The 121896-nt window shown below is 36.1% G+C and overlaps 4 protein-coding genes across 6 annotated transcripts; 2 read left to right on the forward strand and 2 right to left on the reverse strand.

The window, feature by feature from the left end:
- Positions 1 to 2470: 2470 nt before the first annotated feature.
- Positions 2471 to 4034, reverse strand: LOC121415415 (thyrotropin-releasing hormone receptor-like). The gene has a single exon (XM_041608614.1). It carries the CDS (start codon positions 3740 to 3742, stop codon positions 2471 to 2473), a length of 1272 nt encoding a protein of 423 aa, XP_041464548.1. The 5' UTR covers positions 3743 to 4034.
- Positions 4035 to 25410: 21376 nt separating this feature from the next.
- On the reverse strand, positions 25411 to 41717 carry LOC121415976 (U3 small nucleolar RNA-associated protein 15 homolog). 2 transcript variants are annotated; one of them, XM_041609389.1, is made up of 12 exons: positions 41589 to 41717; positions 37746 to 37838; positions 36949 to 37133; positions 35995 to 36047; positions 35693 to 35815; positions 34474 to 34599; positions 33508 to 33643; positions 32028 to 32112; positions 30875 to 31036; positions 30058 to 30159; positions 28529 to 28721; positions 25411 to 28159 (listed from the first exon to the last, which is right to left on the reverse strand). In XM_041609389.1, exons 1-12 carry the CDS (start codon positions 41679 to 41681, stop codon positions 27912 to 27914), a joined length of 1599 nt encoding a protein of 532 aa, XP_041465323.1. In that variant the 5' UTR covers positions 41682 to 41717; the 3' UTR covers positions 25411 to 27911. The 2 variants fall into 2 exon arrangements, with proteins under 2 accessions (XP_041465323.1, XP_041465322.1); XM_041609388.1 differs by lacking the exon at positions 35995 to 36047 and having other exon boundaries at positions 25412 to 28159; positions 35693 to 35868.
- A 218-nt stretch (positions 41718 to 41935) lies between these two features.
- LOC121415978 (zinc finger protein 883-like) lies at positions 41936 to 61247 on the forward strand. Its single transcript, XM_041609390.1, has 5 exons — positions 41936 to 41968; positions 49380 to 49432; positions 52238 to 52318; positions 54321 to 54383; positions 58682 to 61247. Exons 2-5 carry the CDS (start codon positions 49402 to 49404, stop codon positions 60268 to 60270), a joined length of 1764 nt encoding a protein of 587 aa, XP_041465324.1. The 5' UTR covers positions 41936 to 41968; positions 49380 to 49401; the 3' UTR covers positions 60271 to 61247.
- A 6675-nt stretch (positions 61248 to 67922) lies between these two features.
- LOC121415979 (furin-like) lies at positions 67923 to 119747 on the forward strand. 2 transcript variants are annotated; one of them, XM_041609391.1, is made up of 13 exons: positions 67923 to 68588; positions 73779 to 73880; positions 74463 to 74579; positions 75414 to 75542; positions 76786 to 76862; positions 94462 to 94550; positions 102739 to 102911; positions 106991 to 107203; positions 108233 to 108333; positions 110288 to 110391; positions 112006 to 112126; positions 112868 to 113181; positions 113436 to 119747. In XM_041609391.1, exons 1-13 carry the CDS (start codon positions 68391 to 68393, stop codon positions 113954 to 113956), a joined length of 2259 nt encoding a protein of 752 aa, XP_041465325.1. In that variant the 5' UTR covers positions 67923 to 68390; the 3' UTR covers positions 113957 to 119747. The 2 variants fall into 2 exon arrangements, with proteins under 2 accessions (XP_041465325.1, XP_041465327.1); XM_041609393.1 differs by lacking the exon at positions 76786 to 76862 and adding an exon at positions 79453 to 79529.
- The last annotated feature ends 2149 nt before the right edge of the window (positions 119748 to 121896 follow it).

A 121896-nucleotide genomic window follows, 5' to 3' on the forward strand; every position in this document is an offset into this window, starting at 1 on the left:
CATCCATTTCTTTCACACAATTTTTAAAACAAAAAGAGTTGCCAAAGCTGTAGTACATGTATAAGCTCACACATTTATATATATATATATATATATATATATATATATATACATGTGTGTCTGCGAGGGTGTGTGCACGTGTTGTCTGTGTGAGGTTGTGTGTGTGTATAACATCAGCATATTTACATGTTTATTCAGTGCAACTTGGATTCGAGATTCAGGAAATTCGGCCTCCGCTGGCAAAAATAAAACATAAATACAAGCACAAGCAGAGACAAAGAATCAAAATACTACATATTAAATACAAATTGACATAAAATAATAAAAACACACACAAATATCAATCACTCTTTTACACTCCTCTCAGCTGACAAAGTTCAGTGAACCAAATCTGCTGCCCTGCGCCCGCTCGGCAATGCAGTGAATCAGAGAATGCCGAAAAGTACATATAAATCGTGTTACATTTGTTAACGACTTAAATAAGTCATGCATGCTACTAAAAATGTGACACGTGGACAGAAATGAAAACAAAAAACTCTATATAAGTTTTTTTTACAACAGAAAAGGCTAAGGATAGGCCTACGCCTCATAAATGATACAGAGTTCCACGTAAAGTTGACTCTATGCTCAGTGAAGCCTAAATCTAGGACTGGCGGAGGCTGCAGTTTTTATGCTGAACGCAATATGTCAATACAACTGATGTGGCAAAGACTACGAATTATGGATCCACAATTCATAGTCTTTGCCACACCAGGGCTCCGTAACACAAAGGTTTGCGATGAATCGAAAATATGAAAGAACACTTCTGATTGGTTCCTAGTCAGTATTTTGCGACAAATGCGCGTGCAGCATTGATCTTGATTGGTCAGTTCATTTAGCGATTGATCGCTAATCTTTGCGTTACGGAGCCCTGTATGTCTTGCTTGCGTTCAGTACAACAGCAAAGACATTAACTGCAGCCTCTGCCTACAGTTGTAGCTATGTTACAATGTTTACTCGTGTGTCAATGGCGGAAGTCCTTACTGAAGTCCGTCTGAATGAGCTTCACAATAATGACTAATCATATGAACGACAGAATATATTTCTACACAAGAATGACTGTGTTCTGATTAAGTACCAACAAGACCAATGAAAATGATGAAATATAATGATAGTCCAGTGCGGCTAATGGGATCGAAACTTGTCGATCCTATTTCACATTCTCAGAAAATATGTTAGTATAATTTGTATAAAATAATACATGAACAAATAGCAACAACTCCTTTATTCGACTTTCATGTGACATGTCCGCTATAAAAATTGCTTCACCAAAATAATGCAAAGCTTGAATATTCTCCATCGAAGTTCCATTAAATTCCCTTGCACTTGTAAACCCTTTAAATCTTACTGTAAATGTAGAACGTGTCTATCAGTGATGCATATCACGGGAATACTTTATACCCTATGTCCCAGAAAAACCCTAGTAATTATACATGTTTTATCATAACTGAATTGCAATAAGATTATGTTATAATTATAATTAATTCTTGGTATAAAGCAACTTAGTATATTCGCACACGAGCGAGTAAAAGTATTTGGAGAGAAGTTGATAACCATTTTCTGGAAAGTTCACTTCTGCTGATGTGCAAGAAATAACAAATTTCTGTTTACTTAGAGCTTGTTGCCGTATGATGAATAATTTCCTGAAACAAATAAAAGAAAAAAGCTATTCACTGGCTACCTGTTGTATAACATCGGATGCACTAGATAAAAACCGTAATTAATGCATAGTTGCTCAACAAAGCTAAGTGGTAAAAGAAAATAAAAAAATCAATATTCCATATTTCACATCATAAAATGCAAAGGAGATAGAGAGTGGGCGACGCAATTATCATTGCCTCATTTACGTATTGGCCAAGGACCTCTTTCATACATTAAAGACCTATATTATGGTAATTATGGTAACTGCTATGGTAACAAAACCCATCTTTAGCCGATCAATTTTTTTTCTTTCCTGCATAGCAGACAGTGACTTGCGTAGTCAACACTGAAATCTTTTAAGTGTGTTTTTTTCAATGTCATCATAACTTAGAAAGTATACAGACCGAGTTCGTAAAACTTGGACATAAGGGTTATCAAATTATTAGTATTATCATATATATCATATATGATAAAGGTCACAGGTCATATAGGGCCAGTAAGATTAACTATGTTGTGGTATCAAAATTGAAATCTTAACCAAAGGTAAGTTTTGAAATTGTATCAAAACTTTGACTGTAAATGGATTTATTGCACTATACTTAGACATAGGGTTATCAAATATCACTGATCATTTTGCACGAATGCCTGGTCACGTGATAAAGGTGAAATGTCATTTCTCGTGATGGCAAAGCTACGATAATCGTAAGTTTCTTTTTAAACAGGCCCCTGCATATACATGTACATATAATTGTTTTGTGAAATCAAGCGAAAATTGCTATCATGAAATATCTCAAAATAAATTTAGTTTCACACTGAGAAGCAAATCTTTACAATCTCGTCTGAATGATCTCCGTAATATGAATGAAATACCAAAATGGTAGATTCTGTTCAGACCTGGGAACCTACACACGACCATGAAGGCAGTGTATGCTGCGTAGTTTGTGTCTCGAAATTCCGGTTTGTAGCCAAAGATAATGATGAAGAGGGTAGGGATCCACGTTATGAGGTAGAGCAGCATGATGACGATTAAATGTTTCCTTGTTGCTTCTGCTCTCGGGGAATCGCCGTTTAGTCTCGGCACGTTTCGTCGACAAGAAGTATCCAGAACTTCGTCCGCTGTTTGAATTGGAACGATGGCAGAAACGTCACCGTCTCTGTTTGGCCGTGTTGGTATTTTCGGGATTGACAGGTTGTACGAGGCATTGTTGGACGGGCCTTCTGACGTAGATGGGCCAACTTGTTGTGTGATGTGAACACTAGATACAGGACAAGTCGCCATGGTTTCATTGGCTACAGCGTGCCTACCTGTTCTAGGGTAGCTCACAACAGGGAGGGAAGAAATTGAATCTTTTTTTTCTTTTCCATTGACTGCCTGACCATCTAAAACAGTTTCATTAATTTCAGTCCCTCCTCCTCTCCGATGATTATGCTTCAAATCACTCGTGTTAGCTCTATTGAAACCAACTCTTTTTAACCGTCGAACTCGCCTCAGGACGCAGCCATACATGGTAAGTGTAACGACTATCGTCAAGATGTGGAAAATCGTTAGAAAGCAAATGTAAACTGTAGCTATAAGATGAAGTCTCTGTGGCATGCCGCAGTCGAATTTGTCATTGGGGTATGAAACAACATCAAATAGGACGCTTAGTGGTAGACTGGCCAAGACGGATACTCCAAAGCTAATGGCGACCGACACTGCTGAGGCTCGAGGGGTAAACCTGTAGTCATGAGGCTTACAAATCGCAAAATACCGATTGCTTGCTATAAGAGCCGCCATGAAAATAGAAGAATTTAAGCCAAGGTAAAATATACCACCACATGCCTGACAATACGCTTTGCTGGTATGTTTTCCGAAAAACAAATAATTATATAATCGTACTGGGCTTGTCAAAGAAATCACGAGATCGATGATTCCGAGTCCAATTGCCAAGACCGAGAACGATGTCCTTCTCTTTCGTTTGTACACGGCGATGATAAGGATGTTGCCTGGTATACTGATTGTTGTGACAATTATCTCGATAACAAATGATATGATAGTATTCAACTCCATATCGACTACCATTCAATTCTTAATCTTTATACCGTAAAAACTTCAGAGAAAAGGGGACAGTAAAGATTAAGAAAATCGTGTAGATAGTGCATTTACCCGATTATCTCCACAAATGATCTTGTTGGTGAAATGATATAGGATCCTCGCGCTGATCAACAATGCAAAGTGTTTAATGAAAAGCTACATTGCATATTATAATCAAGGTCGACGACATGAGAAGTGAGTAATGAGAGTTTTAGGTCAACGAATGCTTATATTCTTCTCGCCGAGATTGTTGTCTGCTTGGCGTCATTAGGAAAACCGGCCAATGAAATCCAACCACCGAGAGGGAAAGCTGTACGATTAAGAACCGAAGAACTACTGACGTATGATATTCAGTGTATGGCATCTCAAGTCAGACTTGAGATGCCATACACTGAATATCATACGTCAATGGTAGTACCATAATTATTTTTTTTTTTAGATAGTAGGGGGCAAGTGTAAGGTAAAGGAGTTTTTCTGCATCATCGTTGCAACTTATTTCATTAAATCCGCTTTTGAGCATTAAAAATGTCATTAGGCCTAAAAAAATGGTGTCATGAATGATAAGAATTATTATGCAACAATTATAGCGCTTAATACAATTTTTTTCTGAGCGCTGCATGCTATTACCCCGGCTTTAGCACTGCTACCCTGATCGGGCACTCGAGCATTCAAGGAATTTCTTCTTACCGGATACCTGCAATGAACGACGCCACAAACAGGATTTTTTTATTAGAAAACATTGTGCTATAAGGCAGTCAACACAAGTCAAAGTCAACAATAACGCCAAAAAATGGTGTTACTTTCCACATGACTCATAATAAAGCATGTTTAGCATTTAGGTAACTGGGCTATGACACGCGAAGCAAATTCAAGTTGCCATAAAAGTTTTGGAAACGTGGCCGAGTAAAAGTGAGAAAAACCAGAGCGAATGACAAGAATATCAATATTAAGAGAAAAGATTACTATAACAAGAACCGAAATGGAGGATCCTATCCCGGGGGGGGGGTCACTCTCCACATGGATTGCTACGCATCCGTGTCCAGAAAAAGCGTCGAAAAGGGTCCCGTTTCAGGCACTCGGGCGGCGTCGACGTCTTTGGCAAAAATGGTTGCATTTCAGCACCATTCGCCTTTTCTTTCTCTTTTCGTCTAATTTGGCTATGACGATGACGCCATTGAGGGGTGCAAACTTGGTCTACGCCAGTTAGGGTTGCAAATTTGAGATTTGGGAGTAGATCTAAGCCATAAACACCATGAAACCATGGGCGCGATTTAAACGATACAAATAATCCGTGCACACGCCAGCCAGCGCATCACTTATGAGAGATTACCCCGTATAGTGTAGTCTCTCGTCTTACACCCGGCTACTAGGCAGCACGCCTTAGGTTTAGGCCTATTTTTCTATACCATTTTGTTTGGTTCAAACCGGGGATTCCTATATCGATTTGTTTTCTTTTATTATTATCAATTAAGACAGAAAAACAGGAGATACAGGTTTAATTAATGTATGCATTTTCAACACATTAACTGGTATGGATTCCATTTTTTCAAGTTTTGATGAAATTGGTAAAACGAATGTTAAGTGATGCATCAGTCAGTCAAGGTAAGCAACAGTTTTCACTTGCATTCATTAATTTAGGCCAAAAGATGGCTATTCAAAGTGGCTAAGAGAAGTGTCATTTAGAGTAAATTATGCTGCCCTTAGTTGAAATAACTTTTTAAAAATGCCAGAAATTTATACCTGTTGTATGTAACACCAATTTATAACATCAGTATTCTCTAATCAGTATGGTTTCAAATTAATCAATTTCGATATGTGTACGCCTCAAATTAGGGTATCAAATTAGGGGCTTATCCCTGTTATCGCCACTTAGGGTGGCTTTTCTCATGGGTTACGCCATTTAGGGCTGCAAAGTTAGTTAATGTAGTTACGGCGTTTAGGGTGCATTTCTGAGGTTGTCGGACACGGGTGGGTAGCAGTCCATGTGGTGAGTGACCCCCTGGGATCCTATATGCTGAAGATAATCATATTTTTTTAATTCCATAATAGTACGGATGCACTACCAGCTGATAGGTCCATGGTTTGCATCACGGTCACTTGAAAATATAACTAAACATTTTTGGGCATACCTAAACTTTCTGCTCCTGTGCAGTTTTTAGCTGGGAAAAATAGTTTTCGCACCAGATACCAAACACGGGTTCAAAGGCTTTCAAGCCAAAGTATATACACTTAATAGAAAAGCAACTCACTACCACCATGGACCTATCCCATATGCTACCGCTGTTGTTTCGTTGCCGACTAATGTTTACGAGCAGACACACGCACACACATATTATGTTCATATCTACTGCCGATTACAAAAGAGGCTCGTAGGAAAAAAAATTGTTCCCATGGCCCTTGCTATCCCTTAATATCCAGGACATCTGGTCGCCCAGCTTAGAAGCCCATTAATAGACGTTTTAGAGCAAACTGGCACTTTAAATTTAAAACTATTGACTGGACTGGTAATTGCATGACAAAAAAAACACAAGGAGGACGTCTGCCGCAATTAACTTGCATCCCTCACTTAGCTAAGACTACATTGTTATATGGAGCTTTTAAAGAAGGAATACATCAATCCAAAGTTGGGAATCTAGGCGGCGTAGGGTTGAGTGGCCCTAGGCTGCCCTTTGAAGGGCATATAACAGGCAAATCGATTACCTTTAAAATGTAAAACCTTTTTTTTTATTCCTCGACTGATTTTCTTTTAATTCAGTGTTTTGTTCGTCTGATTTTTTTTCTATATCTGTTCAAATAATATTATTTTAAGTCTGAAGTACTGCTTTGAAACTAGGTATTGAAGACTGTAAAGGGATTTTTCAAAAACTCGCTTGATTTGCTTCCTCGCATGTTGCCTCTACGATTGACAAATAGTTCCGAAGCTATACCCTTTTACAGCCATGATCGTGGTCTAGAATTTGTATTATTTTTCGAAGGTCCTTCATTAATTTGAAAAAAAAAACGCTGGGTGGAATACTGAGGTCAGGCACATATGCAGAAAAAATCAAACAAGGTAATGGAAAATGTATAAAATCGAAATCTTCATATTACACAATGTAAATGCTCCAAAAATTAAGTTTTAGAAGATTTTAAATACAACAAATTTACAGCATTTGTAAAGGTAAAATATTCTTATGATTGTTTTAACGTTGCTCATAAGTAAAAAAAAAATGTCTAGTGTAAAATGTACTCGTATAGGAATACTGTACAAAAACACAAGGCAATATTGGTCATATTTCTGCTAGTACGCTTGCGCAGTAGGAGCCGATTTTGATAGCTAATTTCATTACTTGCGAAATCTGGTTGGAACCAGTTTGTGAACAAACGCATTGTACATAAAGGTCACCGCACACCTTACGACCCGACTGGTCTACGACTGGCTTGCGACTGAGTGAGTATAGAGATGAATCGCAAGGAGAAGTAGTGAGAGGCAAACAGCTAAGCCTTTTGTTCTAGATAATAGCTTGAATTATATTCTACTTAGATTAAATTCTGTATAGTGATTGGTTAAAAAAACAGGATATTTAGGTAAACTCTCGGGCGCATCGGTCAGCGAGCTGTCTCTCTCTCAAGGCCAATCAATATTGTATAAGCATTCCATCTCTAATAATTGGCCTAAAGAAGAATATATATATATATTTAAATAAAAGAGTTGCCAAAGCTGTTGTACATGTGTAACTTCACACATTTAATGAGATGAGGCCAATTCAAAAGATGACGCCATTCGTAGCTTTAGCTTTCGTCTTTATCATGTTTATTAACACTTCGTCAGAAGCATCTGTAATTACAGACTATTGTGGTAGTAAAGTACGATGCCTACCGTATTCTACTTTACTACCACAATAGTCTGTAATTACAGACGCTTCTGACGAAGTCTAAATAAAGACAAACAAGTGGAATGCCTCTGGGGCTCGTTTCTCAACACATGGACAAGTTAGTCATATCTTTATCCACCAACCACGGAGTTAGTTCCAATATTACTAAACCTGTTTCTCGAAAGGCTTCCTAACTAGAATACCTTGATATCGATACTATCGGTAAAAAGAGCAGACGAGACGTAGCCTTAGTCACAAAATAGCATAATTTTCAATAATGAAAATTATGACAAAATTGCAAATATTGTGATGAATTGGGAAATAAATCTTTTCTAAATAATAGCACAGGTGTATTATGCATCATACACACTTAGACCATGAAGACTGGAGCATTCAATTGCAGAAAAAATTAAATTATGAATAATTCATTTTGTGACTAAAAAATCACTTGTGGACGTTGAGATGGGTGCCCCCGGGATATCAAATTTTGATAGTTTACGAAATTAAGCCATAACGCTTTTCTTTGTAAAATGATGATAATTATACGGTCTTTTACGATTCCAAACGGCATCAAAATATAATTTAAAGAAGCATTTTTAATCATTGATTCCGAAACATAAGATATTGACGAATTATATGCATAAATTAAAGATAGAATGTATCCAACGTTTAATAGGGGTCCGAAAACAACAAATACGAGTTCAGTTATTGATGGCCTGACGTGGTAGAATCTTTATCGATTACATCATGTTTCTATTTCAAAATGAATGGTTTGTGGCATTTTACCAACAGTTTTTACAGTTTCTTTGTATTACAGTTATCATTGAATGCATTAACCCACTTGTTTTGTGATGTAATTTCAACCTCTGATCTCAACCTATGATTGATTACGTAAGATTATCATTTTAAAATTTCTAGGCGCTTTGGCATGTCATAGTCTACCCACGTGATGCCACTACGTCATTAAGAAAGAAGTTATGACGGGTCCGGAGGTGTCATAAATATTTAGTGAGGTTGTTGTACCCGATCTTGGTAAAGAGGGCTTCGTGAAACGGTTAGCGGACAAGTAGGTCACTATCTCCGATTTAGTCAAGAAGTTAGACTTATGACGTTGTTGAGAAACGGGCCCCAGGCCGTCTCACCTACATCACGCGATTCAACATGGCAGCAGTGCTGACTTTGAAAACTACTATAACTCGCACAAGATGTTCAGTGATACTTGGTTACTCTTATTTCCACGTTTTATGAACTAGACCAATACACTTATATATGGAAGCTTAAAAGTGCCACCGAGATGTTGAGATAATTATCTCGGGAAGTCGACATCTTAATAGCAAAAGATAAGATGACGAGATCCCGGATCTCATCATGTCGACATCTTTAAGAAGAGATGATGAGATGACAAGATCCCGAATCTCATCATGTCAACATCTTTTAGAAGAGATGATGAGATGACAAGATCCCGGATCTCATCATGTTGACATTTTGTAGAAGAGATGATGAGATGACAAGATCCCGGATCTTATCATGTTGACATCTTGTAGAAGAGATGATGAGATGACAAGATCCCGGATCTCATCATGTTGAAATCTTGTAGAAGAGATGATGAGATGACAAGATCCCGGATCTCATCATGTTGACATCTTGTAGAAGAGATGATGAGATGACAAGATCCCGGATCTAATCATGTTGACATCTTGTAGAAGAGATGATCAGATGACAAGATCCCGGATCTCATCATGTTGACATCTTGTAGAAGAGATGATCAGATGACAAGATCTTGGATCTCGTCATGTCTACATCCAGTGGAAGAGATGATCAGATGTCATGATCATGGATCGAAGATCTTGTCATCTGACCATTTCTTCTAAAAGATGTCGACATGACGAGATCCGGGATCTTGTCATCTCATCATCTCATCTTGTCATCTCATCAACTTAACCTCAGATTAAGATTTGATGTTGACGCCGCCACCGCCGCCGCCGTCGCCATCGGAAAAGCGGCGCCTATAGTCTCACTCTGCTATGCAGGTGAGACAAAAAGCTAAAGCTAAGAATGGTGTCCTGCGTCATCTTTTGAGTTGGCCTCATCTCATTACGTTTCATACTCACACCTCAAGAGCGTTTGTTACAAGTAAACTTGTCATCACATTATCACATATATATATCACATTATATAGGCCTACATTATGTATGTATATATACATATATATATGCATACATATATATATATATATATATATATATATATATATATATATATATATATATATATATATATAATCATTATAGCACTTATGCAATAATGATTAATGCATTATGAGCGTTTTTACGTTGGTGTATTACATTACACAATGAAATATCCACCTGCAAAACTCTAATCGGATAACTATAGGCCTACAGAATAAAGACTAGCCCACAATTCTGCATCATTATCATAAATTACATTTTGAACTCAAATATGAACTCATACAGTACAGTATACTCACATTAGAGCACAGGTAACATCAAAATAAAAGTTTGCTCACACAGTGTTACTTATTGTCCTATACCATGGATGATCCATATAATACTTGTACATGAATTTCAGTATTCCCGTTTAGACCACCCCTAATCAAGACGATAGATCATGATCTTTGACCTCCAATACAGTGGACATTAGCTGATAAAGCTTTGATTACATTATAGGAGACTTAAATACAAAAGCACGTTTCGTGTCAAAACAATCCAGATCATTTATATAGGTGCTCGGGCATTACTAAATGATTATGACTATGTAACATTTTACAAAAATCGACACTTCACCCGGGAATTAAGTTGCTCTATATAGGACCCGGCAAAAGGTGCGAAATATGGCATATGAATTCGCCAGTGTCCTCTTTGAATAACAAAACATCTCCATGATTTTTATCGTTCTACACTTTAAAAAAATGAAGTGCTAATTTAGCAATGAAGGCTCGTATAGTGACTGCACTACGAGTGCTGATTTGAACAGAAAATCGGCACTCGTAATGCGGTCACTATTTGTAAGTGCTAAACTAACACTTCATTTTTTTACAGTGTAAGTGCCTCATGACTAACGAAAGCTGTCAGGGCACTTCATCTCTCTCAAATGGAATATGAATCCAACGAATGTTCCTGATTCTGGTACAATTTGAGCCAGCTAATTCCTTATTTAGAACTTACCACCAGTACAATATAGCCCTACACGTCTTTCTGGGTGTGTTAAAGGTAAAAGTTAAAGGGGAATGAAACATTTGGAACAAATAGGCTTGTGTAGTAACAGAAAAATCAAAGAATAAGAATAAAGAAAGTATGAGAAAAATCGGACAAATAGTGAGAAAGTTATGAGCATTTGAATATTGCAATCACTAAAGCTATGGAGATCCTCACATTGGCAATGCGACAAGGATGTGTGATGTCACTGATGAACAACTTTCCCTTTCGTGGACTATAAAATACCCTCAAAATGTCTCTTTTTGCTTTTTCTTATGATGATACAAACTCTTTAACCATGATGTATTCTTTAAATAAATATGTATTACATGCCCTCATGTAGACAGAACACATGATTTATGGATAGATGTGATAAAAGAGGCAATTCTAGTGAAATATATACTAAAGTAATGGGGAGAGTTGTTCACAAGTGACATCACACATCTATGTTGCATTGCCAATTTGCTATCTCCATAGCATTAGTGATCGCAATATTCAAATGCTCATAGCTTTCTTATTATTTGTCCGATTTTTCTCACTTTCGTTGATCTGTTTCTTTGATTTTTCTGTTTTCACACAAGCTATCTTGTTCCAAAGGTTTCATTCTCCTTTAAAGGTCGGTCCGGGCGTAAATAATCATATCTGACCGACACAAGTATGTGAAAACTCTATCACACAAGCACATGCACCCAAACACACATACCACCCTTGCACACACACACACACACACACACACACACATTTTATTTCTCGTATTGAGATTTCATCAGCGAATGTGAATCTCATAGGCCTACAATTTCAGGTGTTATTTGTTAATCCATTATTACATTAGACGGTATGCTGTCTTTCAAAACGGTTTATCTTAGAATTGGCAAACTCAGTTCCATAAAAAAACCCAATGATCTGGCATCCCATGACTTTTTTGAGACTAGTAACCTGCTACTTTCTTGTAGTTTGTTCAAGGTATTGAAATTCCCTGTACGCTGGGCATCACAGTATGTGAGGAATAATGTAACACCAATATAATGCATAGCAGATAATTGCTAAGTGGAGAAATACATCTTCAATCTTCATACTACACCTTGTTTTTATTCCACAGTTAGCATGGCTAGAGTAATGTTTTCATAATGTGCTTAAAAATCAAATGAGAATCATATAGGCTGATTTCATATAAAAGTATACGGTGCTCGCTTTTCGCTATTCACTATATACGAGCATAATTATTATAGCGGGTCACGCGGCTATACTTTTAGCGCGGTCAAAATAGATACCTCAGATGAAGAAAATGTGGCTCTTCTCTCATTCAAAATAGGGGTTTATTTTATTGAATGTTATCATTATTATTTAGGTCTAATCGTCGTTTGTACAATTAATTTGGTGTATTCATCTGGACTTCAATGTATGCCAATAACCATTTTCGTCCTCCCAAAAGTTAATTTCTGTTTGAAAAAAAAATCACCCGTCATGGATGTACACCAATGGCAAACATTCTCTACTTTGTAAACTATGATTCGGAAGTTCATTTATCATAATGGTAAACAGTGGTGGATCCAGAGGGGGGCGCCCCGGGCGCGCGCCCCCCCCCCCCCTATTTTCGCCGGATTTTTTTTTTTTGATGGTTATATTTACTGGATTGGTACAACGTAGTCAATTTCAAGGGCTAGATCTAGTCAAAACTATATTTTAACTTACGCTCATGGCCTTTGTGTTCGCACAAATGCACCTCTGTCATACTGTATTATGTAAATTCCGGAATTCCAGGGCGCGCAAGTCGATTGGTTGGAAAGTTGCACCACTTGTAATCGGGAGTTGCAGTGCAGTGACCAGTGTGAAGATGTTGGATTGGATATCATTTTTTCCCGAAATTTTGTGTTTTTTGTAACATGCGTTTGTCCGTCTTTATGGCAAATACATGTAAATTGTAAGTAACAGATCGCGAGAGAAAGTGTCAACGATGCGAATGATAATGTCTATCCCCGAGATTATTCTTCACTCAAAGATGAAGCCCTATATCGGGCGCCACGTGCGCAGCATTATCATTCTGCCTTGGTCATGTACGTTTTCACTGAAATGTATAGGTCAGACATATTTGTATTTAATGTAAACTAACTTTTACACTTTCTGGTAGATTCAGAGGCATATTATCCAGAGCGCCCCAAGTTTCGCCGAAGCAATCATTCCAACGAATTATCAAGGAGCAAAATTGTATATTCTCAATCACCAGTCGAACCCACTCCGCGTTTGCTGTGTATAGGCAGCTATATGTCAGCGTAAGGAGCGAAGATTTTATGTGACGGGGGGGGGGGAGAATAAAAATACTTTCGTGCTGGGGAAAAACGTCCCAAGGACACATTGTGTATTGTTAAAAAGTAGAAATTGTGACATTAACCCCCCCCCCCTTACCCCATTTTTAATGTTTGATAATCTATAGGTTTGCTGATTACAATATATCTAAAAAAAAAAAAATTGCCAGCAAAATCGAAAAAAAATAGTTTTAAAAATCTAGCCTAGTATGCAGTATCTTAACACAATATAATTATGACAAATGGGAGGATACGGTATTAAATCTAAAGCGGGACATTCTCATAACATTCCTCCAATCGCGCTTACGTGATAATGCATTGTACGGCAAAACTTCCTTGAATTAATCATGCATGTCATAGAAATACATTTGGGTGTGATATTCGTTATCAAATTATTTACTGAAGTATTTCACTTACGAAAAACGTATATAATATTTTGTGGCTATGCCCACAGAACCTCGAGACTTGCACAGGCAGCAAACGGGATCTATATAGTCATGATAGTGCAGAGCTTTAAAAGTATATCCCTTATATATTATAGTGTGAGTAATTAAATTCCACCATTTCGTCTTTTCTTCGTTTGTCTTGCATAAATAAACTTTCCATATTTTCATCTTAAAAAAATAAAAGTCATGATTGAGCTCAAACTTGGCAGGAATAGCTTTGCCCAACAGAAGGCAATCAATACAGTTTACAACATTTACTTTGTTGGTTGGAAAGCTAGTATACTTTGATGTAGAAAAAACATCAAATTGGAAGCCTGTATGAATTCATGGTCTAAACAAGTTGTAATTTCATAAATGAAAAGCTTACAAAATGCCTTCTGAACTCTGTATACCGAAGACGAGCCTCGGTTTATTTTACATTTTCTGCCACTGATAGTTATAACTTATACAATTATGGACTGGATATCAAAGCTCCACATGTATTTTCTAGCATTTTATCATTGACCTTATTTAATTATTTGTGGTATAGTTTTAACAAGTACTTCGTAAAAATTGATTATCTTGTGTTAAAATAAATATAAATACAATGTCATCCTGGCTGGTCATAAGTTAAGATGGCAACGCGATGAGAGACTTTGAACGTAAACAATAAAATGATGAGAATCCCCTTAAGAAGCATTATATTACTTTGAGGTTGTGCAGAATGACTGGATTATTGAAGATGATTTGAAAATAATACGAGGGAAAAGGTTGATTACCAGAAGATGATGTCGTTTTTTTCTGTAGTTTGTAACAATTTACTGTGCATTTTGTGGAAAAAAGAACCAAATTTTATGCATGTTGCCATACGACTAAACAATTCTCGTTTGAAACACACAATGTAAATACACAAATGACAATAAACAGAATGGATTATTCGGAACTTATCGATTACAAGTCTCAGTTTCATATCATTTAAATTTGACGTTTCAATCACACGATGCAAGCAAGTGAAGAGCCTTTGCCAAATGTATGTTTTGAATGACCGCTTATACGGTGTGTAACTGGAAACCAGCTCCTAAATGAGTCAGTATGTGTCTTTTATTCACGAAGTTACAGTGATTTAAGTGTGCATTTTTCTTCTAAAGGTGCTCTCAAAATACGACTTTTGGACATGATTTTTTTGAAAAAGTCCTTGCCGTGGGAGGGGGGTATCCCCCCTCCCACACCCTCCCCCCGCTCGGTCGCTTCGCTCCCTCGCTAGGAGGGGTCCAAGAATTGAACCATGAGTCACTCCCGTGCTGACATCCATGACATTTGACTTATAGTATATTGGATGTTAACATATCGTTTTTCTTCATTTAGCATATTTATATATGATCTAAACCATGTACGGATCAGAACAAGCACATTAAAGATGTATCTGGTAAATCTATCAGTGCCATCTCCTCCTCGGGGTATATCCCTTAACAGAGGTGCGGGTAACAATACGGTTGTCATGGGGATACACATCATTATACCAGAAAAGAATGAGGAGTTCTCATTAGCTTGACAAGGTTAAATGTGATGTCCTCCGGGAACCAATGTAATTTGCGGTACCTGATTTTAAGTTCTCGCCGCACTCCCCCTAAAGCATAATCATTGCAGATATTTTTTAATTATCTTTAATTGGTTCTGCTTAAATAGGGCCATAATGAATACGTATAGATACAAAGACCAATAATTGACAGCGTTTCTGGTGAATTCCTCGCCCTTCTAGTTGTTTTTGTGTAGTGACATATGCTTCTTTTCACGACTATTTAAAGTGATTGCCCCCCTTTTAAGGTCTGAACATAAAACATTTCCAGTCCGTGCTTACGTTCGCAATAGTGGATTGGTGAGATATGTCTGTTTTCCATGAATTCCCCAAAACAGTCCTTAAAATGATTTTTTTTCTAGTCTGAATTTCAAAATTTTTCAGCTGGCGCTTCACCCTCTCATCATTAGGCTAGTGAAATACTTATGATCTTAGTGAATTCTTACAAACAAGCATTAGAATGCCCCTTAGGTCTAAATTTCAGAAATTTTCAGCTCCCGCTTCGCGCTCGCAATATTTGATTAGTGAGATATGTATCATGTTTTTGCTTACAATAACTACAAAAAGTGTTTAGGTGTAATGCTAACAAAATCAGCAAGACCTTGGGGCTCGCATTAGATGACTATCGTAAGATATGTATGCTCTTCAGGAATAAAAAAATTGTCCTTAAAATGTCCCTGTTTAAGGTCAATATATATTAAAACAAGTGGAATGCCTCTGGCCGTCTCACCTGCATCACGCGGTTCAATATAGCAGCAGTGCTGACTTTGAATACTACTCTAACTTGCACAAGATGTTCAGTGATACATGGTTACTCTATGTCCACTTTTTATGAACTAGACCAATAAACTTAGAGATATGATGGTTATTCAACAAAAAAACCCAACATGGCCAAAGTTCATTGACCTTACATGACCTTTGACCTTGATCATGTGACCTGAAACTCGAACAGGATGTTCAGTGATACTTGATTACTCTTATGTACAAGTTTCATGAATCAGATCCATAAACTTTCAAAGTTATGATGGTAATTCAACAGATACACCCAATTCGGCCAAAGTTCAATGACCTTTGACCTTGGTCATGTGACCTGAAATGCGCACAGGATGTTCAGTGATACTTGATTACTCTAATGTCCAAGTTTAATGAACTAGACCAATAAACTTTCAAAGTTATGATGGTAATTCAACAGATACCCCCGATTCGGCCAAAGTTCATTGACCCTAAATGACCTTTGACCTTAATCATGAGACCTGAAACTCGCACAAAATTTTCAGTGATGCTTGATTACTATTATGTCCAAGTTTCATGAATGAGATCCATAAACTTTCAAAGTTATGATGGGAATTCAACAGATATCCCCAATTCGGCCAAAGTTCATTGACCCTAAATGACCTTTGACCTTGGTCATGTGACGTGAAACTCATGCAGGATGTTCAGTGATACTTGATTAACCTTATGTCCAAGTTTCATGAACTAGGTCCATATATTTTTTAAGTTATGATGACATTTCAAAAACTTAACCTCAGGTTAAGATTTCGATGTTGATTCCTCCAACATGGTCTAAGTTCATTGACCCTAAATGACCTTTGACCTTGGTCATGTGACATGAAACTCTAATAGGATGTTCAGTAATACTTGATTAACCTTATGGCCAAGTTTTATTAACTAGGTCCATATACTTTCTAAGTTATGACGTCATTTCAAAAACTTAACCTCAGGTTAAGATTTGATGTTGACGCCGCCGCCGCCGTCGCCGTCGCCGCCGCCGTCGGAAAAGCGGCGCCTATAGTCTCACTTTGCTTCGCAGGTGAGACAAAAATCAGCTGGCGCTTCGCGCTCCCATTGTTTGTTTAGTGAAATTTGTACGTATCATGATTACGAAAAAATTCTTATAATGACCCTTTTTAAGGATTATATCAAATAATTTAATTTCATTTCATTCATTTATTCAATTTTTCCAACAAAATATAGAAGCAATAATTACAATAAATAAAATATAACATCAGAAAATACAAATGACATAAATATTCAAATAAATCAAATGTAAAGAATATGCACCTGATACAGAAGATAATATATCAAAAATGTTGGAAAAACGGAGTGGTCCAATTTCGCATTATATTGATCAGTAACATACATGTCCTTTTAATGGCACAGTCCCTAAAATGTCTATATTAAGTCAGTATACCTGGCAATTGAGCTCTCTTCGCGCGCCCACTAAGTGACTCCAAACAAAAATTGGCTGGTGCCCCCCCCCCCCCCACGGTGACCCAAGGTACGCCCCTGTCCACGTACCTCTGGTATTTAACATCTCCATTCGATTACCGCTGTACAGTGCGTGCAGGCACCATCCCGAATGAACCTCAAAAGAGGCGACTTTACCAATTGGTTGGTTTGGGCTTAATTGAGTATTGAATAGAGTTTGTTCCAGCAAGTAACGTGTACAGTTAAGGGGATTGTTATTTTGTTCTATTTCTGAAATAGATATATAACTTTCCAGTATGCTCCCAAAGAGGGGGGGCCACTTCCATTCACGAGTGGATACCATGCGCGACCATGGGGTCTCGAAAAGCACCCTAAACACGTAATTTCCATGTTCTGAAAATGCACCCCTTAACAAGTATTGGCGTGTGAAACCCTACCCTAAACAAGTATTGGAAACAAAACGATACTCATGGCAAATATTCCTTGAAATGAACCCCTAAACAAGTACGGGAATGTTTTATTGTTACGGGTCCTTCGGTCGTCGGCTTTACCTTATTTGGTTTAGAACGACCCCACCTTCTACACCTCGCGCAAATCGGACTCTAAACACGATGTGTTAGGGCAAAAAGGGGCAAAAAGGACATCCTCTATAAAACATTTTAATTTTGTTTTATCATCCCCGCAAATTCGACCCTAAACACGTAATTTTCCTAGCGAAATAGATACCCTTTTTTCATTATTTTTGTGTTTTTGACACCCTTATCACGTTACGTACGTAACGTGCCCTATCGTGAAAAAGACATCCTTTTTACGTGTTTTTTTGGTCGCGCATGGTATCCACTCGTCAATGTAAGTGGCCCCTCCGGGGCTCCCAAGAGAGGAATGACCAATGATGAACCGACCATTGGAATAGGCTGTGATTATCATATCCGTTGTGCTTAGGGAACCACAGGCCCGGGACATTGTTCATATTTCAGTCTTTCCAGCGGTTCACATCACTCGTGGCGTTTTTGTTCCATATGCTTTTTAATTATATAACCATGGAATCACAGCCCGTTCCCTTCCGCCATTGCAAACAAGTAATCAAGGAGTGGTTTTACATGTACAAGCATGGTTTCTTATACATCTTACATGATATGTAATACTTTGGCGATTTGCTACCATATAAATCGATATACGTGTAAAGCTCTGGTCCCACTGCACTTACAGATGCAAAGCAGATGTACAGTGTAATAAGATCTTGAAAAACGTTATGCATCCGTTATGTTCTCATTGCGTAATTATAGTAGGCCTACGTGTTACGCTCTTTCCATCGAGCATTTTATCTGCGCCAAAAAGTTTCGAGCTAGCTGCACCAAACTTTTAGAGCGGTTGAACTTTCGCCTTGTCCTATGTAAATCCGCAGCATAACGTGAAACAAACGTCACATGTCCGTTATCATCCGCTATACGTCCGCTGTATCTTCTTTACATCCTCGCAACTCATATCCACTGCAGCGGAACAATGGAATGAGGGAGGAAAAATAAGGTACATTGAGTGTCTATATATTGTTGGTAGCGCGTAAATAAAAAAGGATGTAAGCGTATACATCTCGTAACCCAGTAACCCCTTCGGAACTGCCATCCACTTCCATCCGTTCTTTATCCGCTAGGTTTCCGATGAACATCCGTTTAAAGGAAAAGTCCACTCCAACAAAAAGTTTATTTGAATAAAAAGGAAAAAAAATCCAACAAGCATTACACTGAAAATTTCATCAAAATCGGATGTAAAATAAGAAAGTTATGACATTTTAAAGTTTCACTTAATTTCACAAAACAGTCATATGCACATCCTGGTCTGTATGCAAATGAGACCGATGACGTCATCCAGTCACTATTTCTTTTGTATTTTATATTATATGAAATATTCTAATTTTCTCCTCATTACCAAGTGAAACAACGATGAATTCCTCCATGTACATGTGGAATTAGCATTGTTTAATACTCTGTTTCAGTCAAGTTGGTCCTTATTGTCAAATTTGTAAACAATGAAATATTGTATAATTCAAACAATAAAAACCAAAAGAAGTGAGTGAGGGCGTCATCGACTATCTCATTTGCATGCCACTCAGTTGTGCATATCACTGTTTTGTGAAAAATAATCAAAACTTTAATAAAATGTCATAACTTTTTTATTTTACATCCGATTTTGATGACATTTTTTGTGTTATGCTAGTTTGAGTTTTCTCTATTTACATGTATTAAAATCAACATTTTTTGGGGGGGTGGACTTTACCTTAAAGTAATGATCAATGTTGATTTATAATGATTGATTCTGAATTGGGGCATCAACTTTTTCCTATCAATCATTTAATCAAAATTTTCAATAAATCAACTCATCCAATGTGCGATGTGATCAATAAAACATTCAAATTTTTTTAAACAATTATTTCATAAATCATCATAATCAGTCAATTTCTTGGTAATCATTCACTGAAAAACAGCCACCGGTCACTTGGCAGTTAAGTTTTAAATAGGCTAAAGAGAGAGAGAGGAGCCGGGGAAATGGAGGTGGAGGGGGGGTACATATGAATTTTTAATTTGTAAAGGACACTGACATTAAAATTCCTGTTCACTCATACATTAAATTTCAATTTAGCAACTCATTAAATTTGCCCGAAAAACAAAATCTCACTCATTAATTTAGCATAACGCCCGTAGCTTTGTAAGTTCCAAAGGATGAACCTCTAAAAAAACTGTAAGACTAATTCCTGCCCAGAGTAGCCAAGCTTAGTCTCTCAGGAGAGAAGGGGGGGGTAGAAATAGAGGAAGGGGTTGCTAAATGTTCTGTTAACCTTTTCCCATCAACTTACTTCACCGACTTATGGCGACTGGGCACATGTAGTTCTCCCGGTGGGGTCACTCAATATGACTTGGGGACCGCATGACCGTTACCAAAATCGAGGGAAAAGGGGTCAATTTCACGGAACGTCCGCGGACAGAACTCTCCTCGAAGTAGTGAAAATAGGGGTGCTCACTGTCCTCGATCTGATGGAAATAGGGGTCAGGAAAAAGGGGAGAACGATTACGGGAAGTAAAATCCGTCGCCGAGTCACCAGCCGCAGAGGGTGCGCGCATCATGCTCTGTATCTTTATATGGACAAATCTACATTTATTTTTACAAAGAATTCTACTTTTCTTATTTTTCAAGAAAAATAAAGTTCTTTTGGATTATTATGACTTGGCTCTTGGTCATCTTTAAGGACTGAGCACTCTGACGCCTGAGTTGCAATTTCCTCTAATGAGGAAAGGGTGTTAAATGCCCTGTCCTTGAAATACGTTAAATAGGGGTAAATTTGCGAAATGGGCAAAAGTGTCCTTACAATCTTATAATTAGGGGTGTTTCAAGGTACCATTTTACCGCAATTTTGTCCTTGTTTTGCGTGAAAATAGGGGGGTAAATTTCACAAAATGTCCTTGAAATTGACTGCAATAGGGGGTCACTTGCATTTGTGGTAACGGTCATACGTGTCCCCCTCTGCGGCTGAGTGACCCCACCGGGGTAGTCCTATCTTACCTCCTATCCCCTGACTCTCATGAACACATTACTGAGATCCGCATGATATAGTCCAAATGCTGCACTAAAAATTGAAATTGAAAATCAGTCATGCATTAAATTTCAATTTAATAACCCATGAAATTTTCTCAAACAACAAACTGATCACAATTGTTCATTAAATCATCACAAAACCCTCAACTTTGCAAGTTCCAAACAAAAAAAAACTGAAATTGGAAGGCTAATTCTGGCCCAGCCAAATTTTCATAACCTTTATTTCAGTGGGCAGCGCTTGCTCAAGCATGAAGTTTTCCAACTTTTTGGTGTCATTTGAACTTGATTGGCTTTCCATATACATGGATGATATATGATGCTATATGGAAGGATACATAATAAATGATGCTACTTGCAAAAAAAGAAAGGCGCTATAAACATCAACTAGTAAAACGTGGATTCTCCCTAATAAGGAACATTGTTACATTCATGCTATTGTCATGCTGTATTAGTGAGACAAAATGAGACCATTAGTGTTTTAGCATATGGACTATGCTACTTTAATGGCACTGTAAAAGCGGATACTAATGGCATTGTAAAAGCGGGTACTAATGGCATCGCACACTGCTAATGTGGCTTGCAAGATAATAATGTTTAAGAAATTCTTAAGAAATTCTTAATTACTACTTCGTGTGCTAGTATTTGAGAATGACAGCCTGCAGGTTGCTTGATTGATGTGTTTTTGAATAAACACATTTCCTTCTGTTCGATTCTAAAAGTGAAAGTTTTTTACATGTATAAGGGGCATACTCTTCCATTTTTAATACGGGGGGGGGGGCTGTTGTGAGGGGATTGCAAATAATTCAAGGAATATCTTATAATTGCACTTTGCTATAGAAAATTATCTGAACGATTGGTTTACAATAAGTAAATTCATGTATGTACTGTAACTTCACTCATTATTATTCTTCTTCCTCTGATGTGATACATATACGTTTGATGAATTGTATTTACTATTTAATTACTGTACATGAACAGGGCCATGGTTGGATATAAAGCTTTTTATAGAGTGAAATAATTTACCAATTACTGAAATACTTAAAATATTAAATCCATGAAAATATAACTTTCACATTTGTCCCTAGAAAAAAGAGAAATAAATGCAGATTTATTAAGATGTCATAAAAACAAATGATTTCAGAAATCTCACTTAATAATAATCATTATGAATAAAGTGAGAAAACTAAGTTTACTTTGACTTTGTACAAAAACTCACGTCTTGTAGCAATTCTGGGTCTGACGTGCACGTATGTAATGTAGGGTAATTTTTTTAAAAGCGCATATGCGGGCATCGTGAATCTGGTCTCAAATAATGCACAAAGACTACAAATTAAGAAGTCGGTGAGCGGCGCAGTCAAAAAATTTTGCATAGAAGTAGGAAAATGTATATTTTACTTGTTTTGAGATAATTCCATGTCCAAATTAAAGTCACTGATGATTTAGAGAAGGACCAAATCGAAAGTATTAACGAAGCAAAATGACCCAATATTGGCAGATACAAACAATTTTGACTGAAAATTGAAACACTGGCCGCATAGAGAGCCCTTCTTTTAGATCCAGAGCCCAGTACAGGTTCATTCCTCTCTCCCTCAATCATGCTCATCTCTTTCTCTCCCTGTCAAGGTCGCAGAGGGAAATTACATAGCATAGCTTGCCTATGTTTACCTTAGGCTTACCGGTACTTCAGTCTCTTGTCTCCAGTAGTGGTGGAAGGCAAAAATGAGTTCCAGCTTTAGATGCTATAGGTTATGGTCATGTTTTCATTTTTCGATGAAATTTTGGGTGTTTTGCTTTTTTGGACTTTCCTCTTTTCATTCAGCTTTTTCTCAGGATGAACTGGAGTTTGTAATAAATAAAGAGCAAAGATTATAACCATATCTTCTGTAACATTACATCAGATTTTACTGACATGTCAGTGCTCTGCTAGCTTGATTTTTGTCCATTTATTCAAATGAACCTAATAAGACATGGACATACGGGTAACCGGTTATCACTGATCATCTTGCATGAGTCTTTGGTCACAGGATCAAGGACCAAGGTCACTGAGGGTCAATGAACACATCATTTGATTATCATATGAATGGTGTTTTTGTTGAATGATCATTCAATATTTGTTTTCAAAGTCAGCACTGCTGCTATATTGAATCGCGCAATGCAGGCTAGACTGCCAGAGGCATTCCACTTGTTACAAGAAAATACATCATGCAATTTGTCTAAACAAATCTGAACACTCACTTTAAGACATGACACCTTGGTTCATTACATCTGGAAGAGACTTGACCATACGGTTTGGCTTACTTACAGATTCTACCAAACATGGACCTGCTTAAAGTTCAACGAGTGAAACACCTCTGGCAGTCTCACTTAGGGCTGTTTTTGTTAAGAAAATTCTCTGTCGATATCGTGCTTATAAATCCAATTATTATTATTATCTTACCAATATCGATAACTGTTGACAAAAGAACATACAGTAATACGCATTTTTTATCCATTATGGCGAGGTCACATACTCATGTTAGTCAAAAGTTATATCTGCCACTGTACCAAGAATGCTATAAAATCTACGTTCATCAGATGTAAATGAATACATAACATCTTTTAATAAACAAATCTAGCATAAATACACCTTTGTCACGTTATTAGCATTATTTTAGATTTGATGAAGTTTAATCGATAATTTTGGGGTTTTTAGGACATCATTCTGAGCAGTCGACGTCTTTCGCCTATCCGCCATTTTGCAATCATGTACATCTTTGAATGTAGAGGGCAGCAACACACGGCCATGTGCTGCCTTCTATGCTTACATAATTGGTAATTTGCTAAAATTGAATCTGCGCTTGTGATGTTTTTGATATGATCGAAATGGAGTGCAGTGCAGTCACGATGTTTGGATTGTCATGATTATAGCGAAGTGGGGTGAGATCGTGCTTTGTAGCTAGTATTTGTATTTTGGTGAGATTTTGGAGAAATTTCTGTTGCTGTTCTGTGCAGTTTGAGGAAAGTATGCTTTCTGTGATTTTCCGTTGGAAAAGCCACTTTCAAAAGGCCTCTTCTGTGAATTCCTTGAATCACTGAGTCCCTACATAATAGTGGGTATTATCAATGAGAGAACGTTATCAATATCGGTAAGTGGCAAAAAAAAAGCGATTATCGACAAGACTAGCAATACGGAAATTATACATAACAGCCCTCGTCTCACATGCATTATGCAATTCAATGTAGCACAAGTGCTGACTTGGAAACCAATTAAGATGAACATTAAGTCACAAAAGCACCATTCATATGACATTATACTCAGATCATTGAACCTCAATGACCTTTGACCTTAATCATCTAAAACTCATGCAAGAAGATATATGATGCTCGATTACCCTCATGTCCAAGTTTCATGAACTAGATCAAAAGCCTTTCAAATGGTAGGATATTTGAAAAAAATACCCCCAACATCAAAAATTTAACCTTGGTTAAGATTCAATGTTGAAGTTGCTGCCATCAGAAAAGAAGTGCCTTGTACTATCGTTCTGTTATGCGAGACAAAAACCTGTATAGTTCTCTAGACAGTCACTACAATAAAATACAGAAGCTATCACAAAAATTATATATTTTAGTACACTTTCAAAGATACAAAATGTACTTGCTTTATTAAATCACCCTTGACTTTTAGATTTCTGTTTCTCATATGTTTGCTACTGTTTTGTGCTGAAGCAATAATGGAAAATTTAATAAATCTGTTTTCTTAGAATGATCCATCTGAAACAAAAATAGACATTTGAACAATAAATTCATTCTTTAACCCTAAATAGACTGGGCTATTTCGACGCCTAAGAAGACTGGGGGGGCTGATTCAGCCCCCCCTTATGATCTCGGCCGTTGATCGCGCGATCGTGACAAAAATTGGCACACGCGTTACCCATGGCATTATCTACAAAACTATAACATCAAATTCTGCAAAAAATCTCATGTTTCATTAATTATGCTAATTTATGCGTAAAATCATAAGTTTGCTGTTATTAATAAAATAATGCCCCTGAAATGCTAATTTTGGTTTCACATACTCTAGATAGGCATCTGATCAAATTTATTTTAAAAAAATTTCAACATCACATTTATTTTCTTATGTATTCTATTGTTTTCTAAATTTCTTATGTATTTCTCTGTTTTTTTACTTTTTGTTTTTTATTGTTTTTTCAATGGAAATTGTCGGGGACTTTATTTGGACCATAAAAAAGATAAAATTAATTGATTTTAAGCAGTAAAAGGAAAAATAATGATACATTTATGAATTTTGGCTAAAAACACTATTTGCATTGGATTTGTACACAAATTCACGTTTTTGAGTAATTTTTGGACTGCATGCACTTACGAAATGTTGCGTAATTTCCGAAGCGCGTACCCGGGGGTCACAATTTTGGTCTCAAAGTTGCGCGAGACTTGAAAGTAAAAAGTCTGCAAGCAACGCGGTCAAAAAAATTTTGCGCAGCGGATTTATCACGAAAAATGTCGAGGGGGGGCTGAATCAGCCCACCCCAGTCTTTTTAGGGTTAAACTTTGACATATTTGCATCACTATACAGAGCGTTTTACTTAAAACGAAACCGAGATTATTGATAATTCTTCATACCTTAATCACAAATACTACAGGCAAATCAACTCTCATTGTCTCCTGTTTCAGCTCGTATAACTGAGCAGAATTATTAGCTGTGCTATGATGGGTCATTTGCCTATTCTATTTGTGACTAATACAATAAATCATTGATAATTCTTTGTTTCGTGCTATTCTGGGATGTACTGTAAAGAGCTTTCTCAGCGAAGTAATAACACATAAAATAAAATGATCACCAGTAGTCTTTTTTGTTGTATCAGCTAGGTTTGAGTACTAAAGGGATGATTCAACTATGTAAAAAATAGACAATTTTGTTTGACAGACCTGCAGAGGAGTCCATGTTTCTTTTCCATAAAGGTTTAACATCCACCAAAGCGTTTGAATGATCCATTAAAGGGTCCTATGACAAGGTGAAAATAGTTTCAGGAAATTCATTACTGTCATGTGGCCCCCATCTCAAGTCCATTGGCTTTGTAGCTAGTATTCGTATTTTGCTGAGATTTTGGCAAAATTTCTGTTGCTGTTCTGTGCAGTTTCAGGAAAAATACATTTTCTGTGATTTTCCATCTAAAAAGATGCTTTCAAAAGCCGCTTCCATGAATTCTTTGAAATTACGGAATAAAACAGAGTCCCTACATAATAGTGGGTATCATCAACAATGAGAGAAACGTTATCAATATCGCTAATTGGCAGAACACAAGCGATTCTCGACAGGAGTAGCAATAAAGATGTTATTGATAACGGCCCTAGTCTCACATGCATTATGCAATTCAATATAGCTCAAGGGCTCACTTGAAAACCAATTAAGAACATTTAGTCACAAAAGCACCATTCATATGACATTATACTCAGATCATTGAACCTCAATGACCTTTGACCTTAATCATCTGAAACTCATGTAAGACGATATATGATACTAGATTACCCTCATGTCCAAGTTTCATGAACTAAAACAAAAGCCTTTCAAATGGTTGGATATTTTAAAAAAATACCCCCAACATCAAAAACTTAACCTTGGTTAAGATTCAATATTAAAGTTGTTGCCGTCAGAAAAGCAGTGCCTTTTACTATCGTTCTGTTATGCGAGACAAAAACCTGTATAGTTCTTTAGACAGTCACTTCCATAAAATACATAAGCTTCACAAAAATTGTGTAATATTTTAGTACACTTTCAAAGATACGAAATGTACTTGCTTTATTAAATCACCCTTCACTTTTAGATTTCTGTTTCTCATATGTTTGCTACTGTTTTGTGCTGAAGCAATAACGGAAACTTTGATAAATCAGTCATTTTCTTAGAATGATCCTTCTGAAACAAAGACAGACATTTGAAAAATAAATTCATTCTTTAAACTTTGACATGTTTGCATCACTATACAGAGTGTCATACTTGTAACGGAACCGAGAAATATTGATAATTCTTCATACCTTTATCACAAATACAAAAGGCAAATCAACTCTCATTGTACAGCTTACAGCCTCCTGTTTCAGCTCGTATAACTGAGCAGATTTATTAGCTGTACCTTGATGGGTAATTTGTCTATTCTATTTGTGATACAATAAATCATTGATAATTCTTTGTTTTGTGCTATTCTGGGATGCACTGTAAAGAGCTTTCTCAGCGAAGTAATAACACATTAAAAAATGATCACCGGTAGTCTCTTTTGTTGTATCAGCTAGGTTGGAGTATTAGAGGGATGATTCAACTATGTAAAAAATATAAAATTTTGTTTTGGACAGAATAAGAGTTTTACTGTATCTTTTCCTTGTGAATTAGAACAACCAAAATACCAGGGGAGCATATCATCCATCATTTTTCATCAGACAAGTTTTTGAATCTAAAAACGTTCCTTGATTATGATAGGAGAAGCACTGTTACCATATTAATTTTCAGATAAAGCAGGACTTGTCAGATGAAACGTCTGTCACTCTGACAAGTCATTTCATTAAATGCTCTCTAGAATCATTTAAGACCAGATTAAGGGGGTGTTGTAAGAAAATATTTGCGATCAATTGCAAATATTCTGTTGCAATCTTACAACTGATAGATGAACGTTAGGTGTAGCAAATCAGATTAAATTTCTTGTTGCAAGTGGCAAATTAGCAATCAATCACTAATTTGCAATTAACTGCAAGACATATGATTGATTTAGGGACCAAAAATTGACTTGCAATTGATCGCAAGTTTCTTGCAACACCCCATTAGTTATTTCAAGCTTTGTTGAATGATGTCAAAAAGTCCATGTCAATCGAGAAAAGACTTCAAATTTGACAAAACCTGAAGAGGAGTCTGTTTCTTTCAGGTTTCACATCCACCAAAGTGTTTGAATGATCCACTAAAGAGTCCTATGACAAGGTGAAAATAGTTCCAGGAAATTCATTACTGTCATGTGGCCCCCATCTCAAGTCCATTGGCGTTCATCCTCTTATCACTGTTCACCCTTGGCTCATCTAAGTTGTTGGTTTCCTTGGTGATGGAGGATGTAGAATGGGACGCAGCCAGGATGGTATCCAGCATCCCTCGGATTTCCTCTAACGTCGTGTGGTAACGCAGCTCCTGCTGAAGCCCTACCTGCAAGGCCTGGAACCGCTTCATAACATCCTCACTCTCGCCCATCACTGGACCATAGATATCTGAAACCAAGAACAAGTCACTGAGGTTTGAAGAATGGCCTTCAGTTAACCTTATGTCCAAGGTTAATGAAATCGGTCCATATATTTTCTAAGATGATATTTCAACAACTTAACAATCTAGGTCAAAATTTCAAAGTTGACAACGCCACCATCATATAGGCTAGCTCTGCTATGCAGGTGAGACAAATGAAAAATTTACTGTGAAACCTCCATGAGCCGCCTCCTTAGTCAAACAGTTTAATAATGCAGCAGTGACATACATGTAAGTTTATAACTGTGCTATGAGTTGAAAAATGCAGCCTTTTTTAAATAATTTTTAGTTTACTACTAACTTCTACCACTACTACTGCCACTACACTGTAGCCTTACCTAAGAGAATATTTGAAATATCAACAGCAATAGGAGTGAAGTTTGTGTCTGATATGTATTTCTTCAAGAAGGTCAATATGATACACAGCCAACGATCATCCCTACCAGAGAGGGCGCTCTTCACAACACCACGTCTGATCAATTCTTGGAGCAAGCTGAAGGTCACATGGGGTGTTCGTAATCTAACATTTGGCTGGAAGGACAAAAGAGAGATTTGATAATGCTATAGTATAGTATAGTAGTTTAGTATTTATTTTCCATATTAAAAAAGCAAAACGGATGGATAGTCCATATTCAGTTTAGTTGACATGACAATACTGTTCTTCCATGGCATCCATATTGTTAATGATGACACTAGAAGGATGGGAGGCCCAATGTCCGGAATCTTATACAGATGAAATCATCCAACATTTGATCTAGGATTTCATCTTGCCTAGACAAACAACCCATCCTGACAAACAAATGGCTAAAATTAATACATGTACAACTACAACTAACTACTACGAATATCACTAATACAAATACTACTTCGCTCACAGAATTTAAAAAAAAGTTCAACTGAGAAAATTTTAACTTTTTCCAAACAGTCAAAGACAATAAACAAATTAACACTTTTAAACCAATAACTTAAATTCAATAATCAATAAATCAAATAGCCAGTGTGTTGTGCAGAGCTAGTGGAAACTACCATTATAATAATTAGTCCTAAATAAAAAAAAATTGAAAAATTCTCATCAAATCCCACGTGTATTGCTTAATAGGCCCCCATTCCACAGAGGGGAGACCTTTGAGGGACCTTTTCAAAACCAAAAATTGGCGAGGTCTTACAGCAGTTTCCAAGATCACTTAAATTTGTCATCTCTGTGGAATGGCTCAGAAAGACCCCTCAAAGAACTCTGAAGGACTGATGGGATATTTCTGGTCTTGCTCGTCTTAGAATAGTAATTGTCTTTCAGAGCTCTTTTATGCAACAAATGATCTTTCAGAATTCTTTCCATGGACTTTGCCTGGTCTTTCAATGATCTTTCACAGATCTTTCAATGATCTTGTTCATCTTGTCCATTCCAGTTTAGCTTTTTGGAGCTGCAAGAGGAATTATCGTATCAAGTATCTCTCACGAGTCTTACAGTGATCTCCGCAAAAATCCTTACATACTGTCAAAAGATCATGGAAACACTACTAAGAACTTTGAAAGTTCATTGAAAGACCACTAAAAGACTACTGAAAGACCATCAAAAGACAATTTTTCCTGGAGGCCCACTGAAAGACTGTTTTGACCCGTTTCAAAAAGTATTGGGACTCATAAGGACCACGAAGACAATTGAAAGATCCATCAGGAATCGTGAAAGACCTCAGAAGTCTTTGAAAGTTTGTTGAAAGACCCTTGAAAGATCAAGCAAATTTCATGGCCTTACAGCAGTCTTTCAGAGGTCCTGCTCTCTGTGGATAGGGGGGTAATATGTGGTTGAAATTAGGAGCATTCAAAGTGATGGCATTAACAGTAATATTTTGTTATCATAAATACTCACATGAAGGGCTGCATCTAAGGCTTTGGAATGTTCAAACTTCTTCAACATTCTATCATACTTCTCAAGATGATCTTTGTTGATGTGAGTGACTACCATATCATCCTGTCAAGGAAACATCAAGTCAGGGTTTCATAAAGAACAGGGATAAGTGTTTCATGAATAGCTTCACAATGATTGAAAGTGTCCCATCAACAAGTTCTAACCAATGCTGTAATGTGTGAGTTATCACACACAAATGGGTATATAAAGAGTGATCTTTAAAAGTTAGACTAAATTCTTTGTGGAAACACCCCCCTGAGAATATCAAGTGCACACTGATGACAAAAAAATATATGATGTACTCGTATTAGAATTTAGATCTACATTTTTTTTTCATATACATTAAATACTAGTTCCATGTAAATGAAAGTGAAACTTCCAAAGCCAGTTTTGCTTTCAGAGATACATTTCATGCCAATTGGAAAGTTTTCATGATTGGTAACCATCACCACTTCTCTCATGAAGATTATCTTTGTCCTGCTATTGCTATCACACAGGCAAATATGGTTTATCATAACTAGTTATGCATAAAGACATTGCCATGGTATTTCGTTATGCCTTGAAGACTACCTCCAATCTACTCTAACTACCAGACTTTCGGAATGCCCCCCCAGGGGAGTGAAGAAAGTGCATACATTGTATGCAGGCATGTCAGGATCAAATGACTGGGGTAAAAACAATTGCTATGTAAAGCGCCTACAAACAAGGTATTAAGCGCTATATAAATGTAACTATTACTATTAAATTATTTAACTGATTAAAAACCTCATTATATTACCTCTTTAGGTGTGAACACCTTGCCATGAACATAGTATCTACTATTAGCCCCTGCACTCCGTTGCCTATGAGGCTTGGAAGTCTGCAGCTCATCATCTGGTTTGCGATGTTTGATGGATAGCAGTCCTGATGTAGCACCGACAACAAGTGTCTTGTCGTCAGACTAAAAACAGGATGAAAAAGAAAGATATTTGTCAGGACTGGGACATTACTACAATTCTGATAAAGAATTAGTCATGCTTTCACTCGCACTGAATTTTTTCATTTTTGATTGGCTGGGATAATAAATTCACTAGATCTACAAAGGAGCTGGTTCACAAGACTCTCTCACGAAGCTAGATTTGATCAATTGAATCTATCAATGAGATAAGATAAATATGTGCAGGGTAATTCATACTAGCTGGGATATGGAGGAAGGGGAGTACTTACTGAGATCCAAAGTGATAAGATGGGTATGGGGTAATCTATGCTAGCTAGGGTATGGATAAAGGTGTAATGGGGGGTGGAGGAGGGGGCTTACTAAGATACCAAGTAATGGGTGAGTTTGTGGTAATCCATACTGGCAGGGTATGAGGGGGCACCGTAGTCTAGTGGTTACGACCCTTGTCCCTCAATCAGAGGGACGTGGGTTTGAATCCCAGCCATGGCGTGTTTTCTTTCAGCAAGAAATTTACCCACATTGTGCTGCACTTAAACCCAGGTAAGGTGAATGGGTACCCAGCAGAAGAAATTTCCTTGAAATACACTGGACACTGGAAGGCTTCTTGAGTTTAAGCTTGGGTAGTCAAGTCTCTCTACTAATCATCAACTCTACTCGCTGACTCAAGCCAGCATCTCCTCATCAGCTCTACTACTCAAGCTGTTCTCACTCATCAATTCCTTCTGGTTTACAATCCTTTTCAGGACTACTTTCAAGAAAGAATTCTCTACTCTCAAATCTGCACTTTCTCTCCTATCCTTTTCTTCTCTTCCTCTATCCACTGTTTCTATAACACTCCACATGGTGTACCGTAAACCACATCAGCAATTGTACATGCCACCATGCAAAACTTCAAACAACATCATATCATTATTATTATTATGAATGGGGGTGTGGTGGGGGGGGCTTACTTACTACTAGATGGGGTATGGATAGGGGGCAAGGGGGTACTTACAGAAATACCAAGTGATAGAATGGGTGCGGGGTAGTCCATACTGGCAACCAGCTGATATGTGGTGACATCGTAGACCTTCACATGTCTGTAAAAATATTAAAAACAATTATCAGTATATTCATACACTGTACATACATGTACACAACTTGGTTTATCATGCATTACACTAAACTTTTGTCAAAACTCCATAAACCATCACAGTAATGACATGATTAAAATACACTGCATTCATTTGGCAGTCAAGAACTGCTCTACAACTACTATTTACGAAATCTTACTATTTTCTGGTTTGTATTCAATGTCTTTGATGTCTTCCTTTTAAAAAACAGTGAACTGATTTATTAAAGCATCGTTTTCCATTGATGAAGTGGCCTACTGAAATAGAGACATCATAATCTACATGATTTTGGACAAGAAGATGAAGGACAACATGCAATACTACCTCTGGAGCAGTTTATGAGAGTTACAAAGATGGTAATCTCCATACATGAATTTTTGTTACTGCGAACACAAAAATCTGACTTGTCGTATTTTTTATAAGTTAAAGGTCTCACTGTCTTTCTGGTGAAATTACTACATGCATATTCTGACTGGGAAGATATCATTGTAACCCAGAATTTTTTTTTTTTTTTACATGACTCATCCCTGCTAAAATTACATACAGTCCGACCTCTCTTATCCGGCCTCCCCTTATCCGAATCTCTCTATTATCCGGACGCACACTTGCCGAGATTTTTTTTTTATTCATTTAATCTAGTACCGGTACGTGAAGAAATGAGATTTCAATCTAAACTCACTTTGATTACACATATTTCCCAACATAGTCACCCTACACCACACAATTTTTCATGAAAATATCTCACCCAAATCACCAAAAGAACTTTAGGAATGATAATTTCCAGTAAATCAGGGTGCAGCGCAAACATTTCATCACGTTTCTCTTTTTCCTTCGCAGGAAAAACAACACATGTCTTGCTAGCTAACTTTAGGCCTCAATACGGACAGCACCATCTATCATCCATCTAGCCTACAGTCAGTGTAAAAATGGCTGACATTGCGAAGCTGCGATACCCGAAGCGATGATCCAATTTTAAAACTTGGTTTCATCGAGTCATTCTCTTTCTTTCGAGGTATGCTCGATGTATACCTCAGTCGATCATTTTAGCAGGTAAATTATCCAAGAGTTTTGGCCATCGATCGATTTCATTTCCATAAAAACACTGCCTATAATTTGCACTGACTCTGCAGTGAATATTGTCTTTACCATACGCCCACTACAATAGTGTAGCTACTGCCGGTGGCCTGGGGAGGCAGCGGGCAGTGCAGCTGCGTGTATTTAATATTGGGTCTCCCAGATCCGGATAAATCCCTTATCCGGTTTGGTGCTGGTCCCAACGTGTCCGGATAAGAGAGGTCGGACTGTAAATACTATTTTCAGGAATAAACATATACATGTAGAAAAGAAACACTAAGAACAAACCTGTCCAAAGATGCAGTAAGCAGTCTTGAATTGTTTCCATTAAAACACATAGCTGTAATTGTCTTGTGATGATTGCTTACTGTTGCTAGGAGACGACCCCCAGCAAGGGCATCCCATACTTTCACGTAGTTTCCACCTAACAGGCAGACAAGGGGGAAAAAATATGAAAAGCACAGAAAATAGAATCAAAATCAGTGAATCATATCATCTTTTGAAAACTTTTTTTTACTGTTCTATGATCATCTAAGAATTTCTTATCTTTATTAATATTAGAAGGAAGCATATTATTATGACATGTTTGATAACATGAGTAGAACTTGAAAGCTCACAATTAACATTTTCATCTTTCTTACTACAGGAGTTGATCTTCAGTCAGTTCTAATATTTCACTTTTGAATTTGTGTGTTTCACAACACATGGGGAACCAATTTGAATTAAAGTGGGAGGCTTGCAGGTCAGCAACTCTTTCCTAAGATATATGTACAAGGTGGCACTGACAGGAAGTAAGAATTGCAAAATCAAAGAATAATTAGCAATGACTCCCAAATGCCGTTAAGAATAAATAATCAATAGTTCATGCAATGAGATGTAATGTAATGTTTACCTGGGGTTCATTATCACTTTGAAAGCAAAGGACAGTGATCACTACACATTGTTTGATATAGGTGACAAAGGATTCTAGAAGAAATTGTGTAATTGCTGAGAATTAAGCAAAATAAGCGTGGGATTCGTATCAAATTTGGCTATTTTTCAAAGCAACAATAATAATATGCTGTCCCACATGTGCTTATCAGTGTTGGTGATCTACAGTGTTATCGATTTTTGGCTTATTACATGTAGATTACAGGATTTCACAAAGTAATCCATGGAGGTAGAGAGGCAATAAATATTGGTGATACATACTTTCTTGTCAAATCAGTGTTTCTTATATCTACTTCCATTTATCTATAAGAAAGCCATACGAACCTGCAGATAAAAAGACTCCTCCGGCAGGGAACATCATAACCCTCTCCACTGGCTGACCATGATCTACACTCATAATACTAGAACCTGTCCTCAAATCATACATCTTCACAGAATGGTCATATGATCCTGCATCACACACAGAAGAAATGTTGGAAAGTTATTATCATCCATAATCTATCCCAAATAAAATGTCCATGCAAAAATATAATTCTGACAAAAGAAGACACTCTGTGGGATGAGTTTCCTGGTAAATTAGGAAAATGTGTCATTACCTTATGTGCAAATACTATATACAAGTTACTTGATTATCGAATGATATCTTTAAGAAATGCTATATGATAGGAAATATGAGTGACCTCTTTAATTATTTTACATGGTACAAGAGAAAAACTCAAGGTACATGTACATTATTAAAAAGATATTGGCAATTTAAAAAAAAAGTGACAGCTTGTTTTGCATAGACTATTTCAGCACCAGAAAGGAAACCTCTCTTTAAAATGCAAGCACTGAAAATTACAATATACATGTAGTTCATAACTCCTCATAGTTTTCAGTTGCATTGTTTTCTCAGGTGCCTTTCTAATATCTGCATAAATGTAAACAAAGCTTACAGATTGATCATGTAACTGATCATTTATGCAAGTGGTGGTAAATAATGATTTATACAATAGATTGTCAACCCTACAATCAATTTTCAAGGTCTGTACTGCAAGGCCTGGCTTCCTACACGCTCAGCCCGGGTAATCATAAAGACAATGAGCGCATTACGCTGACTGGCCAGTGACTGAATGTTGAGATGACAAATGTTAATCCAATTAGCAAAGTGACCAAGGCTGATGTCACACTTATACGACTCCTCATTACTTTTGTACAAATTTTACTTTAAATTGTCACTTTTACCAAGTACATCTGTAGATCAGGTATTCATGGGAGGACATGATCTATGTTTTACAAAATGCATCATGGACAAAGAGTTTCTATATCATTAGAATAAGCAAAATTGGCTGGTTTGTGGTATATTTTCAGTGTTGAAAGGGGAGAGTTGTTCATGTGCAACTTCACTAATCATGGTCACATTGCCAACAGGAAAATCTCCATAGCATTAGTGATCTCAATATTAAAAATAATAATTAATCTTTGATTTTTATATTTTCACACAAGCTTACATTCTCTTTTTAAGGATCGTGAATACGATAATACAACATTATTTTATACTCACCAGTAAGCCAGATGTCTTTGCTACTAGGGCTAACGACTCCTGACCTGATATAATCAGTGTGATCTGAGAAACGGATGACTTCTTCTTCACTTGGTATATCCCAACAACGGACTGTGTTGTCATCTGAACACGACATCACCTGATTGTTCGCTGCAAACTTGGCAACATGGACAGGCCTGCAATGAAATATTGTTTCATAATGTTTATGTTTATGAAATATGAAGACGGTACGTACTCATCATAAAGTTGTGGACTTGAGTCTTCTTCACTTGGTATATCCCAACAACGGACCGTGTTATCATCTGAACACGACATCACCTGATTGTTCGCTGCAAACTTGGCAACATGGACAGGTCTACAATGAATCATCTTTCTTGAATGTTTATGAAATATAAAGATGGTATCAACTCGTCGGAAAGTGGTGGACTTAAATTTTGTTTTGAAAAAGTATGATTGTTTATATTTCAAACTGGTGATATGGATCCTAATCAACTGATTGGCTGAAATCTATCATATGATTACTTATTGTTTGCTAATGACTGGTACTATTGCCTAGTTCTATTACCCGGAAATGGTTTGGAGATGAGGAGGGTTTATCAAAATAACATAGATTCACATGTATACACAGCATTTTTTTTTGGTCAGGCTTTAGATTAATTACACACACTTTGAAACAGACCCAAATGGCTATGCCTTGGGCAAGTTTAATAGCACTGTTTCACTGAGCACTGTGTATGAAATTCTTACTATATAGCCTCGATGATGTGTAAATAATTGCATGATGTCGATAAACTATTATCAATAAAGAACAACATATTCAAAACTCCAGCCAAGAGTTATTTTCACATTTTATATTGAGCTGTACATTGACATTACAGGAAATTATTAAATCATTCATAAAAAACTAAAAGGATTTTTTTCATAGATACTTTTATGTTAAGACTTAGGAAATTCCTTCCAAGTACCCCCACTTCATACAGAAATGTTCTGAAAAAAAATGGCACAACGCAGGTGCTGTTTGTCACAATCAGCTCCATCACCATCATCTTTCGGGAATAATTTCAATTTTCACATTTGATGAGCATTTCTGGCTGTTAGAGAAAAGCTTTCAACTCTGTTCTATACAGTCCTCAGTAAGAAAGCTGCTAGAGGAAGGAAATTTTGGGTAGAAGTCATAAAAATATGTGGAGCAAATTGCAATGTGATACCAGGGAAATTATTCCTTGTCATCAAAAGAACTTTAATAGTCTCATTACCCTTGATGCCCTTTGAAGATTCTGAGGACGGCACGGCCTGAGAGATCAAAGAGACGCACAAACGATTCATCCCCTCCTGCCACCATGAGTTTACCATCTTGGCGATAGCTAGCTCCATACGCAACGCCCTTGAAACGAGACAAGGACCTCTCAATCTGGTTTGTTAATGGATTGTAGATTTGAACCTGCCAAAATAAAAACCAAAGGAAAATTTTAAAAGACTGTCTGTAGAATGTGATGATAATGATGATTTCTCAAGTTTGCCAATGGATTGTACATTTGAATCGGTAACACCAATACAAACTACATGTAAATGGATCCCCAACTGAATGCAGTGGAAACTGCCAAATCAGTAATACACCTAACACACCTAACAGTAAGTACTAATGAAACTTTGAAATAATGACCTGTATGAGCTTGTCCTTTGACTTATTAACCCTAAATCCAACAACATCATCATCACTCCTTATCATAAGGAAGCATATAGCAAAAGTTATGCATACTTGGACCAAATTTTGGAATTGATACTCTAGGTAGTATGATCTTAAGTTAGGCAAAAACAAATGCAGGACGGCAAATGACATGAGAACATAATCCCTCTGTCAACATCTACATAAGGAAGAGGCATTAATGTATGCTAATACTTCAAAGGTGTACTAAAATGAATAAAGAAAGCATACAGAGTTTTATGGAAATAAGATACTATTTTGACCAATTAGGGGTAGTATTGACAACCTGTTTTAGTGCCTATCCATAGTTATTAAGTTGATTGCAGTGCCCCTATGACCTATACTTACTCTTGTAGAGCTCGAGACAGCAAAGTTATAAGGCTCAACAGGAGAAAAGTCAATGTCGGTTACAGCACCATATTCCTTGACAGTTACTGGAAACTGGTGAAAACAAGAATAAAATATATTTTCTTTTATTTATTATGCATATTCAATAAATGAAGATAAACCTCACAGGACCTTGGAAAGAAAACAATAGATCAGTTCCACATATTGCATTGGTCGGAACAGGCCAGAGTTACATGTACTGAAAAGATGGGACAGGAAGGTAGGGAAACAAACCTTCCCAAAACGTTGCCGAATTTTATAATTTCCATATTACCTTTAAAAAATTCCAGTTGGAGACATGCAGACGGTTGCATGATGTTGCCACCCACTATTAATGTCATAGCTTTAACTACTAACAAAGAGGACAATTTGGCGACATAAACATCACTAAGTTGCATCCTAGACCGATAAATAGGTCTATTTCTGTCAGGGATATGCTCCGCTGAGACTTTGACTGGCTCCTTGGCATCCCCTCCATCAATAGACCGATAACAACCATTGGGCTTGTAATGGTGGAGCAAACAACCGCCGCTTAGTACAGCATCTAAGAGCGCACACCCTCCTCGATTATTCCTGAATTTTGCTTTTTGACAGGGTAAAAAGGAAGAAATAATAAAGATAAATTCATATCAAATACATTCATCTTACCACCTTTCCGAAAAATATGCCAGAAAATAACGAATTTTGATGACAAACAGATCAGGATCAGCCGCTTGCTGCGTGGATTGGCACTGATTAGAGTGGGAGACTGGGAGTAATGTGCCCTATATGTTAGCTTTGGGATAGAGAACTTCCAAACACCAAGGTCCAATCTGGACTAACTCTCCCTCGGCTGTGACAGAAGGTATTACCAAGCATGCTTGGTGTCTGTTTGAACTTTGCCGGAAAACTTTGCTGCTTTGAATCAATGACTTAAGAATAAATAAAGTTGAAATAAGTTCCATGAAGAGAGCTGCGTTTGTTTTATGGACAATTCTTAATAAAGATTGTAATAATCGCTTCCCATTACCCGCGGCTCATACCCCTCTAAATGACAATGCCATAGGCTCTTTACTGCCAAAAGGGTCCACATGACTGTAGCCCATTTACATATGTTTGGGCTCAAAAGTCCCTAAAGAAAATGTGTGTTTCTGAGCAACTTTATTGTTGGCAAAATACTTGGTGCATGTAGTGCAATGGCATCCGTCCCAGGCTCCGTGGAGACAAAGCGCATCAGTGATATGACATTAATCTCCAGGAGCCTCCTGATCTGACACTTCTGTTTTAACGGCAATTTTACAATACAAATTTTACTTGTGCCTCTCAAAGGAGGAGGGGGCACGGCCAGCTTTGCCCCCCTGGATCTGCCAGTGCGTGGGGAGAGAGGGGGGGGCTGATGTCAAAGTCAAAGATTGATTTAAGTTTAGAAACTTATATGCGGATGTGACTGTCTTTCCCATTTTTTTCATTCTGAATTATATTTTCAATCCTTCTTTCAGTGAAAGGAAATTATGAATATACCAGTTTAATTATAAATATTATGTACATGAATGTTTACATCATAAACAAATTCTTTGTTCTATGATTCTACTAATCTTTTGATCTAAAATGAAGTTATTTGTCAATTTCTGATTATATATCAAGTATTTATATGTCACTGAAAGAATCAACTAAAATATAAAACATAATAATAATTTCAGGGGAGAAAGCATCCTGACACCCCCCCCCCTCATTTTATTTTGTTTCCTGCTTAGCAAGTGTACATGATTGATCCAGAACAGAGGGTAGGGGAGGGGAAAACATGACCTGGATCACATCAAATAACACTGAGATGTTACACATACATGAAAATTTCCACCCATTCACATATTTTTCTTTTAAATGTGACACCGCAGCATATATTTGGCACTTAATTTATTGTGACATCAAAGGCACGCATTAATTTATGCATATGATTTGCATTGGTATATTTCACTGAATTCTTTTTTATTTCATATGAATTAATTATGCTAATTTATTCATGAAATCATACTTTTTGCCGATTCACTAAATAAAGCTCTTAGAATGCTATTTTTAGGTGAAAATATTCTTTATAGCATTCCTAACAATTGTGTATGAAAAAAATTTTGGTACCAAGACTGATTTCTTATGTATTTTATTGTTTTTTTTAAATTTCTTATGTATTTCTTTGTTTTTTTACTTTTTGTTTTTTATTGTTTTTTCGATGGAAATCGTTCCAGACTTAATTCTGATCATAAACAAGGCAAAATTAATTAAGATTAATCGGTAAAAGTAGAAGTAATGATACATTTATGAATTTTGGCTAAATACACAATTTGCATTGGATTTGTACATGAAATCATGTTTATGAGCAATTTTTGGTCTGACATGCACTTAAATAATTTTGCTTAGTGTCGTAACCGCGTACCCGGGCATCACAAATTTGGTCTCAAAGTTTGCGCGAGACTTTAAAGTAAAAAGTCAGTGAGCGGCGAGGTCAAAACAGTTTGCACAGCGGATATATCGTGAAAATTATTGAGGGGGGGCCCCCCCCCGGAGAATTAGGGTTAAAGAATATGTTTCTACTGAAAAAAAAAGACTATAGAAGGATATAAAAATAGAAATGCGCCATTCCCAAAAGATAAATGTGAAAGTTATTTGCTTGGCTTTAAATTATATTCCAGTCAGAATAGACTGTTAAAAAAATATGTGTAATGGTTTCTTAATTTTTTCCCCTTTTCCCCATTTCTAAATTATTAATTTTGTTACGCATGCGTTGGGTAACGTTGGCGAAGAACAATAGGAAACAAGGTGGCGGCGTAAACATCAGGCAAGTCTCTTCCGTCTTTTCCCAATATTTTTCTCATATTTTTGATGAATTCTTGTTCAAAAATAACGAGAGCGTAGAAATGTCGGAAATGAAGTTTTATCCCATGTTCATGATTTAGGGCTAGATCTTTTAGAAGGAAAGTAGAAATCTTGGGGGTAAAAGTTTCAGGTTTTGGCGTCCTTCGTGTAGCTGAATGAGAAGGAAGACCTGGCTTCATTGAGAGTAAGCCTACGTTAGTAAATGATTTTTACTCTCAAGAAGCTGCCTGGCTAGGTTTAGGTGGCCCCACCAAAAAAGTTTTAAAAGTAGAATATGATGAAGTTATTTTAAAGTATACACATTTTTTTTAATAAAAAAGGCAAATCCACGTCGACTCATCACTGAGAATAAGTTTGACGAAAAATCATGCAAATTGCACCTTAATTAAATATGCATTAATTTGCATATTCAAGGTAGTTTCATGTAAAAAAAAAAACCTGTACTTTAGAAATGTAGAGCATTCCCTAAGTCATGACATACACATTTTTATCAATATCTCCTTGTATTAATCACTTTTGTAAAATCTATTCTAAAAATCTTCAAAATTTTTGGTGCAGTGCCAGCAGAGAATATACAAATTTCGACTTATGATAATAAGCATTATTTTGCATATTCAAGATGAACATTGAAATAAGGTACTCAAACAGTGTAGAGAAAGTCATAAGCTTCAAAATAAAAGGTCACAAGATATAGGCCTACTTTTTCTGAAAAAAAAATCATGAGGCATTTCTACATGTACCTCTATAAACCACACAGACTGCGCACTCGACCGGTGTCGGCCAACATAAGCTTTGTACACTTTACTCGCCACAGTCCGTACACTACGAAAATGACTACGTCAACGAGAGATAGACGTAGACTCGGGCAAAAAAAATGTATTTTTGAAAATTTAGCGAGGGTTAGGAATTTTATTGTTGCCAATACAAAGAATGAAGTTAGAACATGGGATCACTCACTTCAAAATTCTTCCAAAACAGCGCCTCTTTGCTTGGTTGTCCCTTGGCACGTGGAAGTCTTTTCACAGCAGTCGGTTTGTAATTGTACGACATCTTGTCCAACTTTAACGACGCTCACGTGTACCGTATACTGTGAGCTGATGTTGCAACTTGCATGCATGTAGCTAGCTAGCTTCGTCCACTTCTAAACTAGTACCGTAGGTACCGGTATACAGTGTGCAGTTAAGTTCTGGCCGGCCATAGAGTTATGTTACTCTATGCCTATGGTTCTGGCAGTCTAGTCGCCTAGCTCATCAATGACTCTGATCAGCTTGGTCACGTCAGCCAACTTGAAACGTTACTTACGGTACTTTAGATCTACTTCTGAGCTGAGCCTTGAGGTAAGTAAGGATTTAAGAGAAGGAAACGTCAAATTTGAAAAAATTTCGAGATGCACTAATAAACACAGTTACCCAGACCCAGTTGTGTGTCCGGATAATCAATTTAAGAGAGTATACTATTTGGAAAAATTTACAAAGGAAGTTTGGCCTTATCGTCATCCAAGTCACTGGGGACAAACTTGAGATACACCTCAAATATCAGCAATCTTTCAATAGAATCCACGGTTGGAAGATTTTCAAAAGAAATTCATTGTTCGCGATGCGAAACTGTGCGAAGCTTCTCACTGAGCGGGGACTTCCTTCCAGTTCCACCACACGTTTTCCCATTGACACAAAAACAACTGACTCGGACACTTTTTCAAACGACAAAAATAGTCTTTTTCTTTTCTCTCCTGTGGCGGTATATTCTTCCTAGTTGATGAAGCAATGATCAAAACAATAAGACAAAATTAATCACACAAAAACACTAGTTAACTGTCTAAATACTCCTCGTGATCCGAGTCCCCTTCCCGTGTCAAGTTCGTCCAATCTCCCATAGGAGGGGACTTGGATAACGAGGAGTAGTATTAGTCGTTATCCAAGTCCCCTCCTATGGGAAATTAGACGAACTCGACACGGGAAGGGGACTCCGATCACGAGGAGTATTTAGACAGTTAAATAGTGTTTTTAATGTGATTTTCATTGATTTTAACAGGGCTACCAACCTTTGAGAAGAGTTTGGAGTGAGACACTGCGAGGGAGCGAAGCGACCAAGCCCGAGGGCGCGGAGCGCCCGAGGGGGGGGGATGGTGTGGAAGGGGGGGTGTCCCCCTTCCACGGTAGGGAGCTTTTACAATTTTGCAATTTAAATGGTGCAATCTGGCACATACTTTTAACTCTGATTCCATAAATACATAAGGCAGGATTCAAATAGGTTAATTGATTATTTTTAATGAAGTTCACTTACCTTGAAAAAAAATCCACATTTTTAAGTGCATTATTCCATATCAACTCTCTTTATAATAGCAGTGAAACCTCAACCTGTGATTATCTGCTGCTCCCCAAGACGATACTAGAACAAGTGGTCATTATGATGGCTGTCCATACTGGGTGTCAATTAGCAAAGCCATTTCCCTACCTCTCATCCAGTTAAATTAATCACCGCTCGTGTAGTGGTATTAGAGACAGTCAGTGTCACCCTCAATCACACTCGTTTTAGAGAAAAATTTAATCAAAATTTCGTTCTCAATAGAATACACACAACATAGTTCATAGCACTATATCAATTTATACAAGCATCCTTCCAAAGTCATTCTTACTATCATAATAATGGCATATAAAGGATCTGATCAAAACATATTTTCAAGACAAGACAAGAGACAACTTACCTACCGGCTGAAATCTGAAGTAGAAGTATACTGAGTTGCGCGGGCGCCGGCGCGGCATCTCAGCGCCGGGCCGGCGGGCTATCGCATGGCATGGCTGCTGGCATTGCATTGACACTCGATCGCTCGTTGTGCCTCGTGCGCACAAAACCCCCGCTTCATAGTAAAATTTCGACGCCACCCGCACTCACACGCGGAATACAGTAAGCCAATCGCAACTCAATATCTTGTCTTTGCGCGGCAAACCGAAACCAATTTGCATTGATGGTATATTAGCTTTGCGCTTGTGTGGTTAAAAACTTTGAAACTTTCGCCTGGCCGGGTTATAATGTTATTGAATATCCGATATAGGCTAATAAACTTTTTTTCTCTTTATTTTCGGGGTTCAGCGTGAGAATTCCTATGATCAGCGTGAGAGTGAGAATCGGGTGAAATGCGTGAGACTCACGCAGATTGCGTGATAGTTGGCAGCCCTGATTTTAATGATTCGTATTATCGAAAATATTCATTAACCATGTCTATTAAACTGTCTAAAAGTGGCAGAGTGGTTTTGAAGAGGAGGGAAATGAGGGGTAGATGAATATCAACGGGTTAATTGCCGTTTTGTATTTTTAGGATAGGGGACTTGGATCACGAGTAATACTACTCCTCGTTATCCAAGTCCCCTCCTATGGGAAATTGGACGAACTTAACACGGGAAGGGGACTTGGATCACGAGGAGTATTTAGACAGTTAAATAGTGTTTTTAATGTGATTTTCATTGATTTTAATGATTTTTATAATCGAAAATATTCATTAATCATGACTATTAAACTGTCTAAAAGTGGCAGAGTGGTTTTGAAGAGGAGGGAAATGAGGGGTAGATGAATATCAACGGGTTAATTGCCGTTTTGTATTTTTAGGAGAGGGGACTTGGATCACGAGTAATAGTACTCCTCGTTATCCAAGTCCCCTCCTATGGGAAATTGGACGAACTTAACACGGGAAGGGGACTCGGATCACGAGGAGTATTTAGACAGTTAAATAGTGTTTTTAATGTGATTTTCATTGATTTTAATGATTCTTATTATCGAAAATATTCATTAATCATGTCTATTAAACTGTCTAAAAGTGGCAGAGTGCTTTGAAGAGGAGGGAAATGAGGGGTAGATGAATATCAACGGGTTAATTGCCGTTTTGTATTTTTAGGAGAGGGGACTTGGATCACGAGTAATAGTACTCCTCGTTATCCAAGTCCCCTCCTATGGGAAATTGGACGAACTTAACACGGGAAGGGGACTTGGATCACGAGGAGTATTTAGACAGTTAAATAGTGTTTTTAATGTGATTTTCATTGATTTTAATGATTTTTATAATCGAAAATATTCATTAATCATGACTATTAAACTGTCTAAAAGTGGCAGAGTGGTTTTGAAGAGGAGGGAAATGAGGGGTAGATGAATATCAACGGGTTAATTGCCGTTTTGTATTTTTAGGAGAGGGGACTTGGATCACGAGTAATAGTACTCCTCGTTATCCAAGTCCCCTCCTATGGGAAATTGGACGAACTTAACACGGGAAGGGGACTCGGATCACGAGGAGTATTTAGACAGTTAAATAGTGTTTTTAATGTGATTTTCATTGATTTTAATGATTCTTATTATCGAAAATATTCATTAATCATGTCTATTAAACTGTCTAAAAGTGGCAGAGTGCTTTGAAGAGGAGGGAAATGAGGGGTAGATGAATATCAACGGGTTAATTGCCGTTTTGTATTTTTAGGAGAGGGGACTTGGATCACGAGTAATAGTACTCCTCGTTATCCAAGTCCCCTCCTATGGGAAATTGAACGAACTTAACACGGGAAGGGGACTCGGATCACGAGGAGTATTTAGACAGTTAAATAGTGTTTTTAATGTGATTTTCATTTATTTTAATGATTCTTTTTATCGAAAATATTCATTAATCATGTCTATTAAACTGTCTAAAAGTGGCAGAGTGGTTTTGAAGAGGAGGGAAATGAGGGGTAGATGAATATCAACGGGTTAATTGCCGTTTTGTATTTTTAGGATAGGGGACTTGGATCACGAGGAGTAGTATATACTGTTTTAATTCAAACTTCTTTAGACAGTTAAATAGTGTCTTTAATGTGATTTTCATTGATTTTAATGATTCTTATTATCGAAAATATTTATTAATCATCTCTAGGAAACTGTCTAAAAGTGGCAGAGTGGTTTTGAAGAGGAGGGAAATGAGGGGTAGATGAATATCAACGGGTTAATTGCCGTTTTGTATTTTTAGGATAGGGGACTTGGATCACGAGGAGTAGTATATACTGTTTTAATTCAAACTTCTTTAGACAGTTAAATAGTGTCTTTAATGTGATTTTCATTGATTTTAATGATTCTTATTATCGAAAATATTTATTAATCATCTCTAGGAAACTGTCTAAAAGTGGCAGAGTGGTTTTGAAGAGGAGGGAAATGAAATATCAACGGGTTAATTGCCGTTTTGTATTTTTAGGAGAGGGGACTTGGATCACGAGGAGTAGTATATACTGTTTTAATTCAAACTTCTTTAGACAGTTAAATAGTGTCTTTAATGTGATTTTCATTGATTTTAATGATTCTTATTATCGAAAATATTTATTAATCATCTCTAGGAAACTGTCTAAAAGTGGCAGAGTGGTTTTGAAGAGGAGGGAAATGAGGGGTAGATGAATATCAACGGGTTAATTGCCGTTTTGTATTTTGAGGAGAGGGGACTTGGATCACGAGGAGTAGTATACTGTTTTAATTCAAACTTCTTTAGACAGTTAAATAGTGTCTTTAATGTGATTTTCATTGATTTTAATGATTCTTATTATCGAAAATATTTATTAATCATCTCTAGGAAACTGTCTAAAAGTGGCAGAGTGGTTTTGAAGAGGAGGGAAATGAGGGGTAGATGAATATCAACGGGTTAATTGCCGTTTTGTATTTTTAGGAGAGGGGACTTGGATCACGAGGAGTAGTATACTGTTTTAATTCAATTCTATTGATCTTAATAATTCATCATCGAAAATAGGAAACAAGTAACACAGTGGTTTAATTCGGATGAAGGGGGACTTGAATCACGAGGAGTAATTATAGACCGACATTTTTTTTACGTACCTTACGAAATAAAGCAATGGAGACAGTTAAGAGAGAGATATGCATTTTGATTTATTTAGTAAAAACGTGATAGACGAAATAAAGCATAATCTTGACAAACATATCATGAGATTTATTCATAGCATAATTAAAAAGTACGACGAAATAAAGCCTATATATACTGAAAAGAAGTAGATGCAATTTTGATTTATTTAGTAAATTAGGGATAAACGAAATAAAGCAATGTCTGCAGAAGAGGGATATACTCGGGGCCGATTTATTTAGTAAAAATGTAAACGAAATAAAGCAAATTTCATAGTGTGGGAAACATAAGAAGATGAATATAATCTTGATTTATGTATATGAAAAGTACTAATTTACGAAATAAAGCAATGGAGATTGAAAAGATTATTCAATCCTGATTTATTTAGTAAATTAGGAATCAACGAAATAAAGCAATTGAGACTGTTCGAGGGATATAGGGGCCGATTTATTTAGTAAAAATGTAAACGAAATAAAGCAAATTTCATAGTGTGGGAAACATAAAAAGATGAATATAATCATGATTTATTTATATGAAAAGTACTAATTTACTAACTAAAGCAATAGAGATTGAAAAGAAGTATATAGATGCAATTCGATCTGATTCATAACGCCAATAAAGTGAAGATAGACCAAAGATTGTAGAGCTCGCGTACGCGGCGCTCTACAATCTTTGGTGGAGACTGAAAAGAGACAACGATGGAGGTTGGTAGAAACAGGTAGGACATGTTTTACGTTGTGAAAAATTGTCCGTGGATCCGAGTCACCGGGGACTTGGATCACGATAATGCCGGAAGTTTTATCAATGTTTAATTTTAGTAAGAAATGTCAGGAAATATTTTAACAAAATAGAAGATGATTAGTTAAATTCGTATTTTTAGTGTAATTCAAAGATCAAGACAAAAAAAAGGCTTCAAAAATATAAAGTGTCCGGACACCCGATCCCCTAACCAAGGCGGGAGCTGGAGCTCCCACCTGCTGCGAGGGCGGGAGCTCCCTGTTACCAATCCCCATGATCCCCCATCTTAATTTACATCAGTGATCAGTAGGATGGGGGGTCGGATGTCCAGACACTTTATCTTTTTGAAGCCTTCTTTTTTTGTCTGTGGATTACACTAAAAATATGAATCCATTACTTGTAATCATTTTCTATTTTGTTCTTTATAATATTTTCATAACATTTTGTACTAAAAACTGATGGAACTTTGCTGGTAAATTTTTCCAAATGACATTCTAAAATTGATCGTCCGGACACACAACCCGTCCGGATACACAACAACTGGGTATACTAACGTTAGAGCAGGCTAGTAGACATGGTAGAGGCGCGTGCCAGGGCCAATATGGGAAAATGATTATGGGAAACTCCAATAAGGCACTCCCATAAAGCCTTAAAGGCCATACCGATTAACGGTATTGAAGATTGCTTTGCAAAAGGACAAAAGAAACAACACCAAAGCATGATTTTTCCACCCAAAATTTTGTCCCACTGAGGTCAGAAGCCCATTTGTGACAACAAAAATCCTCATCTAACATTACAAAATTTCCCGTTTGATTCTCGACCGCACTTCGGACTGCAAACTGCGGTCGTATACCCCATTTTTCGTTTGGAAAATCTCAAACAACATTTCCAACCCCGATAAACCCATCTTGGCCAGGTAATCCCCTTGTCTCAATTTCACCACCACGGGCCAGCTAAACGAGCGTTGAGCCAAGGACGAAATGATAAACAACAGCTGTGCTATTACGTAAGACTTGTCTGCCTGTAGAAGGATCTTCGGAATGAAATTATTGTATTCGATATTAATCACGTTTTCAAAGGCATATTACATTCAGACATCCAATACTAGTCCATTTTCAATTTCGAACGAAGAAAATCGACCTCGAAATAAGGAAAGTAAGCGGAATAAAAATTACGGTATGCTTAGCATGCAAGGACCGCGATGCATCCCATATAGTTTCTGTCCGTCCAGCAAGAAAATATGGGATGCATGCCGTTCACTCGCGCAATGATACAGTCTTAACGAAAGAAAGAAAGGAAGAGAGAGAGAGAGAAAGAAAGAAAGAAAGAAAGAAAGGAAGAAAAAATTTAAAGTTTCTATCAACGCATGTATACATGGAACTCCATGCATTCATCAGAACTACACACATTGCAATCCATCGTGTGTGGCCCCCTGCTGTGACCGTTGATGCTGGGGTGTATTATCTTCGGACCGAGGTCAAGAAACAGGTGTTTCTATACTTAAATTTCATGCTTGAGGGCAATAGGGTTTGTAGTACTGGGAGAAGAGATTTGATGATAAGGGAAACTGGGGTATACTGCTCTCCAAAGCAAGATTTTTGTCATGGTAAGGGTTCTAAAAGTTGTAAACAGGGTGATCAGATTTCACAAAATGAAGTAAGGACAATTCACAAACAAAGATCAACAAAGAAGCCCACACACAGTAGATCTGTAGAAAATATAAAGAATTGGAAGGGAGCTGAATGAAGGAGAGAAAGAAAAGAGATGAATTGAGAAGGAAAGAAATTGAAGGAAAAAAAAACAACAGAAAGTTAGAATAAAAGAAGGATGAAAGAAAGAGTACAAGAGAAAGGTTTCCGTCATTCTTTGAAATTATAGAAAGAAAAGGAAAGGAAGATGAATAAATATGTGAAAGACAATATAAAGGAGAGAATTAAGGTGATGCTTTTTAGTAGAAATGCTGTTTCGTTTTTTTTTCCCCTGTTATTTACTTTAACCCCCCCCCCCCCCCCCCCCCCCCCCCCCCGCTTCCCCTGACATTAGAGTCTAGGTTATTTAACATAACAATCACCCTGCTGCCCCCCTCCTTCCCATGGATTCTCTTCCCAGTGTGTTTTTAAACCCCCTAACATTGTTACCTTTTATTATTCACACAGATAATTACTCAAATAAGAAGTGATGGAGAATGAAATCGAAGGTGAACAGAAAGGTAAATCTTAGCTTAGTCATCCACAGATCAAGACTGAAAATAATCTCAATTCCCAAAATTTGGGAATTGAGATTAGTTTCCTCTTGTCCGTGACAATCTTGTAGTACATGGACAGCAGCTCTGTTAAAATAACTAAAAATGCATGATATTATTGTATAGGCCTACACGTATATACAGACAAAATATGAAAATGCTTTGAGTCTCTGTAAATTGGTTGTTCTACTAAAGTACGTTGGACTTTGGCTCCACTCACCAATGGGGATGACAGTAAAATGTCAGAAACTGTGGAATAATTTCCCAGAAAGAGCGGTTATTACTGTTTAGATATTGTAATGACAACCTGCCGGAACACGTCATAACCAGGGTTTACATTTTTTTATTTTAGCTAGAATTGCAAAATTATGTGCATTTCATTCCATTCTGCATTATACCCTCAGGTCTAGTAAAGTGAAATAACAAGGTTTTGAGGAAAAGTTGCCCATTAAATGGTTCCTAAGGCTTATATGGGTGGTATTCTGAGGTCATTTTATCTTCTGAATATTTTATTTTCTCCTAAAATGAAATTGGTATTGTGAGATGACAATTTATCACAGATATAATTTCAAATTCTACATGCGATAAATTGTATCTTGTGCATCTAGAAGAAGAAAAGAAAATTTACGGTAAGTACAGGGGGAAATAGGGAAAAGAGCAGAAATATAGATAGAAAACAGATCCAGGTGGCTGGGAGGGCCTTGCCTCCCCCTCCTCCCCCGAAATGGAGAAGAAACACGATAAAAGGGGAGAATAGAGAGGGGAAAAGAAGAATTTTTTTTAAAGGGGTATGGAAGAACAGCATTATAGATAGAGGAAACCAATCCAGCGGGGTCAGAGGGGCCTTCCTCCCCCAACCCCAAATAAAAAAAAGACAGAATAAATGGGACAGAAAAAAAGAAAAAGAAAAAAATGCAGGAAAAGGGGTTTGAAGGAGAAAGAACAGAAGTAAAGATAGAGAACAGATCCTGGAGGGGCCTTCCCCCCCAAAAAAAAAAAAAAGTTGAAAGGGGAGAGATAGGGGGAAAAGAATAATTCAAAGTGTATTGTTTGATATGAAGTGAATACCAGACATACATGTATCTCAAAGATTATATAATACAGATCATGAATTTGATTGGTGATGATATATGATTAGTACTTTTAGTAGGGTTTTATGATTGGTCATCAGTGATCAAATTCTGATAGTTTTAACAGTGAATGGCCACTTTTGAAAATGGCACATTTTTACACTATCTATCCTAGTTCAAAGGGAAAAATTAGAGTACCGGTACATGACATATCTAGAGCCTGTGAAGGAGCATTGGCAGTTTGGCACCAGTCATTAATGCATCCATATAGGCCAACCTTGGATGCCTTTGGATGAGTTGAAGCCCTGGGTCATGGTTTCAAGATGAGGGTGATTTTCATATCGTATTTATTCAGGGGGAGGGGGTTGGCAGTTATTACATTTCCCCATATATAGCATTATAATGGGTATCTTTTTATGCAATGTTATGAAGATGACTGTGTAAATTATCATTTATCCTTCTATCACGCGGAGGCCTTGGCTGAGTGGTGATAGAAGGGCCGGTATGAAAAGCACCAAGGGAGTGATGATTTTCACTGTCATCCGAATACAGAGCAGTCTATATTTTGTTTTATATCTTACATAAAATGAATCCTGTATGCTGATTGGTTTGAATAGCATCATGTGACAAACATATTCTCACTATTTTGCGATGATGTTGAAAATGAAACGCCCACTGAAGAAAATGTGCTATTCCGTGACGTCAATGATGGAATAGTCGACTATTCCATCATTGACGTCACAGATCATGCAATCTCTCGGGCGCACCGGTCAGCAAGTTGAATCTACCGGGCAAGTCCCGTGAAGGGACGGCGCAGGCACAAATCCGCGTTTCGCTGAGCGCGTGGTTTCGGGAAAAGTAGATCAGTCTGCGCAGCGCATTAAGAAAAGATGATCTACGTGCACAAGAGTAGGTAGACTATTGTTCTATATGCCTTATTAAATGAAGGTCATAAAACAGATATACCAGGCCTTTATTTCAAAATATAGAGGGAATTATTTATCCTCAGTTGTACTGGCCAAATTACTATTTTTCCCTCGGGGCTTCGCCCCTCAGGAAAAATAGTAATGCCAGTCCAACCTCTGAAAATAATTCCCGCTATACTTACAATCCTGGTATATACTCATGGATAATCACATAATTCTATCCACAATTGATTATATTTCAGATTCAGAATCACTAGTGTAACTTTAATCTCAATTAGAACTGCTAAATCACTTAAATTGAAATTTATGTCAGTGGTACTCTCCGGGCTGCTCTGCTGGCCAGGACAACCAATAAATCCAGTTTGCCAGCCAGCGTGCCCGTTGGCTGCGTGTACATCGACTGAGCAGTAGCAAATCACAGCCAGTGAGCTCGAGCCAGCTAGATGCACGCATAGAAACACAACTTGTGGTCCCTTCCTCAGGGGTACGAGTACTATATCAGAGGGTTTGATAGAAGAAATGTACAGTATTGATTCAAACCCCTGAGACGACGATAGACGGAATAGCATAGCGTCACATGATGCAGTTTTAACCATTCAACTGTAACAATCTATAGCGTGAGGTATATATACCGCCCAGTTTGTTTGTCTGCCCAGATAGTAAGTTGTGAAAAGAAGCCCCTGATGATAAAAAACGAAGTTGCCTGCTGTGAATGATGTAGTTGTTTCGATGATTTGTTAAGATATTGTTTGTTTTTATTATTATTATTATTTTAGTTACCTTGGATTTCAAAGAAGAAGTAATAGATAGAGAGTATGTGGAACAAGATGAATCATCCCAAGACCAGATCAAAAGAGGTGTGTATGAAGGTTTGAATTGAATACAAGTCTCAAAATTTAGGTTCAGTCACATATGAGGAGGAGGTGGTGGTCAAGGGGGGGGGGGCATTTTGCAATGGCACCTTTTTGAGGAAAAGGGCGAAATACAGGGGGGGGGGGGGTTAAATGTGGGCAAGGCTGTTATACATTACCAGAAAGTTCAATCTGAAAAGCAACCAAAGAAGCCCTGTTTATCAAAATGTTGAAAGGGCACAATACAAGCAAACATTCATATAGCATCAGACATTGCAAGGGGCAGAATTTCAGCTTGCCCATTGGAGCTAATTTTGTAGATACATGTAAGCCACCTGATCCCACTGACAGAAGAGTTCACACAAGAACCTTGATTAGCCATTTATAGCTGATTATTGAACATTGAGCTTGTTTGTACTGGTCACTGCAACAAGGGTTGGCAATTACCCAGGAAATGTTAGGTATTATCTGCCCATATGGGAAATACTTGATCAATCTTGTAAGTGCTGAGAAGTCCTTAACCCTATCTAGGCCGGGGTATTTTTGGAGTTCATATGGCGGGGGGGGGGGCCTCCCAGGCCCCCCCCTAAGATCTCGGCCGTCGACCGCGCGATTGCGCCGAAAATTGGCACGTGGGTTGCCTGGGACATAATCTACAAGATTGTATAGTAATTTATTTCATGCGAATCGCTATTAAGTGATTATGCTAATTTATGCGTAATTAGTATGCGAAATCATACTTTTTCCTCTAACTCCCTAAATAAAGCTCCAAATGTACTAATTTTTGGTATAGAAACTCTTTGTGGTGTTCTTAGCAAGTGTAAATGAAAAAATTGCGATATCAAATAATTTTCTTATGTATTTTATTGTTTTTTGTAATTTCTTATGTATTTCTTTGTTTTTTTACCTTTTGTTTTTCATTGTTTTTTTCAATGAAATTTGTTGGTGACTCTTCTGTGATCATAAAAAGCATAAAATAAATACATTTAGACCAGCAAAACTAAAAATAATCATACATTTATGAATTTTGGTTGAAAACACAATTTGCATTGACTTTGTACACGAAATCACGTTTTTGAGCAATTTTTGGTCTGACATGCACTTACATAATGTTGCGTAATTTCAGAACCATGTACCCGGGTGACACAAAGTTGGTCTCAAAAGTTGCGCAAGACCTGAAAGTAAAAAGTCAGCAAGCGGCGCGGTCAAAAAATTTCACGCGGCAAAAATATTGCGCAATTCGTTGAGGGGGGCCTCCGAGGCCCCCTCCCCCTGGCCTAGATAGGGTTAAGATGTACAGAGAGGTAGAGGATTATGTTAGGATATGCTCGAGAAACACCACAGCAATACCTGAAAAGACAAAGTATATTTTGTAGGCTAAATTTCCAACTACTTATTTTTCTTTTTTTTTATTATCAAGGCACTATTTCCATCAGTATTTTTTTATCCAGCCAATCCTGACCTCAACAGACCTTGACTTTTGTCAAGTGCATCTATTTGCATTCTGCAACTATTAAATGTGTTTTCTCTGAGAGCCAGAAATATACAGCACTTGGTGTTGCAGTTGTAAATCTAACTTTCAAGATGTTCTAAACCAATGAGTTTCATATTATAAGGTTATGATTCAGGTCACTTGCATATTGCTTTGTGAAAATTTCAGACTCAACAGGAACTTGTATAGCATGGTCTGTTGAGACTGAAAATCTTCCATGGAGTTGCCTTGCATCGTTGACCTTGAGAGGGAGGATGATAAATTGTCTTTACATTACTTTACATCAATTACCTGATAGGTGTTTCGTAAAGCTGTTCGTAAAATTACGCAAGACTTGACGCATGACTCGAACATGTTCCAAGGTGCTATTAAAGTCAGCTATTATGTAGGACAGGAAATTGTCACCAGTTATATCATAGGAACAGCTTTATGAAATACCCACCTTGTATAATAATTTTTATTGTGTGAATTATATATGCTCTCATTTTCAGCATACCATTGTTCCTCCTATTTCAGGTATTATACACATCAAGCAAGAAATTTTAGAGGGGGATGATATTGAGGCAACTCTGCAAAAAGGTAGGCCCTATTCATATATCATTAATTTATTTAGTTTTATTATATCTATTTCGTTTGAAACGTGTTGGTTTTTCAAAAAGCTAATTGCCTTAAATGACTTAAAGGTAAATGCCAGTTGTGGTAATGGTCTCAAAATGTCTTTTTACAGAATCCAATATAATGAACACCCAAGTGTCTGTTTGTATGAATAAAAAATATGTGCCAAAGGATTCTGGAAACAATTGTGTAATTGCTGAGCAATAAGCAAAATATGTGCGGATTCTGACATTTTCGTCGGGTCTTTATTCCAGCAATGACAATATACACTGTCCCATGTGTGCCTATCTGTGTTGGCGATCTTCGATGAGATCGTTTTTGTCTCACGTGCATAGCAGAGTGAGACTATAGGCGCCGCTTTTCCGACGGCGGCGGCGTCAACATCAACCCATTAACCCGAGGTTAAGTTTTTGAAATTACATCATAACTTAGAAAGTATATGGACCTAGTTCATGAAACTTGGCCATAAGGTAGATTAAGTATTACTGAACATTCTCTTAGAGTTTCATGTCACATGACCAAGGTCAAAGGTCATTTAGGGTCAATGAACTTAGACCATGTTGGGGGAATCAACATCAAAATCTTAACCTGAGGTTAAGTTTTTGAAATGTCATCATAACTTAGAAAATATATGGACCTAGTTCATTAAACGTGGACATAAGGTCAATCAAGTATCACCAAACATCCTGCATGAGTGTCGTGTCACATGACCAAGGTCAATGAACTTGGCCGATTTGGGGGTATCTGTTGAATTACAATCAAAACTTTAAAAGTTTTTGTATCTGATTCATGAAACTTAGACATTATAGTAATCAAGTATAGTATCACTGAACATCCTGTGCAAGTTTCAGTTCACATGATCAAGGTCAAAGGTCATTTAGGGTCAATGAACTTTGGCCGAATTGGGGGTATTTGTTGAATTACCATCATAACTTTAGAAAGTACCGTATGTTGGTCTAGTTCATAAGACATGGACATAAGAGTAATCAAGTGTCACTGAACATCCTGTGCACATTTTAGGTCACATGACCAAGGTCAAAGGTCAATGAACTTTGGCCATAATGAGGGTATCTGTTGAATTACCATCATAACTTTGCAAGTTTATTGATCTGACTTTTGAAACTTGGACATAAGTGTAATCAAGTATCACTGAATATCCTGTGCAAGTTTCAGGTCACATGATCAAGGTCAAAGGTCATGTGAGGTCAATGAATTTTGGCCACCTTGGGGGTATTTGTTGAATTACCATCCTATCTCTGTAAGTGTATTGTTCTAGTTCATAAAACGTGAAAATAAGAGTAACCAAGTATCACTAAACATCTTGTGCGAGTTATAGTAGTTTTCAAAGTCAGCAATGCTGCTATGTTGAATCTCGTGATGCAGGTGAGACGGCCAGAGGCATTCCACTTGTTCAGCTTAGATTTTATGATTTCACAAAGTTCAGTTTATGTATTAAACTGTACCAGATTTAGATCCGTGATGATATGATAATACTTAACCTTGGTTTTACAGACTTTCTCACGAAATCAATGTTTTAACTGCAACTACTTTCATTTAGCTTTAAAATAGGCAAGACTGGCAATGAAGGGTGATGGATGATTTTGCCCTTGTGACAGCCCAAACTTAAAATCTCACTTAACTTTGCTCATGCATGCATATATGAGTGAAGATGATCTGATTAGATTTGGGGGTCTTGAGGTCAAAGGTCACTAAGACCATATGAAATGTGTAGAAAATGACAAAGGTCAGGTAATATGGTGGAGGCATGCATTTCTTCTATGTTCTGTCAAGATTCTATCCAGTTTCTGATCTGTCACATGTCAAAATTAATGGTCCGAATTCACAAAGGTGGATTTAAAAACCCACCGTTGCATGGTTTATGCATATTTCATGTAAAAATTATGCTTATTTTGCCACGTATATTAAAAACGTCCGATGCTGATGCCCGATTTTGTCACAGTGCGCCAAGTTGACACCTGTTGCCGTGGTTATCCACGCTCTTTTTTATTCATGAGTCCACTCTTCAAACAGTGGACTTGGGAATAAATTTTTTTTTACCATGTTAAGAGGTGTTAATTTGGCGCACACTGACAACTGCATCAGCAATGGAATTTTTATACACCGCCAAATACGCGCTACATTAAGCGTTATTTATACATGAAATCTGCATAAACCATTGGTTTTCAAAACCATCGTTGTGAATTTGGGCTGATGATGAGTGTGAAAAATTAGGTTTGTTGTGTTCATCAGCTGCCAGTTTTTTAGTCGCAGTTTGTGTAGGCTGGTGGGTGTTTCGTGAAGCTGTTTGTATAAAGTTACTAGCGACTTTACAAATGGCTGGTGAGCCTTTCTTGTGGAATGATAACACCAGATTTCTTTTGGTGTTGATGTAGTTCCTAAGAAAGGATCACCACTTGCTCATAAAGAAGCGGTAACTTAGGAATAGCTTAATATGAAACACCCACTGATTGTCAGTCTGTACCACGCTTCGAAGTGCCCTGCCTACCCAGGACCAAAATCCAATTGAAACCAGTTGGAAATCCAACTGGTTTCAATTGGATTTTGGTTTCAACTGGTTTCAATTGGTTTCAACTGGTTTCAATTGGTTTTAACTGGAATTCAACAATTTCCAATTGAAACCAGTTGGGCAACTGGAAATCCTAACTGGAACCAGTTGGGCAACTGGAAATCCTAACTGGAACCAGTTGGGTAAATGGATATGACTTCCAACTGGAAATGATTTCTTACTGGAACCAGTTGGGTAACTGGAAATCCTAACTGGAACCAGTTGGGCAACTGGAAATCCTAACTGGAACCAGTTGGGTAACTGGAAATGACTTCCAACTGGAAATGATTTCTAACTGGAACCAGTTAATCGGGTAACTGGAAATCCTAAATGGAACCAATTGGGTAACTGGAGATGACTTCTAACTGGAAAGATGGGTAACTAAGTTCTAATTTGAACCAGTTGGGCAACTGGAAATAAAACTGGAACCAGTTGGGTAACTGGAAATCCTAACTGGATCCAGTTGGGTAACTGGAAATGATTTCCAATTGGTTTCCAATTGGAAATTTTCCAGTTACCCAACTGGATCCAATTGAAACCAGTTAATTTGCATATTTTCTGACAGTGTGCACAGATTAATGTTTTATGCGATTCATCATAATTTGCAATGTATCTATTAAATTTTTTTCAATTTGAAGTTCCACACTTTTTTCAGATAAGTGTTTCCAATACTTAGCAGTGAAAACCATGTTCATAAATGTTATAGATTATAATCAAAAACAGATTCAAAGATAATTAGTACACCACTAACTGTTACCAAATTACATCAAATAAAAATACATATATTTGAAGAACTCCAATATGAATATATACATATGAAAGTCTGTATTTTATCAATGCCCTTTACATTGGTATTAATAGACAAATAACACTGCTTCTGTGTTGGCATGAGCAATAGTTAGTGCAAATGCTAATTAATTTGTAACTAATTAAGTTCATTCCAACTGGAAGTTCCAATTGGATCCAGTTGGAAACCAATTGGTTTCAACTGGTTCCAGTTGCCTCCAATTGGTTTCAACTGGAACCAATTGAAACCAGTTGCCTCCAATTGGATATTGGAACAACTGGAACCAATTGAAAACCAATTGAAACCAATAGCCAACTGGTTCCAGTTGCCCAATTGGTTTTAACTGGAACCAGTTGGCAACTGGTTTTCAATTGGAACCAGTTGTTCCAATTTCCCTATTGAAACCAGTTGGCCAACTGGTTTCAATTGGTTTTGCTCTAATTGGTTTCAACTGGATTTTGGTCCTGGGTAGTGGGCACTACATATCTAATTATGCCAGCAATGTAGCCTAGAAATTTGGTCAATATTTAATTGAGTAATACTGTTTTTCCTAACCAAAAATCAGTCCAGTTGGTATGGGTAACCAGCAAAATCTACAGTATGTGATCAATTTCTTAGCTTTTTTTAAAATCATAAAACTACCAACTCGTGAATAAGCTATTATTAGCACTATTTGGAGTATGTATCAGTCATGAAATATATTAGTTGATGCTTTGACATTGTAGAGCAATGTATCAGCTTGTCATAATCATTAAGTACTGTAGCCATTGATTGTATGCGCTGTCTTTGGAAATGCACATGATCGTTACTTGCCTACTGGAACTTAGTGATCTCTGTCCAACCAGCCTTTGCAGATCACAGAATTCATATTCAAATAAGATTTCTTTCCTATCATCCTTTTTTCCTCAGATCAATACAAACCACCCAATTCTTTTGACACAGAGAATGAACACAAGATACCAATCGACCATGCATCAGCAGACGAGAAACCAATCCTATCAATTGTCAAAGAAGAACCCTCAGAACCCATTGATAGCCATCATCCAAATTCTGATCAACCAATTCCATACTGGAACAATCCATTGAGATTTGCTGCCATCGCTCAATTCGCTACACTCATTGGTAAACAGAGGACTGAGGAAGAGGTATCCTGTTGCTCCACTTGCAGGAGGGGATTCCCTTCTAAAGGTTCCCTCTTTGAACACCTAAGACTCCACACCAATGAGAATGAGCATGAGTACTTTGTAGACAATAGAAAGTTCTACCATAGGGCTGTTTCCAAGAAACATCCACATAAAGGCAAACGAAAGAAGCCATCATGTTCTAATCCGAGTTCCAAGAGCAAGAAAGTGTTGACTCCTACTTCGTATCCACATAGTCATGGAAAAAATAGAGCAGTTACTGCAGAACGTCTTTCCTCGAATACCAAGGGTGAGGGAGGGTCGAGTTCTACAAAAGGAAAAAACCGTCAACGTTATAGATGTCATATATGTAGGGAGCTCTTGACTAGTATGTTCAGCCTTCGTCAACATTTGAAAAAGCATGATCCGCCCAAAGCACCAAAGCGAAAGAGCCCCGCAAAAACTGAAATTAGTCTCAAATGCCCAAAGTGCCCCAGTTCTTTTATGAGTAAGAGTAGTTTGCTGCAGCATGTGGCCGTCATTCATGCTGGGACCAAGTACCATAAGTGTTCTCAATGCGAAGACGGATTCTGGAAAGAAAATCAGTTGCTAGAACATATAAATGATAGCCACAAGAAGAAGGAGTGGCAGTGTAGTACATGTGATAAGACATACGAATCGCAAATTGCATTCAATATCCATATAAGAACCCACGCTAAAGTGAAGCAGTATGATTGTCTCGTTTGCTATCGAGCGTTCATTCACAAGCATTCCCTTGATAAACACATGAAAACGCACCAAAAGCTTAAATGCGCCGAGTGTGGGAAGGAATTTCTCTTCCAGCAGAACCTGGAGAAGCATATGCGAACACATACTAGAGAAAAGCCATTCAAGTGTTCGGAATGTAAAAAGAATTTCATGTTTGAAACCAGTCTCAAGAATCATATGAAAAGGCACGCCACTCCTCACCACTCTGCTAAATCTTTGAAGTGTACGGTATGTCAGAAGGAATTCATGTACGAAAACAATCTAACGAATCACATGCAAAGTCACGCTCCCCTTCACGGCTGTCCTAAATGCGAGAAAAGCTTCTATTTCAAGGACAACCTCGAAAAGCATCTCCGAAAACACTCTCCCCCGGAGCCATTCCACTGTTCTTCTTGTAAAGAGTCGTTCAAAACAAAGTCAGCACTGAAGATCCATAGAACAACTGAACACCCCACGGAAGGCTCTCTTCAGTGCATTAAGTGTAAGAAGTCATTCAGGTACAAAAAAAGTTACAATAAGCACATGAAATCACACAGAGATAAAACCCATATAAATGCGCCATATGCAAGTATATATTCCCATCTACACACTCCCTCGCCATCCATGTAAGAAAACACACAGACACAGCAGTGGTGCATAAATGCAGGTATTGTGAAATGACATTCAAATTCAGGTCGTTCCTTACCAAGCATATCGTTAGTAAACACGATGGGATTAATCTCCATAAATGCTCTCAATGTCATATGAGGTATATCACACAAACAGAGCTATTCAGACATGAAAAGAAGCACAGCTCAGGAGAAAATACTATTTCTGTTCAAGTGTGACCAGGTTCAACTTGGCTTACAGGCCAAGTACAACTGGGGCCCGTTTCATAAAGGACTTGCAACTGTTGTAACTTTGCCATAATGGCAACTACCATGGCAACAGGGCTCAGCAGCGAATCAGAATCAAGGTTACCATGGTAGTTGCCATAATGGGAAAGTAACAACATTTGCAAGTCCTTAATGAAACAGGCTCCTGAACAAGAAGTTGATTTGAAATCTGACAAGCATAACACTGAAAATGTCATTTATATTTGATATATAACGATAATGTTCCAAAGAAATATTGTAAATTTTGCTACAAAAATGGAAATTTTGTTCAGAATGAAATATTTTTTTCTCTGCTCAAACTCCGCTTATTAATCATCATAGTAAAAGGCCAGGTACACCTGGGGTCCGTTGCAAAAAGAGTTGCGATCAAACGCAACAAAAAAAATCTTGTGCAACTTGATTTTCAGCCAATAAGGCACCCTTATTTGGGACTTGTGCTTATTATTTTGAGGTGTAAACGCAACTCTTTCTGCAACAGGGCCCCCAACAAGAAGTTTATTTGAATTGGTGAATGTTTAGCAAATCTAAAAAAACACTGAAATGTCATTAATATTTGATATCAGATAAGAATATTATGGGTTTTTTATGTTCCAAACTCCAAAGAAATATTCTTCATTTTGCTACAAAATGGAAATTGTGTTTTATATGGATTTGCATTTCTTAAAAATTGGTTAATTTTTTTTTTTTTGACCTTCTACCCATAGAGCAAGATGTTTTTTTTTTATAATGAAAGTTGTTTATTTTGCTGTCTGAATCCTTTGGTAAACTTAACCATTGACATGATACAGATTCCTTGTACTAATTACATTGCTAACAAATGTTTTGTAATTCATTGGAATGTGTTGTGGTACCTGTATATTTCATATTCATAAATTGAAGATCTAATAGTTTTGATTTTATCATTAATAACAGTATGGAAGTTTGAAAAATATCTTGGCCATTCAATTCAATCCATTGTGACTTCTCAGGTATCATGTGAACATTTTACAGATCTTATGGCATCTTTCCAGAAAACGGTCCTTTCTGTCATTTCAGTGACTCCCTGAGGAGCATTTCATGAGAAATCTATCTAGATTTGCCCAATGTTATATATAACTCTGTATAGGCCTATTGACAGGAATTGTGATTTATTGCCTTGCCTGGCTACCCTAAATTAAAAAAAAATATGTCTCCTGTTTCAGAAAGACTGTAAGAGCAGATGCACTAATTCTATATAACAAGATATTTATCAGTCAATTGAATTGAGTGATTTCAGTATTTCAGGAAACTGGTATTGCAAACTTGTTATCATAACAACTTTTATGACACAATACCTTGGTCTAGAATTATATCATTTGATTTGGATATGTGATATTATTTTGTGTAAAATACGAATTTTAAAACGTATCCTGTACCAGGAAGTTGTTTTTATATGTGAGTTTTACTGAGCTCTGAAAATAGGAAGTTTGTCATGAAAATAATCTATTTGTATTTTGTTTTAGAGAAGCAGAAAAAAATGTATAACGGGCTGTAGAAATTGAATTTCATTGTAGTCAAACACGAAATGTAAATTTACCACTTTGCATTCATTCTAAATATAAAATGCATTGTAGCATGAAATATATCTTCGAAGCTTGACATTAAAAATGCTTATTAAAATTGCTATTGTTACAAGTAGTTACAAATAGAGACAACTGCATGGAAAAAACTCAATACTTTGTGTAGTATGAGTAATTTTTCCTGATTGGATTATCACTTGTTGTTATTTTACATTGTTTCCATCTTAGTAATACATGTAGTTGTATAATTTGAATTTCCATTAGTATTTTTTATGCATCATGTATTTGTTGATTCAATCCAACCCCAATCATGTTACTTTTCACAATTAAGTCTCATAAAAAACAATTTGTATGTTGTTTGAATTCTGTGAATGGAAAATAGATTATAAGCTTGCATCTATTACTGTTTAACACTGTTACAGACTGATCCATTGTGTCTAAAACTCTGTCTGAATGCAGGGTGCTACATAAGCACTTGCCCGATTGCCCAGGGCAAGTAAAAGTTAGAGTCGGGCAAGTGTTTTGAAGTAAAGACCAAACTACTGTCCCGAATTGGACAAGAAAAATTCACACAGTAGAAAAAAATTCTTACAGTAGACAAAAATTAGAGTCGATATGATCTTGACCCTAATTTTGGTCATGGCATGCAAGATAAAATCACTTTGGAAAAAGAAATGCAATAACAAGATAGATCAGCTCATGTCAAAAGAGAGAAAAAGGTCAATGGTTTATAAAACTGCAAAACTTTCTTTTGAAGAGGTAAAACTTTTTTGTTTCAAGGATTTTTTCGGGCAAGTCAAATAAATTTTTGGGCAAGTATATTGCAAATATTTTAAAAAATTACTTGCATGACCATGAAAGTGCTTCTAAAAAGTTATGTAGCACCCTGCTGAATGATTTACAAACTTGTGTTACTTCAAACCATTGGTCGATAATATAATTGCTTGACCAAATCTTTCGTGAAAACAACTCCCTTTGTTTAATCACAAAATGTTGGGTATATCACTTTGGAAAAACCAGGAGTTGGTTTCATGAGAGGTTTGGGTTTTATGTTATTGCACAGCCCCCCCCCCTGCATATATGACATGATTTTACAAAACATTGGGTGAGTAATGGACCTAAACAATTTATACATTCAAAAGATCTATTTCCCAATTTGTAATAGGTCAGGGCCAGTATTCTGAAAATCATATCTTATCTTCATTATTGTAATGGTGAGCAAGGTTTGATGGCTTATTTGCAATTTGTTGAACAGTGGAAACTTGGACCCATGAACCAGCACAAGTCAAATGTGAAGCCATTGGCATACCTCATTTCTGATCAAAACTGAAATGATTTAAGGGATTAATTTTATTTCTGAACAATGCCTCTTGTCTTTTGCAAGAAGTATTGGATGTTTTCACAATATGAGTAGGTTGGGTTATACCAAAAGCAATTTCTAAGGGTTGGGAATTGTAATGATGATAATAGGGTGATAATCTTCTTAATGACATTGATGGTGATGATGATGATGATGATGAAAGAGTAGGGGGAAACCCCAGTGTAGTGGTCCACCTGCATTCCCCCAATCAGTTATATCGGGAGGAGAGACCTGCGGGTCATAGTGATTCAGTTCGCTTTTCGCCTCCCAGGCACAGGTGACGCCAAACAAATGATGATGATGATGGTGATGATAATGAGGATGACAATGATGATGGTATCAACAGTAATAAATGATGTTGATAACAAACACAGATGCCATTGTTCACCAAGGGTAGCCACTTTAACTAAAGATAGCATTCCAAAAGGCCTTGAGGAACATTGTTATTACTTCCCTTCACCTAATTTTACACATACCATTTATTTAAAAAAAAATCACCTAAAGATGGTCTTGAGCTGCCCCCCCCCATCACAACCCTCATATATGTTTGAGGAAAATAATCATTAATTAAAGCATTGACAATCATGGCATGAATTCTATGTTTTTTCACAAATTTTATTGGTGCACCCCCTCCCCCTTAGCTATTTCAGTATATTTTTCTATTAAAAAAATTGTAAAAAAAAATCATTTCCTTTTCAGCAATTGATCGCAAATATTTTCTTGCAACACCCCCTAAGAGTATGCACAAAATCCATTAAGTTCACTTAACAAATTACAGAAGTGTCTCAATGACAGGCTTGGTCGCTTTGCTCCTTCGCTTCGATCTTTTTTCCAAAAAGTTAATGCCTGCTGTCCCCCCCCCCCCGTGAAAAATTTCTGCATATGGCCTTGTTTAAGTTAGTGCCCCTTACGAAAGAAAAGGTGCCCTAATTCTTTCCCTGCTGTGCCCCCCCCCCCCCACTTTCAACTTTGCTCCGCCGCCCCTGTATGGATCATCATCAATATCGTCTCGATTAAAAGGGATCATGCAAAATTAACTTTAAAAGGCTGCATGTTGTCTTGTTTGGAGTAGATTCTCTTCTGTTTCCTTCATTGATCTGTTGATAATTTACACTCCTATCAGCCTTTGGGGAGTTTATTGCCTCAATTTTGAGAAAGATGATCTGTATTATCTGTATTTTTGGAGGGTGCCGTCAGAGGCAAGTTGAGATGACAGGACTCGCAGGGGGGGCGGGGGCCAACGCCCCTGTCTTTCAAGTAGTGGAGGAAAAGTTGAAAAGAAAAAGAACCGGAAAGGAAGAGAAGAATATTAAACAGAGAGGTCTTTAATCCTTACTATTATTGCAATTCAGTAATTTGAAGTAGAAAATAACGACATCTTTAGATATAGAATTACTAAAATGTAAGGGAATTGACTAAAGTTAAACTATGTTATGGGGAGAATTTTTGTATTTGGGAATATAGAAAATGATCATAACATACTTGCCAACCTTGGGAAATGAAAAAGCGCTTGCGACTTGCCGAGTGAAGGGGGGGGGGGGCAATGACAGATATTTTTTTCGTTTTATGAATGACGTGATCAAAACGAAGATGGAAGACTAAAGATCGTAACCATCCCTCCTTTCTTGATGAGCAACAAAAAAAATCAATAATAAAACCAACAATAATATATCAAAAATAAATCTACATAGTCTTTTCTGAGCGACAATATGAGAGGGAAATTGTTCTTTTAGTCAACCGACTGTAAACAGTGATGAAAAATACAAACATACATCACTGTCTGCAAGGGAATATAGCATTGAAGGGTGATTTTTTTTTCAATATTGAAAGTTAGCATTATTTAGCTTGCTCTTAATCACCGATGTCATTGAATAGAAAAAAAACCTGCTCAATATTTCCACCGTTTTATGGGGGAGGCCGGGGTCACACTCATCATGGAAACATTTCTATTAATATAAATGCTTGTTACGTCTGAAACGTTACAAGATATCGCTTGAACAGTTTATCTGGGTTTAAATTTCATTTGAAAAAACAACAACAACAAAATTCCATATGAATGACTTAAAGAATGACTGACAGTTAAAATTGGACCCCGCTTGATTTTCTCTTTATACCATTCTCCCGAACCTTCGACTATGTATACAAAAGTTTTTTTTTCTCTCCGTCTATATATGCTAACTTATCCATATTCTCTCCGGTATTTTTGTTGCTTTTACATGTTTTCCATGTTGATATTTCCTTCTTGTTTTAATTTTCTATTCGATTCTATCCTTACTGTCACCCCCCCCACCCCCCCCCCGGCGGCACTGCTCGCCGGTTTAATTACGCCACTGCTTTTAACTTGAACACACCTTTTTTTTCTTTCAAAGTGTGTTCAATTTGGAATCAGTGGCGTTAACCCGGTCCGAGAAAGGGGAGCAAATAGGAACCCAAATTGCATTTCTCCTTTATTTTCTATTTATTCATTATTTTTATAATTTTCATTTATGGTGCGGGATTATACCCTAGGAATTGCTTAAAGAGATGGTCCGGGCTGAAAGTATTTATAGTTAAATAAATTAGAAGTGTGTTTTCCTTCAAAATGCATTTTCAAGTCAAAGAGAAGTTGGAGAACTAGCTAGGATTTTCAAGGACATGGTCCGAACGTCCAAATAATAACGAAGGCTGTTAGGAATGTTTCAGAACGTTCAGAAAAAAGAAAAAAAATGTGGGATGAAAAACCGGATAATTCAGAGATGAAACGTCTGATGAATTTACTTGGACAGGGATGGCGCTATAATGTGGGGGCATTTAAAGGGATATGATCCGGGCTGAAAATATTTATATCTTAATACATAGATTCACTGAGCAAAATGCAGAAAATTTCATCAAAATCGAAAAAAAATAACAAAGTTATTGAATTTTAAATTTCAGCAATATATTGTGAAAACAGTCGTTACAAATATTCATTAGGTGGGCTGATGATGATGTCACATCTCCACTTATAGGTTTATTCATTTTTTTTCCTCCAAGAACAAGAAAATTGGATTGACATATTATTTAGTGCATTAGATATTTATTGCTGCAACTTATTTCATTATAAGGGAGACATATTATTCACACAAGTATGAAGCAAATAATGAAAAAATATGATTTTATGTAATAACACTAAGAAAACGGAAAGTGGAGATGTGACATCATCAGCCCGCCTAATGAATATTCATGACGACTGTTTTCACAAAATATTGCTGAAATTTAAACTTCAATAACTTTATCATTTGTTATCCGATTTTGATTAAATTTTCTGCATTTTGCTCAGTGAATCTATGTATTAAGATATAAATATTTTCAGCCCGGATCATATCCCTTTAAATGCCCCCTCGCCTCCATGTACATTATAGCGCCATCCCTGTCCAAGTAAATTCATGAGACGTTTCATCTCTGAATCATCCGGTTTTTCATCCCACATTTTTTTTCTTTTTTCTGAACGTTCTGAAACATTCCTAATAGCCTTAGTTATTATTTGGACGTTCGGACCATGTCCTTGAAAAATCCTAGCTAGTTCTCCAACTTCTCTTTGACTTGAAAATGCATTTTGAAGGAAAACACACTTCTAATTTTCTAAGGAATACAAAAGTTAGAATAGACCTTAAGTACATATAAAAGAAAAAAAATTGAATGTGAATTTATTAACCAGCGGATAAACTTCCCAATTCATGATCAAGAAGTAATTCGATACTGCTCAGTAATGGCAACCGGGGTGTAAGAGGGAGGGCCCCGGTCAGAACATCCTTCATAATTATTTTTTTTGTTTTCAAATTTGGGGATTTTTCTTGTTCATGCATATAATACATCTCGATTCCATGGATCTGCTCCCTCGCATAAATAATGTCATAAGTCATGGTGCGGGGAAGGGGCGGATCGAGTCCCCAGCCAATCTTTGCCTTCCACTCCTTCTCTATATTCATAAATCACATTTTTAAAAAAATTGCTGAGAGATTTAGGCTCTACAAAATTAAATTTGTAAGCCAATGGTATAGGCCTTCCCCCGACCTGTGGCGTATTGAGCCAAAACATTTTTTGAGGGACAAGATATGGCGTATTTGGCAAGATTTGTTTTTAAAAAAGTTGCGAGCGAGCGAGCAGAAATGTTGACATTTATTGATATCTAATTTGTGATAGATTTTAGATAGTTTTGAGAAAATGTTATTATATTAGTTCTTTCTTTGATATTTTTCCTATCATAATTTTCTCTTGTGATTTTTAATGGGGAGGGGGGGGCAAGCGCCCCCAAGGCCCCCCCCCCCCATCTGCACGCCACTGCCCATTTTTACCCTTATGCTTGCAGCTATATTCAAGTTTACGATATCAATGTAATCGCCGTTTATTTATTTGTGTACATGTAAAGATAAATAATGTTTTGCACCACTTTACAATAAGAATACTTATTGAGATCGGGGGATTATAAGCTGATGTTATGACGTCATGATAAACACGGAGTTCTATCATCACGGCCGGCCGGAAGTAAATGAATCCGCATCTGTCCGACAGTGATCGCCGCGTTGAAGTCGTCAATTTTGTTAATTTCTTTGCTAATTTGGTGTGAATTTTCATGATTCAGACAGCACTGGTGTTTATCCCTCTCTTTTGTGATACAAAAGTACTATCGGGCATGATTAAAGAACAGTAAAACTCCGGGACAAGTACCGGTATTAGCCCTGTGCCAGTGCCCGAGCATTTTTCCACGTAGCGGAGACGACCAGGCGAGTGCCCCAGTTGTGCCCCGGTCGAGTCAGTGCTTGAGACCGTAGACCGAGCGACAGGCGCTGAAGCTGAATTGGGATCCCGCTAGCTAAATTTCAAGTCAAGTCCCAGTTGGCTAAGCTCTGCAGTTGTAAATGAATTGATATTGACTTAAATTTATTTCAAACTCCGATTTATCATCAGGAACATCAAATACGTTTCATCTACACCGTGATGGAGTTTGGAACCACCTTTTCTGTTTTATTTTGTATTATTCTGTGTGAACTTTGTTGTCTGTCTTGCTCTTCTTCGTCATCAGACAATCACGATAATGGAGGTTTTTACACCAATACTTATGCAGTTCATATCAAAGGTGGACGTGCAGAAGCAGAAAGAGTAGCAAAGGCTCATAATTTTGTATATGTAGGAGAAGTAAGTCCACAATTCACAACAACTTTTTTTGAAGAGGTTTATTGTAGTTTGTACATTTCATTTAAGTTAAGATGTTAAAAATTCATGAGCTGACCTATTGGAAAGAAGCTTTAAAAAATCAACGAGATCTATAGGCTTATGCCTAGGCCCTAGCATGTAGGACAATGTTGAGATTCTGCTAATTAAAATATATAGATCGATGACGATGTGGGTTTATTTTACTTTAGCGTTGACAATAATTAATAAAAAGTTGAATAAGAAGAAAATGTGGGGAAAGAAGAAGATCACAATAAGTGAATATGTAGAAGAATATAAAAATAAAGAAGGATGAATGGAATAGAAAGAGGATTGGGGAGGAAGAGGAGAATGAGAGGTTCTCTGGAAATGAGTACCGTACGCTGCCCAATCGTCGCTCAGTTTACGTATTTTCCTTTTCGTTTCATTCAATTAGCTACGATGCCCTTACTTATATATGTCATCTGAAAGAAAAAATACTGGAAAATTGTTTCATATGATAATAATTATATGTCTTCCAAGCACCGATGTGTAATGCGCCGTTCTTGTCACCCCTTGCGCCTGCCCCATTGCCGCTCACCACTGCCCTAACCCCGCTCACTTAGCGCGCGCATTCATACATGTATATAAGGCCTGACTTATTCTTTTTTCTACCTTTTTTACTTGCACTTCTGAGTGAAAAAGTGTGTAATTTTGTTGTGATTGAATATATTGTTGACAAGTTTTATAGTACAATACACTATATAAAATGTTCCTTTACCAAGTGCAATTATTTTTAGGGTTGTTGCTTTTTGTTACTGATCTACGCCCATATCATTTTTTTTTATCCTTCAAACTATATTCCGTATTTTTTTATGAAATATATTTATAAAAAACCTTTCCCGACAATTTTTTCACTGATTACAAATTGTCTAATTATATGAATATGATTCTAATCTATTCATGAATTTTATGAGTGTATAATTATTATCTATCTATTTATTTCGGAAATGAAAAGTATATGAAATTCAGTGGAACATAATTGTAGGCTACAACATATCAGAGTATAGATTGAGCACCCACTGGACTGATAGGATCAAATAAATTACTGTAGTAAATAAAGACCATTTGACCCTGTCCAGTTCTTACATAAAATCGGAAGCGGGTAAAAAGACTCAGCATGAACAAAATGCTTTAAAGAACAATATATATATAATAGAATATAGTCAAGTTAACTTAATATTGATAATTTACAACTTATAAATAAAACGATATAACATGTATAAAGCTCTTTTAGCACATTCACCATTCAAAGAAATCAACTTGAGTCCCCTCCGCATTTCGTCCCTTCCGCTCATTGCCCCCTGATGCTGTTTACCATTGATTTCCATTATTTTTTTACTATTAGAATTAATTATTTGCATTCTCCTTCAGGTTCTAATTCCAATTTGTTGCTTTTACACTGTCTTGACTCATTATTTACAAGTATTCGTGTATCCCCCTTTTTTGTTTACTTTTCGTTTACTCTTTTTTATAATTATTTCCCTACTTTTTCTTGTGGTATTGATATTTTATGGGACTCTCACTGCATATTCTTAATTTGGAGCCGGCTTCAACCAACTTGCTTTGCTTTTACGTTTAGCTCCCTCATATCCACAACTCACATTTTCTTTCTTTATTTTAGAACCAATTACAAGAATACATTTAGTACTTTTTTATATTGTTGTATTATATATTTTTACGATATTTTGCTTATCTATGAAAACTTTTATTGTATAATATTATTGTTTGTATTGAATTGTTGATTTTTTTAAAATGTGAAATGTTGATGTGAATAAACCTTGAACCTTGAACACTGAAGTCCGATAATAAATAAATATATATATATATATTTTTTTTGGGGGGGGATTCCCTAATACTGACTTTCATTAAAAAAAGCTCATCTTGAAAAACAACAATAAATATTTACTCGCTTGTTTAAGTTCACATTCGAACTCCCGTCAATGTAGATAATCGGAGAGAAAAAGACACTCAAGAAAATTCGATTTGTTCAAAATATATTGGTCAATTTAAATTTTAAAAAGGAAATCTCCAGAAACATGACAAAGTTTCATCTATTCAAATCAATCAGGAAACTACTGACCGAGTTGGCTTCTATAGGCCTATTAGCGGGAAACTTTTTCTTATATTCATTTAAATTCCTTATTTTATTTATATGAATCAAATAGGCCTACAGATAATGGGCCTATAACATGAAATATACGTATCATTAGGCTCATAAGCTATCACAAAGGCCTAATTGCACATCTATTGGATGTGACGTGTATCAAATCCTTGTTTAATTCCAATTGAATTATCCCTAAATTTCATACTCAGAGTAAGTAATCATAATCATCAAAATATGAATAGGCGACATAAAAACAGCATAACGATCGATAATATAGCCTTTATAGACTTGCAGGGGCCGCGGAACCAGGGAGGGGCTTCATCCCGAACAAAACAAAACTATCCCTATATCAATGTCTCTAAGTTGTCTGTACGTCGGTATGCAGTCTTTAATAAGAGTTGAAATTGATATACATCTAAGTCTCATTTTTTTATCAATTGATGACCCTACGATTCGTTATAGAGCAAGATAATTTTGGTAAAACCTTTTCCAAAACACTTTGGGCCCGGGCAATGATTACAATTAAATCTCGAGATACCTCTGGTGAACAGTGTTGAAATAATTGACAAATTCTTTTGATTATCCTTCAACATTTCTGTAAACGTCAGCTTATCTGCCTGCTCCATGATAAATCGTTGACGACCGAGGGGCCTTTGCCGTCACCCTCAGCTAAAGGAAAAGCGGAAGAGAGAGGGGGAGAAAAAATTGAAGGAGAAGTGAGAGAGGAAAGTGTAAGAGTATAAAGAAGACAAAATGGCTGCGTCGCAAGGAAGACAACAACGGAAGGGATATCAATCGAGGCCGGAAAAGGAAAATAATAAAGTGAAAAGAAAAAATAATAGGAAGGAAAATAAAAGGAAGAAGACAGGAAAATGAGAGTTGGGGGACCGACAAATACATTTCATTTAGAACAAAATATCTATTCAACTCGCGCTTCGCGCCCGCATTGCCCTTTTGTTTCATTATTCATGTCTTGTTTCCAAGTCATTCTCGGTTTGAAAGTTAAAACATCAGTGCTTTAAATGTCTCGTTTTTTCTCTGAATATAATACTCTCATGTGAATTTTGTTCATGACTGAATTTATATGAAACTCGATCTCTTTTTTAAAGACTTACTTTATTATTCACGTATATGCAGTTATAATCTGCCCTAGCTAGGCCTATACTGAATTATGACCTGAAATAAAGTCAGACATTCCTACATTGTTTACAGTTAATTTTCATCTCATATTAGATTCACGAGTTGAATTAGTAGAGTAATCAGGTGTTTCCATGGCAACTTACCATTACCATGCATTCAAATGAACTTATCCATGCTGAACACTCTGTTGTGTTCGAAATTTAATTTAAATGAGTTGGTCGAATGCAGATTTTTGCATTTTCCACCATTCATCTTTTCCCACAATGTGATTTATGATGACAATTCAATAAATGCCCCCAATGTACAGGGCCAAAGTTCATTGACCTTAAATTACCGTTGACCGTGGCATGACCGGAACTCACTATAGGATTTTCACTGACTCCCTTATTTCTAGTAAGTTTCATGATAGCTATAGAAATCAATAGGCCTACTACAAACTTATGAATTTGAAAACCTTATCCTGTTTTAAGATTTCAATGTTTACGACGCCGCGCTCGCGTCGACTCGTCGGAAAAAGCGGCGCCCTGTCTCTACAGACAAATTGTATTCTTCTGCGAGAAAGATAAGCCGTTACCATGGCAATGGATCTTTTGCAACTAATACTTTGATGGCTTGATAGGCGTAGCCTATATCTAGAAATTTATTCTGGAAGGCTAAGAATGATGATTGGACCATTTAAATATTGACAGGGGAATATACCATATAGGCTCAATATGTTATTTTGTTAAACATATTAATCCGTTGCCATGGCAACGGCGGAAGAAGGCATGTATAAAACTGGCAACAAGCGCATTGGTTCAGCACCCTCAAAATACAGGAAATGACACAAAAATATCAGATTCTAAAGAAATGTCTACTTGAAAAATATGACGATTCCGTTTATAGGCCCTATACTCTAATCATGATTATCTTATACAATCAGGGTGAGCGGAGTTAGGGCAGGCTTCTATTTTAAGGTATGCCCTTGCTAATTCATTCACACAGCAAATATTCATTCCTTAGAATTTGTCATGTTGACATATCTAGGACCTCTCTCACCTGCGAATCATACATTTTCATTCATCATATAAAAATATAACAATTTTCACGTGTTTTTAGGAGTTTTTAAAGTGATTGAAAAAACCTTAATCTGGTGAAGTTTCGGTGCAATTGATCGAAGTTCAAACAGTTATCGGGTTACTTTACACTTTAACGCAGTATTTCGCGATGATTTATGAAGGGATTAATTTTGTTTTTCCATACTTTGTTTTTTCATGTAATGGTCTCCTCTTGGGTGCTTAATTATGCGAGTATACAAAACAATAAAGAATTTGAGACGAATTTAAAATGATAATCAAAATAAGCAGCGTGCGCATCGCGCTTGTGAGGGTGAGCGACAATTGGGCAGCGTACGGTACATACATGTAGGAGATGGCTAAGGGGAAAGAAACAGTAAAATAATAGAATCTGTAAAAGAAAATAATGAAAGAAAATTTGTTACAAGTACATGTACACGTTCATCTTGAATGAATTCACAATGGGTGATTTCAAGTTCGGTGTTAGCCTTGGTGTTGGTGTTAGTGTTGAAATTTTGATTGCTTCCCCTAGCTCCAAAACTTATTCAGATTTTGTAAAACTGATTCAGATCACATTATTGACATCTTAACAACGAGTGAGTGACTTTTTGGGACCATCATCATTTTATGTTTGGTGTTATAATCGTGTAAAAATTTACCCAACACCAACACCAAAAGGTCAACACTGAACTTGAAATCACACATTGTCTATTTGGCTTGTACAGTATCATCATGTATGTTGTGTCCTATTTATTGCTTTGAAGACAAATTATTTGTTCATTTAAAAGATTGATAAAGCTTTATTAAGTTTCTTCTCTCATCATTGCTTTTTAGATTATTGAAGACCACCACCATTTCTTAGATGAACATCACACTGTGAAACGGTCAGCATCTCACAGTCATGTGAGGCATCAACATCTCTCAGGGGAACCAAAGGTTAGCACTAAAATAAGTACACCTGTTAGGTACCAGTACTAGTAGCTACATGTACATATATTTGATGATGTACATGTATGAGAAGTTTTGTCCAATTTAAAGTTATGATTTTGTCAGTAGACCCTAATTTCAGTTGAAAAAAAAAACAAAAAAAAAAAGCCAAAGGGGAAAATTGATTTCCCTTTAAGTCTGAAGATATGCATGTAACTTGAAGGTCAACCATTTGACAATTCTATGAAAGGTTTAACGTTCCTGTTTTTAATACTATTTTTTTTTGTATTTTAGAGGAACACATACAGATATTTTAAAATGATGAAACAAACCTTAAAATCATTGACTGATCATGTGAGAGCTTGCACATGCAAAAAATGCATTATTTCAAATGTTTTCTTTGCAAACTTTTCAGGACTCAGGTATAGATTACAGTAAACTGGAGATTATGACTATTCTGCCTTTAAATAAAAAAGGGAATTCATGTTTACCAATCGTAACAACAAAATAGAACAAAAAAGGTTCTGCATCTGCTTACATGTACATGTATACAGTGCATGTGTACCATGTTCTCCATTTTATTTCATTCAGGTACTATGGTTTGAGCAACAAAAAGCCAGGAGCAGACAGAAGAGAGATTTATTAGATTTGGGAACAAAGCCTTATAATCCTCATCTTAATGACCCTCAATGGCCCATTTGGTATTTGGTAAGCAAGTTTAAATCCATTTCCATTTAATTCTTTGGGTAGTGTTTGCATTTTTTTAAATCTTCGTTATTTTTTTTTATTTTTGTTTTGTTTTGAAGGTTCGTTTTTTTAATTATTTTCATCTAATTTTTTAAATTCATTTATGTGTATTAATTTATTTATTTATGGATTTATTTTTATTCATTTTTTCAATTATTACAATCATTAAATATATATATTTTTTGCTGGGGGGGGGGGGTAGTCATTGTCTTGACCTGCATGTATATGTACAGTACATTATTTTCATTACTTCATCTTGTCACTTTTAATATTAATAATGGAATCTGATTTAAAAAAAAATTGAGTTATAAAATAAGACATTATAATTGAATTATAATTACATTTTGCTGCACTTTCCTACCTTTATCTGATGTTTACAAATGTGATATGATGCTGATATATATACAGAAATTGAACCAAATATTTTGACTGGTAGTATACATGTACATGTACCAGTGGTATACTTTATATGTGCACCTAATCAAGAGTCTTCAAGCGGCCCCTGAGTTACTGAGGTTAGGCTGGCCCAACGTACAGATCTGGGCACTGGCAAGATTTTGCCTTATTTAGCGAAGGGGCATGAAAGTGCATCAAAGCTTGCGAAGGCTTGAAATTTGAAAAATAAAGTCTTAGATTTCTCATAATCTCTCTCTTTAAATATAAGGCCTAGTATTTAAAAAAAAAGTAATTAAGTGAGATTATGATATGATTTTAATTGCCGCATATTCTTTTTGGAATGAGAGCATTGTTAAAATCAATTGACAACTACAACTTATGTCTTCTATTTAATAACAGTCGAGAGGGCCTGGTCTAGATATGAATATATTACCCGCATGGCAGGCAGGGTATACAGGAAAGGGCGTTGTGGTCTCCATACTGGATGATGGTATTGAAAGAGATCATCCAGACCTTGTAAGAAATTATGTAAGTATCGCAACATTTCAATTCATATCTAACTTTTAATATTTCTTTATAGATATTTTGGAATGGTGATGTTTTGTTTGGTATTCTGTTGTGAATCTGTTGCTGTCAACTTGTCATGATTTTATTCAATGAAGTTTACCTTATTTGCGTTTTCTCTCGAGATTATACAGTCCTTTGTGAATTTTAGCAATTTTTTTTAGTCTCACTGTCTTTCACGAAACTTTTTATTTTTGAATTAGAATGCATGTTTCCTTGTACCACAAGTGTGATTTTGTGATACTGTGAAGTTCAATATATGTCTTATAATTTATGCAATGTGATTCTTTTTTCCCTTTTTTTTATTTAAAAGTAAAATAGCTGAAATGATCAGATTGAATGTTATTAAAATAAAACATGTTTTATATTCTACTAATAAATGATATTAAAATGAAAGGCAACACATGAATATGCTGAATAAATCAGTTAAAAATTGTGCTTGAAATTGCGAAGAAACGTTTTCCATTTGATAATTACCTCCTTTCCTGCCACCAAAATGTCAATGTGACTCTTGGTTGGAATTGCCACTCACAGTACTGGTTAAGTGGGGATTAAAATTGTTTGAATGTACATGTACATGTAAATATAAATCAAGCAATTCTTTTCTGGAATCTTGAATTGGTTGCACCCCAAAAGCTGAATCAAATCCATGAAGCTACTTGTATTTCATGTACACACATCCTTCATATAGGCATGTGGGGGATTTTTTCCTCCTCAATGATGAACCTTCTACATGTATTTCGTAATGATCTTTCAACTTGTATGATCTACAGACTCCATATGAAGTATAATGTATGTTCGCAAATTAGTTGAATTACAATGCTGCAAAACAGAAGTTCAATGAATAAATGGTGACAAAGTATTATGCAAAATGTTTTTTGTGATCGTTACATGTTTATCATTTTATATCAAGTCCCATCTGGGCAATTCCATAAAGTGGTCAACATTTTTGTGCATCCGACCCCAGTTTTTCTCAAATTTTACTTCACGTCATAACCTGACCAAGTCATGGTTATTTGACAGCATTACAGACTGTCATAAGAACCAAAAATCAGAGACAGGAAATTTCATGAAGGTCCCAAATATAGGGGGTCGGACATACATATCTAATGAAATTGCCCATCTTTATGCTTGCATTCCCTACAAATGTATTTTATTTTGCTATTTACATCTAAATGTTATATGTGCTTTGTGTATGTATGTGCAGAGAAGGAATGCTAGCTATGATGTCAATGGTAAAGATGATGATCCTGAACCCAGATACAACTTCAGCAATGAAAACAGGTGCCTATCTTTCTTTTATTTCACACAAAGTTCACTATTCCCATAATAATCAACTCATATTTAAAGGTGCCCTCTGAAAAGTCAGAGCCACGTCCTTCGTGCGGAGAATCCCGCAAGCGGCCTTTCATTTCCATGTCTCACACTTCATCAGCTAAAACAATCGGGAGTGCAGGCAAGCCGCTACGAAAAGACGAATCGTGCCTCTAGTGTAGTAGGTTTCACGGTACACCATGTATCTTTCTTGGGCAAGTGTTGGTCCTGAAAAGGACCACCCAATCTCCACATTGCGACAAGTGTGTTCTTGTCGTCTTCAGGAGAATGAGGATCCCACAATATGTTGCCCAAGCAAGATACATAGTGTACCGTGAAACCTATTACATTATTCTTCTTCGCCATGGAAACCTTCAGAAGAATCATGCCTCTATTGTGGAATTCCTGCCTATATGCAGCAGAGACTTTTGACAAGGTACCTTGTATTAAAAAAGGGGAAAGTTGATATGAAAAGCTAAAAGGTAATTCCACTTTTCTCTCTTGACTTCCTCCACTGATGCATTCTCTTTTAACTCTAAAAATGTTCGTCTTTCACTTTTATGTTGTACGTGTATATTTCACATGAACATTCATATTTTGCATGTTTGCCTCTTGAGATGAATTTCACAAGAGGTTATTTTGCTGTCATTCTCCCTTTAGTCCTTGTTATACTTGTAGTTATGCCAATCTTGAATACCGTATGTTATATATTTTGCTAAAATTACATAACACCAAATAGTCTGCAGTACATTTTGTTTATTGTACATACTGTACACAAGTTATTGCATGCATATTAACATTGTCACGCTAACCTGTTTTTAACCTGTTTGTTTGATGTGTGTATTTGTGTTGGTATTAGTATGTGAGATATTAATAATACTTGTATAGTCCTCATGTAGTACTTTGTGTGTTTCATATCAGAATTTGATTGCTTGATTAATAGCCAGAATGTATGGATTCTTTGGAATAGCTGTCTTTCTTTCTCTTTTTCAAACCCCTCTTTTATTTCAAATAGGCAAAATGTGTTGCACATTGAATTAATTCTCATATTTCATTTTGATTTGATCTGTGACAATAGAGCTTCTACCATATATAAGCATATGAAATTGCATTTGACAGTCGACCCTTGAATGTTTAAAAATTGATTTAATTTGATATATTTTATTTTATCTTTATCTATTTTTTATTCATTTATTTGTTTTTTATTTATTAATTAATTTATTTATTATTATTATTATTATTTTTTTTTTTGGGGGGGGATTGTGCAAAGATTAAAACATTTTGCTCCTGACCTGACTTTCCTTTGATTGATTACAACTAGGGGAATGACGTTCTACCCTTCTCAAAGTAAATAAAAAAAAGTGACAAGATATAAAATGAATAAAATAAAAGATGGGGAAAGAGGAATGTGGGTTGTGTAATGCTCCAATAGATATTTTTTAGGGGAAAAAATGTCAACCATCATGATGGTTGCCCCCCCCCGTGTCATTGTATCCTGGTGCTGCCATAGATTGCAACCAAATGCATCTTCAAATTCCCCTTAGCATTCAGTTTTATGTTTCAAGCTCTATTAAACCCAAAATAATCCATCACTTACTTTTTTTTTAGATCTTATCTATTTTCCACTTGTAGGGACCCCTAGGCAATAATAAACCACCTGATTGTTTCTTTCTGGAATAATTATTTGTTTAAGTAAGATAAATTGATGTTTGAGTATGCCAAGCTGGGGGTGCAACAATTCTTTAATAGAGCACCACTGTGACTGTAAACATGTATGTGTACATGTACTAAATATTAAAAGTTTACATGTGTATGTACATGTGTATACATTTCATACTGTAGATAGAAAATTTATTACAACCAGCCAATCGAGATGATTAGTGAATTCCAGGATTTTATCATGGAACGGATATGATTCATGGTTATCTTGTTAACATCAGAACATGCCAATTTTTAGATCATTTTATTATTCATGCCTAATCCCCCCATTGTCATGGTCACTGTGATACTGCTCAAATCTCTCATGTACATGTACTAGGCATGTAATCAAATCACAATTATAAAACAACAATATCAGTATTAGTAATAAGTAAATAATCGTAATGTTAATGACAATGATAATGACAATGATAATGAAGATGGAGTAATAGTATTGATAGTGATGATGATGATGGTGATAATAATGGTGATAATTACAGCAGTAGTAATAATATAAAAAAAATGAGAAAAAAAATAATAAGAACAACAATGACAATACAGTTCAAATGGCCACCTACATACATGTACATTGTAGCATTTATCTGTCACATACACTGTAGTGTCAATCGAAGGGATCTTTGACAAGAATTTCTTTTGTAATTTGGACATACATGTAGATGATTGAACAATTTCTTTGCATTACCATTGTATCAATGTGTGCATTGATTGAGTGTATTCTTTTACCATGAATGAGGAAGATGTTCATTTCTACTTCATGCACCTACATGTATGTTTCCAACTAACCTTGTCTCTCTTTAAACTTGCATCTGCTTTCATATGGATCATTTGATTGGTTGATTAGAGGGGCGGAGCTAGTTATGATTTGAATGACCAGGATTCTGATCCTGTGCCTCGATACGACAAAAAGAGCATTAACAGGTTGGATGTTAACATTAATGTTGTGATTAGCATGGACATTCTGTGTATGTTTCAGTGTATTTCTTCCGTTTGCTTTGTACAATTAGTGAAAAAATGTGTTTTTTGTTACATCTTCACTTTAATCTGAGCTTTTTTTCCCTTAGTGTCACTCACAGAAATATCTACCACAATACTATACTACAGTGCGTATAAAAAAACACGGGACAGATTTGAAAAGTCTATAAAATTTTTGTTTCAAATTATGATCTCTATATTTTGGTGTCAATAGGTGCTCTCAGGTCTTATCCTTCAAATGCCATTAAAATAATTTAGTTTCGTTCATGCCTGAGCGAACACGGAATGTTTTTGTCTGGGGTTAAAAAGGAGGCTTGCGCCAAAATGGCATAAAATGATAAATATGATGGTCGGACTTCTTGCTAATCAGCAGACTTCCTCTTAACCTTTTCATTATCTTTGCCATAATTTTTTAATTATGCGGTCAAAATTCGTTTCCAAATCTACTTATCTGCTTGAATATTTCTGTTGTTCCTTTTTAGTATGTTCTCTTTCAGCTTTGAATATTCCTTCTTTAGGCAAGAACATTTTTTTTAACCGAAGAATGGGAGAGCGTGTATTTTTTTCTTTCAGATCCTTTCATTTTGTGCTACAAAGGAGGTTAGTGTGCCTTTGAACAATGGCATGCTGATGGATGGGGGATCTGGATGCCCCCCCCCCAAAAAAAAAAAGTGGAAGGAAAATAACAGAAAACATAGAAAGTGAAATATGATATCATTTTCTGAATATTACATGTATGTCAAAAGCACAAAATTTGATATTTGAGATCTGCCATATCTTGCTCCTTCAACATCGACTCAATAGGCTACACCATTGCCATTGAAAGACATGAATCCTTTCCTGTTTGTCCTACCATGGACCTATTTGTAATAGGGCCATGGTCCTGCCAAGCACATAATTAAACTTGGTGAAGGATTCAATAACCCCTTGAAAATAGGATTCATGTCTTTTAATGGTACCATAACATAATTTGTTTCACATAATAAAAGGATTTGAATAATTACAAATTCTCCCAATTAATAATGCAAATATTCTTACTTGGGTTGACAAAAAGTCTTCTTTTCTTACATATGAAGGAAAATTCAAAGGTAATAGAAGTTTGAATGAAAAACAAAATAATTCAAGTAAATAAATAAATTTGTTAATGAAATTTGACAGCATAATTTGAAAACTACAGCAAAGATAATGAAAAGATCACGAAGAAGTCTGCTGATTGGCCAGAAGTCTAATCATCAAATTTCTCATTTCTGCCATTTTGGCGCAAGCCTCTTTTCGAACCCCCGACAAAAATGTCCCATGTTCGCTCAAGCATGAACAAAGTATATTTTTAAAAATTGCTTTTCAAAGATAAGACATCAGAGCATCTATTAACATCAAAATATAGATATAATAATTTGAAACAAATTTTTTAAAGACTTTTCAAAACTGTCCCGTTTTTTTTATACGCACTGTAGTGTAACATTGTGGTAAATTAACTTGTGCATACATGTAGCCTATATATAAACTTCTTCTACATCTTCATCACTACATTGTACCACTTTACTATTTGTACTTCTACTACTACTTAGTACTTCTGCTGAGCACTGCTTCTGCTGCTACTACATGTACTACTATATTCTCACTTCTTCTACTGTGACTATTAGTAAATTTTCTTCTCACATGTACAACTATTATATAGTAGAGTACATGATTTCCTGCAAAATATTTCAATGAATTTGGTAAAATTTATCTCACATTTCATGTAGCTCCCTATAAAAATGCTTCCTAAAAATTAGTCCTAATGTAGTCCCCCCCCCCTCTCAAAAAAAAAGAAGAGAGAGAAAAAAAAACATGTTTCATGTGTAATGTTAGTAAGTATCTTTAGGTAAAAATCTTTCCATTTAAAATGGAAATTAAAAAAAAAGAAAATTTTATATTTTGATATTGAATGTAAAACTTGGCAGGTTTACTAGCTTTTTTTTGGAACATTCTACAATATTCTGAGTCATCCAATATGCAGAAAGAATCTAGCAGTATTAGACACAAAATTGAATATAGGCCTATACAAAAAGGAATTTTCATGAACACCTGTGCCTGTGCCAATGTATGTATGGCTTGTCTAAAACCAGCTTGCCTGTGTATGTGCCATTGTAAAAAAAAAATAGCACTGATCTCTGTAGCTGATATACATGTGCATCAATTATATTTGCATGTTTGATCTGTCCTTGAAAACTCTCGAGTTTAATATTTGTTTTTAATACCGTAATTTGTTTGATGTACAATGTATGGATAAATAATGCAAATTTGTTCAGGGTGAAATTTTAAAGATTTTTTTTATAGATTGTTTAAAATGTGGAAAATATGTTTGTTTCCTTTTGAAGTATTTTTTATCATCTAATTTTAAAACTGAAGGAGAAATATTTGATGTATCTTTCGCTCTTGCTTGTCAGACTATTAAATGCTTTAGAATTATTATTAGTATAGATTATTATATATGTTATAGTGTGAAGTGTCTATGGGATACTGGGAATGATTTTGCTCACAAAATACGATTAATAGCACATTTTATTTGGTCATGAAATAAAAGCTTGCAACTACAATTAATTTCTGTGCAGTCCTATTACATAACAATCTACTACAAAACAGGGCCATAGGCAGGAATTCTTGTGGGGGGAGGTTGAATTAGAGAAAAGTGAACCCTTTTCAGATGACCAAACACGAAGGAAACTCAATTTACAATGTTTTATTTTTGTGGGGAAGGGGCTGGAGCTTTCCATCCACCAAGCTTTAAATGAACGACTTTCCTTCATTTTTCTTCTCCATATAAATATAGAACTATATATTTACATGTAATTAAATGTATATATTTTTTTGCTGTTGGTGAGTGGCTGGGTTTCGCATAACCCAGGGAACCCCCCGGCTACGGCCCTGCAAAAGATTCTTGCGTTGCGATCTATTAAAAAGATATGTAGCAATTTGCAATGCGATAACAGGAAAATAAAGACTGGGATAAAATACTGTATGTAAGCATGTATTTCTACTTTTGCTGAATGGCAAAGTATCAGTTCTCTGATGTGATTCCGGATTTCAAAATACAAAGGAAGTTCCCCACTTGCAAAATTGTAAATTGTATAACCAGGAACTGCATGTAAACTCAAACTATACATGTACATCCTGTCCTTTAATTTGGAAAGTTTTGTTTTTCTTATTAAAAATCACCTCATCATGGACATGCTTAACATTCAATTTTGGGTAGAATTGAAATTTGCCAATCCTTGATAATATTTCTTGACTTTTTAACTATTCTTTCCACACATCCTGATTTAAAGTACCTGTAAACTCAAAATGAGATCATTGGTTTGTACATTTTTTTAGGTAGTTTCACACTTCTCAGTTTTCTCATATTTCTCCAGAAATTCTTAAAGGGGAAGTTCACCCTGACAAAAACTTTATTGTAAAAATAGCAGAAAAAATAATAAAAAATATTGCCGAAGGTTTGAGAAAAATTCATCAAGTAATTAAAAAGTTATTAGAATTTCAATTATTTAATTTGTGACGTCATATGCGAGCAGCATTCCTACATAGCGAATGGTAAAAAAATCAATGAAATATCATTTTCTAAGAAAATTGAAAATGGTTTTCACTGTACCTTTTGTATATCAATAGACAAATCATTTCACACCCAATCATGAATAGAAAACAAAATCAAGCCATCAGGAACCATGCAAAATTTGAAATTCATGCATTTTATATTACATAACACATGGGGCAGCTGCTCGTTTATGACGTCACAAATCCAAACCTTTGAGCTCTAATAACTTTCTTACTCTTTAACGGATTTTCCTCAAACCTTCACCAATATTTTTTACTATTTTTTCTGCTATTTTTGCAACAAAGTTTTCTTTAGGGTGAACTTCCCCTTTAAGTGAACACTGTATGTTAAGAAAATAAAGCAAAGTATTTATTAGATTTAGATCAAACAGACTTGAACACGTATGTAGTTATTCTGTATTACGGCCACAAGATGTAGACTTTATATGTTTGTTTGTTGTTTTTTTTTACTGCAGCACGTAATGCTAAATTCTTTAATTATGTTTTTATGAGTGGATAATTCCTGTTCAATGAAAACAACTTTTTGTGACCGAATGAAAAAAATGAATGAATGCATGCCGTAATATTATATGTTTCCCATCAAAAATTGCTTTATTCCAATCAATTCCAGTATGGTCTGAATTTTAAAAACGTTTGTTATAGATCGAGAGTGACTGGGGCTATCCCAAAATTTCCTATATATTTTACAATCGTACACTGTAGATCTCAAACAGATACGTGTATAACAATCAAATCATCAAGGATTAAATCCAAATTTAATGTTGGACTGCCATTAATTGCTGTGCTCGATTTATTTTTAATCCTTGAAATTTAGAGTCTACTTGTAGCTGCCTAATAGACATAGGCGGCAGAAGCAGGGGGGGGGATGGGGGATAATCCCCCTCTAAATTGTTTGTTGATAACCTTTTTTTTGGGGGGGGGGCATCCGCCGCCAATGCTAATAGATAAATGGATAGTATTAATATATTTCTTAAGTAGGCATATGTGTAACTGATAACAGGCTTTCTGAAACCGGACCTTTTGTTATTTTAGACCTAAGTTCAGCCATGCATATTTGCAGAACTTTACACCTTTTATCATTTTAATAACAAGAAGTACATGTATAAATATCTTTGATTCCTCTGAAATGTGGAAGAAAAGATAATTGCCTTCATGGAGCAAATAGGATAGAATTTTCTTAGATTTAAAAAAAAATGAAATGATGTCTTTCTCCAGAAGCCTACATTTACATGTACAGGCCTTGTCTCTGACTACCTTCATTATCTTTCCTATCTCCTGATACATGTAGGTCAAAAGTACAGAACTTATTGAAATATTGTGGATAGGTTTAGCCTTTTGAACTTTCTACATAGTGTACATGTATGTTCGTAGGGTAGTGCTGATATTTCCCATCTTCATACAAAATAATTGGAGATTGAGACGTCTGGGAACTTGTGTAAAATGTTCTTGCCAGAATTCTTTCTTATCACTATGGCACACTGAAAACAGGTGTCATCATTGATACGTTTGAAGACTTGGCATAGAACTACCAATATGACGACTTGTACCATAAAAGAGTGCGGTAAACTCCTGTCAAAGTTTACATTAACACTGTAAGCAAACTGTTAAGTCTGCATAAATTGTAGCAGGAGTAGGTCATCAAATGGATTTAAACAGGTTCCAACAAATAACCAGCAAAGGTATAAGGGCCTATATGTATCTAATAAAACAATGAAAAATAATGTGAAAATAGATAAAATGTGTAATTGCTGATTAGCAATTAGATTGGTCTCTTTCAAGCCATGATAAGACATGTGCCCACCTGATATGCTTATTAATGTTGGCGATTTTTCAGCCTGCTCTTGTATCGCTCCATTTCTCTTCATCTGACTGGCCTAAGCCTGCCGATGACTCTTTTGTGTTATCAGAAGATGAAATTCAAGATTTAAGGTTTAATATTCAACATTGAAAATGGTTTTATCTGTCCATGAATGCAGGAGTTCAGCTTCCAATTGCTCTTAAATGCATCACAAATGATGGAAAATATGACAATTGATGCAATGAACATGTATCATTAGAAAAATGGAAGTTTTAAACCCCTAACGGACAAGTACATCCCAACAAAAAATTTGATTTTCATAAAATGAGAAAATCCAACAAGCATAACACTGAAAATTTCATCAAAAATCGGATGTAAAATAAGAAAATTACAGCATTTTAAATGTTCGCTTAATTTCACAAAACAATAATATGCACATCCTCGTCAGGTATGCAAATGAGAGAATGAACTGATGATGTCATCCACTCACTCTTTTCTATTTTATTATATAAAATATTCTAATCTTCTCCTCATTGTCATGTCAAACATTGTCATGTTTTTTCCTCCCTGAACATGTGGAATTGCCATTGTTAAGTTCAGTTGGTCCTAAAAAATGTGTAAAAAATTGAAAAATCTATAATTCAAACGATAAAAACAAAAGAAATAGTGAGTGAAAGACATCATTGACTCTCTCATTTGCATGCTACTGTTTTGTGCATGTAACTGTTTGTGAAAAATAAGCGAAACTTTGAAATGTCATATTTAAACTTCCTTAATATTTTACATCCAAGTTTGATGAATTTTTCAGCGTTATGCTGGCTTCATTTTTCTCTATTGATTCAAATCAACATTTTCCTGGGGTGGACTTGAACTTGAACTTTACAAGTTTGAAGTACAAGGTTAGAAAATGATTTTAGTTTTATTTTGGGGGCTAGTTTTCACAACATAATGCCTAAATAGAAATCTGCTACACTGGATAAATAACATTGCAGTATAATAATATTTTTTTCAGGGATCCTTTTTTTTTTCAGGGGAGCGTTCCATGAAAGGACATGTTGGACCAAATGTCTGACAAGTCCAGTTTAATCTGACAGCTACCATAGTAATGATGGTTCATAGCCAATCAAAATCAAGGAAAGTTGTTAGATCTGACAACTCGTTGGACAAAAATGTTGAAACGCTCCCCTGGGCTCTTTTGAGCATTTCAGGGGCAAAATCACCCTAGGGGAAATCAGCCTGAGGACCATTGTATTTTTTTACCCTGGTATAAACAGTCCATGTAGTTTAATCATCATAAAATGGGGTATTCTAGGCTGAAAATAATGTCTGAATTAATAGAGTATAATTCAATATAAAGCAAAATGCTGGAAATGTCATCACAATCTGAAAAAAAAATAAAGTTTAATATATTTGAATTGGAAATTTTAGCAGTATTTTGTGTGAATTATATTATCAATAGTTGCTTCACAATTACCATATTTATGCAGATGGCCATCTTTTCAAAGTTTTTATTGTGTATGATCCCCATCCTACAAAAATGACAATATGTTATTTCCTGTTTACTACATTCAGTTTTTAATACAAAGTTTTGTAAATTGCAAAATCCTTGGCTTTATGCTTGGACATCTGCAGATACTAGCTTTACCATGAACTCATTGATCTTTAATAGAGTTAATCATTGATTACATTGATTTTGCTGCTGTGGAACATACAACTGCTTAATAGTATTTACTTTTGAACTTTTGATTGATATATTTTTTTTTACAAATGCTTAAAAAGACACATTTAATCCAGTAAAATAAAAAACTGTTTTTTATAGCATGTTTCCTTCTCAAAAAGCTTCCAAAATTTTCTTTGAAATAAAAATCACTGAAAAGTACAATGAACTGAACTCTACAACACCAATGTTTCGTTAATTGTGAAAATGAATACCTATGTATATTTGTAAATTTGTATTCAACAGATCATTGAAAATATACAGCTGCATTTTACCTGTGCAAAGTGATGATTTATAATGTGTATTGTTGTGGCCTGCAATACTGCCATTTGGTAAAAAAAAATCCCCATCAATTACACTGCATACAGGACACTAGCAATTCGTAAATGTTTTTAGGTTTTTAGAACTATAAATTCAAACATATTCATCATAAAAGGAGACCTCAAACTAAACCACATTCTGTTTATCATTTTTGCATTTTTTTATTATCATTTTTTCCTTGCTCGTGGAAGCAGAGATTACAGCATAGTTGTATTCTGAGTAGAATTAGATTGATTGATGAGGGCAGTTAAAATAATAGCATTGCATTAAAGTATTAAGAATCTATGTGAACTTCTTTGAAGTTTGATCTCTTCAAATTGTCACAATTCAGGCCAGTGCTGCATGTAGTATGTACGTGCTTGATGCAAAGTAAAAAGGGGAAGGATGGGGGGGGGGGGGGATCCTGCAGTTGTTCAATTTGGGTGAACTGCTACGTTTGTGTTGTGATTCTTGTGAGTTTTAAGGTTTGTACAGCTGGGTAGGAATTTAACAGGGAATTTCACTCCACAAGGGGTGATTGCTTTTTTTTGGGGGGGGGGGGGTTGGGGGCTCTTTCTTTCTTTTCAAGGGCTACTTTTTTCTTAAACAAGCAGTGATGCTTTGAAAGCATTTCTTATTGTTCTTTATGTAGAAAATTAGTTTTCTGTGAACTTTTGTGAATATTACATGTACATGTAGGTGGTTTCAAACTGCCTTGATCACAAGAATCCCCATTAAATTACGAGAACTTTTTTCAGGCAAAAATTACGAGAACTTCTTTCAGGCAAAAATTCCCACATTCACACCGCCCTGAAACATACCCCTCAGGATAAGTTCCTGAAATTATGAGCATGCGCAGTACTAGTACACGGTCTGATTTAGCAAGCAAGGCGCGAAAATCAAAATCGCTAGCTCAGTAGCCACCCACCGCGCCCTACTTCACACTGTGCAAAAAAGTTCCAGTAATTTGCTTTCACATTAGGTGGTTTCAGACCGCCTCGAAGTTCGCCAGTTCCAGGTATTCTCTGATCGGGAAATTTACCCCGATCAGAAAATACCAGGTATTTTGGTAATGTGAAAGCAAACTACGCGTAATTTCCCCGAAAGAAAATACCCGCTAAATAGTAGGTACTTGGCGAAATTACGAGAACTTTCGTGGGGATTTTTCCAAGGTCGCAGGTATTTTGGCGATGTGAAAGCAAATTACGGGAACTTTTATCCCAGCGTGTCGTTGGGCGCGGCGGCGTGGGTGGCTGCTGGGCAAGTGATTTTGAATCTCCCGCCTTGCCTGCTTATCAGACCACACTGCGCATGCTCGTAACTTCGGGAACTTATCCCGAAGGATGTGTTTCGGGGCGGTGTGAATGCAGGAATAATTAACGGGTATTTTTTAGCCTTAAAAAGTTCTCGTAATTTAACGGGGATTCTTGTGATCGAGGCGGTTTGAAACCGCCTATTGCCAAAACACCCGCGACCTTGGAATCCCTGCGAGAGTTCTCATAATTTTGACAGGTACCTACTATTTTAGTGGGTGTTTTCTTTTGGGGAAATTACGTGTAATTTGCTTTCACTTTTTCAAAATTACCTGGTATTTTCAGATCGGGCTTAATTTCCCGATCAGAAAATACCTGGAACTGGCGAACTTCGAGGCGGTCTGAAACCACCAATTGTTTGTGGCAGATCTTGGGGCTACTATAAAGGGGATCGCTGGTTGCCCCCAAGCATTCATCTTGTGATTTTAATGGGTGATTTGGGCTGTGATGATGAGAGCAAATTACCTGTCGGCTTTGTGTATTTCCTACACCTTACAGCCATGCTGAAAGCAAACACAGAAGCTCCTTGCTTGAAGCATCTTGACAGCCAATGCCCAGGTGCGATGAGTTAATTGAAATAAAGCTCACCAATCAACCTCGAGGGTAGTAGCATTTCTCTGAAGTCAGATTCTCAACAAAAAAAATCAGATGATGAATTGTATTCAAGCATCCATCAAACATAAAAAGTAGAAAGGATGAATCTTTCTTGAAGGACAATTGTGTAAATGAGCAATTATGATCTTTGTTTGCCAATCAGCACTCCCATGTGTGAACTTACGCACATGTATACAGCGCTTGCGTAACATGAGAATTGTAATATCATGGCTTTGCTGTATTAAAAGCAGGAGGCCTTAACTAAAAAAAGAGTGATTTTGAGTAAAGTGGTGTCAAATAATTTTCTGCTACATGAATTAGTATTATACTTTTGTGGTGTGATGTACACTGTACATACATGTACATGTAGGCAGTAGGAAGTACATGTAATAATCATTGTAAAAACTGGGATGTATTATAACTGACACCAGTTGTCTATTAAAGAGGACCACCCCCTGACATGCTAAAATTACACCCTAGAGATTTAGCGTAACACCAAAGAGTGTAAAAGTCACAACAAAGGTACATGTAGGTGTCAACATGAACTAACACCAGAGTAAAATGGCAAGTGTTCTCCTCTACATGTATGTACGTATGCCAATCAACACCACATATTTTTACTGTGTATTATTCACTTTGAGGTTTTGTAGTTCTCACAATCTATAGGTGATATTGGTCATTTGGGTATCAAAATGTGTAAAAGGAAAAAAAACCACCTAAACAAGACAAAAACCAAAAAAGACTGGCCTGTATTCTCAAAAGAGGTTTCAATTGTACCATGGTACAAAACTAAATTTACAAAAATATGCAGGGACTATGCAGATTTTTTAACATACATGTAATTACACTTGTTTTGTTGTGCACATAAAGTTAAATCCAATTAAATGCGCACTTTTGGCACAGTGCGCTTTAATAAAATGAAGTGCGTTAAATAAATCTGCAGAATCCATGGTTTTGTACCATGGTACATTTGAAACCTCTTTTGAGAATATAGGCCAGTAGGTCTATACTGTTATGTCAAACCTCAATATTAAAATACTATTTCATGTATAGTACATGTACCAGCAATTGGTGTATAAGCAAGGCCATTGCACATCGGATCTCTGTGTTGGTGATACAATGTAAAAATGCTTTGCAAAAATGAGAGAATTGATGAATTAATGATATTCATGAATAAAAATCAGGCATCAATTTGTGTGATGATGGGCTGAAAATTAGAGAAAGTACAGGTAAATGCAATAAGTGTAGGGGACCTCCCCCCCTAAAAAAAAAAAAAAATTGAAATTTAGTAGAACAAAAAATAAATGAATGAATAGATAGATTCATGTAAATAAAAAAAATCAATAGATAAAATTTAATAAATAAAAAAAATATAAAAGAAAATGATGAACACTTTGATGTCTATAGTGTACAAGACTTGAACAAAACATTTGTTCTGCTTGGTATATATTAGTTCAAGTTATGATAAAGGTGGCACATATGAATTACACATAATCATTTTATAACATTTTGTTTTCAAATCAAATGATCTTGTGTACAAAAACCTATTGTAACCATCTAGGTCAATTATTTTTCATGCAGGTATGACAATTATAGTCATGAATTCTGGCTAGATATACTCAACCTTCAGTGCCACCCTGTACCATTTTACTACATGTACGTACAACACCATTCAAACTTCGCTCAGCCAAGATAGATGACATATATTTCTGATTGAGCTTTTATTTGAACAAGGGTATACACTGTACCAGCAACATATGAAAAAACCTTCATTTTTGTCAAAGGATTGTGTTTTGATTTTTTCCCGGTAATATTGATTTATTTTCACCAATGTCAATATTGTTTAATCAGGTAAAAAGCCATGAAAAAGCTAGTCTTTCATCCTGCTTTTGTCGGCCACTTGTCTGGTTTGTCAAATATGATATTGATTATGATTTATGATTATTACAAGATTTACAATGCAATTGATCAAAGTCATCATACATGTACATTTGTGTATATATGTGCAATGGCACAGTAGCAATTCAAAAATGAGTTTGTACCTAGATCAAATGAAAAATATGTGCCAAATTATTTAATAAGAATGTTTACTGGTGGATAAAAGTATCTTATATATCACAATTTTGTGTTTTTATTGTTTTGGAAACAAATTAAGTTATTTCTGAATCTCACCTGGCAGTTTTAATAATACAGTTAAGTCTACTTTGAACCTCCTTTCAATGTTCTAATATTTAAAAATGTATGTAATTTACAGATGGATTTTCTTTTCTTCATCCGTTTCACACAAACACACACAGAAAGGAAATGACTTTGAAAATTACCTCTTCAATATTGTACCATGAAAGAACTTTATTGCCCAAGAGTAAAATTATCTTTCAGAAACCCCCCCCCCCCAAAAAAAAAATCTCCAACCACAATTGTGTCTGCCCTAAATGTACTCAAATTTTGTATTGTATGCATCTGAATTAAAAAATGACACCCAAACTTGGCAATGATTTATTTTCCTGTCATTCAGTGGGTTTTTGTTTCTGTAAAGATTTTATTACAATCTGATGGATTCAAGGATCAACAATTTGATGAAAGATTAGTTTGAGTAACCACAACAACCAGACCCATATGTCATGATTAATCTTTTCTCCAGCTAATAGGGACTGAGATTATACTTGATTGAAATCTGCTCAAATTTTGTTTCTTATGATTCGGGGGGGGGGGGGGGGGGGTGTTCATAGTTCATGGAGGGGGGGGGGGGTTATAAGGAAAGCTTTTGCTGAACTTCTAAATGTGAGGAACCACCTCATGATTTTTGCATGTGGCAAGGCTTTGAAATCCCTTTTTGAATTGCATAATATAGCAATTATTATGTTTGTTTGCATATTAGCAGCATTTAATATCACAATAGCCAGATATCCTGAGCTGCAGGGAATATTTATGAAAACAAATCCACAGTCATGTACATGTATATTCACAGTTAAGCTGTATTAAATTAAATTGATTAATGTGTGGTATTGTGGGGGTGGGGTGATGATGAAAAGGGTTTGAATCTACTTAAAATTTAGTGGCAAATTGCCTATTTTGTTTATTTTTTCAATGAAAAATATCAACTGTACATGAACAATTTTACAAGGAATGAGAGAGAGAGAGAAAAAAAAACCCATAAGTGACTGCTTTATATCAGTGGTTTTACAGAAGGGGATGTGGATTTTTTACCATTTTCTTGTTTTTGTGCAATTGTCACAAATGTAGATGAAACAGCTTGGTAATGCTTTTATTCACACCAATTTGCACCACCATGATGTTGATAAATTGTTGAAACCACTAGATGAATTACTTTCTGAAGGCAAGAAAAAGATTCAACCCAAGCAATAAAGGTTACAAAATAAAGAAATTGCTGAGGCTTGCTCTTTTGCTTTGCCATCAATTATCTGTGCTTGAAATACTTTTTATGCATCTGACCCAGTTTATGTATGTAAGAAATGTATAAAATTGCCTGCTCATTGTTAAAAGTTCATCTTTTTTCAATATCATATTGCTGATCATTTTCTTTGTTGTTGTTGAAATTTTCAATATGAGAACATATGGTGACCATTAGATCAGGACGTCTGGTTGATACTGTACTACAAACTGTAGAAGATACATTATGGGTGAAAAGCAATCAACATAGGTTGACTTTGATTTATAATCAGTCGTTTTAATAGCTATTTGAGATGCACAGTAACCAGACTATTAGTCTTGACTTGCTCATAAAGAGAGAACGTGAGACAATTTGTTTCTAGGAATCATATACAAGTCTCTATTCCAGTATATTCCACAGATATGTAGTGTGTTTTTTATGGCCTGTGACGATCGTCTGCGTTCGAGGAGCAGGGTTGCCACACTCTTTCGAGAAAACCCACCCAGCTTTTCTCAAAAGGGTTTGATTGAGGGAGCGAGAAATGGGGAGGGGAAAATGAGGGAGGGGGGGTCACAAAAGGCTGCATGTTTTAGTATTTTCTGGACCAGTTTGCTTCTGTGGGCAGTATCATGTACTACATAGTTAGTCTGTTGGTGGGCACATCGTGGTCTAGTGGTTCCGACTCTCATCTTTCAAGCAAAGGGTCGTAGATTTGAACCAAATCTATGGCATACAGTGTATTTTCCTTCAGCAAGAGATTTTTCCACATTGTGTTTAATATGCTTATTAACCCAGTAGGTGAATATGTAGGAAGGAATTATTCCTTGAACGCACTCAGCATTGCTGATAAAGTAGCTTAAGATAAAGCTGGGGTAATGATAGTTGTATCCTCTGGCAAAAAATACCATATAAATCCAGCTAATATTAATATTATTTGGTTGAATATTGAATGTGCCTGAGCTAGTTTGGCGCTGTATGTTCGCCTCATGTTTTTCAGCTTGTTAAATGTTCGTAATGTGGTATGGTGTCAGAGACCCGAGGGAAGATTAGTCTGCAGGCACAGACCCTGATTGAAACTTTGATCAACATCTGTGTCTCCACGCAAAGACTAGCACATATACAACTTCCTGTTCCTGAACGAGAGGGTCTACAGTGAACAAGGCATTAGTAGGCTGCTCATTCAGACTCTAAACTCAAGTGAAGGGTTTGCACAGCAGACTATTAAAAGGGAAGATGCTGACAGATGTGATCACAGCAACATTTTAGACACTGATCGCAGAACATGCTCAGAGTTTAATCGCATGCTGCGATCAAGAAAAAAGAGGTGGAAGCCGGTACTTCCAAGTCACAAGACCAATGAAGGGAACCGTTTTCCCATAGAGTTTGAACATGTGGCTCATCCTTAGGCCAAGGCCGGCAAAATATGTCTTTGAGTCTGGCCTACATCCCTGTCTTCGTTGTGTGCAAAGATATGCACAGCTATTTGTGACCATAGCTTGAATTCAGCTATGGACTAGAACTCTTCATCAATGTACATGTAGTTCATGTGCATCGTTCATGAATATATATAATATCAGTGTTGTCCAATAGGCTGTGAAGTGTTTATGATGTTATAAGAACATAGAATTTTTGGTGATATTTTGAAGTGAGTTTGTTACAAGTGAGAGATGTGAAGTTAAGGAACAAAATTAATTAGCATTTTGAGCTTCATAAATATTTTTTTTACAATTTTGTCTCAATGTTTGTACCTTTCTTCATGTTGCATTCATTTTCATTTCTATATTATTGTTTAAATACATTTCACTGTAATTAAAACAATATTTAGTCAATCCCAATAGATATTTATTTAGCATTTGAAAAAAAAGTCATGCATGTATATGACTTGTGTCAAAGTATTTGTTTTGATGTTTTTTGTGGAGTTGGGCCCTGTTGCATAAAAGTTTACCATTATGGTACGTTTCCCATGCAATGGTATCTTGCATGGAATCCGTGATTTTGATTGGCTATTGATCAGCGTTACCATGGTAGTCACCATTGGATGGCAAAGCTACCATAATAGTACATGTAGTAACCAAACTTGTATGCAACGGGGCCTTGTTGGTCAATATATGCTAGTGTGAAATGTGATGAATAATGATATTGATAACCGTAACGTGACACTGTTTTATCAACAGACATGGAACCAGATGTGCAGGAGAAGTAGCAGCCCAAGCAAACAATAGCATATGCAGTGTGGGCGCGGCCTATAACGCTGGTATTGGAGGTAAGTCAATATCGAGGAAAGAGATACAATGTACATGTATAGTATGTGTGCCTAATATCTCAGTCACACTTCCCCGACGGCGGCCGTACGGTGAGACAAAAACAGCCGTTTTAACATTTTTTGTACCAGCTCCATATGAGTGGTTAGAATGAAAGTGAATGAAATGGCTGTTTCGACTCACCGTATGGCCGATGTACATGTACAGTGGAATTGTGACTGAGGTATATCTGATGAAATACTCTCAGACACATACATGTAAATACCTGTACATGTACATTAGAAACAAATTTGGTCTGAAAGAGGGTTATAAACAGAGAAAAGGATGTGATTGATATGTTGCATGATATATTTGAATAATTATGTCTCTTGAAATCTACAGTGACTACACTGACTCCCTGAGGGGTAGATGTGAATATGGAAGTCGGTTTAATGGCAGAAAGCTATAAAATGAATAGTGAATTGAATGTTCACTTTACATGTACATGTAGCCCAGTATTGTCAGTTTATAAAATGTAGAGGCAGTGATTTATATGTATTTCCTTTTTTTCATCATGATTTCATTACCATAACAACACACTTTGTGCATAGAAAAATCTGATATATGTGTATCAAGAATGTTGGTGGATCTTTTTTTTTTATATAGTGCTATAAAAAAGTCCACTCACATTCTTGATACACATCTAAAAAATATAAGATTTTTTGTGTTTGAACAATTGAAAATATTACAAAACCATATGGAGTATATAAATTGCCTGTAGCAAAGTTCATTGCATAGTGATTAATCATAAATTCAATGCTCATTGAATTACAAAATTAGCACGAATTACATGTACATGTAGTGAGATACATCATATATATATATACCTACAATAGTGTTTCTCTCTTTCCCAAGGTTGCAATTATCAATTGATTAAATTGTATTGAGTGACATTTTCGGGGATGATCGGAAGATCATATACTGAGATATGGCGCATCCCAACTTCATCCTATAATTTGACTACTTTAAATTGGCAATATTCAGATATCATTATTATTATCATTATTTTTTTAAAGCTATTATCATTGTTATTATTTTTATCAATATCATTATTGATTGTTGTGGTTATTATGTTACCAAAACAAAAAGAATACATCGTGCATTGAAACAATCAAGCCACAAATTAGTATCAGAGTGGTCTAAGAGTTAAGTGCACATGGTAAAGGATCCACATCAGCAAAAATACAATGTAACAGAATAAGGGGTAAAATCTGTCAGTTGTAGAAATGAAGTACATGTAGCTGGTGTGTGAACCCCCCCCCCTCCCCCCGGCAGTCGATCTGTGTGCCTGTGTGCATTATAGATTTGAAACAAGATTTTTACATACATGTACAATAAAATCAGAGTGTTGTTTTTTGACGAGGCCTACAATGTAGATATATTTGTCTCATAGGAACATTGGTTATTCCAAAGGAGAATGAATATGTGATGGAATAGCTTGAAGGAATATTTCCTCTCCACCCTAAAACATCTGTCAGACGTCAGAGAGTTCTTTTCAGATAATCATGATAGAATGAAGAATACATGGAGAATGATGAGGAGAGAGAAGATGTATTCAGACCTCATTTAAAGGGGAAGTTCACCCTGACAAAAAAGATAATAGCAGAAAACATTTTATTAAAAATTAATGAAGGTTTGAGCAGAATCTATCAAAGAATTGAAAATTTATTGTCTCACCTGCGAAGCAAAGTGAGACTATAGGCGCCGCTTTTCCGACAGCGGTGGCGACGGCGGCGGCGTCAACATCAAATCTTAACCTGAGGTTAAGTTTTTGAAATGACGTCATAACTTAGAAAGTATATGGACCTAGTTAATAAAACTTGGCCATAAGGTTAATCAAGTATTACTGAACATCCTATTAGAGTTTCATGTCACATGACCAAGGTCAACGGTCATTTAGGGTCAATGAACTTAGACCATGTTGGAGGAATCAACATCGAAATCTTAACCTGAGGTTAAGTTTTTGAAATGTCATCATAACTTAGAAAATATATGGACCTACATGTAGTTCATGAAACTTGGACATAAGGTTAATCAAGTATCACTGAACATCCTGCATGAGTTTCACGTCACATGACCACGGTCAAAGGTCATTTAGGGTCAATGAACTTTGGCCGAATTGGGGATATCTGTTGAATTCCCATCATAACTTTAAAAGTTTATGGATCTGATTCATGAAACTTGGACATAATAGTAATCAAGCATCACTGAAAATTTTGTGCAAGTTTCAGGTCTCATGATTAAGGTCAAAGGTCATTTAGGGTCAATGAACTTTGGCCGAATTGGGGGTATCTGTTGAATTACCATCATAACTTTGAAAGTTTATTGGTCTAGTTCATTAAACTTGGACATTAGAGTAATCAAGTATCACTGAACATCCTGTGCGCGTTTCAGGTCACATGACCAAGGTCAAAGGTCAATGAACTTTGGCCGAATCGGGGGTATCTGTTGAATTACCATCATAACTTTGAAAGTTTATTGGTCTAGTTCATTAAACTTGGACATTAGAGTAATAAAGTATCACTGAACATCCTGTGCGCGTTTCAGGTCACATGACCAAGGTCAAAGGTCAATGAACTTTGGCCGAATTGGGTGTATCTGTTGAATTACCATCATAACTTTGAAAGTTTATGGATCTGATTCATGAAACTTGTACATAAGAGTAATCAAGTATCACTGAACATCCTGTTCGAGTTTCAGGTCACATGATCAAGGTCAAAGGTCATGTAAGGTCAAGAACTTGACCATGGCCATGTTGGGGTTTTTTGTTGAATAACAATCATACATGTATCTCTGTAAGTTTATTGGTCTAGTTCATTAAAAAGGGAAATAAGAGTAACCATGTATCACTGAACATCTTGTGCGAGTTAGAGTAGTATTCAAAGTGAGCACTGCTGCTATATTGAACCGCGTGATGCAGGTGAGACGGCCAGAGGCATTCCACTTGTTAGAATTTCAAATTTGATTTGTGACGTCACATGTGCGCAGCTTTACCCAAAAAAATTCAATGAAATTAATTTTTACTGTACCTTCTGTATATCAATAGACAAATAATTTCACACCCATTCCTTAAAAAAAAATACATGTTAGTCATCATGAACTTTGCCCTGATTTACTCCTATCAGAAGGTATTTTTGCTGTGTGAATGCAAAATACTTGTAATATTCCCGCCAAAATTCCAGTATAAAATACATGTATGTACTTGTCATAACAAGAAATTTTGCATGGATTTTTACAAAGTGGCTTCTCAACCCAACAAGTAGTTGGGAATGGGTGCTGTAGGGCTGCTGAGCTAGTGATTTTGAATTGTGCACCTTGAATACTAATTGGACCAGAGTGCGCATGCACATATGGTACGAGAACTTATGGTTCGAGAACTTATCTCAGATATGTCTGAGCCTGAACATGTTAAAGATAAATGCCAGTTGTGGTAACAATCTCAAATTCAAAATTACTTTTTTAATACAGAATCCAATATAATGAGCACCCAAGTGTCTGTTTGTATGAATAAAAAATATGTGCCAAAGGATTCAGTGGAAGATATTGTGTAATTGCTGAGAAATGAGCAAAATATACATGTGCAGATTCTGGCACTTCCATTGCGTATTTATTCCAGTAAGAATAATATACACTGTCCCACGTGTGTCTACCTGTGTTGGCGATCTTCAGTTTTCTCGATTTTCAGCTTAGAATTTATGATTTACAAAGTTCAGTTTATGTAATACTCCCGGGGGGGGGGGGGGCCACTTACATTGACGAGTGGATACCATGCGCGACCAAAAAAACACGTAAAAAGGATGTCTTTTTCACGATAGGGCACGTTACGTACGTAACATGATAAGGGTGTCAAAAACACAAAAATAATGAAAAAAGGGTATCTATTTCGCTAGGAAAATTACGTGTTTAGGGTCTAATTTGCGGGGATGATAAAACAAAATTAAAATGTTTTATAAAGGATGTCCTTTTTGCCCCAACACTTCGTGTTTAGAGTCCGATTTGCGTGAGGTGTAGAAGGTGGGGTCGTACTAAACCAAAAAGGTAAAGCCGACGACCGAAGGACCCGTAACAATAAAATATTCCTGTACTTGTTTAGGGGTTCATTTCAGGGAATATTTGCCAAGAGTATCGTTTTGTTTCCAATACTTGTTAAGGGTAGGGTTTCACACGCCAATACTTGTTAAGGGGTGCATTTTCAGAATATGGAAATTACGTGTGTAGGGTGCTTTTCGAGACCCCATGGTCGTGCATGGTATCCACTTGTGAATGGAATTGGCCCCCCCCCCCGGGGTAATACTGTACCAGATCTAGAATCACGATGATTTTGATTTAGTAATACTTAACCTTTGTTTTACAGACTTACACGTACTCACAAAATCAGTGTTTTTCTGCAACTACTTTCATTTAGCTTTAAATATACTGTACTTCAGTGGGTAAATAGAGGCAGTCTGAATAGACCTTTATGAATAATTAACCCTTGCCGAGTGGGTAGCCAACTGCCTCCTGTTTTCTGGGATTGGGAGTGAAGTCTGATAGCTAGAATGATTATTCATCATCTGTCTGTGGAATCTAGAATCAACTGTTTCAGATGAAAATGATTGATTTTCATGCATACATGTACATGTACATGTTCATGTATTTGTAAATTTTCCTTGCCTTTTTTATAAAATCACATGTACCCTGAATATAGTATGTGGGTAAATGTGTGGGCAGTTTGGATAAAGGTCAAGTCTACTCTAACAGAAAGTGGATTTGAATTAACAGAAGAAGAATATTTAACAAGGTTAATGCTGCAAATATCCAAATCAGATGAATAAAGCATTTTCAGATAAATTTCTTTTATTTTTCACAAAACAGAATTTTGCACTTCACAGAGATTTACAAATAAGAGTGTTGATGTCACTCACCATTTTTCATAGATCCAATATAGAATACATGTTTCAACTTTTGCAGATTTGAAAATAAAGAAGCATCTTTTAGAATCACAATGTTTTGCAACAATCTCACTCTTTTCAGGGAGGATTCAAGGCCTTTTCACATTCTTATGAGGAAAAAATAACATACCATATTTCCTATAATAAAATACAAAAGAATTTGTCAGTGACGTCAACAGTCCTCTTCTTTGTATACCTACCAGATGTGCATACCTACCAAATAATTGTTCTCTGAGATTGTAAATAAGACTTAAAAATCTCATAATCTTACTTTTACTACCGGTATCCAGTACTGTAGGAGCTGTTATTTTCGCGGATTTCGCGAATTGCCCATCGGCCGCGAATTTAACAACACGCGAAAATATTGACACATTTCTTAGTCAGTGCCAATGTCCCCAACAGCAAAGCTTTACTGTAGAAATCATGTTGGTGAAAAATGGAACTATGCACCTGTATATGTACAAAAAATAAGGCTTAGAAAGTACAGTTAGTGATTCAAAAAGTTAGCTAGAATTTCACTTTTTTTAATTTCTCAAACAAAATCAGAGCCTAAACTATTTTCTAATATTATTTTATCAATATTTATACACTCTCTGTAATATCAAAATGTATTTTTCATGAAATAATTTGATTTTATTTTCATCTGATTGACTCTATACACACGTTTTGGCAGCTATTTGCATACTCATTAATATTCATAAGTCACATGACCAGAGCTCTTAGAGGTGAAGATTCTGTTCACAAAATTCCACTTTTTTTCACTTTTACCAACTTTTTGAAAAATGAATCGAACAAATCACAAATTCCAAAGATTGCTTAACCCTGTAGATTACAGATCAAATTGTGGCATGATGAATTTTCAGATCTAAAGGTGAAAAAAAGTGTAATTCAAGCCACTTTTTTCCACAGTTTGTAACTGTTTTTACAGGGACATATTTATGTACAAAAGACACATCAGCATAGAGACTTTGATGAGTATGAATATGCACGTAATTTGCACTAGTTTTGCTTCTTAGAAATGCTGTGGAAATGTTTTGTACATCTTCCAATCGCGAATTTAACAACCCGCGAATTTAACAACCCGCGAAAATGTCGGGACCCCCGCGATTCGCGAAAATGTCGGGACCCCCGCGATTCGCGAAAAATTCTGTACGCGAAAATAACAGCTTGTACACTATTTGATGCAATTTTAAGTGATATAATGCTTGTTTGATTTTTCTCTTCTCTTTCCTTTGAATCAGCTTTCTGCTCCCCTTTTGTAGACTTGCCCTTAATAGTTGACATGTTTGCCCATCAGTGTCCATTAAGTAATTGCAGCTTTGCTATGGGCCATCATCTCCTCCTGTTTCTTCATGAACATAAATTCTCTTTGATGATGCTTGTACCTATACATGTGTAACTATTTTCTTCCTCAGATTGTGATGAAGGAATAAAAATGCCAAGGTCTGTGGACACTGTGCAAAGTCCACCCCCCCCCCCCCCCCGTAGAGTTAAAGATAGATATATTATACCGAGTCCAGAAAACATTCATTTCCAATTCATGTTCGCTTACATGCAGTATGATTACTCAATTCAGTTTAGTTTTTTTTTAATTCTGATATAAAAAATTAAATCTGACATTTTTTAATTGAAAAAATATATACAAATCTGCATTTCCGATAAGATTTGAATGTTAATAGAATACAGATATTATTTATGAGCATGAATTGTGCTACTCTCACTGGAGTCATTGGAACACCTAGTGTCCTGCATGTTTCATATTAGATTTGTCCTTATGACAACTACATGTATCTTGGAAATAGGACTCCGCAGCCAATCAGAATCAAGGAATGAAACGAGACCCAGAACAGGAAAACTGATCAATCAAACGGAATCAGCTGCTCGCATCAGATAGATTTTAGTGTTCTGAAATCCATAATTCAGACAGGTCGTCTGTCTCTCCGCCCTTTCATGGTAAAAAAATTGTAATTTGGATGATCATTCCAGTGAAAAATAAAGGCTAATGACGAATTTTTAGCAAGTGTGAAAACAAACTACATGTAGAATCACGTTCGCTAATCACAATCACGAGTTCAAATTCTACTCCGGAGGGGATTCCAGTAAAGTTTCACTCAAATTACGGTACAAATTTTCTGTGTGAAACGTCTGATGGTTCTAAAGACGAATTGCAATCGTCATTACAATGATCGCCCGAATTCACAAAGATGGTTTTGAAACCATGATTTGAAAGTCTGTTTTCTGTTTTATGGTATGTTAAACTCTCATATTAAGAATTCGGCAGGACAGCGTTTTTCTTGTAAACGCCAAGCTGATATATAACCAATTACCTAGGAAACATTTTACGTCTACTGTAGGTTAATCAGTCATAGTGGCTGACCTTTATAGAAGACAGATATTACTCTTGGGCCTTTTTATAAAAGTGGAGACAATGGCAGAGTGGGGATTCAAACTCACAACCTTGTGATTACAATGCTAAAACCACTGGACCATATGACCCGAAATCTTGGGTTATGCAGATTTCATGCATTGGTTTAAAATATAACCAAGCGCCTAGATATTGGGAAATTAAATGAATATGCAATACTATCATAGGGCAAATAAATTAATTTACAGCATTTTTATGTAAATTTATGTAAATTAATCAACATAAACATAGGACTCGCTGATTTCTGGTTCGTTATAATGTACTGTAACCTGAGTTACATAACAGATGTAAACTTTGCACCATGTGACAGGGGCATATTCATTCTTGGACACTTTTTCAATATTCATACTACATTTAAGTATGAAACCTTGATTAATGCATTGAATCTGTATATACATGTAGGGATGACCGGGGTTAGTTGGAACATGGGATAAGTTGAAACATTGTAATTTTCTTTAACGCCTGTAAAATAAATTTATGCAATACTGCCCTCAATTTATTGCTATTAATAATACAAGTGTTGACTTATTATTGCAATAAATTGAGGGCAGTATTGCATAATTTTATATTACAGGCGTTAAAGAAAATTACAATCTTCAACTTACCCCATGTTCCAACTATTAGCCCCAGTCTCCCCTACTATGGATTCAAATCAAGGATTCAATGGCCGTGATGTCCAATATTGTATCCGGAGATTTCAATTATTCTTATTTGTTGATTTACAATTAAAATGAATAAGTTTACTTCCAAGATCAACCGTCCATCTCTAAAATACTGCCATTCATTTATTACCAGGTGTGCGTATGTTAGATGGTGATGTGACCGATGCCGTAGAGGCGCAGTCTCTGAGTCTCAATCCTCAAATTATAGATATCTACAGTGCTTCCTGGGGACCCGACGATGATGGCCAGACTGTGGATGGTCCAGGAAAGCTGGCCAAGATTGCCTTCAGGAATGGAACCGAAAAGGTGGGTATTGATGTAGCCTTTTGACAAGGCTCGTGAGGTTATTTTCATTTTCCACGTTAGGTCGGGTCTGAGAGGAGACTAGCTGACAATGGAATCTGGTCTAGTGAATGTGCCCTATGTGGATGCCTTAATAGGGCTCACAGGCCTAATTCATTCCCCATAGACTTGTGTGTTAAAGTGGCACCTAAAAAGAATTCATAAAAATAAGGAGGATATTCGAGGGTTGAATGTTTACTACCAGTGGATAGGATAAATGTCTGACATTCCATATCTGACCAGAAAAGGGTACCTCGACTGGCTCATTTTAACAATAAATCAGCATTTACGAAGACTACACCTGACGGGGCCCAATTCATTAAAATGACCCTTATTCTTCCGCCAGTAAACATATAGTTCTATAGTGGTGAAATATCTTTCCAATTTGGAAAAAGTAAGTTCAGTAGGTACCCTCCCTAGAATCAGTGTTGGATTGTCAGTCATATTCATACATTTTTGACAATCAGCAATATCAAATTTAAAAATTGAGCAATGGGTTGGCTCGAATGAATATCTTTGGCCTGCCAGTTGTGATTAGGCCCGTGCAGCCCTTAGTTACCTACATGTACATGTACAGTGGCCTCAAAAAGGTTGTTCCTGACACTGGTACATGTATCTCCAATTGGGCCATCAAGAACAAACTTTGTCAATCTAAATCTGAAGTTGGAAGTCTTGAACTAAAGACCATTGTGCATCACTCTTACCCAGAAAAAGTGTGAATCGTACTTCTTGTAGAGCATGAATAAACATCTGCTACTTACTGTGCACTTCCTGTGAAGACATCTATTAGTTACAGAAAAATAATTAGGAGTTACAGAAATATATGAATTTTCATCAAACACTACATTCTGACCTGTAGTACAGAAGTTAAATCCATATGATTTTGACATACACTGCACTCTCAACCAAGGGACTTTCCCTTTGCAGGTCCAATGATCCACCTACCAAGGATTACCTCATTGCATGATTGGAAAGTTTGTTTTCAATGCTCGCTGATCTTTAAACCATTGAGCACAGAATTCTGTTACTCCCACAGGCTTTGTACCATGTTCCTTCCGGTAGGCATTGTTAAAAGCTGTTGACTTTGGCATTGGCTTCATGCAGGGACCACCATATTCCAGAAGGCAATTGGTTAATAATCTGTTGCATGTCCCTGGGAAATGGGTTCTGAAGCTCCCCCAAGATTTTTTAGGGGGCGCTGTGCATGTTATTTACCAAAGGCAGCACCTCCTAGAAATCAGGTTGAAAAAAAAAAGATATCATTTTTTCTTACAATCCCCTGTACCAAACCCTCAGCACCTCCTAGTCAAAGTCATTCACAGGGCCCTGACATGTGACTACTGAATAGGAAATAGGCTTTTAAAAGGGTCCACACTGATCAAGTAGACATTGGGTTAACCTCTTGATTACCAAATTACTGTTAATCCAGTACATGGTTTGAACACTTCAAGAAGACAACAGATTAATTCATGTTATACACTGCATGAAAGTAATTCAGAGTTTTGAGGATGTGACTTTTTGCCCCTCGTTTCCCTTTCCTCGTGTAATCCAATAAAGAGGTTCAATCTGTCTGATCTTAATAAAGCTGGATTATATGGCTAAGTTCTTCCTCTTCATCAAATAAATCACTGTTTGTGTACATGTAATTCCCAATGCAGATTTAATCTGTGACAGAGCCCCAAAGATAAACAAATGTTCATCAAATTTTCGGTATAGATATGGATATGTTCTTCCTCTTCACCAGATAAATCATGCTTGTGTATATAATTCTCTATTCAAATTTAATCTGTGACAAAGACCCAAAGATAAACAAATCATGCTCATCAACTTTTCTGTTAAATTCTATCTGTATAGATACATGTATGCAGATCATGTTTCACATATGATTTTACCAGCAGTGTCATTTATTATTTAATTTGACAGAGATAAATTTGTTAGGATTCATGTCCACTTTTCTTAGTTTTGGAAATGGATTGAGGGATCAGAAAATCAGTCTATCAATATTAAGTACATTGATGCATATTATCCAATACATTTCTAGAAACTCTAATCAACTTTTGGTAATTTTATATTAACCCCCCCCCAAAAAAAAAAACATCTTGCTATTTCAAGCTGTCATTAGAATAGTTATTATGAAAAAAGTATTTTTTGTACAGCCTTTTAAATTTTTTTAAAAAATGTACTCTAAATTTTGATTTTACCCCTCAGTATTAAAATATTGACAATTATCACCCGTATCAGACATCTGAGCTGGTCATTTACAAAACCGTATTGCCCTACTTTTTTCTCAATATCGGGAAGGGTAGGTATATTGTTTGTATTTTCCTCGGTCTCAATGCGCGTATTTACTTTGCATGCAGAGACGACGCAAAATATACCTTTGTATTTTCCCTGGTCTCACATCCGGGCATTTGTGGATGGCGATGCGTATAAAGAGATACGCTTCATAAGGATCCGCCCACCAACAATATACGTCATAATAAAGACAACGCTGAATCCGAGCGCTTGCAAGTACGTTATAATGGTTAAGTGCAGAGCCTAGACCGATATTAACATGACACAATAGAACTGTATTTTTAAAAGAAATATCCCCATTATCATAATTTTTGCTCCAGATATCTGATTTGGATGATAATAAAAATATTGACTGGCTCTTCTTTCGGGGAACATCAAATATATTGCCCTTAAATGACCCATATTGCCCTCGTCTAAAGACTCGGGCCAGTATGATTCATTTGCTGGCAATATATTTGATGTTCCCCTCAAGGCCAGTCAATATTATATAAATATGTAATTGAACAGTAAATTTGCAAGATTTGAGGTTCAAAATGTACAAATGAAATGAAAAATATTCAAATTTTTCCATTCAATTTGACTTCTAAATTTTTACTTAAGTTTATCCTAAAAAGTAAAATTGCAAATATAAACATCAGAGAACTCCTCGACTAATTCATCTGTTTGTGATGAAAATATACAATTTGCATGAGTGAAATGTTTAGTACATGTACGTAGCAGCAAGGCTAAACAAATATTTTCTTTATGTTTTGGGGATACTTATCCCCCTAATTACTGCTTACATATAATTTACTGCCTAATTCTGCAACGTTGGATAACTTTAATAGTGCAATGAATGGTCATTTTCCAAGACTTGTTTTTTAGTTTTTTCCAGGGCTCTTTTGAGCATTTGTGGGGGAAATCGCCCAAGAAATAAGGTTAATATTTTTCCTTGTTACCAGCAGATATTTATTTTTTAGAATATCGTGAAACATGCTAATTTATATAGCAAAATTCTATGAATATAAATAAATCATAAATGAAACCCATGATAACTGTTCACTGCTATAAAACGTGTGTATACACGTTGATGTAAACACTGTTCAAAGGAAAAAAGAAAAGCAGTGACACAAAAATACTTCTCCTACAATTGCTTTCGTTTTAATGGCCCGAATTCACAAAGGTGGTTTTGAAAACGCATCGGTTGAATCCATGGTTTATGCAGATTTCCTGTATAAATTATGCTTAATTTACCATTTATACTGAAAAAAATGTTTAATGCTGATGCATGCTTTTGTAACAGTAGGCCAAATTAACGCCTATTGCCATGGTTGAGTATGCTTCCTTTATCCATAAGTCCACTGTTTTAAATTAATGAGTCCACTTTTCATGTACATGTACATTCATTTAAATCTAACGTTTCGCCATTACTAAGTTTATGTTTGGGGGATCAACTTCATATATTGCTCATGTATGCAATTGCAAACTAGGGTGACAATGATCTAATCAAGATCACAAAAGTCATGATTTAATCATTGTAGATGGTAGTAAATCTATTCTGATCAGACATTTGTGGAGGCATAAATTTTGACTGTTTGAAGACTTGAATCTGTCTGGGTTATGCTAACAACATATTTTTTTTACACTACAAAGCTCTTGTGAATGTTTTAATTAACACTGATGAGTAGATTCTATGATGTTTTGATGTGTTTGCAATAGTCTCCAATCAAAAATCCTTGATTATCACTGAAATTGTGTTTTTTCTTCAGGGACGGAACGGTCTTGGTTCTATCTTTGTGTGGGCCTCAGGAAATGGAGGGCGCTCTGACGATAGCTGCGGTTGTGATGGGTATACCAATTCAATCTTCACCATCTCAGTGAGCAGTGCTAGTGAGAGAGGAAATGTTCCATGGTATTCAGAAAGCTGTGCCTCTACACTTGCTACTACCTACAGCAGTGGCAGTGGCAATGAAAAACAGGTGGTAAGTACATGTTAATGTATAATCTTGCCCCAATATAATAATGTTCAGTGCAAGTTCTGGTATAGAAATCTATTTCTTGCAATTCTTGCTTGTACCCTATTGTGCTATACCTATTCATACACTTTCATTTGATTTACACTAGATAAATGTTATTCTCTGCAGAGCATATCTTGTAAGCTTACTTTTTAAAAGTAATTTTTATGCTATTAATCACAAGCGTACCTACGGGGGGGGGGGGGGGGGCTGCCCCCTGACGAGTCACAACCCATGCAAGGTTTTTTTTTTTTGCTTGTCAATTTTTTTTCTGGTACGAAATCCTATATTTGTGGTTGAAGACCTTTTTTTTTTTTTTTGCTTGTCAAATTTTTTGGTGGACGAATTTGCCCCCCCCCCCCTGTGAAATATCCTAGGTACGCCACTGCTATTATGATTATTATGATTATGTATGCTGTGGGATAGGGCTCCATGTCCCACTAGCAGTTTACTTGCTATTTCTGTGGAGTCCTACCAATGAAGTGCCGATATACATGACAATTTACCTTATGTCAATGTATTTTTATATTATTTGGTAATAAATTCAGATCAATTCAGTTCAGCTCAATTTTGTTTCCAGAATGCTTATTTATAACAACAAAGTTTAATGAAAAAGATAATAGGTTTGCTTGAAATTAAATTCATTCCATTACAACATGCTTTTCCTGGTGTACATGTAGCTGAGACAGTAACAATGTGTGGAAACACACACACCCTTTTTTCAGTAATTTTTCTGATCTTCATTTGCTCATTACTCGGTACAATTGTTTGGCATTTATTCATAGTTTTTGTAATTCTGAGTAAATTTTGCTCAGTTTTGTAAACATTTCTTTTCTGTTGTATGCTCTTTATTTATTCTTTGAAAGAATTGAATACAGATATTCAGTTTATTTGAAACCAAAAATATTTAGTACCCGGTACCATTATGTTGTTAATTACTTATGTATATTTTTTATGCCCTAATATTTTTGTATGCACTCATTACACTCAATACAGATGACAACAGATTTGAGGAAGAAGTGTACAGACAGTCACAGTGGAACCTCTGCCTCAGCTCCTCTTGCTGCTGGTATATGTGCCTTAGCTCTTGAAGCAAAGTAAGATATGATGATAATAATACAATCTCAGACAGTCATTAGTCTTTATGATAAAAAGTTTGATTAAAAAAATTGATTTGGGTTATTGGAAATTCGGTCCCACTTTCTTTAAAAATGCCAGTGAAATTATCTTATTTTTTAGTACAAGATTATCGTAACAGTCTTGTGTGAAGTCTTATGTTACTTTACAGATTATTTTAACAACCCCCCCTGCCTCATTGTACTCCTTGTTTGTTACGATTTGCTCAAGTTGACAAAATAGCTTCTAACCAGGAAAGGGGGGATATCTATTTGGGCAATCTTAAATTTATAATTGGTTTGTGTTTATATTTCCAATACTTTGAAAAATGAGAAAATTTGAACTATATTTTGATATCAAAATTCCTGATTTGTATCAGTGCCCCATTCTGTGGGGGCCTAGGAAATGCTCTCCCCCGCTATGATTTGAGAATCATCATTTGAACATACATATTAGTATAATTGAATCCAAGGAGATTGTTATCTGACCTCCCTCTATTTGAAAATTTGCTCGTTCTGCCCCCCCCCCCTCTATTAAGAAATCCTGGATCAGCCACTATTCATGTCATATTGTAACATTTTGTAGATATCACTGGTTATGAAGAAATCATGAGGCTTCAAGTTTTCAGCTGAAAATCTGAATTGACATTATATTTAAGAGCAATGTGTGCAGAAACATATCTTTTGTAAAGTTTTTTGTCTCACCTGCGAAGCAAAGTGAGACTATAGGCGCCGCTTTTCCGACGGCGGCGGCGGCGTCAACATCAAATCTTAACCTGAGGTTAAGTTTTTGAAATGACGTCATAACTTAGAAAGTATATGGACCTAGTTAATAAAACTTGGCCATAATGTTAATCAAGTATTACTGAACATCCTAACAGAATTTCATGTCACATGACCAAGGTCAAAGGTCATTTAGGGTCAATGAACTTAGACCATGTTGGAGGATTCAACATCAAAATCTTAACCTGAGGTTAAGTTTTTGAAATGTCATCATAACTTAGAAAATATATGGACCTAGTTCATGAAACTTGGACATAAGGTTAAACAAGTATCACTGAACATCCTTCATGAGTTTCACGTCACATGACCAAGGTCAAAGGTCATTTAGGGTCAATGAACTTTGGCCGAATTGGGGATATCTGTTGAATTCCCATCATAACTTTGAAAGTTTATGGATCTGATTCATGAAACTTGGACATAATAGTAATCAAGCATCACTGAAAATTTTGTGCGAGTTTCAGGTCTCATGATTAAGGTCAAAGGTCATTTAGGGTCAATGAACTTTGGCCGAATCGGGGGTATCTGTTGAATTACCATCATAACTTTGAAAGTTTATTGGTCTAGTTAATTAAACTTGGACATTAGAGTAATCAAGTATCACTGAACATCCTGTGCGCGTTTCAGGTCACATGACCAAGGTCAAAGGTCAATGAACTTTGGCCGAATTGGGTGTATCTGTTGAATTACCATCATAACTTTGAAAGTTTATGGATCTGATTCATGAAACTTGTACATAAGAGTAATCAAGTATCACTGAACATCCTGTTCAAGTTTCAGGTCACATGATTAAGGTCAAAGGTCATGTAAGGTCAATGAACTTTGGCCATGTTGGGGTTTTTTGTTGAATAACCATCATATCTCTGTAGGTTTATTGGTCTAGTTCATAAAAAGTGGACATAAGAGTAACCATGTATCACTGAACATCTTGTGCGAGTTAGAGTAGTATTCAAAGTCAGCACTGCTGCTATATTGAACCGCGTGATGCAGGTGAGACGGCCAGAGGCATTCCACTTGTTTACCACTTCTTGGCACTTTTTTTATTTTTATCACTTCTTGGCACTATGACACTTATCCAAAATCTCTTATACTTTCTATTTTTCTTGTGAGCTTCGGAATGGAATACTGATTTAACATTTTTTTAACACATTTCCAGCCCTCAGTTAAACTGGCGTGACCTTCAGCATATCATAGTCATGACAGCAAGACCTGATAATATACACACAACTGACTGGAGTGAGAATGGAGTGGGTCGGATGGGTAAGTTTGGAGGCAGTTCTTCTTTAAAGCAGGGATCCACTTTTGATATTCAAGTCTGAATTCAAATTTTTTCAATTTTTTTCTGCCATGGATAGAAAAATATTTTTCATATAGTAAAAGGGTCATGCTATGTGATTTTGATTTCAAGACACTTCTTTAAAGCAGGGATGCCACTTTTCAGAATGAAGTATGAAATCACACTTTATGTTGTATTTTCTGCCATAGAAAACACCTTTTTCATGAATGAAAATGATCATGCTAGATTGAAGACAGTAAGCCATAGGTACTTTGTAAGGTACCACTTCTCTTTTGTAGCCCCCCAGGGGGCCGTTTCATAAAGCTGTTCGTAAGTTAAGAGCGACTTTAAGAACGACTGGTGATCCTTTCTTACGCGCTAAACCATCGCCTATGGTGTATACCATTTACCAAAAGAAAGGATCACCAGTCGTTCTTATCTTACGAACAGCTTCATGAAACGCCCACCTGGATCTTTAGTATACATGTACATTAAGAGGGCAAAGACAAGCAGCAGGTTTTATGGTATTCCTACTTGAAATGTAAGAAGAAATTGAGAACAAGATGAGAATCGGATGTGCCTAGTCTAGTGCTAGTGTGGTGAAAGTAGACCAGGGCCCTGTTGTACAAAGAGTTACGACTGATCCGATCAATCGTAACTATGGAAATCCATTAGTGTCATAATTTTTTCTACGAAAAATTTGCACAATGTCTTTTTTATGCAAAGAGATGCGCAGTGAATTTTCAAGAAAACAATGAATGCATGAATATACATCACAGCTAGAAAATATTTTGAACAAACATGCATAATAGATGTTGACGTTGCTGGCCGTCCATAGTTGCGATTGATCGGATCAATCGTAACTCTTTATACAACAGGGCCCAGGGCCTTGTCCTACAAAGAGTTACGATTGATCGATCAATCTCAAGTATATGGAAATCCATCTATGTCATCATTTTTTTCTTTTGGAAATTTCCTCTAATGTCTCGTGAAAACAAAGAGAAGCACACTGAATTGTCAAGAAAACAGCAAATGTATGAATATAAGTCATTTTTAGAAAATATTTTTAAAAGAATTTGTCCCATAATCACTGGCAGAGGACCTGGGTTTATTGTAACTTCTCTATTTGACTACAAAATAAAGATGATTTATATGTATTTTAGATGTTGACGTTGCTGGCTTTCCATAGTTGCGATTGATCAAATCAATTGCAAGTCTTTGTAAGACGGGACCCAGAAGTTGTTTGGTCACACAGCATTGAACAAGAAGTAGAATTTCTAGTTCAGTGCACAAAGTGAATGGCAAAGTCACGCTATGCGCTACATCTAAGAACTTTTGGTTATTGATAACAAGTATTGCTGAAAGTTGATGTCCCAGCATAGTTATACAAACGGCTCACAGACAGCTTGTGAAAATGAACTCTTCATCATCCATGTTTGTTTCTTGTGGTGTAATGGTGATTAACACAAATATGTTCATCAAGCCTTGTCCAAAGGCTAATCCTTCGCGGAAACTTCAGTGTTTAATTATCTAGAGATGTTGATTCTTCTCTCTTTTTTTTCTCATTGTCTTATTATTTTTTTTCTCTCTCTCTCAAGTGAGCCATGATTATGGGTACGGCCTAATGGATGCGGGTGCCATGGTGATGTTAGCTAAGAATTGGACCGAAGTTCCTGACCAACGCCTATGTACCGTCAGCTCCATGAATGGAAATGGACAGTGAGTACCTTGGCACCAAGTGTCCCCCCCATGAACTCTTTGAACTGATGTAAATTATTATATGTATATAGTTCATCAAAGAGGAAAAAATGACTTGACTCTCGGCTCAAATGTGATAGTTTGTCCATCACTTTTATCTTCTGTAATAGATTACTGGTGCAAATGGGAGCGCCGATTAGAAAACCCCAGAACAGCACCAACCAGCTGGAGGGGGTGGGGTGTTGATGGAAGCTGGTGCTGTATTCCAGTACTTAATTGGCCGTAACACCAATAGATACCGGTGATGACCCATTGGTATTGGTGGAATAAAGACCTTGTACACAGCCACTTCCCTGAACTGGTGAATGCTCCAAGAGATCTTGGAAGCGAATTTAAGGGATCTTTTAGAGTAGCTCACAAAACCACCTTTCAATGCAATTTTCAAGATGGCTTTTTTTTTTTACTGATTGACTTTAATTGAACTGTAGCACTCCATAAAGTGTGTTGCACAGGAAATCCATATAGAGGAGAGGAATATCTTTGCTTCAGAATTACACATGAACGTTTGACCCCCTCAGCCGAACGCTGAGAATGTTCCCACAGCAACAAAATCAATCTATCCCATTGACCTTTCTGACTGTGAATACTATTGGGTTTGGTGAATCAGTTCAGTGGAAATGGCTTCAGGGAAGTGATTCTTAATGGGGTCTTACATCTTTCTATTTTTAATCACCCTGTTTATTTGTTTGTTTACCTTGCTAGGAGAATCACAGGACGTTCTGCATTGGTAGTCCATGCCCAGACCACAGGCTGTCAGGAGACTCCAGATACCCATGTTCGCTTTCTGGAACATGTGGTGTCTCGGATCACCTTGGACTTCCCGACCCGAGGTGATCTAACCATAGCGTTGATCTCACCGGCTGGCACCAGGTCCACACTGCTACCTCGTAGGCCCCATGATAGGAACAGGAAAGGATTTAAAGGGTGGGAGTTCATGACCACTCATTCGTGGGGAGAGAACCCTCAAGGAGAATGGACCTTGGAGATCAAGAATCATGGTGTCAATGATCAATCAGGTAAGTCAACCTTACTTGATCCACAACCTCTGTTGTTTTACAATTTCCAGTTTCAAAGAAATCACCAGATTATGTGAAACACGTTTTTATGTTCCCCAAACACTCTCCCATGGTTCCAAAAGATTGGACTTGGGTAAAGTCACACTATTTCTTACATGTACATGTAGGTGTATCATAATAAAGTTTTCCAATCATTTTCAGACCGTTTCTTCTACAACTGAATCTCATGACCGGAACTTTATGTCTTTTAACAGGAATCCTACATGACTGGACCCTGCTCCTGTATGGTACGCAGCCACATCCCGTCGAGACTCACGAAGGACCTACACACTGTGAAGAAGGCCAGTACATGGTGTCCAACACCACTAGTGATGTTGTCGTCCACGAATGCCAAGCCTGCCATAATGCCTGTCTGACGTGCTATGGAGCCGATAACGGTCAGTGTGTCCATTGCCCGGAATACCTGGAGAAAGACGGTGGGTTCTGTTTGACCCCCTCAGCCAGCTCCTCTCCAATGTTCAAGACGAGCTCTTGGCTAGTCTTAGGTGGATGCATCACCGTTCTGTGTCTTGCTTTCTTTCTCTTATTCTGCATCATCTTTGGTTCTCTCCAAGCTGCCGATCACGGCTACTGCGCGTGCAGCGGTAAGGACTGGATAAGTAGCAGTGACAGCGATGACTACAACTATCGGCAGCTCATGAAGTTAGAAGAGAATGAAGACGAAGAGGAGACACTGCTGTCCGTTCAGAAGAATGGCAAACTGCCACCTTTATGAAGCCAAAGTTTCATGGAACAATATCTCTCCTTTTTGTATAATTTCAAGTCCCATGCTAAAATTAAATTAAGAACTATTTTCTTATGCTTATTACATGCAGGAATGTAAAAGTTAGTCATATCATATGAATATATATTGTGTTCTTCTTTCATTTGATGCTCACATCTTCATATCTGATTGGCCCTTCGATTGTTTCAACTAACTGAAAACCTCAAACAAACATAACAGAATATTGCTTGATAATTTGTAAATAAGCATCATTTATAAGTCTGTTCACCCTGTGTCTTAACCACAAAATATGTGGATATAATTTCTCCTGTTTTCCTATTTAACTAATCTTTTATTAACAATTTCTATGGACTTATCTACTTGTTAATAACAGTGATGTTTTCTTGTCAGTTTTATGGAGACCTCATGTCTCCATGTTATCAACTTCAGGCCTGTTGGAGGCAATCACACATCACCAGTTTAAATGGCTGTTCAAAGCTATTTATTAAAGGTTGTGGTCAATTAATTTTCAATGAGTTACGACAAAGCACATATTGCTATACTAGGCAAGCACATTTCAAACATAATTGCGAAATGTAACACACTGAAAGTGAATTCAACATACTATGATATAAAGGGTTCTGATTTTTCTCCAACTTTCGGGGCAATCTTTTGTGAACCGCTATCAAAACCAGCAATATGTAATTGTCCCTTTGGCCTCTATTCTGGTTTTGTTGATTTTTTCCTCTGAATGATACAGTATAAGCTACTTTCTTCATAAATCCGTGCATTTTCAAGCCTTTGATCATTGCTTACCAGCCTTGTTAATAAAAAAAGCAGGATTTAATCTGATTTTCAACTATAGCATAAGTATGGATTCAACTGTGGTGTACGTATCAATTTATGACATAAATAGCAACCTCTTGCTAGACAAAAGAGGTTGCTATTTATGTCATAAATTGATACGTACACCACAGTTGAATCCATACTTATGCTATAGTTAAAAATCAGATTAAATCCTGCCACAACTATAGACCAGAGTTTAAAATTGAACTTGACTTCAGAATATGTACCTATGAGGTTGCCATCAATGTCATATTTCTGAAACATAACACTTGCTGAGCTGTCCTCAAAACTTCTTTTAATGGGGAAACAACTATTTAACACCCCAGCTAAGATATTAAACTTCTGGATGACAAAGTATGAAATTTTTGGCTGCCCTTCGATGAAATCAAGTCGAGTCAATTGTCTTAATATATTTATCTGCATTTTTGTCCTGTAAAGTTCCAAATGAGTATTGAAACACATTGTCTATTAATACCAAAGCTCTTCGTTTGAGGTACAAGGTCCTTCTTTTTCTGCTAGATGTGGGGTTATGAGAGGGTTGGTATGTGTAATGATATTAACTGCAGTTGAAATGTAAGTTGTACCATAAGTGTCTTATTCTGTATTGGTTGTACACACCGATGTCATTGATTATTTAGTATTGTCAGGCCTAGATTTTTTCATTCCATACAGGATTTGATAATGATGTGTTTTGAATTCTCTCTAATAAAAAGGTGAGTATCATTATTATATTTTACTTTAGTACATCAGTATCACCCCGTAACAGCCCCTCTAAGTCACCTGTATTTATATTCTAGGGGTATATCCTCTGAAAGCAGCAGTCTTTTGATATTTATTTGAGAACTGTGTAGAAGGTTTATTATCCTCCAAGATAGTTGATATTAAAAATAAATAATAAATGGTTACATTTATATAGTGCATTAATACTCTTTTTCTAAGTGCTGTTATAAATTGTAATTATTATTGCCCTGGTCATTGGATCCTTGTATGCCTGCACACAATGTATGCACATTCCCCATACCCTGGGGAGCATTCCAACAAGAGGTCAAAGTATGCTAGGCATACTACATAGGCTTTCGCATCCTACTGGGTACCCATTTAACACCTGGGTGGAGAGTCGCAAAGTGTGTATTGACGCCTTGCCAAAGATCAGTAGGCCGCGGTGGGATTCGAACACACTGCCCTCTGATTACAAGGCAAGAGTTTGAACTGCTTCACCGTGATACTTCCAATCAAATCAATTGAATTCACTGAGATCTAGAAAATTACAGGAAAATTTGGCCTGATTGATATAGCACAAACTTATATGATGTATACTGGTATTTACACTGATGCAAATGGTATGGAAGGATATAAAACTTGTTCAAAATTAGAGAGGTGTTAGTAGTTTACATGTACATCATGGAGGCCATTATCATTAACACCAAGGTCTATTTGGGACAGTTTTAGCACATGGGATGGTGTTTGAACTGCTTCAGAGGTAAGAAGTGTGAGTAATTATTATAATACTTGAACGAATTTACGTGTATTATGATTTTGTTTTATTAGATAATGAAGTAGATCCTTGTTATTTAATAAAAAACATCGTCATTTCAATACCATAACTGGTCAATGAAACTAGACAATACAGTGAATTTTCCGGTAGGCTAAAGAGAATGGCGGGTCATGCGATAGATTCCGCTAATCAGTTTAATGAGGATCCTTATCCACATTGTATAATTAGAATATAGGATTTAATTTGATGATCTGTTTGTACATGTTGTTACTTTATTAGGGCAATATACAGAAAATGATTAACAACTTATTTATCGTATATTGCATAGGTCAAGGCTATATTATATCTACATTGTACCCTTTAAATTGTGATTTGTTAACTGCCATAGGATGGTTCATCATTATTATAAAATCATGAGGCAAAATTCAGAAATTTGGTCTTTTTGTAAGTATGTCCTGTCAAAATATACAAAGGACAAGAATTTGAAAATATGTATTATTTTTGTTGGATAATTTTGTGACTACTCCTTTGTAAAGTATGCATCTGGCCAGGAGAATGATGGAAATTATTTTTGATTTGTTTGTACATATTAGCCATTAATTTGAATCAAAATATGATATCTGATTTTAATTTCATTTTCAAATGAGCTTGTAGGGAGAAGTTCAATCGATGAGAATGGATTAAAAATTTTGATTTTGGAAAATAATCTTGTTTTGATTTTGTACTTGTAAAAAGTGCTCCCCCTGTTTTATGGCATTAACAAATATTATATGTTAATTAAATACTTGGTCAATTAATTTAACAACTGCCATGATATCATAATGAAAGTAAAAACTTTTCAGCAAAAAAGGGAAAATATTTTAGCTTGCTTTTATGAATATGCACCATGTAAAGCAGTACTTGTCATTAAGTTATTAGTATATACATTGCATACATTCATTTACTTTCTATATCTCAATTTTTAGCATGAAATTTCTGGTACATGTATGTAGTTTATCTAGACCAATTGCTCTAAAATGAAGAAATGTGGACTGAAACCAGAGTATGCTGAAAACGACCTACACAAATAAGCACATGTGGGCACATAATGTGTAATTTACTGCTTGGACCAAGACCTGTTAGCCTGACAGAATGACCAGCTTGCCTTGCTTATAACTCACCAATTACCAATTTTTGACTGAGAAAACATTTGCATGATTTTTGTTTCAATTATGTAGATACAAACATTTGGTATTTAATGATCCTTACCACAAATGGAAGTTAAGTTTAATGAGGTTGAATTGGAAACCATTAGTGGTTTGGGCCAGTTAAGACTGAACTTGATTGTGATACAGCCATTGTTCTTAGGTTGACAGATGTAACTGTGTCTAGCCATTTTCAGATTTTAGTACCAAACAATCAGCAATGCTAACAGAATGTTAAACGGTAAAGCCCATAACTCAGTTCAACTTAATGCCCTTTATGCATCGACATCATTGTGGTGCCATTTTATAGGTTGAAGCCATTGCCTTGGAATCTGCATATCATGCTGATGAAACCTCATATCTCAAGATTTAAATATTTTGATAGGTCAGGATAAGCTAGATTTTAGAGTTATATCATGGATAGCGACCTCCTTTTGCCTCTAAAGAGTTCTTCACAGGTATTAGGAGAGTGTTTTCAGACAATATGAGATTGCCACCATTGCTTATATTTTTAAAATACAGCCTTTTCTAAGCTGCCCTCAATTTTTAAATTTTATTTTGAGGTACAAGGTTTTTTTCAGCCTGGTCATGATATGTTGCATATTTGCCGCTGCATTATGTCTACAGCTGTATCTCTTATTAAGCAAGATCTGTGTCAAATAGCTTTGATAAAAATATTTCTGTGTTTGAGATAGCTTTCAACTATAAGAGCAATTAGATAAATACTTCTCAGTTCTGATGCTATAGAGATTGTCACCATATTTCAGATCCCTCTCAAAATGCATGTCAAATCGGTGACACATTTTCTCTTGCGCCATTTTGGTCTGGTCATAGTATATCAGAGTGCACAGGGTTAGAGTTAGGATTGCAATTATAGAGTTTTTGTTTCAGAATAATGTGAAGATAAGGATTAGGGTTTATTTAGTTTTGGAGGTTAGGTTTTATGTTTGGCTTAATGTGCGGGTTTTCCATGGGAGCAATTGTTGCCAGAGCAAATGTCATGATAGAGAATGGAAACTTCACGCATCTGCTGAATTCACAAAGATTGTTTTGAAAATGTGGTTTCAAACCAACAGATCGTTATGCAGATTTTATTTTCAATTATGCTTTGAAAAGGTGGCCAGTAATGAATGCACGCTTTTGTCACATGGAGATAAATTGAGACTTGTTACTAAAAAAGATAACAAGTAAAAGTGGACTCGTTATCACATTTACCTTAAGAATACTCCTGTTAATTGAACAGCTCCATGTCAAAAATATGCATTCGTTACTAGATGTGTTCTCAATAGCGTGCTGGATAAAGCATTTTCGATGCAAAAGAATCTGGATAAACCAAGAATTCAAAACCATCTTTGTGAAATCTGGCCATTAAGATTGTCAAGTGTTCCTACATGTATGTCTGATACATGCTGAATTAGCTAGTCATATATTTTACTATTTCCCTGTATTTATGTTATCATATTAGTCAATGGTTCATTTGACCAGTGAAAATGTTATATTTAAATATATGGTAAATATAGATACATTGAGCAGAATGATATGGTATGGATATGAATCAACTTTGATTATTTTCCACTTTGATTTTAATATCTGAATAAAGCATCAATGTTTTGTAATATTTTTTGTGTTATGTATTCCCTTCTTTTCTAAATTACTTACATTCGATATTGAATTTGACAGGAACTAATTCCTTGGCATGCCTTTTCATTTTATAAATAACATCCAGAATTGCACAGAGGTCCTTAGATGATAATACCAGATAAGTATTGAGTATCATCATTTTTTATTCTGAATCTTGACATTCGTAAATTTTGGCAAAAAAAGCGGTAACGACATAAAAACAATTGCATTTATATTATCTTTCAAAGCTTTTTTTGTGTGGAAAACTGATGAAAGAGAATTGCCCAAACTGTTCATTTATGAAAAAGAGTGAAAATCAAGGAAAATGTCATCTTGTTTATCCTTCGGGCAAGGTACATGTATGTTGTAAAAGTAAATTCTAATTGCATTTGGTATACTTTTTTAAGCAACACAAAAAGTAACAATTATTCAAGAGCAAGATTTAAAGAAAGACCATGCCTTGTTTATTTGATACAATAGCAGTGCAGCGTCAATCAATTAAATATTTGTCATTCTTACTTTTCTATTAATAAATACTAATCCTGACCGTGAAGTAGATATAGTTCAACTTCATGCATCGATGTATGATAAAAACAATATATACAGAGAAAGAGACCTTGTTCATAATCTAATATTCATACAAATTGTCATATACAGAACAGAATGCATGCAATAAATATTGGAATGGACTGAGAACGGAATGTTATAAAGTCGTTGATATAGTTACGAATGGCATAACATTTTATAGACGTCACATTTTAAAGGGGAAGTTCAATGCAACATCAAGATGGTTTTAATAAAAGCAAAACAAATTATAGTTACACATTAAAGGACAAGTCCACCCCAACAAAAACTTGATTTGAATAAAAAGAGAAAAATTCAAGCATAACACTAAAAATTTCATCAAAATCGGATGTAAAATGAGAATGTTAATGACATTTTGAAGTTTCGCTTATTTTTAACAAAACAGTAATATGAACGAGCCAGTTACATCCAAATGAGAGAGTCGATGATGTCACTCACTCACTATTTCTTTTGTTTTTTATTGTTTGAAATATTAAATATTTTGATTTTCTCGTCATTGTCATATGAAATGAAGTTTCATTCCTCCCTGAAGACATGGAATTCCATTATTCTAACATTTTGTGCTTCAGGCAAGGAGGTCCTAATCATCAAATTCGTAAAAATTGAAATATTGTATAATTCAAACAATATAAAACAAAAGAAATAGTGAGTGAGTGACATCATCAACTCTCTCATTTGGATGTAACTGGCTCGTTCATGTAACTATTTTGTTAAATATAAGCGAAACTTTGAAATGTCATAACTTTCTTATTTTACATCCAATTTTGATGAAATCTTCAGCATTGTGCTTGTCTGATTTTTCTCTATTGATTCAAATCAACATTTTTCTGAGGTGGACTTGACCTTATATTGGATAAAAGCCATTAAAGAATTACAGAGTCACAAGAGCTTTTGTCTACTTGCATTAATTTAAAATTCTGATTTTCTAATTAAGTAAAAAAAAAAATCACTATGAAGGGTCTTGTATGAAATATTGAGTGTGCAAAGTTGGTTTAAATTTACAAGAAAGTTTTGCTGCTCGCATGTGACATCGCAACATTCTTTTGTTGAATCTTCGTTAATATACTTCTCTTTTTTTCTGCTGGTATGAAAATCAGCTTAACATCAGAGTGAACTTCCCCTTTATTACAGTTATGAATTACATATTAACTTATTACCATCACATTAAAATGTTAAAATAATTATAATTGATCTTTCAAGACTTGATACAAATATGTCACATACATGTACATGTAATGCACATTGCAAAGAACACAATCGTCCCCAAATCAAATTGTGAAACGAAGATTAAAACAGTTTTATCATTTTCTTAAATCAAATGTTTGAAACAAAATGTACCTGTACTATGATTTTAATCACTTCTTTTGATCATATACCCATAACATTTATTCTTTATATGAGGAAGATTTTGCAATATTGTATCTATCCTTATAATTTCTCAAATGAAACATACATCAACTCAAGTGTCAGCCTCCTAATGGTAAAAGCGAAATATAACCAAATGATTGGTAGTAAAAAACACATGACTACTACTACCATGATTAATTTTATCGTGTAAATATATATATTGTCAATTCTACAGTCCTGTACATGTAGCAATGAGACTTCAAAACTTTGTACATAATTCATTATAAACATAAAACATACAAATGAAATACATACATGTAATAAACTAGTAATAGTCATCCTGCTCTAAGTACAATGTACATATAATACACAAAGATTGCACGTGTAAATGCACTTTATTATCAATATTATAAATTCATCAATGAACATTTCATCATAGTATTACATTCTTAACTTTCTCTCAAATACATAATGCATCACAATTAAGTGCAGCACACCTCGTAGTATAAGAAATGTCATAGGTCTATTTCTTTTCAAATAAAAGTTTTATATGTATATATATATATATATATTTATATTCATTTATATTTCATTCATAAGATTTCGTTTTCTTTATGGTAGGCACAAAATTGATGACCCTCATTGCGATAAAGCATTTGTAAGTACACTACAAATGGAGAGATTAAATCATGGATAAACTATATACCAACCAATGTACATAATCACAAGCATGAAGGTATGTATAATGTAATTCAGCGTTCTCATAAAAAAGGGAAAACCTACCTTGGTGTAAAAGGGGGAAGAATAAGGAAAAACGTGCTGAAAGATTAAAAGAAATTGGACAAAAAACGAGTGGTTCTGACCATTTGAAATAT

The sequence above is a fragment of the Lytechinus variegatus genome, chromosome 5, assembly GCF_018143015.1.
Source record: "Lytechinus variegatus isolate NC3 chromosome 5, Lvar_3.0, whole genome shotgun sequence".
In the NCBI taxonomy this organism is placed as follows: domain Eukaryota; kingdom Metazoa; phylum Echinodermata; class Echinoidea; order Temnopleuroida; family Toxopneustidae; genus Lytechinus; species Lytechinus variegatus.

What these genes read in the sequence shown, in the direction of transcription:
- LOC121415415 (XM_041608614.1), bottom strand. Translation starts at nt 3,742, where the DNA reads ATGGTAGTCGATATGGAGTTGAATACTATCATATCATTTGTTATCGAG.
- LOC121415976 (XM_041609389.1), bottom strand. Translation starts at nt 41,681, where the DNA reads ATGTCGTACAATTACAAACCGACTGCTGTGAAAAGACTTCCACGTGCC. An exon ending in CTTACTGCATCTTTGGACAG is followed by an intron (nt 32,113 to 33,507) that starts GTTTGTTCTTAG and finishes ATATTTTTACAG; the next exon opens with ACATGTGAAGGTCTACGATG. An exon ending in AGGTGTTCACACCTAAAGAG is followed by an intron (nt 30,160 to 30,874) that starts GTAATATAATGA and finishes TTTCCTTGACAG; the next exon opens with GATGATATGGTAGTCACTCA.
- LOC121415978 (XM_041609390.1), top strand. Translation starts at nt 49,402, where the DNA reads ATGGAGAATGAAATCGAAGGTGAACAGAAAG. An exon ending in AATCGAAGGTGAACAGAAAG is followed by an intron (nt 49,433 to 52,237) that starts GTAAATCTTAGC and finishes TTATTATTTTAG; the next exon opens with TTACCTTGGATTTCAAAGAA. An exon ending in CCAAGACCAGATCAAAAGAG is followed by an intron (nt 52,319 to 54,320) that starts GTGTGTATGAAG and finishes CTCCTATTTCAG; the next exon opens with GTATTATACACATCAAGCAA.
- LOC121415979 (XM_041609391.1), top strand. Translation starts at nt 68,391, where the DNA reads ATGGAGTTTGGAACCACCTTTTCTGTTTTATTTTGTATTATTCTGTGT. An exon ending in GAATGGAGTGGGTCGGATGG is followed by an intron (nt 110,392 to 112,005) that starts GTAAGTTTGGAG and finishes CTCTCTCTCAAG; the next exon opens with TGAGCCATGATTATGGGTAC. An exon ending in TGGTGTCAATGATCAATCAG is followed by an intron (nt 113,182 to 113,435) that starts GTAAGTCAACCT and finishes GTCTTTTAACAG; the next exon opens with GAATCCTACATGACTGGACC.